Below are 110,864 nucleotides of genomic sequence, written 5' to 3'. Positions count from 1 at the left end.
GTTCCCAGAGGTGAGGGTTCAGGGAGAGTGAGTCACATGAAATGCGTGCCCAGCAGACTGATGGGGAAATCAGAAGGCTAGAGCACTAGGTCACCATGACATCTTAACCACCAGGCTCACAGAAGGTCACATGGAAGCCACGTCACTTCATACCCTCTGTGGAAGAAGGCAGGGTGTGTCTAGTTGAAGAAACACACATCTCAACAGAACGTCACTCGGTGGGTCTACCCTTAGAGGCAGGGTGTGCCTTAGATGTCCTTAGCTCAGTGATTTTCAACCATTTGCATCTCATGGCACACACAAGCTGATTACTGAAATCCTGCAGCACACCAAAAAATATATTTTTTGCCAGTCTGACAAAAGCGGTATAAATTTGATGCATTCACACCGGATGGCTGTTGCTGTGTTGGCTGTTATCATTTCTTTACTTGACAATCTATGGGGAAAGAGGTCAGTGCCCCTGACTAAATAGTTGGGTATTCCATGTTTTAACAATCCTTCTGGCACCCTAGCCAGTGTGGCTCAGCTGGAGGGTCATCCTGTAAGCCTAAAGGTGAGGCTTCAGTTGCCAGTCAGGCCCATGCCTGGGTTGCAGGTACGGCTGTAGTCAGGATGCATGTGAGATGCAAGGGGTCAGTGCTGCCACCATTGGAGATGGTGATTATCGATGGTGGCAACATTTCTCTCCCTCTGTCCCTCCCTTCCCGTTTCTAAAAATTAAAAAAAAAAAATTCCTGTGGGGTTACCGAATTTCTTAGGGTTACTAAAGTGTCATACGTCTGCCACCATTGGAGAGACCCAGAGTATGGTCTGAGTAGTCTCCACACCCCTGTCACCCCAGGTCCTTAGGAATCATGATCTCCTGATGACATCTCAGGGTGGGTCCCCGGAGTTGGCATCTTTAAACCCCTCAGCATGCCTCTCCTGCAAACAGCAATGTTTGAACCAGCGAGCCTGGGGGTGAGCCTGGGAGTGATTCTGGAGCTCAAGAGACTCTGGAGCTAAGGGTTCTGTCTTCGAGTTGCCCCTGTACATGCCCTTGGAGAACGTCCCTCTGCATTCTTTCTCCTTGCTTGTTAATGTGTTCTTTAGATGCCTGTTTCACCCTCTGTTTCCTGAATAACCTGGGGTCTTTAAAGACAAAGATGGGGGCAGAGAGAGGATGCCCAGTCCCTGACAAATAGTGTGTCAGGACTGGACACACATGTGCATTAGCTCAGTGCCCCCTGAGGCCCCTTTCCCTAGAGTCTCTCAGGTTGGCATGTGGACCATTGCTATGACTACCGAGATGCTTTTGAAGCTGGGTATCTGGGCCAGATGTTTTGTCCTGTCTGGGCACATAGAAGCTGGGTAGTGGGCCCTGGCTGGTGTGGCTCAGTGGATTGAGCACTGGCCTGCAAAGCTGGTTTGATTCCCAGTCAGGGCACACGCCTGGGTTGCGGGCCGGGTCCCCAGCTGACGTGTGAGAGGCAACCAATCAATGTTTCTCTCACATCGATGTTTTTCTCCCTCTCTTTCTCCCTCCCTTCCCCTCTCTCTAAAAATAAATAAAATCTTTATAAAAATTAAAAAATAAAATGGGTGATGGCCCCGGCCAGTGTGGTTCAGTTGCTTGGGCATCGTCTTGCAAACCAGAAGGTCATAAGTTCAATTCCCAGTCAGGACACATGCCTAGGTTGTGTGTGGGTTTGGTCCCTGGTCGGGGTGCATGTGAATGGCAACCAGTCGATGTTTCTCACATCAATGTGTCTCTCCCTCTTTTTGTCCCTCCCTTCCCCTTCCTCTAAAATCAATAAGCAAGTCCTTGGGTAAGGATTAAAAAAAAAAACACTTTAAGATGGGTGATGGGTCTCAACCAAGCCGTCACCTGAAGAACCCAGAAGATGTGAGCCCATGAGCACTTCCTGTGCTTAGTGCCCGCTGACCAGCCTCACCTCTCCCCCAAGGCCTGGGCAAATGGGGAATAAAAAAAATTATATCAAAGAGGCCAGAGGGAGAGAGGAAGATGTGCTTCCTTGGGTGGCTCAGGCAGACATGGGGGTGGGAGGGTGGAGGAATGAAGCGGGCAGGCTCTGAACCTAGTATCTGGGTGATCTTCCCCCTTTTTGCTATTTCTCTCGTAGTAGTTGTTTGCTTGATTGACAGAGTGGATCCACTGTTGGGGCTTTGCATAGTCTTGCTCATTCCACACCTTTGAGCCACAAGCACCAATAGCTTATTTTATTTCTACCAATACCTACTTAATAAATAACCCTGAGAACCTTCTGGTTTTCATTCTGCTCCCATGTCAGGCTGGGTCCCCACAGGAAGCAGGTGGTACGCTCAGATTAGGGTGATTCGAGACAGTTTCACAGAGAACTAGAGCAGCACTTTGCCGGGGTGAGGGGAACCGCAGGGGAACTTCACCACCCCGGAGCCGGGGGAGACCTTGGGAAGGGTAAACCCCACCCACAGGACTCCTGTAAAAGAGACAGCTGGAGCAGGGCAGAGACCTCCAGAAGCCCAACCCCGCTCTCCTGCAGGGCCTCCCATCCAACATCATCAGATGAAATGCAGGACAATGAATAATGTTTTAGTACCACTATGTCCAAAATATCATTATCAAGTGTGCTTTTATTGAAAAACTGGGGCCCTGGCAAGGTAGGTCGGTTGGTTAGAGAATCATCCCAATATGCCAAGGTTGCAAGTTTGATCCCTGGTCAGGGCACATAAAAGACTCAACCAATGAATATATAAATAAGTGGAACAACAAATTGATGTTTTGTTCTCTCTCTTCCTGTCTCTAAAATCAATCGATAAAAAAATACAATAAAATTCTCCTAGAAAATATTGTTCTTTAAATTATTCGTCGTTATCTGCAATTCAGATTGAACTGGGCATGTCTTTTTATTTGTTAAATTAGATAACTCTATATTGTACCAAGCGAATTGAAGGCAGAGGCCTGGAACTTTCTCTTTCTGCCCCATTTTTTTGATCAGTGTTTTTCAAAACGCGTGGCCAGCATTAGCCGTGCAGCTTGCCGGTCCCCTCCAGCTCTGGTGAGCTGAGCCGTGGCTTCTGAGACCAGGACCACAGACTGCCCCAGCCCTGCCCTGGGGTTCGAGGATGCCAGCAGTGTTTGACACGCTGGAGGAAGGAGGCTGGGGCTGTGTCCCCCCCCCCCCCCGCCACCCCACTGTGCTGTCAGAAGTCCTTCCTGCTGCCCTTCCCTGTTCATTTACCCATTGTTGTGACTATCACCGTCTCCAGTCTTCCACCCCCACCCCGCACACACAGCACAGCTGAGAAGCCAATGGTTACCAAACGGGCCCTCTCCCCACATTTGGCCTAACGGTTTAGAAGTTCCAAAGCTGGGAGGAATCTTAGAAACCATCTGTGTCAACCCCCACGCTTCACAGAAACTGAAACTCTAGAAGTTCTACTCGGCTGCAAGTTGCAACACTTGTACATTAGAAACCCAGGCCTCCCCCCTTCCAGACCAAAGCTCTATCCACCTCTATTGTTCTAGCTCTCCCTGGAAAAAGTGGCAATAGTGTTGCCGAGGATATCCTTGTCACACCATGGCCTGGAGATTTGTTCCCCAGTGAAAATAGTTGCGTTGGTTTTGTTCTGATGATAAGTAACATAGGCTCATGGTGGCGGGATGGGTGAACAATGGGCCCTCTCAGAGGACTGTCTGGAATCTGGTGGCTCCACTATGGGGCATGTACTATCATGCACTTGCTCTCCCCACTTCACAGTGAGGGGCGCGGACACTGCCCCGGCCCCATTGGGTTTTAGCGGCGCTCCATGCACAGCTGGGGCTGGTCCCTGACTGCTTTGCCCTGCCCTCATCCAGCACGCTAACTCCCTGGTAGAGAGTGGACATGTGCGCCTCTATGCCCTGGCGCTCACCTACTCTGGGTCAGTCTCAGAAGTGTGATCGAAGGGCATGTGGATTTTAAATCCCTGGGTTGCTTTTCCTACTGACACTTATATTCACATTTCTATCAGTGACGAGAGAGGGTTCCCTGGGCCCCCACCCACTGGTTAGCATGCTTTTTTATTTTGTGCCAGCCTGAGGGGGGGGGCGACATGAGATCTCACCGTGATTCTAACTCATGCCTCCTCCACACACACCACACACGTGCACAGCTGGTGCTTGTGCATTTGTCTGGTGGAAGTTTGCATTTGTTCTTCTGGAAGGTATTTGTTTATATCCTTTCCTCATTCTTCTCAATGTGCAGAAACTCTTTTTTTTTAAAGATTTTATGTATTTATTTTTAGAGAGGGGAAGGGAAGGAGAAAGAGTGGGAGAGAAACATCAATGTGTGGTTGCCTCTCATGTGTCCTCTACTGGGCACCTGGCCTGCAACCCAGGCCTGTGTCCTGACTGGGAATCAAACAGGTGACCCTTTGGTTTGCAGGCCGGCACTCAATCCACTGAGCCACATCAGCCAGGGCTAGAAGCTGTTTTTTTTTTTTTTTAAATATTTTATTTATTTATTTTTAGAGAGAGGGGAAGGGAAGGAGAAAGAGTGGGAGAGAAACATCAATGTGTGGTTGCCTCTCGTGAGTCCCCTGCTGGGAACTGGCCTGCAACCCAGGCATGTGCCCTGACTGGGAATCGAACCGCGATACTCTGATTCGCAGGCCCGCGCTCAATCCACTGAGCTACGCCAGCCAGGGCTTAGAAGCTGTTTTTATATTAACTATTTATTTGTCACACAGATAATAAATACATTTTCTTAATTATGGTTCGTCTTATCTTCTTAATCTATGACTTTGTGTGTATCCTAAAGCAACCAATGTTGTCATATATGTCTGCCTGTCCATCTTTTCCTTCATAACTTTTAGGTTCCTAGTGTTGCTTAAAACAGTTTTCCGGCCCTGACCAGTGTGGCTCGGTCAGTTGGGTATTCGATTCCCAGTCAGGGCACAAGCCTAGGTTGTGTGTTCAGTCCCGGTTGGGGTGAGAGAGGAAACCCATAGATGTTTCCCTCTATTTCCCCTTCCCTCCCTCTCTCTCTAAAGAATAAATAACGGTTTAGGACTTTCGCCAAGATGGAGACGTAGGTGGAAACGCTTTGCCTTCTCACACAACCAAGTTTAAAAATAACAAAGTTTTAGCAATAAACACAGCCAAGCCACAGAAAATCGAACAATATGGAGTCTGACAACGATGAACCGCTCAGCTAAACCGGGGAGAGGGGCAGAGCCAGCAGCGGAGCAGGTCAGGCAAAAAAGATCCCCTGACCCAGGCAGCCAAGGGCGCGGACCCAGTGAAGGTGCAAGGCAGCTGGCTGACTGCGGTGGCGCATTTGCGTGCAGATAAACAGGTGGGGGGCGGCGAGCGGTGAGGCAGACCAAGCTGGAGGGAGCCGAGAGGGCCGCCATTGCTCCCTCTCTGACCCCGCCCCCACATACAGCATCACAACCCAGGGACCTGGGTAGCCCCGCCCTGGTGAACACCTAAGGGGCCTCTCCTCAAATGTAACAGGCGAGAACAGATTAAAACATGGCTCAAGAAGAACTCGGACCCCCCCAGAGCCAATAAATCCAAGCGAACAAGAAATTGCCAACCTATCAGAGGCACAGTTCAAAACACTGGTGATCAGGATGCTCACAGAACTGGTTGATTTTAGCCACAAGTTAGAGGAACGTATGAAGGCTAAACTAATTGAAACGAAGGGAAATGCACAGGGAACCAATAGGGATGGGAAGAAAATTGGTAATCAAATCAAGGGAGCAGACCAGAAGGAAGAAAAAAATGACCAAACAGAAAAGGATGAAGAAACAAGAATTCAAAAAAATGAGGAGATGCTTAGGAACCTCTGGGACATCTTTCAACACTCCAACATCCAAATTATAGGGGTACCAGAAGGGGAAGAGGAACAGCCACCAGTGGGAAACTTATTTGAACAAATAATAAAGGAGAACTTCCCCATTCTGGCAAAGGAAATAGACTTCCAGGAAATCCAGGAAGCTCAGAGAGTCCCAAAGAAGTTGGACCCAAGAAGGAACACACCAAGGCACATCATAATTACATTAGCCAAGATTAAGATGAGGAAGAAAATTCCAGAAGCAGCAAGAGATAAGGGGACAGTCACCTACAGAGGAGTTCCCATCAGACTGTCAGCAGATTTCTCAAAAGAGACCTTCCAGGCAAGAAGGGGCTGGAAAGAAGTATTCCAAGTCATGAAATCCAAAGACCTACATCCAAGATTGACCTACCCAGCAAAGCTTTCATTTAGAATGGAAGGGCAGATAAAGTGCTTCTCAGGTAAGGTAAAGTTCAAGGAGTTCATCATCACCAAGCCCTTATTATATGAAATGTTAAAGGGACTTATCTAAGAAAAAGAAGATAAAAATATGGACAGTGAAAGGACAGCCAACTCACAGTTATTAACAACCACACCTAAAACAAAAGCAAACTAAGTGGACAGCTAGATCAGGAGCAGAACCATAGAAATGGAGATCACATAGAGGGTTAGCAACAGGGGAGTGGGAGGAGGATAAGTGGGGAGAAGGTACAGAAAATAAGTAGCATAGATGGTAGGTAGAAAATAGATAGGGTGGAGGGTAAGAATAGTAGGGGAAATATAGAATCTAAAGAACTTGAGACACGTGTTCATGAGCTAAGGGGGGAATGGTGGGGGAGGGGTGTGCAGGGTGGAGGGGAATGAAGGGGGGAATAGAACAAATGTAATGGCATAATCAATAAAATAAAAAATATTTAATAAAAAAAGAAAGAAAAAATAAATTTAAAACATAAAAAATAAAATAAAATTGCCAAATGCCGTGGAAAAAAATAAAGGTTTTAAAAACACATTTTCTAGCTTTGTCAACATTTTAAAAGATTTTATTTATTTATTTTTAGAGAGAGGGGAAGGAAGGAACAAAGAGAGGGAGAGAAACATCGATGTGTGAGAGAAACATCAGTGGTGACCAAGAATCGAACCAGTGACCTTTGGCTTTGTGGGACAACGCTCAACCCACTGAGCCACACCACTTAGGGATTAGCTTTGTCAAATCTTGGCATTCTCCTATATCTACTTCAGATATTTTTCATTATAAAAATATTCAAGACGATAATTATTGTTAAAAATAGTTAACGTTTGCATTTAGAAATAAAGCAGAGCAACTATCATCATTGTCAACACAGTGGTTCAGCAAAGCACAGTTCGCTGGCACACTTAGCGGTCACGTGTAATCAAGGAGAGGAAATGCCCAAACTCCGTGTAGGATGTTTCATCGCACAGGGGGGACAAAGGAGATTTTGTTTTTCAGCAGTTAAAACTGAACACGTCCAACAGGGAAATCATTTTCCTCTCACCTCTAAAGATCTCCACTGAGTAGAAATCTTTGGGTAAATATCAACTAAGTGATTTGCGTCCTCAAGTAAGTCCCCGAATAGTCATGCAATGAGGGAGCGCCTCTTCCCCTGCTAAGTGGAAGTTTGGGGCCCGTTTTTTCTCAGCTCTAATATATTTCTGCAACACCCATGCTTGTTGCTAAGATAAGCCGTGTCTGTCCTATGTGCCCCCTGAGTCCCTGCTACCTCTCTGGTGGGTGGCTTGAGGGGTGTTGGACCACATGGCTGGGCAGGGGGCTGGCTGATTGCCAGGGCCCAGCCCCTGTGGGTCCAGAGAGCTACGTTGCTTTTTGCAGCCTGGGCCATAGTAGCACAGGAGGGTCCTTCTAACCGTTTTCATGCTTTTCTAATCTTCTCCGTTTCCCACCTTTTGCTTTGATCTTTGCCTTTCGGCTTCTCTTCAGAACTGCTGACTTCTGGTTTTACTTCTGCCTCCGCTTTCTCCACCCCGCCTGACTTCCACTGGGGCCTCCGCCAGTCGCTGCCACCACCGTCTGAGCCAGCACAGGTCTCTTCCTTTGAAAGAAGTGAAAGCTAACAGAGTTGGAGCCCCATCCCTGCCCGCCCGCCCCAGCGGTAACCACCACTCGGAGTTGGGTATGCCCTACTCCCTGGCATGATTTCATGCCTTTCCGACCACTGCGCGCATGTACTGGCAATATTTGCTACTATCTTGTGTGCACTGTAACTTTCTATAAATGTGCCATGCGGTGCAGATCCTTCCACCCCTGGCGGCGGGACCCGAGTAGTGTGAGTCCCCCCCCCCCCCCCCCCCCCCCGGTCTTGGGGTGTCCTTCTGGGTGGTTCCTCTTCCAGTGCTGCAGTCAGTGCCTCTCTGCTTACGTGGGAAGGCTTTGCAAGGGAATGAGCTCATGTGCAGCACGGTTATACTTCAACTTGACTGGAAATTGCCAAATCCCTTGCCAAAGTGGTTACTGAAATTACTGCCCGCCAGAGTTCCCACTGTTCCACCGCCTCACCAGTACTTGGTGCTGTGAGAGGACGTACTGTCTGTCGATCTGACAGGGGTGAAGTAGAATTTCATTTCCTTCTTGTTTGCCTTTCCTGGCTTAAAAGTGGGGCTGCCTGAAAAAAAAAAAAAAAACATAGTTACCACGTGACCCAGCAATTACACTTAAGGGTTTATACTCCCCCCAAATTGGAGGGTTTCTAAGAGATTTGTACACCCATGTACATAGTAGCATTCTTCACCTTTAAGCAAAAGGTCCATCGACAGAGGAATGGATGGACAAAACAGTAGAATATGATTCAGCCTTAAAAAGGAAGGAAACTCTGACGCACGCTACAACGTGGATAAGCCTTGAGGATATGATGCTAAGTGAAACCAGCAAGTCAGAATAGACAAATACTGAGTGATTCCACTTCTGTGAGGTCCCTAGAGTTGTCAAACTCACAGGGACAGAAAGTGGAAGGGTTGGTGCCAGGGGTTGTGGAAAGGAGAGCAAAGGGAATTAGTGTCCCGCAGGGCCAGAGTTTCGGTGGAGGAAGATGAAACAGTTCTGGAGATAAAATGTTGGTGATGGTGAGACAACATACGAAAGCTCTTAATGCCACAGAGCTATATGTTGAAAAATCGTTAAAATCATACATTTTATGGTATCCGTATTTAACCCCTTTATAAAAAACTCAACATTGGTCTTTGCCATTCACTGGGTGGGAAGCTTTGGGTTAGTTTCATAATCTCTCTGTGCCTCAGTTTCCTCTGTCTAAAAGGAGACCCCAGCAGCGCCTCTCTCCGGTGGTGCTGGACGGCTGTGTGGGTGAGAGCAGGTGACCCATATGGGCAGCTCAGGTGCTTCATACAGTGGGGTGTCAGGACTGCTGGTTCCTCAGGGCCTTGTGCCGCGTTCTCATGGGTGCCCTGTGGATGTGGAGACACGAATCATTCTGGGGACTAGCTAACAGTGACCAAGGGCTTACCATCAAGGAAAGTGAGTTTAGAGAAGCCGCATGACCTTCAAGTTCACAGGAGGTAGGAGGCGCAAGGTGGGGTTTGTCCTAGCCACTCTCCACCCTTGCTCTTGGCTGCTACTCTGTTGTGTGTAACTGGAGCCCTTGCTGCTGCAACTTGGGATCCAAGTTTTATTTTGATAATACGTTTTTAATATTGAAATATGACCTGGCTGGTATAGCTCAGTGGATTGAGTGCCAGACTGAAAACCAAAAGGTTGCTGGTTTGATTCCCAGTCAGGGCACATGCCGGGGTTGCAGGCCAGGTCCCCAGGACAGGGTGCATGAGAGGCAACCACACATTGATATTTCTCTCCTCTCTTCCCCTCTCTCTAAAAATGAATAAATAAGATCTTTAAAAATTGATATATAAATGACATACCACAGTTTTACCATTTTAAAGTGCACTTTTCAGTGGCTAGTGTATTCACAGGGTTGTACCACCGTCATGCCTAGCTAATTCAAGACTTCTTCATCAACACAGAAAGAAACCCTGGACCCATACACATTCATTTCCCATCCCCTTCTCTCCAGCCCCTGGTTCCCTCTGATCCACTTTCTGTGTGTATAGATTTGCCTCTTCTTGACATTTCATATAAATGGAATCATTATGATACGTACCTTTTGTGCCTGCCTTCTTTTACTCCGCATGTGTTCAAGGTTGATCCATGTTAAGTACGTGTAGGGGCTTCATCTCTTTTGACGATAGCACTTCACTGTATGGATGGACCACATATCGTTTACCTAGTCATCAGCTGGTGGACACTTGGGTTGCTTCCACCTTTTGGCTACTGTGAGTAATGCTGCTGTGAACATTTCTGTACAAATTGCAGTGGGAACGGGCATTTTCCTTTCTCTTGGGTCTATATCTACGAGTGGAAGTGCTGGGTCATATGCCAATTCCAACCCTCTGAGTAGTCACCACGCTGTTTCCCACAGCAGCTGCACCATTTCATGTTGCCTGCCAGCAGCAGGCCCAGGGTTCCAATTCCTCCACATCCTCACCACCCCTTGTTATTGACTTGGAGAGAGGGAGAGAAACATCAATGTATGGTTGCCTCTCATGCGTCCCCTGCTGGGAACTGGCCTGCAACCCAGGCATGTGCCCTGACTGGGAATCGAACTGCGATCCTTTAGTTTGCAGGCCCAAGCTCAATCCACTGAGCTACACCAGCCGGGGCTGTTATTGACTTTTTATTATACCCATCCTAGTGAGTGTGAAGGTGGCATCATTATGGTTTGCAAGTACGTTCTTTATTTCCAAACATTGCTTCTTCATTTTCAAAAGTCTTTAATCAGGATTGCCATGGCACTTGCACTTGGATGTGTCACAGGGTCAAGAGTAGACACAGGGCCACCCTGCCCCACCCCTAGCTTCTCAGCTTCACCACACAGCACCCCGCCCTGCCAGGTGAGCCATTCAGAAATGTTTACCATCAGAAACTCTTCGTCTTTGCTATTCAGATGGGTCCCCCCCCACCTCGATTGTTCTTTATGTTGTACAACCCAAACAGGTGGGGGAGCTGAGCCCAACACACCAACTGGAGGCTTCTGTGGGAGCAGGCACAACAAATAACAGATGCCACCTCTGAGAGAGGGTTTCAGATCAAGGGACTGTCAGAGATGAGAGAGATTGTTATATTGTATCAAAACCACAACCTCCAGGCATATGCTGTCTACTAGAGACACACCTAAACCGTATGTCTGCAGGAAGATGGCACGTGAAAGGATGAGAGAAAAGAGACTAGGCACCTACTAATCAGGAGAGGTGTGGAATAGCTACATTAACATCTGTCGAAATAGACTTTGGGATAAAATAAGAACATTTGAGGAATAATGTTAAAATGGGTTCAAAATATATGAAGCAAAACATTGACAGAACTCCAGGAAGAGATAGACACATCTAGCATAATAGAGGGAGGTTTTTACGGGCTTCCCTGAAGGTATTTAGGTCAAGCAGACAACAGTTCTGCAAAGATACAGAAAATGTGAACGAGCTTGTGACTAAGGGCTCTTGTGACAGGTTGGTGTCCTCCCAGGTCACCCCATGTCCACAAGTGGCATCTAAAGACAATGAAGGCATCCTAGCCATAAAGCAAGAAGCAAGGAAGCTGTAAGACTTGGTGTCGGACCACATTGCTGGGGCACAATGCAATTAGGTTTAAGGTCATTAGCATGCGCTCACGTGCACATGCGCACGCACGCCCACATAATTGCTGTACATTGCGAAGTTTTAAAAATCATAATGAGAGTTTTGAAATACTTGGAGCTACATTAATAAAAATAACTACATCGTAAAACTGGTGGGTGATAGTGAAAGTGGTACTTAAAGTGAAATTTATACCTTTAGAAGCTAGCATATTTAAATTATGCTTTTTAGAATTTTTAAAAAAGATTTTATTTGTTTAACTTTAGAGAGAGAGGAAGGGAAGGAGTAAGAGAGGGAAAGAAACATCAATGTGTGCTTGCCTCTCATACACCCCCCCATTGGGGACCTGGCCCACAACCCAGGCATGTGCCCTGACTGGGAATCGAACCCGGGAAGAGATCTTTCGGTTTGTAGGCCCATGCTCAATCCACTGCGCCACACCAGCCAGGGCTTAAATTATTTTTATTGAGCCAAAACATACTAAGTGTACACCTCGAACTTTCTCTATGTATGCAGTGGAGTTTCCATGAAACCACCTCCCAAAGGTAAGTGCTATTGTGACCTCTGTCATTCACAGTGGTCTTATGTGTTCTAGAACTTCATAGAAATGGAAGCACGCAACACATGTGTATGTGACATTCATACAGATATCACCACATTCATTCCATTTCAGTACTGAGTAACACTCTATGGTAAGGACATATGACAGCTTTGTTCATCTGTTCACCTGGTGATGGATATTTGGTTTGTTTCCAGTTTTCGGCTCATATAAATAAAGGTCCTATGGACACTGAAGTACAAGTCTTTTTGTGAACATATGCTTTCATTTCCCTTTGGTATACCCCTAGAAGTGCAATTGCTTGCTTAGGATAGGTGAAGTTCGAGTTCATGGGAAACTGCCCAACAGTCATCCAAAGTGGCTGTTCTAGTTTACACCCCCCCGGGCTCCATGTCCTCGTCAACACTTGGTATGACCAGTCTTTTCAGTGTTAGTCATTCTGGCGTGTGTGTACAGCTATCTCATTGTGGTTTTATCTCGCATTGCCCCATGACTAATGAGGTTGCTCGTCTCTTCATCTGCGTCTGTCCTAGTGCGGAGAGCAGGAGGCGAGGGCAGAGCAGTGGGAGGAGGTGAGGGGGTGGGAGGAGGAGAGGGAAGGAGAGGCCGCCAGGAGGGGGAGGGTTAGGCTCCGCAGGGCTGGCCTTCTTCTCACTCCGGAACCACTGTAACCCAAGGTGAGGTATGTTCTGTCTGGGTCTGAGATGTGGCCTTAAGCGACAGGCTGGGAGGGACTCTGACACTGCCATGGGCTACAGGGTTTGAAGACACACATGGGGCACCACAGTGGGAACTGACATTGCCAAAATAGACCCCAGAAGATAGACAACAGCTGAGCAGAAAAGAGATTTGTAGACAGGCAGCGCTGCCGCAGCCTGACGCCTCCAATGAACTCTTTCCGGCCTTTCAGAAATGGGTAGTTGCAGTGTGTTAAGGAAGTAAAGAAAAGCCCCCAAATGTGTTTCGTGAAACCAGAAGAACATTTTTCTCCTAGAATAACATTAGTAACCACAGAAACGGACTCTGTGTCTCAGTCACTGCTCCGTTCCAAAAGTCCAGAGCCACGTCTGCTGCTTAGTAGGCGCTCCTGGGCTGACTGACTGAATGAACCTAGTTTTCAGACTCGACAAACATCACACAACCACACACACACTGCAGAGAAACCTGAAGGTCTACCCGAAAAAAATGAAAGCAGGAATTAGAACACATCTTTGTACGCCAGTGTTCACAGCAGCATTACCTACAGTAGCCAAAAGATAGAAGCAACTCACGTGGCCACTGACGGGTGAACAAAGGAACAAACTGTGGTCTATCCGTGCTATGGAATGTCACTCAGCCTGAAAAAGGTAGGACGTTCTGATCCTGTCTCCAGGTGGATGACCCCTGAGGACATTATGCTGAGTGAAATAAGCCAGTCACAGAAGGACAGATACCTGCATGATTCCACTTACACGAGGTCCCGGGAGGAGTCAAACTCTTAGAGACAGAAAGTAGGGTGGTTGGTGCCAGGGACTGGGGTATGGGGAGTTGGCGTCTAATGGGGACAGAGTTCAGTCTGGGGAGATGCAAAAGTTCTTGGGGTGAATGGTGAGGATGGTTCCACAGCAATGTGAATGGTCTGAACTTAATTGCCACTGAACTGTACATTAAAAATGGTCAAAATGGTGAATTTGATGTGTAGGTTTTACTGCAATAAAAAAAAAATAATAAACAGCCCTGGCTGATGTAGCTCAGTGGACTGAGCGCGAGCTGTGAATCAAAGGGTCGCAGGTTCGATTCCCAGTGAGGGGACATGCCTGGTTGAGGGCCAGGTCCCCAGTAAGGGGGTGTGTAAGAAGCAACCACAGATTGATGTTTCTCTTTCTCCCTCCCTTACCCTCTGTCTAAAAATAAATAAATAAAATCTTTTTAGAACTATAAAGAAAAAAGGTATTTGGCAAAATTTAGTTCTCTTAATGCATAGGAATTGGAACTGATGCTGTTCCAGTTAACTATTGCTGCAGAACAAACTACCACAAACAGTGACTTTGAACTATTCCAAGTATTCGTTTTGCTTATGGACCTGAATCTCTGCTGTACGTGGCATCAGCTGGAGCAACCCCGCTGAGGGGTAAAGCCTCCAAAACCAAGATGGCGAGTGGAGAACTTGGTGTTGGTTGTCAGCTTGGAGCTCAGCTGGGGCTGAGAGCAGAGGGCGGAGGGCATTGGTTCCTTCCACTCAGCATGGTGTCTGCCTCCAAGAGAAGGACCTCACCTTGGAAGTCTGGACTAGTGTCCCTTCTTTCAGACTCCATCTAGTCAAGGCAGTGACAGAAGCCCACCTGGGGTGCAGGAGACTCCCCCTCTTGATGAGGGACTGGAAATATCTTAGAAAGACAAATGGGGTGGGAAATATCATTCTAGCCATTTGTAGAATGAAACCTACAGGACAAAATGAAATCTGCAACAGATGATAGCTTCATGAGCTGATACTGTATGTATATGAATATATATATTTGAAGCCAAGAAGCAAAGGTATGCTTAAGGGAGAAGCTGGAGAAGCATTTTTATCAGCCGAGAACAAGACCACATTCCCGCGATCACCATTATTATTTCACATTGAAACAGAGAAATACAAGGAATACACGTTGGAAAGGACAAAGCAAAAGTCTCATGGTTTGTAAATAAGATGATTGCACAACTGAGAAGTCAGAAGAGGTCAACTGAAAAAGAATTCCCCAAAATAAATAAATGCAGCCACTTGGCTGTTTGCAAATTAACACCACACCAAACCTGAGTGGGTTTCCACACAAAACCAAGTTAGCAAATGTAGTGGGGGACCTGTTCCGTCCCATTTCCTGTAGCAATACCACCCGTGAGAAAAACCAACCAAGAGACAAGAGCCGTCATCTTTATAATATCAAGTCTCATTTGGTGACATGAGACACAGTGTTCCTCTTGGCAACTGGTCCCCACAGGGGAGAGGGCTCCTCTGTGGCCCAGGGCTCTCTGCCTGCGGTGGTGGGAGACAGCCGAGGCATCAGGGAGGCGTCCTTTTGGTCTGGGGCTGCTGGAATGGCTTGTAAGGCAGGGCCAGAGTTGCCTGGCCAGCTCCCGAATCTGGGTTTCACGGGGCCTGATCTGAGACTGCGCATCATTTTCTCTTTCCGCATCAGGTTTTGCTCCTTCAACAAATCTTTATAGTAGTCTCAACAGTTTGGAAGCAGGGGCATGAAATGGCTTTAGATTTATCAGCAACTGCCCTGCCATTGGGTTATATCAAATGTCCCTCAAGACCTCAGAGGCTGAGGCCGTTGTTTTTCAGGTCTCCTGTAATTAGTCTCATTGTAGTCCTTGAAAACAGTGGTGTTCATTTTGAAACATTACCCTTGTACCCAGTTCAAAGCACTCCCCTGCAAGGGAGTCCATCGGTCTTGGTCTCCTACCTCTATCTGGCCTCTCAGCTCTGCTGCAGGCTGCTAACCCCAAGGGTTTTGCTGCTGTGGGCCTCAATAGGAGAACCTCATGGGTAGGAGTCAGACACACAGCCCACTTGAAACCCATCATCTCCTTGCTGTGCCCAAGGGTGGCCAGACAAGCTGCCCGCCACTCGCTGCAGCCCCCAGTGCTGGGGGAAGCTCTGCCACTTCCGGATGAGACTGGGACAATCCAAGCACCCCTAGTATCCAGGAGTTATTCTGGGGCGCCCCTCCCTTGACTTTGCAGAGGGCAGCCCCCCCTTCCTCCATGAACTGCCCTCAAACGTTACACCTCATCAGCGTCTGGGTAGTGTTGTTGTGGCAGTGGTGGTGTTGGAAGGACCACTTCTGCGCCTCTCAGCAAGCCCCAAGGAGGTGGCCTCCTCCAGACAGCAGCTTTAGACGTCAGAATGTGAGCTACTCAAGTCAGAACTGAAAGCATAGCTAATCACCCAGCCTCTGGTCCCCCTGTAGTAACTGGCCTTTACGGTGCCAGGAAATTCAGTTCTAGGAAGAGGAAGTTGCAAATAACTTATTTGTTGATTTCAGGAACTTCCGAAAATCCATGTATCCAAATTTTAGATTAGTCAGTTAGCCCACCTCAGGGTAACAGCCCCAGCTAAGAACAATAGCTTGCTCGGCTTCCCTTTTCAGAGGGCTCTTTATCCTTCAAGGTGACCATCAAAGCCCTCCCTCGAAGTATCCACCCAGGTAAACAAGATTTGCTCCCTTTCAGTCAGATCTCATTGAAAGACTTGCCTTAAGCCAGACTGCGAAAAACCTAATTAGAAACATTCCACCTTTGACCTCACCCTTGCAAGAAGCTTCTAAGGCTCCGTCAAGGTTGTGGTATCCTTCTCTGCAATGATGTTGGTTTTGCTTGAACAGTAAGTCGCCGTGGTGGTCTTATAGGCGAGGGGGAGCCAACAGTGGTCTTAGCTGTGATATCTATATCCTTGTCCTTTCCTAGCCCTATGCGAAACCACCCTGCAAGCCAAAATGCCTTCCTGTCGCCATGACCAGCAAGTCTGGGACTGGGAACCCTTTCCTATTACACTCTCAAACTGGGAACGGAGCAAAGCAAAGTAACTTCTGGTGTCAGAACATACTTGTTTCTGGGAGGTGAGTCTATGCCTAACACTGTGGATCCTCAGAAACTTGTTTCTTGTTACCAGTGCAGTAAAGAACTAAACAGCAGCCAGTCTGTTAGCGTGCTAGCAGGGTTTATTAGTGATCCAGTTGTCCTGGAAGAGAATGGGCCTACTTAAGGTGGGGGTCAGGGCTGGAAGGCATAGGTTCAGGGTGAAGCAGGGTAACAGCTGCGAAGGCAAGGGAGGCAGGCGCTCACATGTCCAGAGTCCAGGTGGCGTCAGGCTGAGTGGCCACAGCTCCTTTATCTTAAGGATTTACATTGTTAGCAGGATTGGGGAAGCGGGAAGAGACTGCATATTGACTGACAGATAAAGATGGCGATAGCTTTTCAGCACAAGGGGTGTGAATGCCCCAAGACATTCCTGGGCTTCAAAGGCTTCCTTTCCCAGATAATGGGAAAGATACAGAGAATTTCAACGATTGTTGAGTCAGTGGGTGGGACTTGTATCCCGCCTCCTCCTGGCCTGTATTTTCCCTCTGGCTGCTCATTCTACCAGAACACTGCCTGGAAATTGCCACCAGCTCTAAACACCTGGGCATTTTTTCCACCTTCCTTTGTTGAGGCGGAATTGTTCATCGCGGTGAGTCCGGTAAACTCAGCTTTGCCGGATCAACAAGTTTTTCAGGCGGTCATTCTGGGGTGTCTACAGCCAACAGTTGCAATTGGAAAAAAGGAGGGAAACCCCCCTTTGTCACCTCCAGTGTCTCTGGTGGCTGCACACAGGTTGAGAGAAACCACACACACACTCTCAACAGAGGTCGTGTTCGGTTCCCAAGTTAATTAGCCAAAGATGCAGAATATGGTCAAAAGCCAGATGGCCACACAGGGTAGGAGCAGATGCAGCCCCCCATGCTTCAGCCAGGCGAGACCCCCAAGCCTGGGAAAACCTCATTTCTTCTTACACATGAGGATCTCTGAGTTCCCCACCTTGCAGGAACGCCTTTATGAAAGGCCGGAATGATCTGTACAACCATGGGCAGCGCCTGTCGCATCGGAGGGCCTCGGACGGTGTGGGGGCTTCGTGCTGTGGCTGGCAATTCCATTTCAAGTGATGTGTGTTCAATTCCATTTTCTGCTTCTTTTTTAGACAAATTTGGAAATTCCCACTTTTCAAAGAAAGTTGCTCATTCACTCTAGAATTTCAAGTGTATTGTCATAGAATTATATGTAGCATTTAGTGTTTTTTATTTTAATTTCCCCCTTAATTCAGACTTCATTTAGGAGGACAATTTTAAATCTCTAGTTGGACATTTTGCTGGGAGGAGGTGTTATCTTTTCTCAGTTCATCTTAATTTCTTTGTGTTGCAGTTAGTAGTCTGTCTGATATCCATCCGCTTATTGGAATTGCCTGACATTTTCTCTGTGGCCCACAGCACAGTATTTTCCTGAAAGTTTCATGTAGGTTTGGAAAGAGTGAGTATTCTCTGTTTGTTGGGCACAGTTCTCTGTGTATACCTATCAGGTCAATATTGGTCTTTTGTATTAAGTCTTTAAACATTAACCCTGGCTGGCTCCGTGGACTGAGAGCCGGCCTGTGAACAAAAAGGTTGCTGGTTTCATTCCCGGTCAGGGCATGTGCCTGGGTTGCAGGCCAGGTCCCCAGTTGGGTGCGTGTGAGAGGCGACCGAACTATGTATCTCTCACATACTGATGTTTCTCTCCCCCTTTTCTTCCTCCTTCCTCTCTCTAAAAATAAATAAATAAAATGCTTAACCAAAAAAAATTTAAACATTGAAAGATAAATTCATGCCAGAAGAAAACGCAAGTGGCTTTTTAAAATGATCTTGAAGTGGGGAAGCTGTTTTTAAGCCTGATATTGCAAGCCAGAAGCTGTAAAGGAAAAGATTAGTAAATGTTTGCATGGAAAGTACCATGAACAAAGTCCAAGACACATCAAAAACCGGGAGAGAATATTTGTAACACATACAGAGAAACCAAGGGTTGTGTCCGCAGTATGGAAAAAGACCCACACCCAGGGGAAGTCTGACTATATATATATATATATATATATATATATATATATATATATATGACTAGATAGCCCACTGAAAAGTAATTCAAATTCAAAAGGCCCGTGAAGACAAAGGAATGTCCAACCTCACTCATTCTGAAAGAAATGCCAATGAAAAAAGCAAGATAAGCTTTTGCACCGATGACATTTGCAAAAGTGAAACTTTTGCCAATACCGTGTTTTGCAGGCTACTTTGGTTTCATCTCTCTTGCTCCTAGAGGGTCTCGCATAAAGATATCCTTGCCTAAGTGTGCAAAAGTGTGCATGCAAGGATGTAGGATTGTTCATGTTGGCAAAAGCTGCCATCAACCTGTTTGCATAAAAACTGCAAATGACCTGACTGACTGTTCACAGAGGACCGGTTAGGTAACTTGACAGTATATTCATAGTGTCTACTCTGTGGCTTGCAGAAGAACAACAGTAAAGCTCATGTGCGTGCTAAGGAGCAGCCTCGGTGTCTACGGCTAAGCCAGGCGAATGGGGTCTGAGTCACAGGGGTGAACCAGGAAGCTGCTCTCTGAGAGGAGAGTTCAGGCTAGGAAAGTGGAAAGGGGGTTCTCTTCCTCTGTACACTACTCTTCAGTACTGTTTGGATTTCTTCTCAATGAGCAAGTGCTTTGAAAAGGAAAAGTTTGTTTTTAAAAAATTGGCCTCTAAAAACGTTCTGGCTAGGAAAACAAATATAGCCACACGGTGGCCGCGAATGGGAGTCCCTGTGATCCCAGGCTGGCTTCGCTCCCAACCTGCTCACTGGTTGCCTTAGAAACAGGCGAAGAGAGGCGGAGTTCGGGTATCTGGGGTGGCCATTAAGGCAGTGACTCAGCAGAAAACCCAACTCAGAGGGCGAGCTCCATTCGCTGCTTCACCTGCTTTCATTCTCCTCCAGGAAAACAACAGGGAGGAATGGTTTCTGGTGTCCCGTTTGCAATCTGCTGAAAGGATAAAACATGATGGTGTGTGGGACTAGCTGACCCTCGCTTCTTGTTTCTCACTAGCTCCGCATCATTTCTCTGCTCTCCTGTCCCTAGAAGACCCCTTAACTCCTTTGGCTCTAATACGCAGCCTCTGTTTATGGTGCTTGTTCTAGACCCTCCGGCTGACAATATACAAAGCAAGTTTCCTTTCACAAGTGCTCACTCAAGGTTGCTACAGCAACTGGTGGCCTGGAGACCACAAGTGTGGTTCTTGGAGATCTTTAGAAACAAACCCCCCCCCCACCTATTAGGGTGGTCGGTGACGCGGGCTGTGAAAGAATTCACAGAGAGAAGTGCAGAGAATAAAGTTTTTATTCACTCTCCAAGAAGGGAGAGGGGCATAGTGTGGAGAGACACACCAGCATTGAAGGGTGGGGGCTTGGAGCCTTTATTGGATTAAAATCGGCAATCAGGTTAAAAAAGGGTGAGGTGGGTGCTGTTGTGTGGCCCTGGGCTGTTTGGGCGTCGTAACTTGAGGCTGCAGTGTGTTCCAGTGTTATCTCCTGCCTGTGGCTGTAGGGAGTGGTTAGTTACATTCTGTTCTTGTTTTCCAGCAATTTTTAGTCCTGGGGACATAGCTCAGAAGAATAAAATGGCAGTCAAGGTCACAGGCCTGCTCAGCAAATGGTGCCACCATAGCAAATGACGTTGGCTTTGTCCTTTTGCCCATGACTAGTGGCTGAACAGAGTATGGTCCAGTTGGGCTTCCTTCTGGCTTACCTGAGCACAGATCTGTCTAAATGGGGGTTAACGAAGAGCAGAGTTCAAAGTCTGAGTTTTCTGGAGTGACCCTGCTGTGGTCCTGTTGATACATAGAACCTGGAAACCCAAGTGGCAGGAGAGGAGGCTAGAGAGTGAGGCAGGGGTGGGCTACCCGCAGGGGAATGCTGCCCTCCATCTTGACAGACGTCATGGTGCCCCGGGCTAGGGTGCAGGCCGCGGAGATGGTACTAGGCACATGGGAGATACATACAGATTTTTTTTTGAAAGAATGACCAGAGGGGAAGGAAGAAGGGATAACGGGGGAAAGAGGGGAAAGGGTTGAGTCAAGGAACAGGTAGAAAGGACCCATGCACAAGGACAATGGGGGGTGGGGGGGATTGAAAGTGGGAGGTAGGGCATGGGAGAGTAATGGGGGGGAAATGGGGACAACGTTAACTGAACTACGATAAAAACTTAATATAACAAAAGAAATATTTGAAAGAAGATAAAACACGTTGGTTATTTGGTGTTGGGGGTGTGAGTGTGGGAACGGGAGGAGTGAAGAATAACTTCTGGAGACTCCTGATTCTGGCCTTGATGTTAGATCGGGCTATCGCTGCCAATGGCTATATAAGTTGGACAAAATGTATTTTCTAACAGTCCCTCCGAAGGAAGTGGAGAACAAGCAGCAAAGACGTGACTCCAAACGTTACAATCACTGAGATTAGGGCGCACGTAGAAGGTCAGCACCACCGTCACCCTGGCTTGTCCCCAAACAACGGGGGGCGGGAGGGGGGGAGCAGTGTTTCAAGAAATGCTGGCTGAGGATTTTCCAAAGCTGACAAGGAGATACGAAAGCCCAGATTCAAGCAGGTTGCAAACACTAAGCGACATCGATACGAACTAACTCCCATACATCCTAACGTGACCTACCAATTGCACTTCTTGAGAAATTAAAACACGGCCACTCAAAAACACAGCCACTGTGAACAGTTGCGAACGGCCACACAAATGTTCATAATGGCACTATTCATAGTAGCCGCAAGTGGAAATAGCCCAAGTGCCCATCAACAGATGAATGGACGCAAACAAACTGCAGTCTGCCCATACAGTGTGACATTATTCTGCCAGAAAAAGGAACGGGGTCCTGACACATGCGGGAACCACCTGTGGGAACCCTGAAATCATTATACTCAGGGAAAGAAGTCAAACACCAAAGATTGCATTTGAATGGTCCCGTTTATATGGAATATTCAGAATAGGTGAAGCCATAGAGACAAAGAGGAAATTAGGGATTGTCTCAGGCTGAAAAGAGGACAGGGCGGGATTTGCAGGGACTGACTGCTGACCGTTGTTCCCTGAAGCGGCCGCACAAATGCTGTAAAACAGGTCATGAGGGTGGTTGCACAACTTTGTAAATATATGAAAAACCTTTGAATCGCATGCTTTGAATCACATACCACACATCCGTCTGCTGACGGACCTTACGGTATGTGAATTATGTCTGTTTTAAAATTTTAATCTTTATTGTTTTTGCGTACATTGCCTTTTAGTTTCCGTATACATCCTCCCCCCCCCAAATCATGTCTTAACCAAGTTGTCAGGAACGGGACCAAATTTGCCCCAGCCCTCTTAATAAACACATGAAGGAGACACACATTTCCCTCGCGTTACAGAGGACAATCAGAACACATTTGTTATTTAAACTGTTACTCAAAATAGACTGACATCTCTGTTGTGGAACCTGCGGAGGGTTTGCGTGCCGTTTGTGGGGCTGCTCAAGACCAGAAAACAGCTGAAGATGCCTCATCTTTGGAAACGGCTCTCATACTGATGTTATCCTCTGCTTGTTTTCCTGAGCTTATTTTCTACCAAGAAATGAAGTAATCCGAGAAAGAAAGGAAGGGAGGGAGGAATCCACGATGGAAGAATATGGAGAGCCTTACGAAGGGAATATATGTGAGTAAACATAAGCAAAAACAGACAGTTCAGAACACAGGTGGCAAACACAAGGCCTGTGGGCCAAATCCGGCCCTCCGCCTTGTTTTATCTGGCCCGGCACCTTGTTTCTACCCGTTGGCAGCGCCAAGTTCTCGCTTAACTGTGAAGGAGCAGTTACATGTATAGAGTCCTAAAAGCACATTCGGCCCTTTGAAGGCAACCGCAAGGCTGATGTGGCCCCCCGGTAAAAATGAGTCTGACACCCCTGCTTTAAAGCAACACCAATAATGCCCTTTGGTGTTTAAAATATATGAAAAGAACACTGTCAAAGGCAAAGGGGAGCCTGGACCAGTATGGTTAGGCATTGTCCCACAAAGTGAAAAGTCACAGGCTCGACTCCTGGTCAGTGCACAGGCATGGGTTTCAGGTTTAGCCCCTGGTCATGGCAAGTTCAGGAGGCAACCAATTGGTGTTTTTCTCTCACGCTGATGTCTCTCTCTCTTCCTCTCTTTCTCCCTCTTTTCCACTCTTTCTAAAAATAAATAAATAAATAAATAAATAAATAAATAAAATCTTAAAAAACGGTAAAAGGGGAGTCAATGCCAGGATGCAGACTCAATTTTCAGGGTGACTCTAGAGTAATAATACAAGTGACAGCACCGGGTGGAGGTGATAAAGGAAGGGACAAAGAGCACACGGGACAGCAGAGAACAAAGAGTAAATGTTCTTAAACATATCAGGAGGCAGATAGGGAGTTACTGATTTGTGTTTCTTTTTTCTCATTTATCTGTTTTTAGAGAGGGGAAGGGATGGAGAGAGGGAGAGAAACTTCAGCACGTGTGGATGCCTCTCGCGCGCCCCCTGGCCCGCGACCCAGGCAAGTGCCCTGTCTGGGAATCAAACTGGCGACCCTTTGTTTTACAGGCTCAACCCACTGAGCCACACCAGCCAGGGGTGTTTCCTTCTGTTTAAAGTATAAAACTTTTATATTTAGAATTAGCCAGCTGGACTCTGTTTAGGTGATCCCAATTTTGGAGCCAGTGGGACAGATGCCTTCTTCTCTCTATCAGGCCTGATCGGGACGCTCACCTTGGCTTCATCAATGTCACAGAGTGTCTTCCCAGCCTGTCTGATCTGGTGCTGGTTGGCCTTGACATTCATGATGAACCCAAGTGGATTGTTGTCTTCTATCTCCCTCACGGCTGACTTGGAGGGGAACTTGATGATGGCATTGTGGTCAAGCTTGTTTGTCCTCTGAGGCCATTCAGGCTGCTGTTGGAGCTGCGGTGTCTTGGGCCTTTGGATCTTCTTTTTATTGTGGCTGTGGATGCCTTTCAGCACTGCTTTCTTTGCTTTGGCTTTGGGAAGGGCAGAAGCTTCCTTCTTTGCTTTGTGTGGCATCTTCGTGCTGTTTTCTTTTTTTTTTAATCCTCACCCGAGGACAAACTTATTGATTTTAGAGAGAGGGGAAAGGAAAGAGAGAGAAACATTGATCAATTGCCTCTCATAGGCACCCCGACCAGGAATCAAACCGGCAACTCAGGGGTGTGTCTAAACTGGGAATTGAACCCACAACCTTTCAGTTTACAGGACAGTGCTCTAACCAGCTGAGCCACACTGGCCAGGGCAGGAGTTCAATGGGCAAGATGATGAAAAAGGTTTGGGGTACAAATAGTGGTGATATGTACAGAACACTGTGAATGTATTTAACACCACTAAACTGTACACAAATGGTTGAAATAATAAATATTATGTCATGTGTATTTTATACAATAGACACACACACACATCAGCAAATATGTTAAAATGTAAATGGATAAATAATGATTGCCAGGCTGGATTAAAGGGAAAACTTAGCCATATGCTGCTTAAAAGAGACACCTTATATATATTTTATAAACAGTTTTATTGAGGTAGCATTGACATAAACCATGCATATTTAAAGTGTACATTTTGAAAGTTCTGTGAAACAGACACCACGATTGAGAGAGTGAACATATCCATCACCCCCAAAAGTTTCCTTGTGCTTCTGATGACCCCTTCCTCCAGCCCAGCCCTCCCCACCCTCCCGTACGCTGTCACTGATCAGCTTTCTGTAATGAGAGATAAGCTTGCATTTCCTAGAATTGTACATAAATGGAGTCACACGGCATGTATGCTTTTTTTTTGGTCTGGCTTCTTTCAGTCCGTGTAGTTATCCTGAGTCTGGTAGTTTCTTTTCAATTGCTAAGTAGTCTTTCATTGTGTGAACACACAATTTGTTTATCCAGTCACCCGATGGCCATTCGGGTTGTTTGCACTGTCTGGCTATTGTGAACGGAGCTGTTGTGTGCATTTGTGTACAAGTCTTTGTGTGGACGTACAAATTTGTTTCTCTTGGGTGAACCCTAGGAGTGGAACAGTTGTATCACAGTGTGAGCAGATGATATTTGAAGACACTGCTAGACCATTTGCCAAAGTGGCTGAACCATTTTACATTCCCACAAGCAGTGAATGAGAGTTCCAACTGCTCTACAATTTACATGGAAATGCAAAGGGCCTAGAATAGCTAAGACGGTTTTGAAGAACAACCTGGAGGAATTACCGCTAACAGAAATGAAGACTTACTCCACGGCTACAGTAATTAAGCTAGTGTGGTATTGGTGCAGGATACATAGACTGATGTAACAGAATGCAGGCTAGAATCAGGCCTGTGCAAATATAGCCAGCAGGCCGATGACGTGGTTCCTGCATTGATTCAGTGGGGAAAGATGGCCTTGTTACTAACTGGTGTGGGATAAACGGATGTCCCTGAGGGAAAACAGGACATTGTCATGCCTACCTACCACCAGGAACAAAAATCAATTTGAGATGTAGCATAGACCTAAATACGAAAGGTAAAGCAATGAAGTGTGTGGAAATCAAAGGAGACTATCTCCATGACCTTGTGAAGTTCAAGAACATGCAAAACTAATCTACGTGTCCCTGGTTCTCTTGCATGAGGGACCGTCCCAGGGGGACAGAAATGCCCTTGTACTGGTTTTAAACACATGCACAAATTCTTTGGCACTCCTCCCATCAAAAGCTGGACTGAATTCCTTTCCCCTTGAATATAGGCTGGCCTTAGTGACTTGTCTAATGAAGAGAGTACAGCAGAGCCCAGGCCACCAAAGGTGACACAGCTTTCATTCACCAGGCTTTCTCTTAAGATGCTCACCCTTCAAAGCCAACCCTGTGCAGGGAAGAAGCCACAGGGCCACAAGGAAGAGGTATGTATAGATCCCCTGGCCTGGCAGGGTCCTCAGCTGACAGCCAGCATCAATCTCCAGGCATGTGTGGGAGTCTCGGGGTGGTTCCAGAAACCAGCCTCCAGGCCACTGCAGCTCACACCGAGTGGAACAGATGAGCTGTCCCATCTGAGTCCTGCCCAGACTGCAGACTCGTGGGCGAAATAATGTTAGAATTGTTTTAGCCCCTAAATTCTGGGGTGATTTGGTATGTAGCAATAGCTCATTGAAGCACTTATATCTTGGTTTAAGCGGTGGCTGTCACGTGGCTATATGCATATATAAAAAGTTCTTGAGGTATACATGTACAGTTTGTGTACTTTTCTGCCTTTAAGTTAGACCTCCCTAACAAATTCTTTTTCTAGCTACATTTTTTCTTTTTATATTTTTTATCATTTAAAAAAAAGATTTTATTTATTTATCTTTAGAGGGGAAAGGAAAGAAAAGAGAGAAATATCAACGTATGGTTGCCTCTCGTGCGTCCCCTGCTGGGAACTGGCCTGCAACCCAGGCATGTGCCCTGACTGGGAATCAAACCACTATCCTTTGGTTCGCAGGCCCACACTCAATCCAATGAGCTACACCAGCCAGGGCTTTTTTAAATCATTTAAAAATTAATATTCAAGTTCAGTTACCTCCATTTTCCCTGCCCCACCCACCCCTACCTTCCACCTTCAATCCTACCCACCTTTGGCGTTGTCCATGGGTCCTTTATACATGTTCCTTGGTGGCCCTTCCCCTATTTCCCCCATTATTTCCCTCTCCCTCCCCTGGTTTCTATCAATTTGTTCTTAATTTCAATGTCTCTGGTTCTATTTTGCTTGCTTATTTATTTTGTTGATTAGGTTCCACTTATAGGTGAGATCATATGGTATTTGTCTTTCACCGCCTGACTTCACTTAGCATGATACTCTCCAGTTCCATCCATGCTGTTGCAAAGGGTAGGAGCTGCCTCTTTCTCTCTGCTGCATAGTATTCCACTGTGTAAATGTACCAGTTTTTTGATCCACTCATTTACCGATGGGCGCCTAGGTTGCTTCCAGCACTTGGCTATTGTAAATTGTGCTGCTATGAACATTGGGGTGCATAGGTTGTTTTGAATTTGTGATTCAGGGTTCTTAGGGTATAATCCCAGCAGTGGAATTGCTGGCTCAAAAGCCACCTCCATTTTTTGTTTCCTGAGGAAATTCCATACTGTTTTCCACAGTGGCTGCACCAGTGGCTGTACCTTCCCTCCTTAACTAATTCTTTTTTTTTATTTTTAAAGATTTTATTTATTTACCTTTAGAGGGGAGGGGAAGGGAAGGAGAGAGGGAGAGAAACATCAATGTATGGTTGCCTTCGTGCATCCCCTGCTGGGAACTGGCCTGCAACCCTGTATGTGCCCTGACTGGGAATCGAACCTCGATTGTCTGGTTCGCAGGCCCACGCTCAATCCACTGAGCTACACCAGCCAGGGCTCCTTAACTAATTCTATTAAAAATGCCTGGCTTCTGAGGTCTGGCTTAGGCAGCTGGGTAGAAGGCGGTGGTACTGCCACACACTGGGGCAAGAAGCTTGGGGCAACCAGGAATCCCAAGTTCAGTTTTGCCATTTAAGCTATGACGCCTGTGAGACACCAAAGCGAACATGTCTGAGGTAGGCATTTGGAAGTATGGGTGAAAAGCTCAGAGGAGAGTTTATTGTTAGAGATGTTATCTGGTGCTGGTCGTTGGAGAAATGGTCTTCAGCACCATGAGAATGAAAGCTGAGCTCACCACGGGAGCAAGTGGAGGTAGCAAAGAGGGCCCAGAGTGAGCCCCAAGGGACTCCTGCCTTGTAGAGATTGCAGAGAGGAGACAGGGCCCGGTGAGAAAGGGTGTGGGCAGCAAGAGGCCTACAGCACAAAGAAAAGGGCCACTGGTTGGGCAACATGATCATGGGTGTCCTTGACAGGACTTTGATGGAGTTCGGGGTAGGTGCCAGATTAGAAAGGGTTGAAGAGGGAATGAGAAAATAGGCAATTATTTTGAGAAGTTTGGCTATAAAGAACAGAGAATTGGGGTTGTGATTGGACAGAAAAGTTGGATCCAAGGACTTCTTCAAGAATGAAAGCTACTGCCTTGGCTGGTGTGGCTCAGTGGATTGAGTGAGGGCCTGCAAACCAAAGGGTCACTGGTTCAATTCCCAGTCAGGGCCTATGCCCGGGTTGCAGGCCAGGGCCCTAGTAGGGGGTCGCATGAGAGGCAACCACACATCGATGTTTCTCTCACTCTTTCTCTTTCTCTTCCCCTCTCTCTAAAAACAAATTTAAAAAAAAGAGTGAAAGCTACTAGGGGACATATATGAAAAAAATGAATCCAGGAGCAAGGGAGAAATTGCTCATCCAGGAGAAAAACGGGGTGACCTTAAGAGTGAACAATTACTCAGAAAAGAGGGGAAGCTTTTGATAGTGGCCATAAGAGAACAGCCAATGCCAGAATAGCTCTCTGGAGATAAACAACTAGAAAACTAGGCAAAATATTAGAGGTCACTATTTTTAGATCCTGGACAACAGGCACTGCAGGACTGTGATCAGAAGGAAACTGACTGAAATGAAACTGAAACTGAAAATGCAGATTCCCACCTTTGGACCTAGGAGGCATTTTCCCCATCATGGTGCGGGAAGAGGGCTACTGAGCAGCAGAACCCGTTACTAGAAGTAACAAGCCAATAATGAGGAAAAAATAGAACACCAGAAACATGCAAGAGAAGTCAAGAATAAAGGAAAAAAGGAACAAAGAACAGATAGGACAAATAGAAAACAAATAGGATGCTGGTGGACTTAAGCTGAACCATTAAATGTCAATGGAGTAATCAAACCAATTAAAAGGCAGATATTATCAGACTGGTTACAAAAGTAAGCCCAAACCATATGTTATCTATAAATGCACTGTAAATATAAAGATACCGATGGGTTGAAAGAACAGAAAGAGTTACACCGCAAAGCAAATTAAGCATAAAGAAGTTGGCATAGCTGTAGTCACGGCAGACAAAGCAGACATCGAAAGGTGAAATATTACTGGAGATAAAGAGGGGCATGTCGTGAGAGTGAAAGGGTCGATTTATCAAGAACACATGACAATCCTGAGTGTGTACGCACCCGATGCAAAACAGACGCAGCAAAGTCAAACAGCACTGAAACGAGGAAGGCACCTCCACAATTACAGTTGGAGACTGTGATGTTTTTCTCTATTTGCAGGGAGGAGAACTGGTAGACAGAAAATCGGCAAGGATCCTGAAGACCTGAATACCGCTATCAACCACCTGGACTAACTGACATTTATAGGAACATTTCACCCAACTGCAGAATATATTCTCTTAAAGTATACATGGACCATTCACTAAGCTAAACCATAAAACAAGTCTAATTTTTAAAAATACTTTATTTATTTATCTTTAGAGGGGAGGGGAAGGAGAGAATGAGAGAAACATCAATGTATGGTTGCCTCTCGTGCGTCCCCTGCTGGGAACTGGCCTGCAACCCAGGCATGTGCCCTGACTGGGAATTGAACCACTATCCTTTGGTTCGCAGGCCCACGCTCAATCCACTGAGCTACACCAGCCAGGGCAAAACAAGTCTGATTTTATATTCTTTAAAGATTTTATGTATTTCTAAATGGAGGGGAAGGTAGGGGTAGAAACATCAATGTGTGGTTGTCTCTCAAGTACCCCCAATTGAGGACCTGGCCCACAACCCAGGCATGTGTCCTGACTGGGAATCAAACCAGTGACCGTTTGGTTTGCAGTCTGGCACTCAATCCACTGAGCCACACCGGCCAGGGCAAGTCTTAATAATTTTAAAAAGAATGAAATTATACAGAGTAAATTCTCTGACCACAATGGAATTAAAAACATATAACAAAGAGGTATCTGCAAAATCCCGAAATATTTGGGAATTAAACGTACTTCTAAGTAAGTTACTGCTTAAAGAAGTAATCACACACCCTGACCCGTGTGGGTCAGTGGGTTGGGCACCGTCCTGCAAACAAAAAGGTCACAGATTTGATTCCCAGTCAGGGCACATGCCCGGGTTGAGGGCCAGGTCCCCAGTGGGGGGTGCACAGGAGGCAACCAATTGATATTTCTCTCCTTCTCTTTCTCCCTCCATTCCCCTCTCTCTAAAAGTAAATAAATAAAACCTTTACAAAAAAGTAATTACAGGGGAAATTAGAAAACATTACGAACTGAGTGATGACAACAGAACATATCCAAATAAGTAGAATTCAACTAAAGCTGTTATCAAAGGGAATTTCTAGCTTTAAGTAAATGCTTCTGTTAGAAAAAGTTTAAAACCAATTATTTTAAGGCTACATTTTAAGATGTTGGAGAAAGGTGTGAGCAAATGTAATCTGAAATAAGTTTTTATTACTCCAAAATAAGTGAACTAAAGGAAAGGATAACGAGTAGAAATTAACAAAATAGAAAATAGACAATCAACGAAACCCAAATTTGGTACTTTGAAATGTTTGATAAAACTGACAAGCTATCTGGGCTAATGAAGGAAATGGAAAGCTATAAATTACCAATATCGGGAATGGAAGGGAGGTCAGTATGGTACCTGCAGGTGTAAAGAGATTGTAAGGGGGGATTACTAACTTCATGCCAATTAATTTTTTTCTTTAAAAAAGATTTTATTTATTTTTAGGCAGAGGGGAAAAGAGGGAGAGAAACATCCATGTGTGGTTGCCTCTCGTGTGCCCCCCACTGGGGCCCTGGCCAGCAACCCAGGCATGTGCCCTGACTGGGAATTGAACCGGCAACCCTTTGGTTCACAGGCTGGCACTCAATCCACTGAGCCACACCAGCCAGGGCAACTTTATGCCAATTTAGATGAAACAGGCAAATTTCTTGAAAGACACAAATTGACACATGAAGAAACAAAATCTGAATGGGCTAATAGCTAATTGAAGAAATGAAATTTGGAGTTAAAAACTCCCCACAAAGAAAACTCCAGGTACAGATGGTTTCACTGCCGAATCCTTCAAACATTTAAAGAAGTTAACATCAAGCACACACAAGCCCTTTAAGAAAATAAGACAAGGAAACACTTCCCAATTTATTTTGAGGCCTTGATACCAAGACCAGATAAAAGATATTACCAGGAAACTACAGATCAATATCTTTCAGGAATAATAGACACAAAAGTTCTCAAGCTATTAGCACATGGCTTATGAGGAAGTGCTTTTTTTAAATCTAGGGAATTAAAAGTTGGTTTAATATTTGAAAATCAGCTGATGTCGTTCATCGCACCGACAAAACACACATATGACAATCATAGTTAATGGTGAAAGATAACGCTTTGCACCTAAAATTGGGGACAAGGCAAGGATGTCTCCTTTCACCACTTCTGTTTAACACCTGACCAGAGGCCCTAGCTAGTGCTATAAGGCAAAGAAGAGAACTAAAAGGCAGGTTGGAAAAGAAGCGGTAAAATTATCTTTATTGGCAGATGAAGTGATTTGTATACAAACACTATCCCAACGTATTTACAAAAAACTGCTAAAGCTAGTAAGTGAATTTAAGCAAGGTCACAGAATAGAAAGCCGGCAGACAAAACTCAAATGCATTCCTATAGACTATCAACGGCTAATTAGAAAATGACATAAAGATACCATTTACAACAGCATGAGAACCCGTAAGATATATAGGAAAAATTTAACAGCCCTGGGAGCACTGTTGAGTAGTGTTGTGAACCTAGGTAACAAAAGCCTCAGGGGATTTGGCGTGGGCCGGGGAGGGGGGTCTGTTTTGGGTTGGACAGTCAAGAACCCTGAGTTGAAAAGCATTGGAAAAGCTTGACGTTTTCAGTGGAACAAACTCCACAAGTACAATCAGAGATTGAAACATAAGCTTTTATTACTCCGGTACAACTTGGACTTCACCAATGCCTTTCTTTGTGAGGCACGTAGTGTGATTCACGATTGTGGACACAAGTCACTGTAAGCCTATGCTGTAGCCCTGGGCTAACTTTCGAAGACACTGTTACGTGAAACCTCCCGTTTCTAAAAGTGTCTCAATTTCCTTTTCCTTTTTCTCTGCCTTGCTCCCGACTTCTTGCCCTGGGGCTTCTCGCTGTCTGGGTAACACAGGACTCAGGCCTACGTCAACCTTGGGAAGGGGCCCTTCTGTCACAGTCAGTGCCCGGGCCTGATGCCGAGCCCGGCCGGGTTTGGTACCTGTCTGTAGCACCCAGGGGTGGCCCAGCTAGCAGGCAATCATGTTAGGCTAGCTCCCAGCTGCCCAATGAGGCCCACTGACACTGGCCTGATGGGGGGCACTGCTGGAACTCTCTGGGGTATCTCAGAACTCTCACTTCTAGTGGACTGAGCCACAGGACGGCCACAACTCTCTTTCGCGCGTTTCAAGCAGCTGGGAGGACCCCAGGCCTCCTCTGCTCTATTCTACAGAATGGCCGCTTTCCCCTAGGGCTTCAGCAAAATTCAGAAAGAAAGGTTAAGGGTGGCTGCGGTAGGCCTGGGCTGCAAATGCCTTGCCCAACTCTGGGGTAGCGGCTCCCCACTTTATCCCACTGTACCCATGGTCCTCCTCACCTCTCCTCTCTGGCCTGTGCAGCTGGCAGCCTTCAGGCTCGCATTCCTCTCCCCCCGAATGCTGGACCGAAGGCAGGCCTGTGAGATGTCCTGTCCTACTGACAGCTTCCAGCAGCAGCCCCGGGTGGCACTGAGCCCGGCCTGTGCCCATTCCCCTACAGCACAGGGGCTACTCTCCCCTGTGAGGCTGGGGCCCCCGCCCCTACTGCCCGCGGGCCCCTGAGGGTTTGTGTGCTATGAGAACTTCTGACCATGAGAACTTTGACTTCCGGGTTTGGGGGATCTGCCCAGGTGAACAGATCAGCTCTGAAACTCATCACTCTCTTCCGGGCCCTGCCTGTGTTGGTGTTCCAGGCCCAAACCTGCAGGAGGAGGAGGAAATGCCAGTCAGTAAATCGGGGAGGCCCCTCCGTTGCTGGAGGGGTGGTTCAAGGGCCGGGCCATGATTCCACCGCAGCTCCCAGGGTGTTCTCTGGAATGAGGGGTTTCCATTCCTAAGCAGAGCTTCTTCGAATAGCATATTGAATGGAAAATGCTTGCCAGAAGCATGGCAGGGGTGCTGGCACCCTAAGATTAAGGGAAGGTACTGTTTCAGGAGAAGGTGAGAGAGCCGGCATAGGGCTTTGCCCAGAATAAACGACTTCCCGAGGGAGGCACGGGGGCAGCTTCCTGCCATTCCTAGAGGGGGTGGGCGGGCGCCCTGCCTCGGTGCTTTCCCACACCCTTGTCGAGCATGGGGCCTCGTCAGTGCATGGTCAGAAACAACGCTCGCTCTGGCTGGGGTAGCTCAGTGGATTAAGCGCCAGCTTGCAAACCAAAAGGTCCCAGGTTGGGGGTGTGCAGAGGCAACTGATTGGTCTATGTCTTGCACACTGATGTTTCAATAAAAATATTTTTTTAAATTTTTTTTTCCGAGAGAGGGTAAGGCAGGGAGAAAGAGAAACACTGATGTGTGAGAGGTACATCAATTAGTTTCCTCTCACACGCCAACTGGGACCTGGCCCACAACGCAGGCATGTGCCCTGACTGGGGATCAAACCAGCGCCCTTTCGGTTCTCAGGCCAGCACTCAGTCCACTGAGCCACACTAGCCAGGGCAAAAAAAACCAACCCCCCCCCAAACCAAAACCAACAAAGAAAAAAACCACTGTGCTGGTTGGGGCTGGCACAAGGAGGCGTGCTTGAGCAGCCCTGGAGGCTGACTGTCCAGCCGCAGAGTACAAGGGTACCTGGGAGGGAGCTTGATGACAGCAGCTGCAGGCTGTCCAGGACCCCGTCCTCGTACAAGGCCAGCTTCTGCACCATCTTCCGTCGGGCCGGATTGATGACAATCTGTGGTGGCCGTGATGACGCAGAGCTACCCAGGAGTGACCCTGGGGTGGAGAGAGCATCCTCTTAGCTTCAGGGGCCATTATGCCTAGCAACTCCTCGCTCGACACCTCCGGTCTCAGGAGTCTTCTGGCCCCACTCCCTGCCCCACCCCAGCCTAGTGTCCCGTTCCTTCCGGACAGATGTCCTCAGGGTCCTGAGGGCAAGGCCTAGAAAGGGCTGTGTCACAGAGCAAGCTCCCACGTAGGCCAGGAACCTGGTCCTGAATAGAGAGAGCCTTCCTTGTTCCCAGCTTTCGGGAAGTGAGCTCCTAGCATTTTCTGACCCACCTGGGGGGCACACTCTGGGGAGATGAGACAGCACCAAGGTATCCTCTGCACCCCCTTCTACGGCCAGCCACCTGCCCTAAGGCAGAGGCCTGGAGCTTGCTAGGGACAGAGCAAGCCTAACAGCAGGCCTTGTTCTCTCATCCCGGAGGGCCGGGGGTGAGAAGTATGGGGACTGCTGCCAAAGGAGGTCCCTGGTCCCTCTCCTGGGCACCTATCCCCAGCTACCTTCTACAGCTGTGGACCGGGGCTCTGGGCTGCTCCTGCATGTCAATTCTTGGGCGGGACCCCCTTGAGTACAGCTGGCCTGCCCAAGGGGTGCTGGGGTCCACGTGGCGGCCCCTTGTCCAGGGCTATCTAGCAGGGCGGGGCCTGCAGGGCAGCTTGCGGTCAGGTGCCAGGAATGCAGGGCAGCAGACAGATCAGACACACTCTCGTCACTCTCCACAGGCTGGTTGGGGCCTTTCTGGAGCCGCTCTGGAGCCTGGGCCGGGGCTCCTGTGGGTACTGCCAGGGGCTGCCAGGGGCTGCCACTGCTGGTGGTGGACATGTAGGAGTTCTCCTGTGGGGAAGGGGGGCTGCGGCTAGCAGCTTCTAGCTCCAGGGATGGCCCTGCCATTGCTGTCTGAAGCTTCTCCAGCCTCTCGTACACCTGTGAGGAGAAAGGGGCTCTCAGAGGGAGTGGCCTGGTTGGGGCTCTCCTCCACCCCTGGGCAGGCCGGGCTTGGCCATGAAGACCAGTCGTAACCTTGGGGCTTGAGCTGCCATCTCAGGCCCCACACAGCTGCTCTTGACCCCTGAGGACCCTTAAGCTGGTACATGCTGCAGCTGGCAAAGTTCTGTCCCTTGCCCCTTTATCCCTCCCACAAGGAGCACTGAGATACAGCCACCCAAAGCTGAGGACTGACAATAGCTTCTCTGTCTTCTAGAAAGTGAATCTCTGTGCCCTGCCGCCCTCAAACGGGGATTCTCTATTCTCGACTGTCAGAGGCCAAGAGGTAGGGGCTAGGGAGGGGACAGAAAAAGGCAGATGCAGTGGTGTGGTACATCCAGAAGGGGGCGCGATAAAAGCCCTTTGACTCTCTATGTACCAGGCGGGGTTCAGTGGGGGTCTCACCACTGCAGGAAGAACCAACGGTTAAGTCAGAAGTGTACAAAGACTCTGTCTCCAGAAAAGGTCTGGCAGGTGCTGTGTGTGTTTGGCTCACGACGGGGAAGCGCCAGAAATGCAGGGTTTCCAGTAGGCCACTGCCCCCATGGGCAGTACGCGTCTCAAGGGCTGTCCTTCCCTGCCCACCCTGATACCTGGGTCATGGGGGGCCTCCTCTTAGCCCGACGCTGCAGGCAGCAGCAAGCCAGCTGGGCCAGGGCCAGGCCTAGCTCAGGTGGGCACGGCCCTGGCCTGGGGTCCAGGTGCTTCCTGTAGATCTGGGTGGCAACTGGGGCAGCCCAGGCATCTGCAGCCAGACCCTCTTGGAGCGTGGTCTGGGTGCTTTTCAGGGACACCCCGGCCTCCTCGGCTTCCTCTTCAACCAGGTCTTTCTGTAGGACAGATAACTGTGACCACGGTGGCCACTAGGGAGGCTGTGCCTTCGGCCGAATTTCCCAGGCCCTTGGTCACTGGCTCCTGTAGTTTTCCTTTGGGCTGATGAAGCACCCACTGTGTGCCCAGCACTGCCCCGGGCATACAGTGACAAACAGAACAGTCAGCGCCCACCTTCAGAGAGTGGGCTTCCTAGACGGGAGAAACACCAGCAAGCCTATAAAAGCAATGGGAAATGGGTAGTGACCCATGAGCAAGCGGTACCTGAGCCGGGATCTGAAAGCATGATTTAACCAGAGAGGGTGGGACCAAGAAGGGGAGTGTACCGTGGAGAGAGCCCCAGGTCGGAAACGGGACTGAAGGCCTCCTTGAGCTCCGAGATGAGAAGGACCAGGAGGAAGCTCCTGAGTGGGGCGTGGCTTTGCAGGCCCTAGGACAAGCAGCAGGGAGCCCAGAGGACAGACAGAAGGCTGGCAGTGGCCAGACACAGGGAACTGAGGTTACATTCAGGTGTCGGTCCTTCACACCAAGCATAGTGGGAAAGCAAAGAGGTTTCCTCGATCTTCTGACATTGTTGAAAGATCAGTGTGGCCGCAGCACAGAGAACAACTAGGAAGGATGCAAAGACAAGCAAAGAAGAACCCCCTGAGGAGTCCGGAGCGGTGATGGACAGCAGCCCCAGCTGGATATGCCGATGGGTGTACAAGGTGAAGGAAGGCAGTTTCCTGTCTGGCTTCCCTGGTTTGTGGCCCAGACCCAGTAATGGACAGAATCGACCCCAAGCCAGGAGCCAAAGTGGCTGCAGGTACACCAGTTGGTAAAATGGGAGGAGCAAATTCAAGGATTTGCTCCAAGACCACCGCCGTGGAGCTGGGACTAGAACCCAGGGCTCTTTTCTCCTGGCCCCACCCCAGTCCCTGGGGAGGCAGACAGGAAGCATGGATCCAGGGCTGGGGGCAGCTCAGACCTGCCTCCACGACGGGGAGTGTTCATCTGCAGTGTGCCCGGTGGGGACCAGAAGAAGGCTTCTGAGAGTCTGCCCAATTCTCCACCACAGCCTCTTGCAGGCTCCCATGTCTGTTTTTCACTGTAGCTTCTGGTCCCAGAGCACCGGGGCTACCCTGCTGGGACACCCCTTCCCTCCTCCCAGCCCAAGTGGGGTCTGGAAAGGCCCGCTGTATCTACAGAAAAAAGACAGGTTTCTCCTCGGCAAGGTAAAGGAAGCTGTTTGGGGCCCTGCCCACTTTCAAAGATGAGTCAGCAGCAGCAAAGGCTTGCTTCTGTGGGGTGCTGGCTTCCAGACCATCCCACCCTCCAGGGCTGCACCTGTTGGTTGCCAGAAGCAGTATCTCCCTGACCCTCCTCCCTCCCTGCCCTGCCTCAGGAGACTCACCAGATACTTGGTCTTGTCACCATGCGTCCTCACAGCCCTCTGGCCAGTCAGGGTCTCCAGAATTACCTGGAGAGAGAACAAGATGGAGAACATAGCAGTAGTTTCTGGGATAGCACTGTCCCAAACTTTGGTGGGGAGGGCAGCAAGCAGAGGTGGCTTGTGGGGTAGACGGAGTGGCCTGGCCCTTGGACAGGCAGATCGGGATCGGCTCCCTGCAGGGACAGAGCCAGATGTCATGGGGCAGAAGTCTGGCAGTTTGAAGCACCGACTTAAAGAGTAAGAATACAAAACGACATATATTGAATAGGGTGCAGGCCAAGAACGGAGCCTATCCCAGGGAGGGAGGAGCCTGTTGCTGCAACTCTGTTAGCTTCCTGCCAGAGGTCGGCCTTTGGCTCCACATGGAATTCTCCAGGCCCTCCTGTTCTGGCCTGGCCACAGCTCCCCACCCCTCCAGCCAGCAGAGGGGGCCGTGGCTCACCACGCCAAAGCTGAAGGTATCCGTGTCCACAGCTAGCCTCCCGGTCTTGATATACTCTTCGGGCAGGTAGGCTAGGGTGCCGCGCACCGTCCGTGTCCGGGCCACGGTGCTGCTCTGACCAGGGTTGGCCGCTGCAAAACGGCTGAGACGGGCCAGGCCAAAGTCTCCTAGTTTAGGCATCAGTCTATCATCCAGAAGGACGTTGGAACTTAGGGGAGAAGGTAAGGATGTCAGCCTAGTCCTGGCCCCAGCTCGCTCTGCCCCCTCCCACGCTGCCTTGCCCTGATGTAATTGGACTTGGAGCCACCAAACTGCACCCTGCCCACAGAAAGTGGTTGGTATGGTTAGAACAGTCCAGCCACCCAAGAGGCTGCAAGCAGTGCCCAGCGCACCCACGCACAGTTCCACCCCTACATATCAGTGGGGCCTGTTCTTGGCCTCTGCCTCCACATATGTCCCATGCTAGGTACTCAGTGACCCCTGGGCTCGCGTGGCCCGGGCCTTAGGGGTACACCCTGTCCCCAGCCTCCGCCTTGAGCAGGAGAGGGCAGGCCTGTTCCCATGAGGGGCACTCAGGGTGGGGTTCATCTGGACCAGACCCCCTGCTGATAGAAGGTTTGGGAGCATCGTTGTCTTGCCATAGAATCTACTTCTGCAGCTCTCAGGGGACCCAGAGGCCAGGCTGTGTCCTGTCTTTACCTCTTGACATCTCCATGGATGAGGCTGGGGCTGTCCTGATGTAAAAACTGAATCGCCCGGGCTGTGCCCAAAAGGATGTCCAGGCGTTGAGGCCAGGAGAGAGGAGAACAGGCCTGGGTCTAGAGGAGCAGAGGGAGCAAAAGGGCACAGGGGAGGCTGGGGGTCACTGTTCCTTGACTCCAACCCTACCTCCTCCTGTCACCATGAGATCTGGGCAAGAACTTCACTCTCTAGGCCTTAGTTTCCCCTTCTGGAAAACGAGGAGCAAAAGCTCCATGAGCTACTTCACAAGATAATAGAGACTAAACGATTACCACTGTTTTACAAAGCATGCTGGGAAAATGGCTAGGAACATGGTTTTTCGACTTATCATACAACTTGGTGGTCCTCAGTTCCTTAAGTTTATTCGTTTGCCCCAGGGTGATCAGGACACCACTGGAGACTTTCCCCCCACTTCTCCCAACACGGTGTGCAGTTCACCCTTGTATCTTTGGGCGCCTCACTAGATGGTGCCCAACTGTGGGTCCAGATAGCGCAGCCTGCTGTTACTGCCACCTTTCCTCAAGAGCGATACTGACAAGACCCTTCGGCTACTCTGCTTGCAAAGGGGAGAAACCTGAGCCAGGTTACTGTGAGTCAATAAGCCCCTTTTTGGAGGCACCATGACCCAGGCTCCCAGGCATGCAGGAACAGCTAGGGAAAGGCCGTGGAAAATGGTGTTCCACCTTGGGCTGAACCCTGAGCCCAGGCCCTGCCTGCTGGTGGGATCCACTCATGGAGGCTGAAAGCCAGGCTCCTGCCCCACTCCACCCAGGCCCTGCAGGTCTGGAGAAGCGTGGCAGGCCAGGTAAGACTACCTGGAAGTGGAGGCGGTCTTCCAGGGAGCCGTTGGGCAGGAAGCCATACACAAGGCAGTAGTAGCCACTCTGAGCACAGTAGCCAGCAAAGTCCACGATGTTTGGGTGACGAAACCTGCTTGAGAAAGTGGGGCCTAAGTGCTCCGCCCCCAGCCTCCACTGCACTTTCCATCTTCCTGTTGCAGGGGTGAGCGGTCCCTGCTGGCCCCTCAGCTAGGCTGGGCCTGGCAGGCTTCGTTCTGAGGGAGCTAGGTCCCGTGCTGTGAGGTCATGGAGGGATGCCCAAGGCTCACCGTGACAGCTGCTCCACTTCGGTCAGGAAGCTCTGCTTCACAGTGGTCCACTCCAGGTCTGCCTCCTGTGGCCACCAGGGAAAATGGGGAGGGGGGCAGTGTGAGGCTCTTGCAGCCAAGGCTTGATGGCCACCCCCAATGCCATCACTCCTGGACCCAGAACAACCAAGAGGCTGGGGGCCTTGGGCTGAGCATCAGAGAGCTGAAGGAGCTGTGTGGGAAGCAGGCAGAAGACCAGAAAAGTGATGGTCTGCTGTCGGCCTTCCAGGACCCCCATCAGGACGCTACTACACTCACCTCCTTCAGCTTCTTCACAGCATACACCGTGTTCCTCAGTACAGCCCGGTACACACATCCAAAGCCGCCCTCCCCGATCTTCAACTCCTCTGAGAAGTTGTGGGTGCCCTGGGAAATCTCATGGAGGGGCCAGCAGAATGGAGAGGGGTGGGTCCCTTGCAGAAAGGACACTGGATTCTCTGGGCTCTGCTGTGGAAAGAGATCCCAACCAGGTGAGGTCCTGTCTCCTCCCCTTGGCCCTGGCCACAAGCTCCCCCCACCCCAGCTGCCTCCCAGCTGGCCTAGCTGGGTGGGCTGGGGCTCCCTGGGTTTGGTTTCTTATTTCTTGTCTGGAACCTTTCCCAGGGGCAGGACCCACCTACCTTGGTAGAAGGAAAGGCTAGAGATGGTGGTGGTGGCTGTAGGGCAGCAGGGCTTGGGACAGGACTGTACTCAGGCCCAGAATGGGTCTGGGAGCCTGGAACACCTTCATAAAGACACCAGTGAGAGTCAGGCAGAGACCAGAGGCAGGGACTACAGCCATGGCCATGGGCAAAGTGGCCTTTTCCTCGGGTCCATCAAGCCTAACACCAGAGCCCTCTTACCTGGGGAGAGGAGGGTGGAAGCTGGTGACAGCGACTTCCGGGGGCTGGGGGCCTTGGCCTCAGGGAGTTCGGTGATGCTGCTGGTTCTCGGATTGGTGGTGCTGGAGGATGGGAGGGGGACGGTAGGTTGCCCTGGGACGTTAAGGAAGGAAAGGATGTTTAGGCCCTGGCAGGGGGAGGAGCCCTGTGGGAGGCCTCCTGCTGGTTGGGGGGGGTGTCCCAGGTCCCAGGGCTGTGTGCTCACAGGCCAAGATGATGTCCCTCGCGCGGAGCAGCTGCAGGTGCGTGAGGATGTGCACGAGGTCAGCCACTCGGGCATTTCTGTTGATCCAGGGCCACAGGACGCTGGCAGTGCGCTGCCCGGAGCGTTCACATAGCCGCAACTCGGTCTGGTCACGCACAATAAGGGCAGCTGTGGGGCAGGGGGCGTCCGGCCTGAGCACCCGGGCCGCCCACTATCGGCCCCTCCCCAGCCAGGCTCGCCACCACCTACCGAACTGGCACCAGTCGCTGGGCTCCAGGGCGTCCATCACTTTGTAGAAGCGGCACATGACCCAGGGTGGCACCTCGTACAAGAAGTGTTGGGCGCCGGGGGCTGCGGGGTCCCCCGGGCCCAGGCCCCCAGCCATGGCCGCCGAAGGCGCCACCGGGCCGGGGCCTCTTGGGGCCTCGGCCGGCCGGGTCCACGGACACTGACTCACTTCCCCTTTAAGCCAGCCTCGTGCGACGCCCGCTCGGGCGGAAGGGGCGGTGCCCAGAACTCCACCATCTTGCCTGCCGCGGCCACTGCCGCTGCGGCTCTCGACCACACGGGGGCGCCGCATGCAGTCCTTTACCGTGAAAGCAGGCAGGCAGGGCCGGCTTCTGGGGGAGGGGCCATCCGCCTGGGAGTATGAGGGACAGAGGAAAGCGGTTCCCAGCACCGAGGGAGCAGGCAATGGTGAAGGCATGGGGCGTTCCAGAAAGGGCTGAAGTTGGGTCTTGTGGCAATCACAGGGAGGTCCCCTTGAGATGTTTTGGCTTTATTTGGGAGGCAGTGGAAGAGTCTGCAGAGATGCGGGCAGGACAGGGTCAGATGTGGATTACCTACACAAAGGCCCTGGCTGATGCCCGTCAGCCTGTCTGTGTGGCTGGGCGCAGGGAGAAAGGTCTAGGAACTTGTACAGCAGCCTGCTCCTCCAGTTCAGAGCCTTTCCGCCCACTTTCTGTGCTCTGGATCCCATCTTTTTCACTCCTTCTAGATACTGCACCAGCAACTATTACCTCTAAGCAGTATCTTCTCCTTTTCCTTCTTTGCTAGATCCTTCTCACTAGCACATGAACTGCGTTTCTCTCTTAAAAACAGGATTTTGGCTCCTGCTGTCCCACCTCCCTCTTCAGGCTTTTGTTTCAGTTTGCACTCCCCCCCTGTGGGCATGGCTTCTTACCCTCTTTTTCTGAAGTCGTAGACAGGCACCAAGCTCAGTGCCCAGCCTGTTCGACATCTTGGTTCCATTTGTCTCTCATGCCCATCCCCACAATGCCCCGCAGCCTCCGTCCTTCTACCCCGAATCAGCAGCCTGTTTTCCTGTTGTCTCCCTGAACACCTCTGTAGTCCACCTCCTCCCCACCAGCCCACTGCCCTCACCACTACCTCTTACCTGGATGAGTGCACGGGCTTCCTGACTGCTTCTCTGCCCCATCTCTGCTCAAGTACTCTTCCTCAGGGACAGGTCAAGCCACATAGCTTTCTTGCTTAAGATCCTGTGCTTTCTGGAGCCCTCTGATGGGTCCCAGCTCTTCAATGCAGTCTTTACCACTGTCACAATGTGGCCCCTGCCCTCCCACCTCATGTGTAGTTCTCTGCACAAGTCAGCAGCCTTAAACCATGCCGAACTCCTTAGGGTTCTGAGAATGAGCCAGGGCTTCAGCATCCATGAGCTTGCACTTTTCTGGTCCTCATGCAACAAGGTTGAGCTCAAACAGCTCCCCAGGTGGAAGCTAGAGTAAAGGCTGCCTAGGCCCCTCTGGCAGAGCTGCCTGCTGCCCCTGATGCCCTGGCATCTCTGATGCATCCTTCTCGCGCCTCCTCTACTAGGTGGGGGAAGAGCCCACAAACAGCACCAGGTGCCTATCCTCTTTTGTTTCTCCAGCTAGATGCACACTTGCAAGTCCAAGGCAACAGGTCTCCTTCCTTCTCTTACCACCCCCCTTGTCCTTTCTGTCCTGACCCCACAGGGCTCCTCCCCCAAGACTGTCCTCCCAGGGACTTAGGGCTGTTTCTATAAACAGGGTCTGCCCAAATATGGGCCTCCGTTGGAACCTCTTCCCAGAAGCCGCAACCACTCCCCAAGAGGCAGCCAACCACACCCCGAGTATGGGAAATTATGCACGCACACATCTAGCTCTAAGGAACAGGCACTTGGTCCTACTTGCTCACCGCTAGACTGCAGCACTCCAGACAGGCCTGGCACACAAGAGATGCTCAGTACACACAGGTTGAATTTAAACCCTTTGTTTTAACGTTCAAGTCTAGGACTTTCAAGTGCACCATCTAACAGGTATGTCCACATCTGCATACAAAGCGGGACACTGAGCAGTTGTCGTCCCCTCCAGCCCAGCAACAGTCTGGTGAGGATGGCTGTGGCAGGGCAAGTAGCTCCTGAGAGCCCATAGCCTTCCGTGGAAGCCAAGAACAGGCAGGGTGTGGCACCAGCAAACTGGAGTGATGACAGCTCCCCCTTTGGGCAGGGATCCAGTTCAGTAGAGGCCATGGGAGGGGTCACAGGTGCTCAGATGCTCCTGCTGCTCCATACAAACGGAGCCAGAGCTACAGGGTGGGGCATCTTTGCACAACTGCCACTGTGTATCTAGATGGTAAAGGTACCCCTACCACGGCCCTCAGGAACAGGGAAGTTGTGCCGTTGTGCAGAAGGCCTGAAGCCCACCTGCCTCTGGCCGTAGGGCACAGTGGGCTGCTTTGTGCCAGGCCCTTCCTAGCCTGCCAGAGCTCCCTCACACACGCAGAAGCGGTGTGCCTGGAAAGTGTGGCCTTGGGGCACCCAAGGGGATGCAGTGTACAGAGAGGGTGCCCTTTCCTCTCACGGCAGTCCTGAAAGTGGCTGGTTCTCCTGTGTTCAGGGACAGCCAGACTGAATCAGGAAACACACCACCATGCTGTCCTGTGAGCTGTCAGATAATGAAAGCCCAGACCTTGAGTCACTTTCACAGAGAGGTTTATCGAGAATGCTAACAGCAAAGGATACAGTACTTCCCAACAAAAGGTGCAAACGCGTCACTTAGAAAGGCATGCTGAGTAGTCTTTGCTTTCACACGTATTAAAAAACTTACAAAAATAAAATAAAACTGCGTGCTGCCCATCTTTTCAAATAGTAAAAGAACCTTATGAAAAAATCACTTGGTTTTACAACAAAAGACACAAACGGACATTTTTATGTAAATTTATAAGGCAAACTCTTTATATAATAAATAGGTTACAGGGATTCAGTGGGGGGTGTTTTTGAAACGTATACAGGTACATTCAGACAGGTTTACTGAAATGGTACAAATTTCCTTAATAAATTGCCTTTTGTTTTTAAATATATCAGTGCTTTCAGTCATTTGGCTATACACAAAGAACCTTTTTTTTGAACACTACAAAAAAGCAATCAATATTTTTTTTTGTTTTTAAAACGACCTACTTATTTCCTAAAGTAATTGTCCCAAAACACAAAAACTGAAGGTGAATGCAATAGAGGGCTTTTCAAGACATCTCCAGCCAAGTCTGATCTGGGCGGCTCCCCTTCTCCCACCCTCAGCAGGGCTTCCCTCAGCACAGGGTGGCTGGCCTGTGTCACTGCAACTCTGGAGGGGGCAGCCACCCTTCCTGGTTCTTCCCGCTACTAAACACCATGTGCAAACGATCACTACAATCAGCACTGTCCTCGCCTTTCAGAGGAAGGGCTGCCAGGCGCTAAGGGAGCACACATTTGTCCCTGTTCTGTGAACCCAAAACAATGTCTGGTGGGGTAACGGCTTCTGTGAGAAGGATCTGGTTTTGCCATGGAAAGGGAAGGGGGTTTCTCACATCCATTTTTCTGAGAATCGGATTGCAGCAAAGAGAGTGCACCCTCCCACCCCACCATCACCTTATCGCCTGGGATGGCAGGAACTGAGAGGTCACGTTAGTGTCGTGCACTGAGGTAAGGGGTGGGATATGATGGAGGTGTCCTAAACCGTAATGCCCACTGCCTGGCCTGTCTAGAAAGAGCTGCATCAGGTGAAGAGTGGCCAATCTGCCCTGTCAATATATACCTGACCCGTGGCCACAGTGGAGATCTCCACGGAGATGCCGGTCTTTCCTTTGGAGCCACTCAGTTCAGACCCACCCCAGGTTGGCCCTGCTCAAACCCCTCCTGGCTCCCCTCTCAAGAACATAAACTTCGTCTGTCCTTAAAAATAACAATGCTAATAATCTCAGGGGGGAAAGGTAAAAGAATCCACTGGGTGGAACAAGATCTGGTTTTGCTCTGACTTTGAAAATGGCAACACATCAGCTATTCGGTCTGTTGGCTTAGGTTTAACTTCTTGGGTAGCTTCTGGCTGATCTGAGAAGGGGTCATCTCTTTGGGTCTCCCCTCCCGGGGAAATAGGACAGCCCCTCTCATCTCAGTCACCATCCCCTCCCTCCAAATTCTTTTGTTTGTAAAGAAAAGGTGTCTAGAAGCATTTGTCTCTGGAACAATTACTTTAAACATGGTTACAATACAAACTTCAGTTCAAACACAGAAGAGATTTACTTAGCAAAGTTCCTTTCACCCACCAATTACACAAATATAAGCCTCAACACCACAGTTAAGAGGACCAGTAGAGAGAACCTCATGTTTGGAACACAAAAGGGGAAATAAAAACCAAACCAAACCCAAACAGAAAACCCCCAGAAAAACGAGGGGAGGGTGAGAGGGAGAGGTGGGGAGAGCTAACACAGCACACATTACAGTGTCCGGGTACACAGGAGCCCAGCACGAGGAAAGGGCTCGGCACACATTGAGTAACAGTCCTGGTGATATTTGGTCATATATTCATCAACTACTGACTCTGGAGCGGCTGTTATTGATTGAAGCAGTGACAAATCAAACGGAAAAGGAGGCCTTGGTAGCAAAGGAAGGAGCAGGCTTCAAGTTCTGCAAGCCTTTTGAACTCCACTGTCCAGCTCCCCAGAAACACTGAACTGGGTGGGCCTTGCTCCAGCCCAGTGGGGCGAGAGGTCACTGAGTGAGCCTAACTCAGGTGCTGATTTCACATTTCTGCCAGAAAGCATGCAGGTGGACACATGCAGACACCCACCTGTTATTGGCCAAGCATCAGTGGCAATGGCCTCCTCTCCTCCTTGGTCCCATCCCAAGCTGGACGGGCAAGGACATCATGACCCACTGCTAATACTGAATGCAGGCTGTAGTGGGCCCCAGATCAGGTCCTCCAAGGGGCCCAAAGGTAGCCCAGCCACCCAAAGGGCCTGTGAGTGTTTCTCTTTTGGATTCAGGCCTCAGAAGTATTGATATAGGAAGGGAAGCTTTTGGCCCTGGTGATTATAATGCTCTCTGCTTTGGAAGAACAAGTTTCTGGATTTTTTTTTTTTGGTGTTTTTAATTACTTTAAAAAACGATCAAAAAGAATTGTTACAGCTAAACTCTCTAGCAGATATTGCTCATTAAGAATTACAAAAGCAAATGCAATTACTCACAGGATATGGGAGAAGAGAAAGGGACATTTCTGGAGTCTTCGCTACCTCCTAGAGGGGACTGGACTCTCGCATGTGGTTCTGGGGTTCCTGGCATTGTACCTGGTGCCACTCATACAGAGACATGACAGACTCCCCAGCTTTCCTCCAGCCCCTGGACTCAGCAAAGCAGGAGCCCTACCGGTGGAGAGGCCTGCTGAGCTGACTCTCCACGCATGACCACTCTGACCGGGTCACTGGAAGGGGTGGGGAAATCAGGCCACCCCCATGGATTCCAGCTGCCCCACCCAGAGGTGGAAGGGGACCAGGAGGTGCCAACTACATTCCAGACTTTGCCAGGGCAAGGGAGCGCTCGCGCACGTACCCGTTGAAGTGAACTGTTCTGCACCAGCGTCCTGGGACCTCTCTCACAAGCACTGGAGAAACAGTGCGAAACCCGGGTGCTGCCTGGAGCCTCCTTAGCTTGGCACAGGGAAGCCCTTGAAAGAAGCGAGGAAAGACCACGAATCTGCTTGGACAGAAGAAGTGACCAGCAGACAGATTTGTCGTTTTTTTTGTTTGTTTTTGTTTTTATTTTCCCTTGTCCTATGCTACGGTTATCAGAAATATTGTAATTAAGCAACAGGTATAATTTTAACAGGTCTTTTTTTGTGTGTGGAGCCACAAGCAAAATGAGTTTATAATTGTGCAATATACAGATATATATATAAAAATTCAACTGCTTTGTGTGTCTAGTTGGTGCATTAAAGAAAAGGGACAGAAAAACTAAAAGCAAAACTAAAAAGCAAAACAAAAGCCCAGGACAGAGGAGACCAAGCAGGCCTATGCATATAGTCTATAAGATACTGGATATAATCAGGGTCACCAGGAAAAACAGCTTTGTCACTTGATACACAAACACTGTGGGGAGAGGAACTACCAGTGGGCAGGAGGCAAACCTCTTGGCCTTTTCATCTTATTTTCTCTTGCTGCGGAGCAGGACCTGAGAAAATGAAAGCTAGAAAGGGGAGCTAGAGAAGCAAAGACAATTTGCAAGTTTCTCAAATGCTCAGCTCTGCTGGGGGTGGGGGCATCTATCCTGGCGCCCACCCTCCCATGGCCCCAGGGGCTCTAAAGGTTGCGGGGCAAGTGGGGTGCACACCACAGTGAATACTCAGGCTCTGTCCTCACCTCCGAGTTCAGAAGGGAGTGCCGTTTCACCAGGCCCTAGACCCCAAGGAGAGCGGAGCAGGGGAATGCCCTCAGGGGATAGGCTGTGCCACAGGCAGAGAGGCCAAGGGGAAGACATTACCCTCTCCTTCCTAGTTAGAATTCCTTTTTTTCCTGACAAATCAGAGCTCTGGGTAGGCTCTGCAGAGATGAGAATGGAGCAAGAAACAGGTGGTGCCAGGGAGTGAGAATGATGCAGGCCTTCGCAAGTTCCTGGTGACCATTCAGCTTCCCACGCCAAGAGCTGGGCTCCTGCTGCTTTGGGACCAGGTGGGCCACTAACCTCCAGGTCGCTCCAGAGGACAGAGGTGGCAGCTAAGTCCTCAGGGACTGCTACCCAAGGAGATATGGGCTCTCCAATGATGGGATGGCCCTGAGTTTCAGATCCAGCAGCTTCAGACTGGAAGCCCCTTCGCCTGCAGCACTCGCCACACGTCAGGGCAGGCTCCAAGTATTTTTAGATCAGAATTTTTGCAAAAGCTTGCTCTTATTCGTTCAGAGACATTAAAATGCATTTTTTTGGCCAAATATTTTCTAGGTTTTCCCTCTGAATTGTTGAGAGCGGGTTTCAAGTGTTCACTTTTTTCCTCTTTAATATGTAACTTCAGACCCTGGGAGAGGCAGTATCCTAGTGATTTATAACAATTAGGCCTTTTCTAAAGATTGATCTAAAAGAGAAAGACACTAAAATGGAGACTCAACAAACCCCTCCAGTGTGGATGAGCTAACTGACAAAGAACAAAGATGGACCCTTGCAGGAAGCAGAGGAAGACTGGGGAATTCAATAGAGCAGGGGCATGGGGAAAGGGGCTCAACCACAGGCCTGGTGATGCTGCTGTACCTGCCCACGAGCCAGTGGCTGGCACTTGGGGGACTGGCTAGGCAAACACTCATAAGGCTCTAGACAACTTGCTTCCCAAAGTCTGGGCCATTGATCCTAGACTCCTTGTGTGAAACTCACATCAGGAAGCAATTCAGGGCAACCACACCAGCTAGAAACGGATGGATGCACAACAAAGGTCTCCAAGAACCAGTACCTGTGACCTCTCCTGACCCCATCAGTCCAGACAACTGAGTGGGAATGCTCCACAAGATCCAGCTGGCCCCCGGTGAATTCATAACCTTTGCTCCCTCCCAGGCTTGAGCTGCTTATTAAGAGTTACTTAAAATCCAGAGGGCCTGTCAGCTAAGGAAACTCCCACCAAATATGGAAGTTTGTTTCTGGCTAGTACCCTTTCATGATGACTGTCACAGCAATGACAAGCTGGGCAGAAAACAGGCAACAGCTCAGGACTGTTGCAGGTCTGCCACTGTTCTTGGCCTCTAGCTTAGAATGACGCCACTGAACAGACAGACTGTTGCCCACACCTGCACGAGGTCTCAGTAGAAGCCAGGTGCTGGCTATGGCCAACATCCCTAGGCCTCCACGACTTTCACTTTCCAGGGAGCTGAGAGGTTTGAGTCCTTGGCTAGTCTGGCAATGATGGACCGGGGACGTGGTGTTTCTAGGTGTTTCCTATGCCAGCAGAAGGGAGCTAGATTAGAGCCTGGTTGTGACCTAGTTCCCCAGTTCACTTAAGTGTCAAAGCTGGCAATTCCACTGGTAAGGACAAGCCAACCAATGGGCGGACAGGTAGGGCAGGGCTGGACTGGGCATGGTACGAGGACGTACAGAATTCTGTTGAGAAAGGGGGTAGTAACTAACAACTACAATGAAGGGAGGAATGACGAACGTGACTGTGACCTAGACCCATGGGGATCTGAAAGCTGTCGGTCAATTCCTGTATTCTTCACAGTCCCTAAAAGATGCCCCCCAACCTTTGCTGTATTCAAGTACACACACAATCAAGGTCGCACCCCAAACTGGGCTGGACACAGCTGGCGAGAATTCCAGGGCTTTTGCTTTGCCTCCAACCTCCTATCAACCTGACTCCAGGAACAGGGGTGGCATGGAAGCTGCAGGGCCCCTGCCCGCCAAGGGTGACAAACCACCAAGGCAGCCTGCTTAAAGGTGACTCTCGTGATGACTTTATTTGGGAAAAAGAAGGGAATGTGGAAGAAAGGTGGAGAGAAAGAGAACCCTAAGGAGCCTCAGGCACTGCCTGCAGCTTTGGAACTCTATGGGAGGAAGCTAGGGAGCTGGGGGACTGCAGGTTGGGTGGGACAGAAAGAAAATGACCCTTCAAATCTGTGTCCTTGACCGCCAATGCCCACTCAGCCCCTAAATAAACTGTCATGGTTGAAAGGCGGGCCTGATGGGCCCCGCACTCCTCTTCCCAGGACCAGATGGTACTGAGCTGATGGGGAGGCCAGCCAGCTCCTGACATTGGTCCTAGGAGCCACATTTCACTGGACTAGGTATAACACAAAAACACGACCAATTAAAATGAACGATGTCTCCACGACAAACTGGCTGGATGCCACGCTCACATGGCTAGGCGTCTTTGGGGGTGCTAGGAGTGCAAGGCCACTGTGGGGGCAGGAGCCTTTTGTCCTTGGAGGAAGAGAGGTCCCGAAGGACTCACCCCCTCCCCCACCCCCCTTCCCTTCCTGGGGAGGAGTCAGAAGTGAAGCCTGGAGGGTTGACAGCAGCGTGGGGCTGGTCGTGGGACTTGCTTTTGCAGCATAAGGAAATGGATACAAAAATGCTAGAAAGGCCAACTATGACTCTACAAACAGAATGGGGCAAACTCCCTTTCTTCTAACCATTCTGGAAGAGACAGACACGGTTTTTTTCTTAAGCTACTGATCGGAACTGTCAACTATGGTTCCTGATCACTAAGGACTGGCAAGGAAGTGCTAGACAGTTTCTAAGATGTTTCACTCCTTCATGGTTACACCGCAGTAAGGAAGCCAGGGGACAATAACTGAAATACACAAGACAACACACACTTGACAGTTCATGGCAGCAGCTTACATGGGACGTGCTTGTGGGTGTTTCTGGAAGCATAAGACTGCTGTCTCATTTGCTACTTTGATAAGGTACTTCTCAGTTGGACAGATTTAGATATAAGAGACATCTCTGTAAACACAGAAAAGGATATACCAATATGATGAAGATATGCAGCTAGATAAGGACTTCCTGAACAGAGAGGTTGAAAAGATGGGATCCCACAGCAAACTCAAGCCTCTAAGCCCCTACACCACAGCTCTGGTGCAGATGTGAAAATGTGTGCTACGCTGGCCCTACCCAGTCTCCAGCAAGCAAAAGACAAAGGTTTTCCATTAGAAAAGAACTTATGGTTAGTGGAGGAGCCTGGGTGGGCAGAGAAAGGGGAACCCTAGGCACTGGTCCCAGCTCAGGTCTGGGGGCATCTGCGTTTGTTCTGTCTGTGCCCTGCCACACTGCATTGTGGTAATCAGGCCTGGTAGAGGCCAAGGTCAGGGCTGGGCTGCTCAGTGACTGTGGCAGACCATGGGGGCCTCTGTTCTCCCAACTCCCAAATCCAAATCTGGCTTGATTTTCACCACTCACTTTTCTCAAGTGGAAGGCTGAGGAGGCTCAGTGCCTGGGCTCTGACCTAGGAGAGTGAGATCTTGCTATTCTCTTGCCCTTCAGAGAGGCTGAGGTGCTAGGGTCAGGTGAACTTGGCAGAGCTCAGGGCTTCCTCAGGGCCGAAAATGGGGTGAGGGTGGTGGGCTGGGGTTGGTGGCAGGAAGGCCAAGTGCATGGTGAATTCTGGGGACATGAGCTAACCAGAATCTGTTCAGGGTACAGTTGGGCACTGCGGCTGCTTGGAAGAGAACAGATGAATGAGGAAGAAATGAAAGAATGAAATGACAGAAGGCGGAAATGGAAGGAGAGAAGACAAAGCAATCAGGAAGTCCTTATAAAATTGCAGCAAACACTTAGAGTTTCGGAGCTTCGTGGGAACCCTATGTGCTGAGCCCACTTTAAAACAAGCGCAGGTATCTACAGATCCAGGCAGTTCTAAACGCCATCACGTCTGGCGGCTTGAGGGACAAAGTGTCACCAATTCAAGCCAGTTTGCTCTCAGAGCACGTTTGTTTTGAAGTGGGAACATGAAGACTCAATAGTGCAAATAGTTCTAAGCTGTCCCTAAGGAGTAGAATTGGAAAGTTTTGGAAGAACATTCTCCCCTCCTTCCCCTTGGCCTCCACCCCAGTGAGCCTCTAACTGCCAGTCACAGACTGCTCTGAGTGACTAGGAGTCCCTCCTGTCCCGCTATGCTCTGCCGGTCCGAGGCCCGGCCAGCCTGCCCGCACCTCGTCCTGCTGCCTCATGGCCTCTTTCTAGCGCCATCCATTGGAGGCCGGCCCTGGGCCACCCTCTCCTCTGGCTGAGGCGTCTACACCCAGCAGTTCAAAGGACGACTCCTTCTGAGCCATGCCAGAACTGGAGTGAACAGGTGCTACTTCCCTGTCCTGTGAAATGTCCTTGTTTGTTTTGGATTGGGGCTGGAGTGGGGCCAGGTTTGTCCTACCACAGTGGGATCACACAGGCTGTAGCCACTGGCCATCTCTGTCTTCTTCGTTAAAGAATCCAACTGTCTCTCCTGCCTCACACCTCCTTGTCCCAATGTGGTTGGGAATGAGGGAGGTAGGGAAGCTAGGGGCAGGGTGGGGGGAGAGGAGAGCTGAGACTGGGGCACCAATGGCACCGCAAATGGAAGTGTCCTCTCAAGTGCCCTCTGTCCTTAATGACCACACGGGGGGAGGTCTGGGTGGGAGGGGAGGTGCAGGCGTACCCTAAGAAGCCTGGTCAACAGCTTGTCTGGTCAGTAGTATCTGCAGCAAGCCTTGTTGAAGGAGCCTAGTTTAGAAAAGTGCAAAGCTACTTCTGGCCCTGGTTAGGTCTTCAACCTGACTGTGCTTGTCGGTAAGAAAAACATCCCCAATGCTCCAACTACTCCCACCCTGAAGCCACGAAACTCTAAGTTTACTGAAAGAAAAAAAAATATTTTTTATTTCAGTTAATCGGGAAGCTTTGTCAGAGCCCTACCCATAAGGAGAAGAGACAACAGCTGCCTTTATTCTTGTTGGTTTGCTTTGCAATCCGCTCTGTGTAAAGTCAGCTAACTCTCTCGGTCACGGGCGTCCGGCTGTCCACAGGCTCCTCTCTGTTTGGCCTTGGCATGGAGGATGAAACAATGTCTTTGCGCTCTCCCTCCCCTCGGTGTTTGTACTTTTCTGCGGCCGTGGTGGTGGTCGCAACCGTAGGCTGAGTCTTAGCTGGCTCCTTGGGGCAGCCGTCGCTCTCCAGTGAGCCTCCTCTCTGCATCTTCTCTTCTTTGCAGATGCTGCTGCTCAAGTCCTGGGGCTCAGGGGGGCTGGCAGGGTCCTCGGAGCTTTGGGGCTCGGGCGGGGGTGGGGGCAGGGGCGGGAGCAGCGGTGTGGGTGCCTTCGGGGGCTCTGAGTGGTGGTGGTGGTGGTGGTGCTCCTTCTTGGGAGGCGAGGAGGCACTGCTGCTGCGCCCCTTAGGGCTGCTCTCCTTACTTTTCCGCCCAGGGCTCTTGCAGGTCTTCAGTCCCTTCCCACTCTTTTCGCCAAGGGTGGACACCAGCAGAGGCTTCACCACCTCCTTCACCTCGATGCTGACTGTCTCCCGGGTCTTACGCTTTTTGATGGGTAGCACGGTCTCTTGCACAGACCGGATGGATGATTCCTTCACGGCTTTCTTCTTGGCCTCAGCAGCAGCAGCTGCCACCACACTGCCTGGCTTTCGGCCCCGTTTCTTGGGAATGGCCTGGGGGTCGGCCTCGGCTTTTCGCTTCCTGCCGGGGCGTTTGATAACCATGACTTGGGCTGATGTAGTGGCCCCAGCCCCTTCAGCCTTGCTCCCTGGTGAAGTTTGAAAAGGCATCTTGACGAGCAGCTTCCCAGGACTTTTCTCCAGGACCCTTTTCACCTGCACGCCCTCTGATGCTGCTGCCTTGGGTCTCGTGGTGCCGCTCCCTTTGGGGCGTCCCCGACCTCTGCCAGTTCCTGGAGCTTTGGGAGATTTGGGCTTCTTAGGTGGTTTCTGCTCTCGCCGGGAGGGGCTCCCTCTCCCAGTTACCGTGAAGTCAAAATCATTAGGGTCCAGGGAGGTGTCGCCTACCTTTTCGAAGTATGCAATCAACTCCACTTTAGATCGAAAGGCTTTTCCCTGGGGACTGTAGGAACAAATGGAGAGACACAAAAATGATTAGAAGCTTTCACAGCAGTGTCAGAGATGAGGTAGAGCAGAAGGTGGTGATAAACTTCAACAGAAGATGTTCTGCAGGTGATATGCCTGATGATACTACCGAACCAGTCACATTTAAGAAAAGCCAAGAGAAGCTAAAACTTGAGGGGCATGGCCACAGCTACACATGAAGTAATCAGGCTGCTGAGCAGGGGCAGGTACCCTACATGGCCTGCTTCTGTACTGGAACAGCTCAGTGCTAGCTGCTCCACAGCTGTTACTTGGATGCCCCTGAGGACATGCCTGCCACTGAGACTCCCTCTAGCCCCCCACAGGGGTCTGATCTGGGAACCCTGTCTAGCCATCAGATTAGGCCAAGGCCCGTTGTGCTGGCTGTTGCCTGGGCCTGATCTGCCAGTAGAGCACCCTCTGTCTAAATCTGGGCATGCTGTTTAGCATCTCTGGGAATTAGTTTTCTCATATGTCAATAGGATAATGGTTTGCTCACCCTTCTCAGAGTTGTTGAGGCCAAACAAGGCTGTGAATATCCTTTGAAAACTGCTAACCTTTTTGGGATTGTCTAAGGGTCAGAATTGAAATATACTTATTTGTTCCTTCTCTGAAGCTCAGGCTTGGCAGTTACTGTTTCAATAGAAAAAACACCCAGTTCCCCCCCTCCCCCCCACCGAATGAAGCTAGACAAATGCAAAACAGACAGTTGGAAAGGCACATGGGATCCATTTATGTCTTTCCCCAGAGGCCCTGTCCAAGAGCCCGCTTTTCTCAGTACAATTCACAGAGTGGACTGAGCCCGATGAACTCCTAATTCTTCTGGTTCATCTAGCAGTGTCATAGAACAAGTCTCCCAGAAAGATGATGAGGTTATTAACAGGTTCTGAGAAGAGCCCCTCAGCTGGATGGTCTCCAGCTGGGAAATGGCAGCAACCCCAGGGAGCTCCGCTTGCCTGAGCCCAGGCCACGGCGCGTGGCAGATCTTGTGGCCTCAGTGCTTCCCAGGTGACCTCTCCTGACATTCTCATGGTGACCCTGGGTAGGCCCTACTGCTATTCCATCTCCAAATGAGGCTTCAAGGGCTGGCAGGGTAAAGTCACACTCTGCTACCCTATGCACACCTCACTCAGGGCAGTGACTTCCACGCACAGTTGTCCTAAGTGTACCTAGTTATGCCTGCACGAGAGGCTCATTATTGAAGCCACTTTGACCCCAGTTAAGGTCACACACATACATTTTCCTGATTAACTAGCAGCAAAGAGCTCCTATTCCAAGTGACCCCCCATTAGTTTTCAGTGCTTGTCCCTGACTTCCCACCTATTCAGGCCTCCTGGCTCTGTAGACAGAGGAATTGCCCTTACTTACTTGATCAAATACACATCATACTTCCCAGCGGAGCGGCCGGATTTCCTTTGCTTAAGCTTCCGGGTCCAACCTTCAGGCAGAGTGGGGTCATCATACATGGGTCCCCGATCGCGAATGATGGACCGCCGCTGTTTGGGGGAGGCAGAAGCTTCCGGGACGGCCGGGGCTGAGCCTGACCCTTCTGAGGTCTCCGCTTTGCCTGCTTCTGCTGGCTCAGCAGAGTGATGGGCTGATGGCTGCAGGGGCTCATGCTTGCCCTCTTTGTCTTCTTTCTTATCCTTCTTCACTTTTTTAAACTTCAAGGGTTTGTCCTTGAGGCCCTGGAGATCCTGGTCTTCTGACTTTTCTTCCCTGAAGTATTAAACAAGTATGTAAGTAGAGGACACATCGGTCTGCAGAAAAAGCAAGCACCAGCAGGTTTGGGGCTGCCCAGCACAGGCTGGGCTCTGGGAGCCGGGCTGCTCTGCCAGTGCTCACCCACATCTTGATATTCTTCCTTTCACAGATTTCTTTAGGGGCTTTGGGCTGCTGCTGGTGGTGGCCAACTACATTCTACCAGCACTGTGGCCACCCCAGCCCCATTCCTAGTGTGCAGGAGTGAGTGGCCTGCACAGGTGGCATTTTTTTCCTGAGTAGAACACTGTGTGGCTTCTCAGCATGTTGTCTTGGCAGAGGCCACTTTATGAGCTGCATCCAAGGGCTGACAGGAGGCCCTCAAGTGCTGGAGAGGAAGCTGTCCACCCAAAGTGGGAGTGGAGCTCCTCTTCACAAAGCCTGGCCTGAGTATTACTATAGCTTCTGTATTTTGGGTTTTTAAAATGCGTACTCAAATGCGGTGGGGTACAGTACAACCTGCTAATAGGAACACAGCTCTACATGACCCCCTTGGGAAGTGGCGCACAGTGCAGCAGTGCAAAAAGAGTGGATAGGTTTGGAGCCAGCGAACTTGAGCTCCAATCCTGATTCTGCCCTTTCCAAACACGAACCTGAGCAAGTGACCTCGACATCCTATGCCTGTTTCCTCATCTGAACAATGGGAACTAATACCCCAGAGGAAGAAAAGTCACTATATAAATACTGGCTAACTTGGGCAACCAGAAACCATTGCCCAGAATTGTGGCATAAGAAAAAAAGTGATCCCAGGTCAGGTGAGCCTATATCAGGAGATGCTCCCTTACAATAGCACGGCGTTGCTGGTAGGAGGAAGAAGAAAGACAGAGAGGCACCTTCCCTGTTCCAGGGCGGGCACTTCCCCATTCTTTCACAATGACAGAGCAGCTCCTTCCCTATACTTTGGTTCCATCTGGTAGATTCCCTTGCATACTTCAGAAATACTCAGAGAGGCCCTGGACCCTAGGATCTCCCAGGACATGCTGTTCTGTCTATGATGCTCTCATGGCCAGGCTAAGAGGGCAAGAACACAACTGGGGCCAGGGGAGGCTTAGAATGAATTGTGAATTCAGAATTAGCCACCTGCTAGCCATCAGCTAGCAGCTCATTCTGGAAAAGGGCAATACTATTCCTGTGCGCTGTATCTCAGCTCTAGAGCTGTCCTGTCCCATATAGCTCACATCTCCACTGATCACCGTCCTGGAGCTGGTCTATCCCAAATGACTTCCCTTCCAGTGCACACTTCAATAAAGACACTGTGGTGTGCACTTGAAAGCAGACTTGAATAACATGGGTTAAGTCACCGAAGGCAGGTCAGCACCAGGACTCACTTGGTGCCATGAGGATACTCTTTTCCTCAACAGCTCAGGCTGGGTGTGGGGAGATAAGACAGTGGTGAGGGCGTGTCCTAGTCCTTCTCAGGCTTACCCCTGAGTTGCCTGGATCTTCATCCAGAAGTTTAGGGCCCCCAGCATGGCTGCCAGGGTCATCCAGATTTTGCCCTTGGCTCACAGGAAACCTTTTCCTGCTCTAAAAGCACGGGTCCCTAACCTGTTCTAGCAGAGCTTACTTTTCAATCCCCCCCTTAGCTTCTCAGCAGGAAACAAAGAAAAACTCTGGGAAGCTGGGTGTGGCCCCAGGCCCACCTTCACAGAGGGAGAAGGAGAGTTCTGCCAGCAGCAAAGTGGTGGACAGACTGGAATCACCACTTCCATACAGTCTACAGGGGCACACACTGCTGAAGTCCAGGGCTGCTTCCCGGAACCTTGACAGAACGGGAGTCAGAGAAAAGCACTGCGCCGATGGAACAGGTCTGACTTCTTCAGAACTCCCATTTGTATTCCCCAAATAATTTTACCACCGTGAGGTCAAGTACAAGCCATATGACCCAGGAAGGCCTCTTAGATACAATCAAGGGTGTTGATGTAATCTAGGGAAATCCCTTTTAGAAACCTACCCTGAAGAGACACCTCCAGAAAGGCAAAATGAGAGGATGACGTTGTTTTACACAGCACTTTTTACCAGCCCAGGACAACTCGGGTGACTGCCATTAGGGACCTGCCTGACTAGACAAAAACATGCCTGCACCATTGAGAGCACCCTGAACCACCGAGGAGCGAGCCTTGGGATCTCCTGTGAAGTAAAAACAGACGTCATAGGCTGCCTTTTGTGTGAGCATAGGGGCTTTAGGAAGCACACGTCAGAAACCACTGAACTGCTGAGGCCTCTTTGGGTACACCAGGGCATAATTTCAACTTCTGAATCAGGTAAAAGTTTATATAACCAAAAATAAACTGAAAACAAGAGGTAATAAACCTTATTACACTGAATGCAAACAGAAACAAATGAATAATTATATCAAATTGATAACATACCACAGAGAAAAAATTATTTCCAATACTTTTGATCACAGTGCTCTGTACACCCATGGTGGGACATATTCTAAGGCCAATGAAGGCACCCTAGGGGCAGGGAACATGTTGGTGTCCCTGGAAGGGGACCAGGTTGGCCCCTGGGAGAAGTGGGTGATTCTGGTTCTGGGGCAGCCTGTGAAGGCAGAAAGCAGGAGCCCTTAGAAGTTAATAGGAAGAGTCAAGAGGACACAGGTGCTGGCTGAAAGAGTTCCCTTGTATTGGGCAAAGCTGCAGCCAGGTGAGTGTTCGAAAGAATGAACTGATTAGAACATAATGAAGAAGAAAAAATCCACATGGTGCTATTAGGGAAGAAAAGAGAGAAAAATCTAAAGGAAGTGAAGGGGAAGCCATGTAGCTGTGGGGGGGGGGGGAGGTTCCAGACAGTAAAGAGGCCTCAAGGGGGGACATGATGGAGGGCTTTGTTGGGTTTTATTCCAAGTGTGATGGGAAGCTTTGAGTAGGGGACAGGGACAAGGGCTCTTTTCTTCAAAGGATTACTCCAAACAGACTGCAGGAGACCTAAGAGGATAGCAGGGAAGACCTCGGAGAAGACTCTTGCAGTGGTCTTGGTGTGGCCCAGGATGGAGATAGCAGAGGACCGGGGACACGACCAAGAGGTGAAGCAACAGAGGTAGCTGATGGACTGGTGTGGGGGTGAGGGGAAGGGACAAATTAATGACCTCTGCCAAAGCCTGGGAGCGTGGAGCTCAAGGAGAGGAGCACACAGATCTTCAGCTGCTAGCTACCAAAGTGGGATTATCTAGCTGTGTCCAAACTCTGACTTGGGCCTAAATAAAAACTGTTTGGTTTTTTTTTTAAGTTTTTTTTTAATTGTGATAAAATGTACATAACATAAAATTTACCTTTCTAATCATGCCTAAGTATTCAGTACATGAACTTTTAATAGTACCAAAGATAGGGGAATAAAAGGACCTTTAACTTTATCTGTAATAATCTAGGTTCTTTAGAGTGTAATTACCTGAAACCACTATGACAATATGGTGGTTTTCAATTCTGTATAGAGGGATACACAGGTGTTTGTTACTTAAAAACAAATAACAAAAGCCCCCAAATGATGCAAACCAGCCCTAACTGGTGTGGCTCGGTGGATTGAGTGCAGGTCATGGTTTGATTCCCAGTCAGGGCACATGCCTGGGTTGCGGGCCAGGTCCCCAGTGGGGGCCATGTGAGAGGCAATCACACATTGATGTTTTTCCCCCTCTCTTTCTCCTTCCCTTTCCCTCTCTCTGAAAAGGAAAGAAATAAAATATTTTTTTAAATGACGCAAAACAAGTAATCCAAATGAGTTTACCCCTGGCCCCAGTGCCTGCTCAGTCCCAGGGTGGCCCGAAGAAGGGAGGACAGGATGGGATGTCTGGCAACTCCCTAAGCAAGCACCCCTCCCACACACACACCAGGAGGTTATGGGGTTTGCTGAAGCACACATTTTTCTTTCTTTTTTCCTTCCTTCCTTCCTTATCCATCACCACTTATCCCCACATACCCTCTTCCATCTCCACTCACCCTTTACCTCCCAAGCACACGCTTTAAAAAACAAACCAAACCCTCTTCGTCTTCCCTCTAATCACAACATATAGACATGTGCACACACATACATATACACACACACACACAATCCTGAGTGTAAGAACTGAACACCTAGTTCACATTCATAAGTTCATATACTTTAGAGTTAGGATTAGCCTCAGAAAAACCACCTAGTCAATTCTTCAGTGTCACAGAGAGAAAGAAAAGGAAGTACAACCAGACAAGGGAACTTGTCTGAGGTCACAGTTGAGTCAACCTGTTTTCATTGATGCCCTTGCCTTGGGCCAGACTCTGTTAAGGGCTGGGATGCCAGGGCAGAATTGGCATCATTCTTTGGTCTTCTAGAGCTCCCAGTTTAGTGTGTGTTGGAGGGAGGACAAAGGAGTTAACAAAACAATAGTGACACCTCCCCTGTTCCAGGCAGAGGGAAGCCCAGAGATGGAGATTCCGTGGAGGAGGAAATCCTGAGATGGGTTTTTAAATTTCACTGAGGAGTTTCACAGGACCGTTGGGAGGATACAGGCAGGGCAGGGCGGGGCGGGGCAGGGCGGGGCAGGGCAGGGCAGGGCAGGCCAGGCCAGATGGGCAGAGGCAGCAGTATCAACAGCCCCATCCTATTCCCACTATGATGTCTCTCCTGGGAGGGAGACCAGAGATCCTGGGCTGGCCCTCTCTCCCACCTTCATTTGAGTTAAGATGGTACTTCTGAGAAGCCTTCCCATTCCTTCCTCCCCACTCAGTGTACTTTGAATATCCCACCATGATGGGCACCCCCCAGACAGTGTGCGCCTTCTTTACTGCCAACTCCCAGCTCACCACACTCTTCCAGGCACAGGAACAGTGCTTAATAATCATGTGCCAAGTGACAATCACAACTCAGATACTGTGCTACCTTTGTTGCTGCTTTGTTCAAAATTCTCACCCAAGGACATACTTATTGATTAGAGAGAGGAAGGAGAAGGGAGAGAGAGAAACATGGATGTGAGAGAAACATCAATTGGTTGCCCCTCGTATGTGCCCAACTGGGGCACTGAACTCACCGCCTAGGCATGTGCCCTGACTGGGACTTGAACCTGCACTCCAACCAACTGAACCACGCTGGCCAGGACTATCTTTGCTTCTTTTGATGGCTCGCTCTATCCCTGTGGCCACTGGCTACAAGGGAGTAAAAGGGGCTAGCTAGCTAAGCGCTCAAAGCAAGAATGCTCTGAGTGACTAAATAACGAATTTGGGCGCTACCAAGTAGCCTGGTGGTCACCGATAGGTTGGCACTGGCAGGATACAAGGCTGGGGCAGTCACTGAGGGCCTTGGTGTCACACTTTCCCAGGAGCACAGACAGCGACATCTACAGTGATGGGGAGGGAAGGGTTATGAGGGCAGCAGTATGGGAGATGGTTACTCTAGGAGGGTAGGTTCCAGGCTTCCACAGACTAGATTCCCGCAAAAAGGCGGTCAGGTCCACAGACACTTCTCTCGGTAAAACTACTAAAAAGACTGGACTGAAATGAACATCTCCTATATAGAGCACAGTGTTTAAAAACTCTTACCCACACAGACAAGATGGCATGAAATTAAAGAATACCTAGGCTAAAGAGTAAAGGAAGGAAGGGAAAGGTCTTGTTCTGTGAAGAAACCTGACAGGCAACCCCTTAACAATAGATCAAACTGAGTGCTACTGACTGTGGCCAGCCTGTAGAAGTGCTACAGAGGAGCAGGAGCATCAGCACCACCCCATCCCGCAGGAAGGGGATATAGGCTGTGAGGAAACAACAGGAAGAGTCCAAAGAGGGGTTGGGTTCCCTTTCACACGACAATGGCCTTGGGCTCCTCAAAATGGTCTGTGGCATGAAAAAAAAAAGGGGTGGGGGGCTGCTTCAGGTTAAAGTAGACTGAAGAGACAGAACAAGGTATAACCCTGGACTGGCTCCTGGGTTCGAAGGTGCTAAAAGAGGCAGTACTAGCATTTGGGGAATGTGAATATGGTTCCATGTTAGCTCTACATTAGGCTTCCTGACTGTCATAACTGCATCCTGTGCTTTTAGGAAAGCCATGCTTAAAGTAGTTAAGAGTGCAATGTAATGACGACTGCAACTAAACCTCCAACAGTAAAGGGTTCAGGGGGAACATATATTTAAAAGGGGGGGGGATGACATCAATATAACTGGAAGCTGTGCTGGGTGACAGTAGTAATTTGAAGCAATTTCAGGAAAGCTTTCTAACAATTAAAGAGAACGCCTTCACTTTACACAACTACCTTAAAGAGAAAAAGTTGGAAACCCTGCAGAAGTGCCTTCTTTCAGTGGCTGAAAGAACCATAATATTTTCCACAGTGTTATGCTCTAAATGGTGAAGCTGTCAAGGTATTTCCTCATGTTTAAAATAAAATCATTTTTGAAGGAAGCCTTGCCTAGGACCTGGCTTTTAATGCACAATGAGAACAACTCGTGTGCACTGTGTGAGGGGAAGCACAAATCGGGATTATGGTAAAAAATGATTGGCTGATGGAGATGCTGGGTGCAAATGCCAACTGAAATTTCAATGGCCTGGTGTTCTGTTTCTTAACCAGAACTGCCACTAGTTTTGCTAGTGAGCTCTGATTACCAAATCATAGAGATTGAGCATGGTCTATTCCACCTGTTTTCCCCTTAATGTTATTTTATTGTTTGGTTTGTAGAACACAAGATTTCTGCCCCCCAGGAATGCTTATATCACATTCAAGCAGAAAGGTCTTCACAAATCTTAAGTATCTACAAAGCGTGAGAGAAAGCTCTTGGTAATAAAACATCATTCAGTGATTCTGCTGCTAGACCACAAACATTAGACCACAGTTTCCCTATGATCTAGCAGAGAAAAATTAGAGTTGCAGGAATCTTATTTTTGGGCCAAATAATTTTATCTTGAGGGGTCTGATGGTGAGAACTGCCTGTATTTTAAGGATGAAAATAATCTACAGTAATCCTGTAGAAGGAAGCCATGGGTGCTCATCTGACCCAAGGCTACTGTACATTATGGGGAAGCAAGCAACCAACAGCTGGCAGGTGCAGCTAGCCAGACAACTGTGGTTTTTCTAATACCCCACTAAAATGACAGCTGACTTCACCAATTATGCTAAATCATAAAGGTAGGTTTTATGATTCCCATGCAGTGCTCAGAACCCACAGCTGTGTCTCCAAGCAAGCCTGTCTGGTTGCAGGCACAGAGCCCAAGCAAACAGCTCTGTCATCTATCCCAAGAAAAAGCCCAGCCTGGGGACCTAGGATGACACATGCTAGACTGGACCAAGCTGACCTGAATGCCACCTCTGAAGCCCAAGACACTGTAACAATGCCAGTCAGAAAGTAATTTAGAACTCACCTACAAGAGGAACCTAATCAACAAAAGAAACAAGTGAGAAAATAGAACCAAAGACATGGAAATAAAGAACAAACTGACAGTAACCAGAGGGGAGGAGGGGAGGGTGATAACGGGGGAAAGATGGGGAAGGGTTGAGTCAAGGAACATATATAAAGGACCCATGGACAAGGACAATGGGGGTTGGGGGAGGACTGAATGTGAGATGTGAGAGGTGGGAGGTGGGGGTGGGGGTGGGTAGGGCAGGGAAGAGTAATGGGGGAAAATGGGGACAACTATAATTGAACTACAATTAAAAAAAGTAATTTTGTTCAAGAAGTTTAATGACTAGGCATTTAGCCAAATTGAAGGTTGTTAACTAAATAGTCTGAGGATATTTGATCATTTTTGTTAATTGTGGTAAAACACACATAACATAGAATTTACCACTAGCAGCACTTACTACATTCACAATGTCATGCAACCATCACCATTATCTAGGTCCAGACCTTTCATCACCCATGGAGGAAACCCCATAACCATTAAGCAGCCGTTCCCCGTCTCTCTTTCTGATCCTAGCAACCACTAATCTCCTTTCTGTCTCTATGTATTTGCCACTTTTGGACATTTCATATAAATGGAATCATGGATTATGTGACCTTTTGTGATGGGCTCCTTTCATTCAGCATGTTTTCAAGGTTCAGAGCATCATCCCTTTCTATGGCTGAATCACATTCCACTATATGGAAACACCACACCTGGTTTTATCCTGTCTTCTGTGGATGAACATCTGGGTTGCTTCCTATGAAAATTTGTATACAAGATTTTACATAGATGTATGTTTTCAATTCTCTTGAGTCTGTACCTAGAGTGCAATTGCTGGGTCATATGGGAACTCTCTGCTTGACTTTTTGAGGAACTGTCAGATTGTTTCCCATGGGGCTTCCTTTGGGGGAGTGATGAAAATGTTGTGGAACTAGATAGGAGTAAAGGAGAGTGTCAGCAACTGCTTTCACTCTGCAGATAGGGGCAAGCTTTTAACAGAAGTTACGACAGCAAGAATGCTAGGAACAGTGCAGGGATGTTTCTCTTCGCCTTCTTATTCAGTACCTAGCATTCCTCGAGTACCTTCTAGGTATTATGCATGAGCTGTACAAGGGCCAGGGGTGGTACAGCACAAGACACACTTTCTACCTGCATTCATTTCTTCTCTTTCCCTGGTATGGTCATTCTTTTAAGGCAGTCAATAATGACAGGAATCATAACAATTTTGATGAATGTTGTTAAAGGGGAGGTACTGAGAGCTAGGGGAGACCCATCGAGGAGCTGGGGAAGAGCTTGAGAAGGAGGGATGACAGCAACAGTGACACAAGGATGTGGGGCCACTGGGAGTGGGGGAAGGATTATGCTCGAAGTGGTAAAGCGGATACAGCTGTAGACCACCACTAATACCCGAGCAGGGTGGCTTCACCACCAGCTGTGCCCATGAAGGTGACTGTAGAGGGAGTGGCCAAACGAGGTAAGAATGGAAGGAAATCAAGAACCCAATCCTCATCACTGATGTCTTTGTAATTACATCTCTTCCTTTAGAAAGCCTGTGTGCTAGAATTTGCTCTCTCATTCTCTAACCTCCTCACCCAGCAACTTCTCTTCCATCATGTCCCCCAGTGCCTTTGCTTCTACATCCTTCAGGGTGCTCATGGTGAGCCTCTGCATGGGTGGATGGACACTCAGCTGGGCAAAGTCAGCCTCCAGTGCCCCTATGACAAACATCTAGTCTTCAAGATCCCAAGAGCTGGTCTCCGCAGACACTTATATTGTGCCTGCCTTTTTGGCCCCCAGCAATACATTCCACAGCTGCTTCTTCCCCCACCTTGTTTTCTGTTGATACTGTTTTCTTCTTACCTTTGTATACTTCTATGTAAACAAGTTTTACAGACTTCTAGCAAGTGTCAGCTGCTTTTATTGAAGAACACAATATTTGCCAAAGTAAAATTTCAATACAGAGGCAACATACTGGAGGGAGGAAGGGGCAGTTAGGAGATTTCCAGTAACAGAAGAGGAAACCAAATAAGAGTCAGCTCACTTTGTCTGACTATCTCAATAACGAACTTGAAGTTAATGGCTTTGTTTTTATTATTGTGCCTCTTGCTAGTATAGGTCAGCCCACATCTGCATGCCTGACAAACTTTTGTTTCCTGATGACATCTGAGCTAACTGAAATAACCGGCAAAATACATAAAAGGGGAAATCTCTCTCGGTGTTGGCAAACAAGAAGAGTGCCATCAATGGCTGAGGCACTTCTGAGAGACTGCTGTAAGATGTGGTGTGGTTGGAGTTGACACGAGAAAAGTTCTGCTCCCACGACTCTACTGTACTCAGATATGGGGGGTGGACCTGCCAGGGAGGTCTAGCTAGGAACAGGATTCCTGACAAAGCCCTAGGAAATCTTCAAGGTCAGAACAACAGGACCTCAGAGCCAGGCTGGCTGAAGTGCAATTTGCTGATGGCAAATCAAGGGCCCGGAAGCCCAATCGTGCCATACATGGAAAGAAGAGTGACAGGCTGAGGAGTTTCCTGGGCACTGCTGAGAGCTGGAGAGGGACAGAGAAGGGGTGGGGTGCTCCAGTGATCCTGCACTGCTGGAACACCCAGGAAGAGATATGCAGATATGGATGGAGATCTCACTCGTCTCAGCAACCTTCCCAGCAGCAGCCTGGGAATCCACCCTATGTCCATCCCAGCTTCTGACAACAGGGGTTTAAAGCCACCAGGAAGCAGTGGGCAAGCAGCAGGGACTAGTTTTCTATCCCATAAACAACCGTAGGGAGTGGCTAAACAATAAGTAACGTGCCTGGTAACAAGACAAATAACAAATTGGTCACTCCCCGTGTACAAACACTAATTGGGTAGAAAACATATTAGGAAGATTGAATATTGTCCTTCCAGTCAAGATCCCAATAGAATTCCCTTCAGAATCTGACATTTACCTCAAACAGCCAAAGACCATATAGGGTATGGGGCCATGACTTGCTTTGTGTGGCCACTGCATCGCATACCACACAACAAACTTGACTCCACATGGATTAGAGAAATAGGGTCAAATGACAGGTTACAACTTCCCACAGAACTGTTCTCTTCCAATCCCTAAGAAAATAAACAAAAATGAGAAGGAATGTGAAGGTAACAATTCATCACATAAAGGAAAGGGACATAAAATCAAATGTAATACATTTCAAAATCCAGCAGCCTAAGAAAGAATTCCAGAGGACAAAGCAACAGCAAGATGGAGCTCCTGCCCTGGCCTTGTCCCCACAACACCCTGAGACCTCTCAGCCTATAAGCTAGAGAGAAGCAACTGGGTTGGAGTCAGTAACTTTTCCCTTTTAGGCCCAGGAACTACAGAAGCTCCTGCTGAGCAGGTGCAGGACAAACAGGTAACGTGCCAGCAAGCCAGGCTGGCTCTGTGGGAAGCAACTGCTCTTGGGTACACACGGATTCAGGGAACCATCTGGAGCCTAAGAAGCCCCCTTTTCGCATTCCTACAGGAATGGCACACACATCTTTCAAGCAGATGGAGTATGCCTTGGTGTAAGACATTTAACACAATTCTTAGGACAGAGAGAAGAATCTAGATACCACCAAAGACTATCTCTCACTACAGCTCCCCCAGCGTGCAACTTCTCTGTGACCACAAGATAAAGAGCTCATCACAGCCCAGAGGGGGAAGCAGTGAGAGTGGATGCCAAGAGACTGGGAAGAGAGGGCCAAGAATTCCCCTGTTGTACCAAAGCAAACAGAATGACTGCATGGAGTCATCCAAGCCCGAGCCAAGATGACGAGAAATGACATGGTAACTCTGCAAATATATTATGGCTAGAAGGAAAAAACAGAGACAGGGAAGGAGATGGCTCAAGATATGCCAAGTCCTAGCCAAAAAGAGATACCACCACAGGAAAGAGACAGAACACTTGCCTACCACAACTTTATAAGAACGTGTTCTCAATAGAAGTTCAAAGATGAGATAATACAACAGTAAAGTGAAAGGACAAATTCCCAACCTGAGAAACAAACTGCAGACCAAACCGTATCACCATGGAACTCATAAATACAGTTAAAAAGAGCCCCAAACAGAATATGCATAGCTGAAAATCAAAGTAAACAGTGAATGCACATGAAAATGACAAAAGCTAAAGCAATTAGAGCAAAGCTAATAGCACTGAGAAAGAGACAAAGCCAAACTAACAGAAGGGTAACTTGTGTCTTCATAGTAGGGAACTCCCGAGTGGAAAAGATGCCATCCAAGATATATTACAAGAATGCTGACCTATGCGGCTCAGTTGGTTGAGGGTTATCTGCAAAGCCAAAGGTTGCTGGCTGGATTTCTGGTCAGGGCACATGCCTGGGTTGGGGCCTGGTCGCTGATTGGGGTGCATACGAGAGGCAGCCAATCAATGCTTTTCTCGCACACTGACGTTTCTCTCCCTCTCTCTGAAAACAAGTAAATAAAATCTTAAAAAATAAAAGATGCAAGAGAACTGACCTGAAACAAAGATGTGCTACATATATAGCTTGAAAAAACACATTGTGTTCCCAGGAAAATGTGATAAAGAATGTTTCTCTCTCTCTACCCCCCCTCTCTAAAATCAATAAATTTTAAAAAAGAATTAAAAGAAAAGTACTCTCAACAGTGAGAGAGACTGGTCAACCTCCTCAACTTTAAGGGTAAAGAAAGAATTCTTTAGGCACCCTGAGGGAAAAAGCAAAAAGCCTTCCTGGGGTGGGGGGGAACATCAGAAGACTAGGTGTATGTAACATCTACTAAGTTCCTGCCCTGGCCAGTGTGGCTCAGTTGGCTGGGCATCGTTCTATAACCAAAAGGTTGAGGGTTCAATACCGGGTTGGGCACTTATGGGAGGCAACCAATCGATGCTTCTCTTGCACATTGATATTTCTCTCTCTCCCTTCCTCCTCCTTTAAAAGCAATGAAAAGTGTCCTCAGATGAGAATAATAATAGTAACAACAACAACAACATCAGCAGCCATCTATGAAGTTCCAAAATGGTTCAGTGCAGTGGTAAGGAGCACAGACCTAAAAGCCAGAAAGCATGAGCTCATATCCAGGCATAGATTTATGGGTCTCTGTGTACACATGCACACAAGGTCAGAGGTAAGGCCAGAGAGATGGGCAGGGGCCTGATGCCTGATGGAGGTCTCTTTGAAGTGAATGTGAACCCAGATCTGAAGGATATGAGGGGTGAGGGAGAAGGTCATATAAAGAGAAGCCACAGCCCTGACCCCAGGAACAACCTAGCATGCTCCAAGAAAAGCAAGAGCAATGGGCTGGAGCCAAGTGAGCAAGGCAGAGAAAATGAGCTCAAAATGACGCATGCCTGGCTACATAATTTGCAGGGCCCAGTCTAACATGGAAATGCAGGGCTTCTTGTACAAAAATGGGCAATTTCTCGATGGCCACAGTAGAGTATTAAACCAAGTCCGTTCTTCTAAGTCCTGGGCATTATATAGGTTACATGCTCAAAGAGAGCAGTCCTGCTTTCAGGCAATGGACTTTGGATTTTATTGAGAGAGGGGTAAGAGGCCCCCAGAGGGTTTTGTTTCAGAGGAGTAACATGATCAGGTAAAAGTTTTAAAAAGCTCACCATGTGGAAAATGTAGAGAGTGTGTGGGGGTGAGGGGACAGGGAGACACAAGGTACTACAGAGTGGGCTCACAGTTTGAGGCATTAAATGTTTATTAGAGATTGACACCTGGGGAGGAAGAGGACCTGGGCGGAGGAAGAAGCCAAAGTGCAATGTAAACCCAATGAAGCTCTGGCCCACATTGGGCAGAGATGGCAAGACAGGTTTTATACTCCCCCTTACTCAGTCACCTGGACACTGCCCTGGAAATAGTGTGACCTAGGTGAGAAGGCTCTCACTCGAAGGAACAGGCAGTTGGAGGCTGCCTGTTTACTGTACCCCGAGCTGGGGACCTGTGGGTAATCTCTATGCTGTATGAGTTATTACAGAGTCTAGGTGGGTGATGCAGTGGCTGGTCTAACTGCTCTAAGTGGAGGGCATATGTATGCTGGGGGTAGGAAGGGTACAGATCAAGGGTTCTGATTTCCATATTTTATGTTTTCCATGTTGAGACATTTTGCCTCCTAGAGGTCTACAGGACAGCTGGATATACAAGCCTAGACTTCAGAGGAGTCTGGGCTAAAGACAGATAATCAGGATATACCCAGCACAGAGGCCTGAACAGCCAGGAGAGTGAGGGCATCCCAGACATGCGTATGAACAACCCTCCATCCATTATCTGGATTTGTGATGAGAGGAGCCGGCAAACGATACAGAGGAAGAGTGAGGTAGTAGCAGGACAATCAGGTGTATCTGTTCAGATTATTGGTGGCAAGCAATGGAAACTCTAGCTTATTTACACAAGAACTTGATTAAAAGGCTACTGGAATATGGAAAGTGGTGATGTTTACATGATATGAATGTACTTAATACTAAGGAACTGTATACTTTTAAGTGTATTTTACCATAACAAAAACTGGAAAAAAGGCTTACTAGGTGACCAGAGAATCCCTAGAGGGTTGGAGGAAAAGGTTTTTGACTTGAGTTGGTCATGAACAACCAGCACTACCTCTGCCACCCTGCAGGGAGCAGCACTGGCCACAAGCTACTGGGGTTGTTCCTGCAGCCCTGATGCTGAGCAAGGGCTTCTCTTGTTGCCTACCACCCTGCCACCAGGCAGGTGGGTCTGACTGGTGGAGCCCAGGCACACAGCCATACCCTCCTGCAAGGCTCAGACCATTTTTGAGAGTTAAAGGACCAGATAGCAAATATTTTCTGTTTTGCAGGTCCCGTGGTCTCTATCATGACCACCCAATTTGCCGGTATAGTGGAAGAGGAGCCACGGACAGTGCATAAAGGAAGGGGTGGGGCTGGATTGCAATAAAATTTTATTCATAAAAACAGGCAGTGGGCCAGAGTTGGCCTTGAGATGTAGTTTGCTGATACCTGCCCTAGCTGAAAGGGAAACTAGGAAAGAAGCTAATGGCATTTTCAGCAACTACAGTCAAAAGTCACTTGACCTCCCATCAAACCCAAAGCGGGGTGAGTTTCCCCAACAGAGAAACGGCTCAGATGTGCAATAAGGCAGTCAAAGAAAATAAAAGACTACCCAGTGATTCTGTACAAGAAGGTAATGTCCCGGAAGATATACATAATTTCCAGGAGGGAATAACCATGTCAAAAGGAGGACTTGACGATGGCCATGACAATGTGGACATCCTCTGGGAGTGACAAGACTGTTCTGTGAAATGTGGAGAAGAAAGACTCTGTGGAGTGGGCTGAGTAAAGAGTGGGAGGTGAGGAGAGAGAAGAGTGGGTGGCCAACTCTTAAAGAGCTTGGCTAAAGGGGGAACAGAGAGTGGAGCAGGAGCAGAGGAGGGAGTGCTTAGTGAAGATGGGAAATTCTAAAACCTGTTTGTAGGATGATGGGCATGATTCATGAGGAAGGAAAACTGACAGAGTCCAAGGGAACATGGAACCTGAGAGCTAGGAGCATAAGAAATCTGTCACCAGCAGAGCAGTTAAAGCTCTGTGGGTGGAGCAGTTTCCAATGATAACAAAGTCTAGGCTGTGATGGTGGCAGTGGGTGGCTGAGGTCACTGGAGAAGAGGTGATCAAGGAGGTGGTGAGCCAGGTGCTAGAAGGGCCATCTATGTGGGACTTAGTTACTTGTGGGATGGAAAGGACTGAGTCAGAGAGACAAAGATTGTGGGCCTATCACTAATCCTCAATGGAGGGGGAGGGAAGTTTGGGGCAATAAGCAACCCTGTGACAGAGAGTGTGTGGGCTTGGAAAGCTGAGTGCTGAGTGGAATAAACACCACAGCATGGTTTTTGGAGAGCATGCATTGTGAAAATGGAAGACATGGCTCCTCCTCCTGCCCAGTGTACATGGGCCCTGAGAGTTTACAAGGCTGCTCTCTTGGTATGAAATGGGAGCAAGAAAGGAGGGATGTAATGTGGCTGGGGCCTCCACTCTCCACTCTCTGCTCTACCCTTTAAGAAGGGTTCTCTGCAGGAAGAGACACCTGAGCTGAGTCTTCAAAAATAAATAGAGACTTCTGGTCAAGATGGTGGCACAGGTAAACACAACATACTTTCTAACACAACCACATCAAATTACAACTAAATTATAAAACAACCATCATTCAGAGCTGTCAGAAATCAAGTTGACTGGAAGTCTGACAATAGCAGAATTAAAGAAACCACATCTAAGCAGACTGGTACGAGGGGTGGAAATACAGAATGGGCTGGTCCTGCACCCATGTGTGATGGATAAAAATGGGGAGGGATATCTCAGGAGGGAGGAGTCCCAGCCCCACACCAGGCCCCCAGCCCAGGGGTCCAGTGCCAGGAAGCTAACAACTTCTACTGCAAAAATCAGCGGGGCCTGAGTTGAAGGAAGAAACTGCTGAAGCCCCAAGCAGTTCCTCTGAAAGAACCCACACATGGACTTACTCAGATTCACTCTTTCTCAGCTTCAGCACTGGCATAGCAGCTTGAAAGGCACCAGTGGCATACTGAGAGAAACTGAGTATCTGGCATCAAAGGCAAGAGCTAGGGGCCAACTTTCTCCCAGATGGAAAAGTGGGCAGAGGCCATTGTCCCCTTCCTGAACCCTCTCCCCACAGAGTCAACTGAACAGGCAGACAGGTGCCATATCTGAGACTCCATCAACCTGGCTAACACTGTCTGACCAGCCCTGGAGATCCCCTGAGACTCACCCTGTCCCACTCAACTTTTGGGCCCACCCAAGCTGTTAACAGAGACTTTTCCATGTGAATGGCTGGTCTTGGCTCATGCTTTACAACTTTCTAAATCCTCTCAAACGAGCAACAGTTGGCCTCAGTGAGTCCCCAGTCCCCGTACCTCTTCCTTAGTGGCCCCAGGTCTGGCACTAGCAGCAGCCGGCCTAGATTCACAGCTTGGCTTTGCCTGGGAATCTCCAAGCCCAGCACAATTAGCGGCCTTCTCAGATTGCTTTACAGCCCAAGCAGGGTGGCTCTGGGCAAAACACAGGTGGGGGCTGACCTTGGCCTGCACCATCCCGGAAATCCCAGGGCCAGTGCACCCAGTGGGCAGCTACAGATCATGTCAGAGCACCACCACCCTGCCCCTCCAGAACTGATCCTCCACAGAGGGCACAGGTTGGTGGTCAGTGGTCATAGCCAGTCCTTGCAGCTGACTGGCCTGAATAAATCCTTCTCATTGACTTGCCAATAGCAATCAAGGCCCAACTACAAGAGGAGGGTGTACTCAGCTGACATGATGGGCACATCTTGAGTACCCAGCCTGGGTGGCAGGGGAGTCTGTGTGACTGAACCCTACAGGACAACTACTGTATTAGACCACACTACCAAGACATGGAGTCATAGAAGCTCTAACTAATACACAGAAACAAACATAGGAAGGCTGCTAAAATGAGACAAAGAAACACGGCTCATATGAAAGAACAGATCAAAATTCCAGAAAAATAACTAAACGAAATGGAGATAAGCAATCTATCAGATGCAGAGTTCAAAACACTGGTTATAAGGATGCTCAAGGAACAGCAAGGACCTCAACAGCATAAAAAAGATCTACTAATTGAAATAACAATTTACAGGGAAACAATAGTAGAGTGGATGAAGCTGAGAATCAAATCAATGATTTGGAACATAAGTGAGCAAAAAACAACCAATGAGAACAACAAGAAAAAATAATCCTCTACCCCCCCCCCACCAAAAAGGATAGTATAAGCAGCCTCTGGGACAACTTCAAGAGGTCCACCAGATGCATCATAGGGGTGCCAGAAGGAGAAGAGAAAGAGGAAGACATTGGAAATCTGTTTGAAAAAATAATGAAAGAAAGCTTCCCTACTTTGGTGAAGGAAATAGACATGCAAGTCCAGGAAGCACAGAGAGTCCCAAACAAGGTGGATGCAAAGAGCCCACTCCAGGACACATCATAATTAAAGTGCCAAAGGTTAAAGATAAAGAATCTTAAAGGCAGTAATAGAAAAGTTAATTAACTACAAGGAAGTTCCCATAAGAATGCTAGCTGATTTCTCTAAAGAAACTTTGCAGCTAGAAGGGATTGGCAAGAAATATTCCAAGTCATGAAATGCTGGGACCTACAGCCTAGACTGCTCTACCCAGCAAAGCTATCATCTAGAATTGAAAAGGCAGATAAGGAGCCTTGCAGACAAGAGAAAACTAAAGGAGTTCATCATCACCAAACATTATATGAATTGTTAAAGAGACTTATTTAAGAAAAAGAAGATAAAAACTATGAACAATAAAATGGCAATAAATACATACCTGTCAACAATTGAATCTAAAAAGCCAACTAAGCAAACAAGAAGAACAGAGACAGAATCACGAGTGTTCTGATGGTTTCTAGATGGGAGGGGAGTGTGGGGGAATGGGTAAAGAGGTGAGGGGATAAAGAACTATAAATAGATAGTTACAGAACAGCCACAAGGTTGTAATGTATAGTATAAGAAATGGAGCAGCCAAGTAACTTGTACACATGACCCAAGGACATGGACAATAGTGTGGAGATGGCCTGAGGGAGTGGGGGTGCTGGGTATAGGGGAGCGAAGGGGAAAAATTGAGGCAACTGTAATACCATAATCAATAAAATATAATTTAAAATAACAAAAATAAATAGGAAGAAATGCAGCAATAGATAGAAAGCAGTTCTGTATGGCTGAGGGGTTCACCTGTGAGAAACGGGGCAGTAACAGGAGGCCAGAAAGAGCCAGGGGTCACATTAGGGGCCTCAACACCATCTGAAGACAGGGGTACTACTTTTGGGAATAAAGCAGGGGAGTTATATCTAAGTCTAGGAACTGCATAAAAGATACAAATGTGTAGGAGTGTTAGCAAGTTATTGTAAGAGTTCTAGAGAGATGAGGGCTTGAACCACGTCAGTGGAGAAAGGGATGAAGAGGGAGGCTGGAGAAGTACAGGAAAATGGCAGGTCTGGCCGGCTCCTGGGATGTGGGCAGTGAAGGGCAGGGCAGGAGACTCTCGAGTTCCCAGCTTGATGATTGGTGCTGCTATCTGGTATGACAGAGACCAGAGGACATGGGGGTTTGGCTGTTCAGCTTTCTGATCTGACCATCTTATACAGGGGGAGGCTGGGGTGCAGTAGGGCAAACTGTGAGTTGAGGAGAATGGGAGGGAGGGAAAAAAAGGGGGAAAAACTTTTAAATGCCTTGCATGGTTAAAATCTGATTAAACTGTACATACACCCCATGAGTCTTTTCCTAACATGATGCAAAACAAGTTTTATTTCCTTCACACTTCATTTTAGTGCTCTCTGTCGCCACCTAATGGGATGTCAGGTGAAAACCAGAGTCATCCATAGACTATCCAGTGGGCAAGGAGAGGCTCCTGACAGAGTAGCCCCCCAAGTAGTGGGAGATGGGACATTGCCTGGGTGAAGAAGGACCTGTCCAGCTAACTTTAGCTTTCTGACAGCATCTCTAGGTCCACAAGACCACATTCTGGAAGATCAGAGGTTCCTGGAGGTAACAGAGACATTCATTCATTAGTAATACCTCATTCAACTTAAAATTATTTTCTGTACTCCCAGGATCAACCATCAAACTGAGTCATGCTCAGGAAACCACTATGTAGATATACCTGAAACTCTTATTCGGTGGGACACTTGAGCCTAGCTGAGCTCAGTTTTTGGTTTTAGTATTTAACGTGCCACCTCTAGGTCTAAGTGGACTCACTCCTTGCTGCCAACTGCCTTCCTCCTACAGTTCAGGCATACCTACAAAGGTTATTCATTAAATAAGGAGTGTAACCAGTGCTACGCCAGAGGTGACAAGGGGAGGTTGTGGCTAGTGAGCAGAGGCAGACACTGCTCTCAGCGGCTTCGGCAGAGCAGGGGGCACATGCAGCAATAGGTGACTTCACCATCACCTGGGACCAGGAGAGAGGACAAAGAGTTGAGGACCAAAGAGCATGACCTGGTTTAACTCCCCTTTTTACCAGTGAAGAGCTACAAGAAGGAAAGCAACATTTTCACATACCATGGAAAGGCCACTAAGATAAATGCTCGAGTCTGGTAAGTTCTCACCTGTGGGGTATGGGTAAGGATGAGTCTGACTCTTTAGCTGGTATGGATTCCATGAGTGGATCCTGATAAGGCAGGCAGACAGCAGCTCATCTAGAATCACTGCATGTGGAAGGACAGAGTAGAGAAGCAATCCTAGGGTTGGCCAATGGGGAGGTGGAGATCATGTATATAAAAACTACTCTTTTGGAAAGCTTGGCACAGAAAAGATATGGGGCATCCAAAGGCAAGAGGTAGTGAGCCAACAGAAGGCCAAGATGAAAGATACGCTAAATTTGCAATGGAATGTAAGATATATTTAAAAGGATGTTTACTGTTTTTCAAAACATGGATGTCTTAGTCTGCTTAGGCTGCCATAACCAAATAGCCCGACCAGGTAGGTTAAACATTAGAAATTTATTTCTCACAGTTCTGGAGGCTGGAAGTCCAAGATGAAAGTGCCCACAGATTTGCTATTTGGTGAGGGCCCTCTTCCTGGATTGCAGACAGCTGCCTTCTCACTGTGTACTCATGGCACATGACACAGAGAGAATTCCGTGGTGTCTCTTTTTAAAAGGACACTAATTCCATCATGAGGGTTCCATCCTCATGACATCATCTAACTCTACTTCCCAAAGGCCTTGTCTCCAAGTATCATCACATCAGGGGTTAGGGCATCAACAGGTGAGTTTGGGGGGAACACAAACACTTTAGTCCATAACAAGGTTCTATTGAAAAATGAAAATGCAGGGTATGGCACTATATATACAGCATGATACCAATTAAAACACAATTCAAATGATAGTAGTACAACAATCTGAATTTAATGCCACTGAACTGTACACTTAAAAATGGTTAAGATGGTAAATTTTATATTATGTGTATCTTACCACAATTTAAAAAAATCAATCTAGGAGAAGGCAAGACAGAAAAAAAAAAGAAGAAACAGAAAATGTAGAAAAACTGGAATGTACAAAATAATATGGTATAAACAAATCTAGATGCATCAGTAATTAGACAGGTGTTAATGGATAAAACAGAATGAATTTTTTAAAAACCCAGCTAACTTGCATCTAACCCATAAACACACAAAAGGGAAAAAGATGAAAAGCTGCAGTGCTGACCAAAACCACAGGTGGTGCAGTACCACTGCTGTCAAACACAGTAAAATTCAATGCAAAGGCACTGTTAATTATAGAGGGTCACTTCAAAACAAGAAAAAGTTCAATTTACCAGGAAAATAAAATAGTTTCTAAAAGGCCTCAGAATAATAAAGCCAAAATTAATAAAGCCCATGGAGAAACTGATGTGTCCACCAGCAAGGCAAGAGACTGTGATAAACGTTTCCCAGCAGTGGGTAAATCAAGTAGACAAAATAACAGTAAAAGAGAGGATACTTTTATAACCCTATGGGTGAAGCTCAAGACTAAGGTGATGAGTTTATGCAGCCTTCCACATCCCCGCCTGGCAGCTACACACCATACTCAGCAGCCACACACTTCTCAACAAGCTGCGAGGGCTGGTGTAACACATACCAAGTTCCCAGGTCACAGTACAATTTAGCTAGAACTTGATTTTTTTAAAACAGTAACTAAGAAAAAACCACAAAGACATGTGCTTAGAAATTTAAAAAATACATTTCTAAATAATCTGTGGTTCAAAAAAAGCATCACAAAGAAAATTTTAAAAACCCTTCAACCTAAAAAACAAAACAAAAACAAAAACAAAAACCCAAACAACCCAAAGAACAAAAAACCAAAAAAACCTTCAAGCTGACAAAGTGGTAGGACTACACATCAAAAACTTTCTGAATGTAGCTGAAATGGCTTGAGGGTCAGCATTATTTGCTTATATTTGAAAAGAAGGTTGGAAATCAATGAGCTAAGTTTATAATTTAAGAAGTGAGAAAAATAAAACTGGGGAACATACTCCAAGAAAGTATAAGATATAATACAGATAAAAAGCAGAACTTAATGAACTAGAAAAGAGACATATAGTGATAAAGGACAATGATGCCCATAAGTTCACTGTTTGAAAGACTTTAATAAAACCAATAAAATTGTACTAAAACAAGGGGAAAAGGGAGAAAATACAAGCAAACAACTCTAGAATGAAAAATGAGGCATACATACAGATATTACAAAAGTTTATAAAAAGATATGCACAACTTCATGCTAGTGAATTTAGTAAAGTAGACAAAACAGACAAAAATATACCTGACCCAAGCAGGTGCAGGGGAAATAAAAATAGGTTTTCAAGTGTGCCTATGTACACAGAACACATCAAAAAACATACACAGGACCCTGGGGGCAGCTGTTCCCTACCGAGAGGCCTGGGTGGTAGCAGGGGCACTCACAGAGCAGACATCAATTAAAACACAATTCAAATGATGGTAGCAAAACTCTAGAGTTTGCACTTCCTGGGTTGTGAACCGTGTGGGTAGGTCATCTGCTTAACAGTGGATCCAAATATGCTGGTAGACCAGGAAAGGCCTCACTTGGCTGTGTGTGCAGGCTGGCCCAGTAGATGGGGAGCAAGATGCGTAGCAAGAGTAGATCCCAATATTAGCTGACACTAGTTCTTTTTTGTCCTTTTATTTTTAAAAAATATTATTATTTATTTTGAGATAGGGGAAGGGAGGGAGAAAGAGAGGGAGAAAAACCTCAATGTGTGTGTGGGTTGCCTCTTGCACACCTCACCAGGGACCCAGCCGCAACCCAGGCATGTGCCCTGACTGGGAATCAAACTGGAGATCCTTCAGTTTGGTTCGCAGGCTGGCACTCAATCTGCTGAGCCACATCAGCCAGAGCTCTTTTTGTCATTTTGACCTTTACAAATTTGGTAGGTGATAATGCATCTTCTTTGTTTTCATTTGTGTCTCTTTGATAATCACTGAAGCAGAACTCTTTTCCTGTTTTCATTAGCCACCTGTATCTTTTCTTTTATGAATTTCCTGTTCATATTCTTTGTTCATTAGTGGTGACCAGTAGTTAGTAAGCAATAAGGATTGTTGCATTCAAGTCTAGACTAAAAAGGAAATTTAAAAATCTGCCCAAGATAACTGTTTCCACTGCTGGGTCAGAGGCATTAAGCTAGGATGATTCGTTGGTGATTTGCAGCTGAACTATTTTTCCCAATCCAAACATTCAGACTCACCCAAATTTCATGGAATTACACCTAAGCGTTCGTTCGTTCATTCGTTCATTCATTCATTTATTCATTCACTCACTGAATAGCCAGCCTGTTTGTCAAGCACTGTGATTTGATGGAGTCCAGAGTCTACTGGAGAGCCTCAGTGAGCACCAGTGGCCCATCACTCACATGATGTGCAGTCAATCCAAAAGCTCAGACCAGAACATTTTCCCAATACTTTCACAATCACTGCTTTACATACAGTCTTACTGAATGAATATTAAACAACACACCAAAGTAGCATCTAACCAAAGACAACACAAGCTCAAGGACAGAAAAGTGACTTGACAAATAATAGGTATAAAAGCTGAGATTTAATCCTACAGCAACATGGCTCAAAAAGCCTATGATCCTCTATTATCTTGAGATAAAATTGTGAAAGCATGTTTTTTTCCTTGCCTATATATTAAGGTCCTAAGTTGCAAGCCAAAAAAACCCAACTCTAACTTCAATTACAAAGGGGTTTGTTTACTGCCCCCCCCCACGCCAGAAGAGCTGGAAATGGAGAGACTAGAGAACTAAGCCCAGAAAAGTGATTGTGTAACTGAAAACAAAGCTCATAAAAGCAGCTGCACACCCTCCCTGGGCATCATCATCACCCCATCACTGGAAATTAGCCACCACTACTTGCTTTCTGACACATGTGCCACTACCATTATCTCTCACTATCCCTCAAGAGTCAAAGTCCCTTAAGGCAAAATGGTTTGGCCAAGCTTTAGTCTTATCACCATCCCCTAGTTTGCAGGGAGCAAAGGTAGGGAGTATTTGTCCCCTATGGCAGGCACTGCCAGCTACCCCCAACACTTGGGTTCTTCATCTGCCTTCCTAATAGGACCCTGTGCTCAGCTAGGAGAAGATACTTTGTTTCCCAGCTTCACAGCACAGCTGGACCAACATTCTAGCCAATGAGATGGAGTAGAGTGTCCTGCCTCTTGCATTCTTCTTCAGACCTGCTCTTGCCCCATGGACTGTGGACATTGATCATCCTCCCCATCCACTGGCTCTGTGCTTACTCACACTTGCTCTGGCTTCCACTGATGGGACTAAGGAGGATAAGACTGTAAGAAGCCTCTGTGTCTCTGCTCACTCCTCTTGGGTTTCTGACATCCACCTAAGAGACTGTCCATGGCAGTTGCTTTCCCTTTCTGGGTCCTAGAACCATAGGCTTGAGAACAGATCTGAACCGCAACTTGCAGCTGATCCAGACCCACTAGTGAAAAATAAATGATTGCTGTTATAGTCACTATCTGTTCCTCAGTTTTAAGAAAGATAGACAAGGAGATGGAAATGGAAATTACTGAATGGGACTGCAGGGTAAACTGGAAAGTGTCCTTTTGCTGTTCCCCATATTCTCCTTCTTTCTACCTGGAGAGGAGGATGCAACTACTATCTTGTGACCACAAGCAACCCTGAGAATGGAAGTCTCCTACTCAGGGTGATGGAGGAAAAAGATTGAGGGGCACTGATCCCAGATACTTATACAGCCACTGCAGTGGCCATGGACAGACTTCAGGGCACATGAGAGAAGAGGACACTATGAGCCTCCAACCCCGTATTTAGGCTTTCTTAAGTAGAAGCCAGGGTTCACCTGCCTCCTACCCAAGATCCACACAATGTGGGTTTCTTTTAACACAAAAAAGGTATCAGGGTGCTTTAAAAAAAAAAAAAGGCATAGCACAACAAAACGCTCATAATAAACCATTTGTGGGATTTACTTGCTACACAGCTTTTTCACTAAGTTATCACAACCAACATAACTCAACCTACTGAAAAATGACAAAATAAATTCTGAGGTTTTTTTCTCCCTATTTGTTGGCTAAAAACGCAGCCTTTGAGTTGTTTATAAGTGAATTCAAGAGACAAAAATAAACTCATACAATCCAAAATGTACTGAGGACAACACATATGCCTTCTATGTGATAAGCTCCCAGCATTATTTATTCAAAGCAAACTTGCCTCACTGCAAAAATATAAAAAACTTAAACAAAACAATTAATGACACAGCATACCACCTCCTACGACACTAGATTACTTTGCTTTCCTTTCCTTCATAGTATAGGTGTCATAACCTGATCAGAACAAAACATTATTTGAAATGCTGAGACTCAGAAAGTTCAATTAGCCAGAGGATTTTGCCCTCCCAAACTATAGCTGCCAAACAGGCAGATAATGGCCCAAACCTGCTGAATGAACCTGAACACCAGAGCCAGATAGTGGAGGGTGTGTGCAGAAGCCATGTAGTAAAAGCCTGAAACCCTGCTCCTTACTGCTCCCATGAGAGACTCCATCAGCCACTCACACCAGGTGCTATACTATGCAAGGGAAGGCCCTGAGGAGTCACATGGGGTCTGTGTTTCAGAAGCTCATAACATACTAGGTAAAGTGCAACATGTGAGAAAACCACTGTCCTTTCTGGCTATAGGAAGCTGCACCAGATTTCTGTGAGGGTCACTAAGGGCCCAAGGGCAAGTGGTTGGGCCCCTCAGGCCCTGGAGCTAGGGTGGGCAGTGTCAGCCTCTTCTCAGGAATCAGTTCCTGAGGTTTCATCCAGTCAGGCAGAAAACCACAAAGGCCATCCTCATGGGTACTTTAAGCAGCACATCTGTTGGCAAAACACAAATGTTGTTATACAAATACCAAACCACAGATTGCAAAGACACCTGACAACCTCTAAAATTCATTTCTCCTGTTTTGCAAAGCTGCATTGGGAAATCATGCTGTTAAATTATACACTCATAAAGGATGTACGTTTAAAAAGTGGGGCAACTGTGTAGGTGCTATTTAGATTATCATTAATTTATTTCATGTTTTTGGGTAACTGCAAATCCCCAAAAAGTTTTCGAATAACTGCAAATCCCCAAAAAGTAACTGAAGCTGTTAACTCTAGCTTGAGTTACCTGTATATGTATATACATACATTCCTGTATATATATATGTATACCTTCTGACTCCAGACTGCAAGTTTGATTAACCCATAAACAATACTGATCTTCTTGGCCACACAGAATGTAGTGGGTCAACAGCAGAGCAGGCTGCATTCTATTCCACCTCTCTTAGCACAAGATAAAATCTTAGAGCAAGGTCCCACTCCAGAATGAATCCATCCACCATGCCAATTCTAGGCACTGGAGATACAGCAGACAAGTGAAAAAAAAATCTCTTCCCTTCCTGGATTCTAGTAGAAGGGAAGGAGAGGGAGGGAACACAAATAAAATGACATACAGCAGATGATGATAAGTGCTAGGCTAAGGAGGGGGAAGTGGTAGGGTAGAGGCAGGCATCAATCTTCAGGGAGGGCCACACTTGAGCAGACTTGAAGGAGATCAAAAAGGGGCCCTGCCTGGGGAAAGGATGTCCCCAACAAAGGGAAGGACAGGGCTAAGGCCCTGAAGCAGGGGTAGATGTACCTGGAGGGTCCAAGGAGGAGCAAGGTCAGGAAGACCTCAGTGGATGGGTTAACAGGAGACCAGCAGGAGAGGTGATTACAATGAGCCTTGTAGACCACTGTAAAGACTGTGACTTTGATTCTGAATGAGAGGGGAGACCACTGGAGGGTGCTGAACAGAAGAGCACCACATTCGAGCCCAAATGCTGCAGGACTGAACAGAGATGTAGGGGGCAAGGGCACAGGCAGGCAGAGAGGCTGGGTGCTTGGACCAGGATGGGACCGATGGAGATCAGAAGAACGTGTTAGGGAGAATGAAGTGTTTGTGGATGAATGGGATGTAAGAGAAAGCATTCTGGGTAATTAGTAGCAGGAGTCTGGCCTGAGGAATAGGAAGATGGAGCTGCTGTTTACTGGGAAGGGAAAAGTCTAGGGAAGAAAAAGCATGGGGGGGGGTCAGGAGTTCAGGTTTGAATAGGTACAGCTGGAGAAGCTGAACGGCGATGTCAAATTGGCACTGGGAGCACAGGTCTGGAGTTCAAGGGACCTGGTCAGCCTGGAGATAAACTTGGTAGCCAGTGGCTTGAAATAGAGAGCCATGAGGCTGGATAAGATGACCTTCGAAGTGAAGGTGGAAGTCTGAGCCTGAGGCCCTCCAATACCATGTGGGGCACTGAGAAAGATCCAGGTACTTGACCTATCTCTGTGAATACAGTGAACAACACTAACCCTACAGAATTCTGCCCCAGCAGGGATAACACAGTTAAAGATAACATGATCAGTCACCTATTCTGTTAGAAAGGGACGAAAGCTGTGGTTTGGGGGGGGTGGTAGAACACAGTGGTCTAGGTAGGCCTCCATGACAAGATGCACACTGGTACAAAGCCTCATGGCAGAGAAGGGACTGACTCACATGGATACTGGAATCAGTGATGCTGATAGGTTGGGGAAGAGGAAAAGTGACACAGGCCTTCAGGTTTAACAACATAAAGGTCATCAGTAGTGTCAGCAAAGGACTGACTGGAGAGGGCTCAAGAAAGCACATAGAAAAGACACAGTGGAGTCTTGCTGGAAAAGGGATGCAGAGGAGCTGGAAGGCTGGTGGGGACAAGAGAAACTTTGGTCAAGGTGGGAGAAGTAACAGCATGTTTTGGGGGGGGGGGAATGGGAAGGACCCAACTTTGAAGGGAATCTCTAATGCAGGAGAGGGCTGAAGAGATGGCCCAGAACAGGAGCAGGAATGAAGGCCCAGGACAGGAGTGGAAAGTACAGAGTGGGGACAGATGGCCCTGCTGGTAAGGAGAAGCAGGGCCTGCAGGGCCTTTGCCCACCTCCACCTACCCCACCCTCCTTTTCCTCTGGCTATCATCACACTGCTGTCTGTGTCTATGTGTTATACCTATATATGTTTTTTTTCCTCAATCCCTTTGCTTTCATCCAGACCTTCAACCCCCCTCCCCCCTGGCAGCTGTCAGTCTGTTTCATGCACCCATGCCTCTGTTTCTATTTTGTTCATCAGTTAATTTTGTTCATTAGATTCAACATGTAAGTGAGATCATATGGTATTTGTCTTTCTCTGACTGGCTTATTTCACTTAGCATAATAGTCTCCATGGCCATCCACGCTGTCACAAAAGGTGAGATTTCCCTTTTTTTTTTTACAGCTGAGCAAGGGAATGCTTAATTTTCTACACAAACTTTCCAATGAATAATGAGGGTTGTCCTATTACATCTGCCAAACTGTGGCAACCAGACAGAAGTTATGTGGGTGCTATGTGAAAACTACTTAGGACAAGATGAACATTTACTAAGTTTACAGTGAACTCCTTCAGCTGAACTACTGTGGTCATGCTACATGAAACAGGACTGAATTGCTATTGCCCATCTACTTATAAGCTGGATTCCACTGAAAACAATTGTTCTGTGGAGATCCTGGCCTTCCCTGGGCCCTTCTATCCTGGAGATAGACAGGCTTTTACAGTGGATTCAATGGTAGCCCCTCAAAGGCATGTAATATGTCTTAAACTTCAGACATATGAATGCAACCTTATTTGGAAAAGGGGTCTTTGCAGATGTAATTAAGTGAAGGATCATAAGATAAGACCATCACAAGATAAGACCATCCTAAATTTAAGGTGAGAAGACAGACAACAGAAGGCCAAGTGAAGATAGATGCAGAGATTAGAGTGATGCAACCACAAGCCAAGGAATGTCTAGGATTGCCAGGCAGCTCTGCCAGCTACTAAAGGAGGCAAGGAAGGATCCTCTGCAAGAGCCTCAGGAGCGAGTGGGCCCTGTGACACCTTGATTGTGGATGCCTGGCATCCAGCGCTGTGCAAGAATATGTTGCTGTCACTGTAAGCCACCTAGTTTGGAGTACTTTATTGTAGCTGTCCCATAAACTCACCAGCTTCAACTTGAGCTCCAATTCTCACTAGAATCTTGAGCTTTCATGAAGGATTCATGTGCTTTCTACCCTCTGACCTTTACCAACAAGGAAGTTCCTGTACCAAGCCCACCATCAGGTGGTCACTCTCCATGCAAAGACTATGCTCCTTCACAGGGCCCCATCTCCTTCTCCTCCTCCTTTTCGTCCTTGTACAAACATGCTCTCACAGCCACTTACCTGAAAAAGACCCTCTGCAACCCCACACCACCCTCAACCCTACCCCCATTTTTCTGGTCCTCATCACAGCAAAACTTTTCAAAAAGAGTTGTCTACACCCGGTGTCCACTTCCTCACCCCCCACTTACCCACTCCAAGCTGGTTTCTGTACCCATCACCTCTGATAAATTTCCCTGCTTAAAATCCTTCACTAGAGGATGGCCAACTGTATACATGCATTTACAACCTAACCCTTCAAACCTCAAAGAAACAAAGTACAGCTGTATAAAGAGAAAGAAATGGCCCTGACCAGTGTGGCTTAGTTTGGTATCATCTAGCAAAGTGAAAGGTCGCTGGTTCAATTCCTGGTCAGGGCACATGCCTGGGTTGTGGGTTTGGTTCCCAGATGGGGCGAGTATGAGAGGCAACGATTGATATTTCTCTCTCACATCGATGTTTCTCTCCCTCTCTTTCCCTCTCCCTTCCCTTCTCTCAATAAATAAATAAAATCTTTTTCAAAAGAAAAAAAAAGAAACATTCCACAGAGATGATAGGAGGGGACCTGCAAACAGATGAGGTATATTTCACAAATTTCTAGATGCTGGAAGTAGGAGGAACATGTTAACTAATGAAACAGAGCAGAATGTACTACAAGGGAGCTACAAAGGAGATGAGAACCCCAAGAGGGTCTCAGATCAGCAGAACAGACTAGGGGTAAGCAGTGTCCCTCAGACTCTCTCATGTACATATGAGTCATCTGGGGGGCTTTGCTGACCATCAGATTCTCACCCAGGAGGTTTGGGATGGGGCACTTTCAGCAAGCCCCCAGGTGAGGTTGATAGTACTGGGGCTAGTCAGTGGAGCACATATTAGGTGGTTAAGTGCCACTTCCTTCCACGGGAAAGAAACCAAAGGGTCTTTTCTAAATCAATGGCTGGAACCTTCCTTTCCTCCCAAGGCTGGCAATAGCCCACCTCTATCTGGCCTCTGAGGGTCCATGGCATGAGGACTGACCCCTGTCTGCTTCCCCTCAAAGCCAAGTATGTTCACCAACCTGCCCTGCCCTGCTCCCCACATAAGTACTGTAAATCCCCACTCTGGGGAGGGACCCTGAAGGAAATGGGCAACTCCATCAGAGCAGGGATAGTGTTTCAGATACCCAGGCCTCTTGTCTCCAACCCAAACAGTTCTTCAGGATCAGAGAAAGAAAACCAGCAACATAGAAGGAAGACCAATTCTGTCCTTAGAGGACAGAGATAATATTAGAGAAATTCTAGAAGATAATACAACCATAAAACCAGAACAAAAACATCCATAACAAGAAAGACAGAGACATGATAAAAAGAGTTCGGAGATGAAAAACGGGTTAGCTACAAATACAAAGCAAGCATGTGACACTATTTATAATGGGAAACGACTGAAAAGGACCCAAATGTCCATCCACAGGAAGCTGCTCAACTAAAGTGTGGTTCATGTATACAATGGAGTCTATGCAGTGGGAACAAAAGAATGAAGAAGGTTAAGCTCTAAACTGCCGTAAGTAAGGTGTATCTATACTGATAGGGAGTGATCTTCAGGATAGACAAAGTGAGAATAAACTAAAAAACAATATGCAAAACAGTGTATCTAGCACGCTAACTTTTTCTGTAAGAAAGGACAAATAAAAATACATACAGTTGTTGGATTATCTTTGTAAGAGGAAACATGAGAAGGATCAGCAAGAGACCAATGACAGTAGTCACCTATAAGGAGTGAGGGAAACAGGATGGAGGGGTATGTGACTTCTCAGTGTACCTTTCTATGTAGGCCTGGCTTTAAAAAAAACTCAAGCCTATTATACTAGACATCAAACTACATTTCAATAAATATAATAACATGTATAACAAAGGATAATTACAAAAACCACATGTCATTTACATGTACACAAAATGTGTATGTAGGTCATTAACATAAAGCATCTCTACTACAATCATGAACTTTTTGTTACTCTACAATCATAACTAAACAAAGATCAGTGAAGTAGCAATTCCCTGTATTAAATTAGGCTTGACTTTTGAGCCATCAAATACTCCATGTATCCCCAGAACAGAGAAAAAAAGCAAACCACAAAATAGCAAATAGATCTGTTTATCAAATCAGTAACATAACAACACAGGAAAGAAATATTCCAAGTGACTTTTCTGCAACATATTGTAAAGAGAAATTCAAACATACAGAAAAGTTGAACAAACTCTATAAAGAATACCCATTACTCATTACCTGGATTCTACCATTGTTGACATCATCATCTATCCATCCATTCAACTTATTTTTGATGCATTTCAAAGTTCACACACTGGTACACTTCATCCCCAAACATTTCAGCATGCATATCATTAACTAGAGTCAAAAATTCATTTTCATTTTTTAAAGGTAAAATGTATATCCAATGACATGACAAATCTTATGTGCATAATTTGGTGAGTTCTGTCAACTGCATGCACCTGTGTAAGCTAAACCCCTATCAAGAGAGAAGATGGCACCATGGCCATAGAAAATTCCTTGGCACCACTTCCCAGGCAGCCCCATCCCACATCCCCAACAACATTTGATGTTTTCCGCTTTGGCCATTCTGGTGGGTATGCAGAGGTATTTCATTGTGGTTTTAATTTGTATTTCTCTGATGACTAATGTTGAGCACTTTCTCATGAGTATACTGGTCATCATTCAGATGTCTTCCTTTGTGAAGTAGCTATTAAAATCTTTTCACCTTTAAAAATAGGTTGTCTTTTTACTATTGAGTGCTAGGAGTTCGTTATATATTTTCACACAGTCCTTTTTCAAATATGACTTTCTATTTTCTCTAGGACCTGTCTCAACTACTGGTATTTTCTCAGTGACCTGGGTTTTCATTTTCTTGATGATCACTTTTGAAGAACAAAAGCTTTAAATTTTAATGGAGTACAATTTATCCATTTTCCCTTTAATACTTATTGCTTTCTGTGGCTTAAGAATCTTTAATCTTCAGGCTGTAAAGATATTCTCCTATGTTTTCTTCTAGAAGCTTTAGATTTTAGCCCTAATTCTTTTCCTTTTGATTCCAGAGAGAGGGAAAGGGAGGAAGAAAGAGATGAAGAGAAACATGGATGTGAGAGAGAAACATCGACTGGCTGCCTCTCGCACATGCCCCAACTGGGGATTGAACCCACAACCCAGGCATGCGCCCTGACAGGGAATCCAATTCGTGACCCTTTGGTTTGCGAGACCATACCCAACCACTGGGCCGCACTGGCCACAGCTACATTTTAGCTTTTAAAAAATTTAGGTCTATAATCCACCTTGAATTAAGTTTTATGGATGTTGTGAGATAGCATTATATATTAAATTTCCTCAAAAAAGATGTTGAAATCCTAATCCCTAATACCTAATAATGTGACCTTATTTGTAAATAAAGTCCCTGCAGATGTAATTAGTTAAATGAGGTTATCCTGGAGTAGGGTGGGCCCATATTCCAATATGACTGGTGTCCTTATAAGACAGCCATGTGAACACACAGAATGCTACACGATAAGGAAGGCAGATACTGGAGTGATGCAGCTGCAAGTAAAAGAACACCAAAGATTGCTAGCAAACCACCATAAGCTAGGAGGCAGAAAGGAAGGATTCCTCTATAGGTTTTAGAGGGAGCAAAGCCCTGCAGACACCTTGAGGTTTAAGCCAACCAGTTTGTGGTGCCTTTGTTATGGTGGCCCTAGGAAACTAGTATGTTAGAGTCAAGGTTCGTTTTTGCCTGAAATGGACATCATTTGCTATCACCCATCACCCCTTGCTGAAAAGGTTTTCCTTTTCCCCAGTGAATTGCTGTGGCATCTCTGTTAAAAATCAAACTATCATAGACGTTATATCAATTTCTGGGCTCTCTATTCTATTCTACTGAACCATGTGTTTATCCTTATGCAAGTACCAGGTGGTCTTATTATAGATTTATAGTTAAGTTGGTCGGGTAGTATAAGTGTTCCAATTTTGTTCTCTTTCAAGATGTCTTTGGATGTTCCAGGTACTCTGCATGTCCACAGACATTTTATTTATTTATTTTTGGTGATATTCCTTCATTTTTTTGGTTGTTCTTATTTTTTCTATGCATTTGAGAATCAGCACATAAACTTCCATAAAAAAGCCTGTTGTTATGATTGGGATTATATGCTCAATCTACAGATCAATATGAGGAGAAAGGAGATTGTAACAATTATTTGGGATTTCAATTCATGAACATATCTTTCTATTTGTTTACATCTTTATTTTCTTTCAGCAATGTTTTCAGTTTCACTGTACAGACATCGTACATTTTTTATTGTTCCCAATGATACTACAGTGTAAATTTCTTTTCCAAATAATTTTTGCATAATTGACCTTGTATCCTGAGACCTTGCTGAATTCACTTTTTAGTTCTAGTAAGATATTTTGTTTCTCTTTCATTTCTTCTTTCAAATAGATTCTTTCAAATTTACCACATTACCTCCAAAAAGAAAGTCTTATTTCCTTTTACATTTGATCTTAGACGAAAAGCCAAGAAGTGATGCTTACTTCCTTTTAATAGTAATGCCTAGTATCCTTTTTCCTGCCTTATCATACTGGCTAAAACCCCAAGTACAATGTTGAACAGAAGTACTATGAGTGGACATCTTTGCCTTTCCTGATTTTATGGATAACAGGTTTAACATTTTACTATTAAATACAATTCATCTGTAGCTCTGTGACAAAAACGCTTCTTCAGATGAGGACGTTTCCTTCTGTTCTTAATCTGCCAAGTTTCTATTATGAATTAGCATTGAATTTTATCAAGTGTTCTGTCTATATTTATTGAGATAATTATATGATTTTTCTTTTATTCTCTTTTTAAAAAAGGTTTTTAAAATTCTATTTTCAGAAAGAGGGGAAGGGAGGGAGAAAGAGAAGGAGAGTGCCCTGGTTGGTGTGGCTCAGTGGATTGAGTGCTGGGCTGTGAACTGATGGGTTGCTGGTTCAATTCCCGGTAAGGGCACATGCCTGAGTCGTGGGCCAGTACCCGGTTGGGGCGTGTGCAAGAGGCAACCAATTGATGTTTCTTTCACACATCGATGTTTCTCTTCCTCTCTTTTAAAAAAGATTATATTTATTTATTTTTAGAGAGAGGGGAAGGGAGGGAAACAAAGAGGGAGAGAAACACTGATGTGTGAGAAAAACGTCAGTCAGTTGCCTCTTGCACACACCCCAACCAGGGCCCTGGCTGAAATCCAAGCATGTGCACTGATTGGGAATTTAACCTGCAACCTTTTGCTTTGTGGGATGATGCCCAACCCACTGAGGCATACTGGTCAGGGCCATTCAGTATTTTTATTGATACTGGCATTATAATCTTATAACTATTTTATGTATATTATAAGCCAAAGCAAATATGTTATGTTAATTAGGAATCAACATATTCAGTATAAGAAAAAGATATACATATAAGGATAAAGTAAAACTTAAAGACAAACTCTTGAGCTTCTAGTCAAGATGGAGGTGTAGGTAGACACACCTCGCCTCAATGCACAAAGGAACACGACTAAATTAAAAATGAAAAACACCCAGAACTGTCAGAGGATCACCCAGAAAGAACAACACACAGAAATGTACAGAAGTCCCACAGCCAAGGACTTAAAGAAGCTATATTCATCCAGACAGGTAGGAGGGCTGAGACTGGGTGTTGCGCAGAGAGGGCTCCCTGTGGCAGTGGTGAGCCAGGGGCAGAGAGGTGGAAAGGCAGCGAGCCGGCAGAATGGGCAGCCCCACATTCACTTGTGGTGGATAAAAATCAGGGAGACATTTTGTGAGCCAGCAAGCCCAGCCCCAGGCCGGACTGTGCAGCCCAGGGCTCTAGAGCTGGGAAAAGAAAGCCTCATGACTTCTGGCAGTGAACGTGGTGGGGGTTGGGGTGGCAGAAGAAACTGCCAGTTTCTCAGGAGAGCCTGGAACCTATGCAAACTCACCCACCCTGGGAACCACAACCAGGACGGCAGCTAAAAGGGCGCCAGTCACATAAGGGAAGTGGGTGAAGTGACTGGCAATACAGCACAGACCAGACAAGCCCCCAGAAGTCAGCCAGCAGTGACATTGTCCCTTCTTCGATCCCTCCCTACCCACGGAGCCATGGTTGCCCCACCCTGGCAAATACCCAAGGCTCTGCCCCCACACAATTTACAGGTGCTCTAAAGCAGAATCAAAATGGCTCTACCTGGTACACAGATACGGGGAGGCTGCCAAAATCCGGACACAAAGAAATATGGCCCAAATGAAGGAACAGAGCAGAACCCCAGAAAAAGAACTAAGCGATGCAGAGATAGCCAACCTATCAGATGCAGAGTTCAAAACACTGGTGGTCAGGATGCTCAAAGATCTCATTGAATATAGCAAAAGCATAAGGGAAGAAATGAAGGCTCTACTAAGGGAAATAAAGAATAATCCACAGGAAACCAACAGTGAAGGGAAGGAAGCTGGTATTCAAATCAGTGATTTGGAACATAAGGAGGAAATAAACATTCAACCAGAACAAAATAAAGATACAAGAATTAAAAACAAAACAAAACAAAAAACAAGAAGAGTTTAAGAAGGCTCTGGGACATTTCCAAAAGGGCCAACATCTGAATCATTGGGATGCCCTAAGGAGAAGAGGAAGAGCGAGAGCAAAGAATCAAAAACTCCGTTGAAAATTTTCCTAATTTGGCAAAGGAAACAGACACACAAGTCCAGGAAGTACAGAGTCCCTAAATAAGTTGGTTCCAAAGAGGAACACACCAAGACACATAATTAAAATGCAACAGATTAAAGATAAAGAGAGAATCTTAAAAGCAGCAAGAGCAAAGAAGAGAGTTACCTACAAAGGAGTTTCCATAAGACTATCAGCTGATTCCTCAAAAGAAACCTTGCAGTCAAGAAGGATCTGGCTGGAAATACTCAGTCATGAAAAGCAAAGACCTACATCCAAAATTATTCTATCCAGCAAAGGTATCATTTATTTGTTTGTTTAAGATTATTTTTTAAATTTATTTTCAGTTAGAGTTTTTATACAATATTATGTTAATTTCAGATGCACACCATTGTGATATAACCTTTATGTAACTTGCAAAGATTGACATCACACATAGTTATTACAATATCATTGGTTATATTCTATGGTGTACTTTATGTCCTCCCTGCTATCTAGTTGACCATCCACTTGTTCTCTGTATCTAGGAGTTTGTTTCTGATTTATTTGCTCATGTACTATTTTTTTTTTTTAGATTTCACATATAAGTGAAATCATATGGTATTTGTTTTTCTCTGCCTGACTTATTTCACACAGCATAATACTTAGCTGGCAGGGTATCATTTAGAATGGAAGGGCAGATAAAGTGCTTCCTAGACAAGGTAAAGCTAAAGGAGTTCATCACTACCAGGCCCTTAAAATGAAATGTTAAAGGGAGTAATTTAGGAAAAGATCAGAACTATGAACAGTAAAATGACAACACACTCACAACTATCAACAACTGAATCTAAATAACAAAAACAGAATCACAGAAATAAAGATCATTTGGAGGGTTATCAGTGAGGAGGGGGCAGGGGGAGAATGGGGAAAAAGGTACAGGGAATAAGAAGCATAATTGGGTAGGTACAGAACAGACAGGGTGGTGTTAAGAAGAGTATAGCTAAGTCCTAGATGGTGTGGTTCAGTGGATTGAGCACTGGCCTGCAAACTGAAGGGTTGCCAGTTCGCTTCTCAGTCAGGGCACATGCCTGGGTTGCAGGCCAGGTCCCTAGTAGGGGGTGCTCAAGAGGCAACCACATATTGATGTTTTCTCTCCCTCCCTTCCCCTCTGTCTAAAAATAAATAAATAAAAATCTTAAAAATATACTTAAAAAAAAAGGACAAACTCTCTAATGTTAAATTTCCAGTGAAGATATCATTATGCATTCATGATTTTAAGAAGTTTTTTTGAATATATTTTCCAGCTTTCTACACTGAAATGGCCTAGACTCAATGTCGCCCCAGTAAGAATGAGCACATCTAGCACCCAGTTTTTGGATTCTAAATAGCATTTCCCACTAAAAGGAACCAGAGCTCTTGGAACCAGTTCTGAGGCAGGCAAAGCCTCAGATGAAGTATCTTATGCCAGAAAGCAAAGAATCACTAAGACTAATTCATAAGAGTATGCCAAGAACACACAGGTGTCAGCATGAAGATACTGTCACCAACTAAATTCGGAATAATTTGATCAGAAAAAAATAGTGCCTGTAGCTAAATTGTAAAACATTTAATAAAACTCCACAAGTCCATATTGACATGAAAAAGAAAACAGCAGCAAATATTTTGCCATCATCTGAGGTGCTCATTATACCAATTTCTTACTCTAGAATTTTGTAATTAAAGGCAATGTTTTAGCATTTATACTGTCTCTTCAGAAGGAAATATAGTTACCCCTTACTTGGTGAGGAAAGGTTCTTTACTGAATACCTTCTATTAAAAATAGAAGAGATGACAGAATTAGAAAACCCATCCTTTTGTAACCCCCAATGTAACAGATGCAGGCAAGGATCATCGATAAATTCTAAAATCACTAGGTGAAAGACTGTTGAGCAACAAGAGCTTCATGTGGTGCCAAAACATCATACCACAGATTACTCATCAATTACAACAGGAAAAGTGTCCATCTGCAATGGAGTGATTTGGCAGTCATCTTCTTCTTTTACCCATTTTACCAATTGGTAAAAATGTAGCATCAGGAACCACAGGAGAATCAGCCAGTCCAATACTGATACAAAATATTCTTACCCCAAAAGTTTACAAGCCCACAGATCTAACCTCTCATTTACAATTAATATGAGGGAAATACAGGAAAAGAGACACATCTAGAACATGTGCCTTCTATAAGACAACTGGGCTGGTTGCTTCAAAAAGTCAGTGTTACAGGTAGACTGGAGATGGGTAGGCTATTCTTAGTAAAAAGAGATAAAGGAAGCATACACACACAAGAGGTATAAATCTTAATTGCTTGCTACCCCTGCCCCCTTCCAAACAGCTATAAGAGATATTTGAGGAAAATCACAATTTGTGATTACTGTCTGATAACATTAGAGAATTACTGTTAATTTTTCAAGATATGCTCAGGACACTGTGCTTTATATTGGAAAATGTCCTAATTTTTAGAAGATGTTTCCTAAGTACTTCGGGATGAAATGCTATGTTATCTGCTAATTCCTTTCAAATCATCAGCAAAAGGCTATAAAAATGTACATATCAATACAGACCAACCAAATATGTCAAAATGTTAACCCTTTGTTGAATCTATGCAGTGGGCACACAGGCCTCACAATAAGTTAGAAAAAATGACTTGGCTGAAATAGCAAATTTAACAGAAAAGATAGTACAAAAGGTCACTGGTTTGATTCCCAGTCAGGCCACAGGTCTGGGTTGCAGGCCAGACCCACATTCGGGGGCATGTAAGAGGCAACCGACTGATGTTCCTCTCTCACAGCTTTCCTCTCTCTAAAATTAAATAAATAAAATCTTTTTAAAAAAGAGAATCCATTTGATCTTGAATGGTTATTCTCCTTTGAGTGATTGAGCAATTGTGATTCTAGACCCAGAAAGGAAATGTAATCCTCACATTTGTTACTAGGCCTAGTGGTGAACAGTATTTATATATATGTAATAATGTCAATGATGTTGACTGGCTTTCAATTTAGAATTAACCTATGACCACTGGATGTGGTTGCAGGGCAGGGCATAAAACGTTAACAATTGTAAGAATGGAAATGATGAATTGAATTATAGCTTTTAGGAAGTAGAAGTGGGGGGTGTAGAAGGAAAAGCAGGGTCATTAATATTCTCATCTTACGGGGAGGGGAAGTGCCATATAGACTAAAATTAATGGAATGGGAACCACTATTTAAAGATACAGAGAAAATGTGAATATGAATCTCAAGATGGGAGGTAATGTAAGTAAGCTAAGTTGTCCTGTTTAATTTCAGGGAGCTAATATAATTACCCAAAGTTGGCAAATCAAGAAAAAAGTTTAAGCATATGATTTACTTCTGAAGGTAACCATCAAAAAAACTAAAAATAGAAACAGTTAAAAGCTGTCATCTCTGGATCATAGAACAGGAAGGGGAAAGGGTAGACTGTTGTTTTCACCTAATCTCTTCTGAGAGAGGTTTTGCTGTTATTGAGTGGCTGTAATATTTTGATAAAAACTCAAAATCCAAACAACCTAAGCCTCAATAGTTTCCTACCGCTCTGACATTAGCATCAAAAATCCTGCACCCAGCCTGTCAGCTTCGCTGCTGGAATCTCTTTCACCCTCACTCCCCACCCCTGCCCTGTTCCAGCCACACAGGGCTTCTTAAGTGCCTCAGATGGCTAAGCTCCTGCCAGACTCAGAGAGAGTGGGACCTTCACACATGTTTTTGTCCTTTGTAGGAAAACTAATCCACTCTGCACCTTGTCCAACACTGTTCACCCTCACTTTCGGAATTTAGCATTGCCTCCTTATCCCTCCCCAAGGCTCAGCTGTTACCCCCATTACACACAATCACAGCAAGCCCCTGTATCTGTCCTCCAGAGCACTTAATCCACTGTAATGACACAATTACTAGTGAATTATTTAAAGCCTGTCTCTCCTACCAAACTTACGATCCACAAAGACAGGTACCATCGATCAGTCTCAGTACCTGGGGTACTGTAGACACCTGATTGCACTGTGGAATGAATGGCTAGATAAACTGCAGATCCTTTGGCACAGAGGAGCAAGGAATTCAGTAATTAAACTGCACTGTTATCGGCCAGATGAAAAAGTTACTAAATGTGGAACAACTCCTTCATTTAGAATTGAGTGTCATTTTAACAAATAGTCTTATGAAACATGTAACATTTCATAAGTGTTGGTGAGGAAGCTGTTCAATATATCATCCCAAGTCCTGATGCACCCATATAAGAAGAGACTTGTGGCTTGGATGGAGGTCTTAGCAGTGGAGATGGTTATGAAGTACCTTTTGAATGTAGAACCCCACAGGACTTGCTGGTGAATTAGAGTGAGGTGAAGGAAAGAACAGATTCAAGGACAACTCCTAGAATTTTTAACTGGTAACTAGGTGAATTTGATGTTGTTTACTGAGACAGAAAAGATAGGAGTAGAACCAGATTTAAATGGGGGGGTGGGTGGTGGGGAAGCAAAAGTTCTGTTTGGGACTTGTTAAGTCTGAGATGTCTATGAGCAACTCAAGTGTGAATACCAGGGAGGCCATCTGATGTGCAGCTTAAGACGGAGGGTTAGAGATGCAGGCACAGAGTGAAACCATCAGCACACAACCCTGTCTTTCAGAGCAATGAAAACACAGACACAATGTTATTGCCTCTAATTAAATCAAGGCATAGCTATCAATGAAATGTCATGGTCATTAAAAATGATGGTGTTAAGACATTATCCAGATGTTATCTATCTGTAGATTGCAGATTTATGAGCAATTCTCACTTTTCCTCTTATGTTTTCTAAAAAAAATTTCTTTCATCAAACAATATTACTTTTGTAATTAGAAAATACAACTATTTTCATTTTAGGGAAAAGTAATGATATAAATCTATTTTTACTGACATGGACAGATATCTATAACATATCATTTAGGAAAGAAGGCAAGTTACAATCACACTATATGATCCCATTTATCTAAAACAATATGTACGCATAGTAAGAATTCTTAAAACACTTTCAGCTGCAATACACTTTGCATGGTATCTGTAAAATACTAAATGTGTTCATAAAATATTTCATACAGCCCTGGCCAGTGTGGCTCAGTTGGTTGGAATGTTGTCCAGTCCAAAAGTAATGGGTTCGGTCCCAGTCAGGGTGCATACGAGAAGTAACCAATTGATGTTCCGCTCCTGCATCAATGTTTCACTCCCCCTCTCCCTCTCTCTATGATCAATGACCATGTCCTCAGGTGAGGCTAAAAAAATGTTAAAAAAACCATTTGATACAATAATTTGAACTAAGCTTTAAATATCATTTTATCTCTGGTTATCGCACCTGGGCTTTAGGGTTTTCCCTGGTCTCTTTCCCTCGTGTACTCACTCTCAGTGCTGGCTGTTCTTCTATTTGTAGTTCCATGGTATAATGTACACCATAGGCATTCTTAATCTTTTCCTGCCGCGGACCCTTTTGGCCCTCTGGACCATCCCCCTCAGAAGGATGTTTTGAAATGCAAAAGATAAAATGCATAGAAATTTATTAACAACATACTCTGAGAAATTGAAGCTAGAGTAATGTGTGCTTCTTTAGTAAGCCATTAATTTGAAGGAATGATGAATACAAATGGTATTTTGAAACGTGTAACTATAACATGATATGATATGATAGTATCTTTGATCTCTACTGGTGACAAAGTTATAGGTAGCCCTAACACTATTATGGTCTGTTGCCTACAATCGTCACTGAAATAAATCTGAATTTTCAGTGAGAGGTTGGTGAAAATAAAGATATAGTGTTCTTCCCATCCAAGGTCACAGAACTGTGAAGTCTCAACCCTGAGTCAGAGTCCTCAGTCTAGAAAGATACATACTATGCAGAACTCCCAGAGTGATTTCCATGCATCTACATTTAAAAAAATGTTTTATTTGTATAATTAAAAAAGAAATGCTATGGCCCTGGATAGTGTGGCTCAGTGGATTGAGTGCTGGCCTGTGAACCAAAAGGTCACCAGTTCAATTTCCAGTCAGGACTCATGCCTCGGTTGTGAGCCAGGTCCCCGGTTAGGGGCATGTGAGAAGCAACCAATCAATGTATATCTCACACATTAATTTTTCTCTCCCTCTCTTCCCCCCATCTCTAAAAATAAATAAATAAAATCTAAAAAAAGAGAGAGAGAAATACTATGTTTTTGTTTGTTTGCTTTATCTTAACCTGGAAGAGTGACGAAGAAATTTTATACAGTTGCTACATTAACATTTTTATAGGGTGATACCACTTAAAAAAGACTTTCAACCCTCCCTAACCACTTAAATATTGACAACTTTAATCATTTCCATGTTCTTACAAGTCTAGAAGAAAATCCACTGGAATTATTTATTCTAGAATTAAAAGGAACAAAAAGACAAACTGTCACAACTGCAAACGTTTGTCTATGTTTTTTTGCCAAGTGTAATTCCAAAAACAGCTGAAAATATTAGAACAAATTAGTACTTAATATGAGCTAATACCTTCTGTTGTTTACAAAATACACAAAAACCAGAAACACATGAAAATTTATATTTAAAAAATAAGTTAGTCAATATGTGTTGACAAATTTAAAATACAACTTATCAAAGTAATGTCAAAACTTGCCCTGGCTGGTGTGGCTCAGTGGAATGAGCACCAGCTGTGAATCAAAATGTCACCGGTTCAATTCCCAGTCAGGGCACATGCCTGGGTTGCTGGCCAGGTCTCCACTAGGGGGAGCGCAAGAGACAACCACACACTGATGTTTCTCTCCCTCTCTTTTCCTTCCCTTCCCCGTTCTAAAAAATAAACAAATAAAATAAAAAACAAAACAAAACAAAACCCTTAAGTACCACTAGAAGCCCCAGAAAAACAAAATGCTTCAATATTTAAAAATATAACTTACACATAGAAAGTCAGCTCATGCTAAAAGTGCTCAAGTTTGCCCAAACCAGTGTGGCTCAGTTGGTTGGGTGTCATCCCGCAAAATGAAAAGGTTGCCAGTTTGATCTCAGGTCAGGGCACATGCCTGGGTTGCAGGCCAGGGTCCCGGCTGGGGGTGTGCGAGAGGCAACCAATCGATGTTTCTCTTCCTTTCTTTCTCCCTCCCTCCCCCCTCTCTAAAAATAAATAAATACATAAAATTTTTTTAAATGCTCAAGTTCATGTTTTAGCAGCAATGTGGAATGTTGCAAAGTAGATGAAAACAAAGAAATGTGCATATCTTAGATGCCTGCTTTGCTTTGTTTCAAATCTAAAAATAAAACCTTCAAACTGCCCTATTAATAAGTCTAGAAAATGAATGCCCTTTTTGTGGAAAGCTTTAACAAACACAGAAATAAAAATATCTTCTTGGTTAATAGGACCAAAGGATATAAACATAAATCAGATGTCAAGCCTCATTTCTCTACAATTCCATTCTCCCTCGGAACTCTGGTGGGGCTTCTGCTGTAAAGATGTTTCTACAGCACAAGGAGACACACCAGATGAATGAAGGTATGCATACAGCAACCTGGTCCTGAATATTCCCAAGATACTATTCCTTATGCATATTATAATTAAAACAAGAACAGAAGGTCTAGCAGTCATGAAGAATCTTCAACCCTGAGTCCCAGGAGCCACTGCAACTTAGAACAGAACCAAAATAAAAATGCTCCATTTTCTTTTTTCAAGATTTTATTTATTTACCTTTAGAGGGGAGGGGAAGGGAAGGAGAGAGGGAGAGAAACATCAATGTATGGTTGCCTCTCATGCGTCCCCTGCTGGGAACTGGCCTGCAACCCAGGCATGTGCCCTGACTGGGAATTAAATCACTATCCTTTGGTTTGCAGGCCTGTGCTCAATCCACTGAGCTACACCAGCCAGGGCTTCCATTTTCTTTAAGATTCACAAATGAGAACTGGCTGAAGTTCCTCCTACCAACTGAAGGGTCCTGCCTCACAGGTTCTGCTCACACAAGGTCTCTCTCATTTGACGAAATGGAAGCTTCTGAAGTTTTGCTTTCCAGTGCTAACTGTTAAAAACCACATCTTCCTAACCTAATTAACAGTTCTCTAATCTCTACAAATAATCATGCAGTCATAAATTTGTATGCTTATCTACTCATATGTAGCCTTTTCTTTAAAACTGTGCAATTAAAAGGCCACCCTTGATTTAGCAATATCTATCAAAGTTTAAAACGCACATACCCTTTGATCCTACAAGTCCTATCTCTAGGAATTTCTCCTACAGATATACTTGGCTGTAAGCAAAATGAAGTATGTAAAACACTATTCACTACAGCATTAATGAATTAAAAACACTGGAAACATAAATATCCATCAATAAAAAAACTATTTAAATAAATTATAGTGTGTCCATATAATGGACTACTAACCCAATCCTTAAAAAGAATGGTACGAGTCTATAGGAACTAATACTGAACAACCTCTGAGATACAGTAACTAAAAAGAGCAATCACAGAAGTGCACAGTATTTTATTCTTTGTGTAAACACACATACATAAAATATGTACATAAACACACATATAATAATATATACTAATATGAGATAACCAATTTCAGAAACAGAAAGTATAAAGGTGATTGCACTGGGGGAGGAGGGAGGAATGGGGAATAATGGTTTAATGGGGACAATTTCACTTTTACAAGATGAAAAGGGTTCTGGAGATGCTTACTGGTGGTAGTTGCAAAACAATGAGAATGTATTTAATGTCTCTAAACAGTACACATAAAATGAGTAACAGTAAACTTCATATTATGTATTTTACTACAATTTTTAAAAAAGATTTTATTTACTTATTATTACAGAGAGGGAAAGGGAGCGAAAAAGGGAAGGGGAGAAACACCAATGCACAAGAAAAACATTGATTGGTTGGCTCTCACATGCCCTCAACTCCAACCAGGGACCTGGCCTACAACCCAAGCATGCACCCCAACCAGGGATCAAACTGGCAACCCCTCGGTTCACAGGCTGGTGTTCAATCCACTGAGCCACACCAGCCAGGGCTATATTTCACTACAATTTAAAAATTACACAAACACACTCATGGATTAATAAGAAACTAGTAATGATGGCTGCCTCCAGGGAGAGAAATGGTATCTGCGGACAGGGTAGCAAGAAGGTCTTTTACCATATAACCTTTTACACCATGTTTTTCATTCTGTACTATGTACCCAACTATTCAAAAAACTCATTTAAAAAAAACCCAACCTTATACAAGAAGCCTTTTCCGTGGTTATTTATATCCCTTTTTTAAGTAAAAAATGTTTTCAATCCAAATCAGGATTCCACTTCAGTTTTGAGCATATTTATTAGATTTAAATGATTCAAGTTGTAAAAAATTACACTTGTTCCTCTAAGAATATATTCACCAAAAGCCTGTCTTTATATTTATCAGCCTTTACAGAAAAGCTTCAAAATCATCATACAAGAAAATTACCATTTTTATCAGTATGCAACTTTTATTCTATCATAACAACCATGCTGGCTGAATATAGAACTGTTTCAACTGCAAAAAGCCTTCATCATAATTCAAGACAAAAATCAGCCTGCAATTACACGAGTTATAAAACAAACTATGCTTTATGTTGCAGTCTACCCTAAAGCTAAAACTTATGTTGGAATCACACACTCACTCACACACACACACACACACACACCCCTCCAAATTCCTCCTAGATTATCTAAAACCTACTTTTGTGAAGATCCACTATTTTCTGGAATCTTCCAGAAGGAGCACTGTGGCCATGCCACTGGCACTGCAACCTCTGTAGCCTTGCCCCCCATCAATGAGAAGGCAGCACTTGCAGAGTCCAGCCCTGCCCTTGCCTCTAAGCAGGAGTTTGAATATTTGTTGGGTGAATAAATAAATGATGACAGGCTTGCCACCAAGCCTCACAAAGAAAAAATTCAGAAAGAAAAAAGTAAGAGATGCTTTGTTCACTTGAAGTCAGCACATCATAAAGGTGAAGACCATATCATTGGTTCACCAAATAGCTATGACACAACTGGCTAAGTGGGCTCTAGACCTCATCCCACCTTAAAGTTAAATATAGATACAGGTATTTTTAAAAACCATACAAAAAACATAGGACAACTTACCCACAGGATCCTTTTATACTTTTCAAATATGTATGTGTGAATAGAGTATATCAAGTTTTTTTTGAAGAATATATAGGTGAATATTGATATGTTCTTAGAGTAGGAAAGAATTTTCTAACTATAAAAGCAAAAGAAGAAATCATAACAGAAATCTTATGTATCAAAAAGACAAGCATAATCAACAGGTATATGACAAAGTAGGAAAATAGCTGCATGATGACAGAGAATTAATATCCTTAATACATTAAGAGTTCCTACAAATTGACTTAAAATATCCTAATGGAAGAATGAATGCACAACACAAATAAGCAATTCGCAAAGACCAAATACGAATGGCCAATGATTACTGAGGTTCAGCCTCAGTAATAATCCAAAGAGCACAAATTTAAAAGATGGATAAACAATTCTGGGAGGGTATAGGGAAATGGTACTTTCTCGGACTGTTGTGGGAACAGGGATAGCCATTTAGAAAGGCAATGTGGTGGTAGTCACCAGCAACTCCAAGTCTAGGCAGCTGTTTTTCAAAAAGAATGATGAAGTTCAATCCAATAGTATCTTTAATAGGAAACCATTGTGAAAACCAACAGAGGGACAATGCATGACAGTAAGTTAGCACCAGATCCTGCCGTTATTTAACAAAAACGAGGCAGAAAGCCCTTGTTTTGTTAAAAACAGAAAAAGGTGCATATTTGTAGCCTTCTTATAGCCTAAGAAGATTCACAAGGATCTATGGCAAGCTATTAACAGTGGTTACTCTGAGTAGTGGGCACAGAGAGTAACAAGGAGCTTTCATTTTTTTTTACTTGATATACTTTAAATGGCTTGAATTTTCCATAAAACTATGTATTATTTCTATAATTTCTTTAAAAATAAAAGAAGAAAATGAGTAAGATAAAGCATTTATCTATTAAAGACGGATTCTGTCCTTTTATTATTCCCTTCAAAGTTCCCTAAGCTCAAATGGACTTCTCTTTCCTATTCATAAGCAATAAGAGATATATTTTAAAAATATCCCTTCCTTTCTATATTTCTTAGAAGAGACTGTATAGCGTCAACACTGCCTATTTTATAAAATCCATTCATAATCTTAGAAAAAGACTATTAGAAACATAAACCACCTCCGAGGCCTACCATCTACTAGAAGAAACCCATTTACTACCCATATTACATTTAGTCTGCACAGTTTCTGAGACAATGGACAAAGTGCCAGCCACAGAACTCCTACCAGCAAAACATACTATGTGGAGTACAAAGAATGTCCTGTCAGCAGGGCCCAGGGCACACCCCACAGCAAAGGGTAATGACAATTTGAGTCACAGGATCAGGAACGAAACCAAATTCGGGAGTTGGAGAACCTTACAAGATTCTTGCCTTCCCTTCTACACCTTCTATTCTCCTCTGCCCAAACCCTGCCCCTCACATAGTCTCCAAATGGACTATCTGTCATGGATGTCCACACAACTTTAGACTGTGGTGTCAGAAAACACTAGAGACACAACAAAGTGCTACTTGAGGGTCTCAGCTGGAATCACAATGGCAGCATATGTGGAAACTCACATTTTTTCTTAGGGAAAAAAAAAGAAAAAATTCAATTAGAATGTTTTGCCTTACCACATGGAATGTTTGAAATCCAGGTGTTAAAACATCAAATGCGGAGTGACCACCACTGATTTAAAAAAAAGCTTGAGATATTGAACCTAACAATTGAGAAATGAAGGAAACATTCATTTTTACAAAATTAAAGTCCGCACAATGGCACCAAAATAGTCAAAAGTGCAATTGACAGAGCACCTGAGTGTCAGACCTCCAATGGCTTGGATCCCCAGCTTTTCAAAAGGCATTCATCCTGCTCTAGAGTCTCAAGAGCCAGATGTGTGTCTGGGCGTTCCCTTTAGTTCCCATGGAAGCAGTGTGGCAAGTACATGCCATTAACCATGGGCTCCACTGTTCTGTGACAGCTTTCAGGAGGCTATCCTTCCAGAGGACCACACACCAGTTCCCATATCCGAAAATGCATTACCACTGCTCACTAAGGTTGACCAGGAAGTCATTTATCCAAAACCAAAGCAAACAAAGCACCATGCTGAAGACCACTGGGCAACAACAGCAGCGGCAGGTGAAGAGCTCAATCAAAGTGCTCTCAGCTCAGCTGACCTGCTTCAAGGTGAACTGAAGTTGCAGATCACCAGTTCCGGCTCTAATCTGACGCCCGCCCCTAGATCACGCTGTAGCTACCAAGTAACCCTACCCAAACTGACCTTTCAGGGCTCAGGGAAGTGACTTTTTTTTATTATATGGCACAGTTTGGCACAGTTATGTCTTTAGTCTTTGGGGTACTTTTATACTGTCCAAGAGTAGTACATCTTGTTTTTTTTTTTCCTTTTTTTTTAAAAACAGATGGCCAAACCAGGACATATACTAAAAAAAAAAAAAGGAAGGTTACTTACCTGAGCCCTAACATTCCAGCTACCATGGAATCCTGTTGGAGCTGGTCTACAGAAGCAAGATGTATTCTGGGGAGTCACATGTCACATCAAAGCAGGAACTGGTGAGTCTGTATTTTTATGGAGCCTAAAACAAAGAAAATCGTAAGTTGAAAGCCCCCATTGTGCTGCAGGACCTTTTTCCCAGGGCTATTTGGGACATCTTGAAGATAAACATATAGACAAAGTACTATGCTATTTCCCAGCTTACCTAGCTAGAAACAAAGGATAAACTGTGAATTTCTGGCACATTAACACACAGTGCTAAAATAAAAGAAAGATTCGTGCATGTTAGAATTGACACTATCACAGGTCTTGTCACCTCTGAAGGACATTTTGACACTATAAAGCATACTGTTAGTGGTGATCTCTAGTATTTCTTATATCATGTTATACAGAAATACTCAGAGAGAGAATACATGTTCAAAAGAACATGCAGCACTAAAATCTCATCCCAAAAAGAACATGTGAAATCCAGAGGCAGTCTCCCTTAATTCTCAAACAGCTGAAGCTGCAACAAGCTACTGTAACACCATGCAAAGGGGCTTTAATCCTAAGAGAAAAAAGCAGTACCAACAGAAACCAAGTGCCCTGGGAGATCCAAAGCCATCCTCCAAAATACACAAGTCTGACTCAGAGCAATCACTTTTAAAAAGCCTCTCAGATCAGTAAATTGCAATGTTCAACAAACTGAGTTTTTAGTTTGACAGTTTCTCTTTTGCTTTTGAAAACATGTTCAAAAAAGAACTTTTGCCATTACATTTTTCATCATTAAGATAGCCATCATTTCCTTCTTTAAACCTAAACTGGGCCGTATTAGCTCATCTCTGATACCTCGCTGGCCCAAGAGTAGCACTTTTATCTTTAGACTAAAAAAAGCCTAGCATGTACAACTTAGAGACTATTCACAAGATTACTTGTATAATCAAACCCAGAGGAAGGGCAACACCAAGCAAGTCTTTTACCTATAGCTGGTCTGTAATACCAGGATGGTACCTAGAATTATTTATTGAGGTGCAGTGAGGGGTTACAAGTCCCTTAACATTTGAGTCATAGAATGCTCTGAAATCCTCAAAGTCAAGGTAACAGTATTACTCAGTTAGCTATATAATAAAAATCAAACTGGTATTCTGGCTGGAAGGCCCTGAAAAAGCCACAACTTCTCACAGCCACAATTTTCTTTTTACTTATAAACTGCAAGAGCTGGATTAAGGTTCCTTCTAGCTCTGAAAGTTTAAGATCTTTGATTAACTCAAGATTTCAATGGGGGCATAAAAGGCAAGCAAATGAGATCGGTTAGGTGAAAACCCAATAAAGCAGTGACTTGCAGGTCCACATATATAACACTCCCAGCTCTTAGGCAAGGAAGACAAGTGACCACTTCCTCAGGCTTGCTCCCGAGAGTGCAGACTTCTGCAGTAACAGCAAAACAGCTATACTGAGAACACATCCACAAGCCAGCAGACTCAACACAACTGTGCCTTGAAAAAGCTATAAAGGCCAAGGCTTTATTCTCTAATGGAATGGCCACTGCACTCTCTGAGTGGGGATGCCGTGCCCGCCCCCAAACTCCCCTTTCCACTCAGGTCCCCTACACACCATACCTACCATCCAAGTGGTGGAACCAAGTATTTAAGCGATGGCATGCAAATTAAGTTTTCAATAGGTAAAAGTTCCTTGCAAGAGAAAGGCAGAAGAGAGCAGATAAGTGCAGAGGAACACAACTTTTGTGTAAGTGAGCCCAAGTAAGGGGAGCCCATTTACATCTGTCCCAACCAAAACGAGGTAGAAACACAGTGGTGATGATGGCAGTTTGCCTGAACAGGGCTAGTACAGAAGCATTGAGGACAGGGTCCTTCCACTGGAGTGGCAATAATGCTCCACTCAAGAAAAAAACGTTGTGTCCGTCAGCCACAGGAGGCTGGTCTCGTGTCACCATAACAGAGGGCAGTGAATACAAGCAGGTGTCCTGCTGAAGTCCCTGGAACTCACTGCCAGTCTAGGACTGTTCTTTACCCCTGTGAGTTTAAAAAACACTAGCTACTACAGATGTCAAACATTTTCTTTGATTCTTCCCTCCTCACAGATACTCAGGCAGCCTGCCAACAAAATGTTCTTATCCAATTAAGATTTCCACTGATATTCACCTTTATAAAAGATTACTGCTTCCAGGACACATCATTTATCATGCAAATAATCCCAGGCAGGTACATTAGCGGTGGAAACTGTGCTTGAGACAAGAACTAACAATTTTACCTCTGCTCTTCTTTATTCTAAGTTAAAGAAGTGAGCGTCTCATTCCATCTCCATGTGGGGGGAGGGAGTATTTGGGTGGGGGCAACATCACACTGCAGTCATTTAGCCAGTTTTTGTCAAACTCCACAGCTTGCCTCCCCACCCCAGTAAATTCAGCCACTCAGAAGCAGTACAGGCAGAGAAACAATGATTCTGGCTGGAAATCGCAAATAGAATGCAAAATTCTATTCTAACCCCACCAATACACAAACAGCACAAAAGCTGGAATAGGATCTGACTGCATCATGCTCTGTCAGGTGAAACAAAGACCTGGTACTCTAGGTTTCAAGCATTCCAGGCAAATTTGTAACAATAAGAAATAGGACAGTGTGATAAGCCAGTTCGAGCAAGAAAGCCGTAGGTTTCTTCAAGCTGTTAGGAGTTGCTGACTTCAGATGCCACCAGGAACTTTGCAGAGACATTATATTCTGGAAGCTGCCTGTGCTGTTTAAAGGGCTAGAGATATAACAAACAGCTCACTGGAGGGCATCTAAGGAGGCGAACAATTTGCCAACAATGGCAAAACAAAGCAGAGCCCTTGTCCTGTCACATCTCAGGTTCAGAAGTACAAACCTTGGAATCTTTGTCAAGTGAGGTTTCTGTGTCTGTGTGCACGAACAGGATGTACCTCATTGATCAGACACCTAGCTGACATGCCACAAATGGTTACTGTACTTCTACTAGATTTGACTGTGCCCTTTAAGGTTCTGACGTGTCTAAGCAAGAAAATAAAATGAAGTATTTCCTAGGCTTCCTGACTGGGATTTGAAGTAGGAGTCCTAAAAAAGCCCATAAACAATCCTATTTCCCTGAATCCATGAGGGAAATTCCCAAAAGACCTAAAAAATCCAGACCCTGTATTTTTAAGAAGGATCCAGCATATTTCAAAAGACCCAAAAGGTCAGTTCAATCTTGCTAACTGCAATCACTGAGATCCAGATGAAAATTCCAGCCACAAAATATAAACTTCTCCTCTAGAGTAATAACTGCCTATTAAGAGCAAATTTTACTAGCAAGGTAAAATTTGCTGTTAATATTTTCCAAATATGCTTCATTTTTCTAATATAACAAATGCCCCCAACTTGTGCAAGTCCTACAAAGTCTAAGCCACTTAGCACTTCACACTGGTAGGTTTGGTTCCACGATCACCAACCACCCCTTGAATTTGAGTCTACCATCTCACAATTTGGGGTACTGACCCCACAGAGCAGACACAATGTATGACTGGCTCTGCAAAGCCCATTCCTGTTCCTGGAAAAATAGCCAGAAGGGCACATCTGTTTGACCATGAGTCAGGAATATCAATTTTGTGGTGGAGCCCATTTCTGCTGTGACCAATCCACACCGAACACACAACAGAAGTGACTGCCACAGAGGTATTCCAGAGCAAGCATCCCTTTCTCGGGTCCACACTTAGCAATGTCATAAACGGTCTCCTCCATGAGAGCACTCTTTTCAGACTCTTCATAATGACCTTAAGTCTTCAGTTCAAAACCACAGACACATCGCCACGCTACGTAAAAGTCACCTGAGTTTCAATTTGTGTGATTCGGTCATAACCAAAATAAAAAGAAAATAAACTTTCAGGGACAACTGACATGAACCACAGCAATGAGATGAACTTGCCCCATTTGGTACTGGCGATCTTCTTCACGCTCCAAGACTATGGGAGCCCGTTATATACTATGTCCCACTCCACTTATGTAACTGGAAAATCGCCGGCGAAGGGGGGAGGATAGGGAGGGCGCTCATATTCTAAGGCCACAGCACCCCCAAAGACCCCGGGAGCGCGCTTCTATGGAAGAGCCTCAGGTGCTGCCGGACACACAATCCCCTACCCACGGCTCCTGATGGGAACTAGAACAGCCTCTTTAGGATGAGTTGTGGGACCAGGAGCACAATATCTAATCCCTTTTTGTGGGTGTACAATAATTCCCACCTACTTGTTCCTGCTAGATGGGAAAGGAGATGGTGGACGACTTGCGCACAGTGGGGGCAGAAAGTCATGGAATGGGCGAGAAGGAGGGGGAGGCAAAGCCTGGAGATGGGGGTGAGAGCGCAGGAGCCCTTGTGGCGCACTCTCCCGACGGGAGGCGGACTGCGCACGCGCGCCGGTGGGGGGGGTGCCGAGTAACGGGAGAGGGGGCGCGCGAGGAAGGGAGAGGGGAGAGCGGGATCTAGGGAGAGGCCGGGGCCGCGGGCGCGCGACGGCGCCGTGGGCCCGAAGCCCCTAGAAGGGCACGACGCGCGCGCAGCCCGGACAAGTGAAGCCCCTGCGAAAGGGGTGCCCGCGGGGCTGAGGCCAGGATGCGCGCGGAAGGCGGGAGGGAGTGGAGCGCCAGGCGAAGGCGGCCCTGGAGGCCGCAGCGAGGACGGTCACCCGCGAGTGTGGGTGACGGGCCGGGGGAGGGGGGGAGCAGTCACCGGCGGCGGCGGCGGGAGGGGGAGGGTAAAGAGGAGGGACGCCATCCGCTAGCCGTGTCGCCGACCCCGCGGGCCCCTCCCGCGCCACGTCCCGCCCCTACCCCCCGCCCCTCCGCAAGGGTCCCCGCCCGCGGCCGCTGCGGTCCCACTCACAGTCTCTCCTCCTCGCCTCCTCCTCCTCCTCCGCTTGGCGCGGCAGCGGCGGCGGCGGCCATGTTCCGGACGGCTTTTACCACAGCCCTCTCCGAGAGGAGGGAGCGCGCGCGCCTCCGACGCCGGGACCCCGCACGGCCGACGTCGAGTCCCGCCCTCCGGGCCGGCATGCGCGCAGCTGCACCTGCGCGCCCGTGTCTCGCCTCTAGGACCGCAGCGAGCCCGCCCGCAATTGGGTGAAACGGGCGGGGCGGGGCGGGGCCCTCGGCGGTGGCGTCGCCAATTGGCGGGAGTTTGTGTCCATTCTGGCCAGGGAAAAGGGGGTGGGCACCCTCTCCAGCTGTCGATTGGCTGACGTTGGCCGTCATTTGGGGAAGAGAGGCGGCTTGGGCTCGCAGGGGTTGGTCTAGTGGGCGGAATTTGAATATTAAGAATTAATGGGCCCTTGCGGATGGTGGGGCAAGGGAAGGCCTAGGCTCTGAACTCCTCTTTTCGTGGCCCTCCTGGGCCATTGCCATGCTGTCCACAAATGCACTAAATATGTTGCAATAAGTGTTTCACTGCATCCTCATTTTCTCAATAAAACCACTTTTAGTAGAAGCAGTAAAGTTGTCTTCCCTGGAGCCTGACATTGTTCCAGCTGAGGGACCTTAATTTAATAGGCTTACCCATTGCATTCTTTCATCTGAGCCTGCCATGAGTCACAGTCTCATAGAGACAGGGAATAAACTGACAGCAAATCACTGTCCTGGCCTTCGTGAAACTCTGGCGGGAGAAGAGGGTACATACCAAAGCTGCATGAGACTTGCCATTGCTGGATCAGATGGTTTGGTAAAGGTGTGAAGAAGGGGCAGTGGGAGCACAGAGAGGAACAACACTAAACTCTCTGGAGGGGAAAACTTCCTAGAAGAGGTGATTTGGGAACTAAGATCCAGAAATTCTGTTTCAGAAAAATATTTTAAGAGTATGAGAAAGTTTTAGCCAATGAGGTGTTCAGGACAATACTGTTTGTTAAGGTGACCTTACTCTGATTCTAGCCACCATCCAATTCATCCAATGCTCCTTGTGCTAGTTCTATGATTAATAAGGAATCTTCTCATTTTGATTTGGCTCTCACCCATTTATTTATTAAACAGCTGCTATGTGCCAGGCACTGTTCCAAGTTCTGGATACAAAGTACTGAACAAGACAGCAAACTAACATTCTTATGGGGTATATTTATACTAAACATAAATGTATAATGTAATGTCACGTAGTAATACTGGCTTTGACACAAATAAAACAAGGGTGAAGGTGGTGCTATTTAGATATCCACAGGCTTTTGCTCTCATCTTATTCCTCCATATGGATATCTAGGGAGAGAGTATTTCAGGCAAGTGGAAAGGCCCTGAGGAAAGACTATTCCTGGCATGTTGGGGGCTAACAAAGAAACTTATGTGGCTAGAGAGGGGTAGGGTATGCAGTTGAAGAGGCAGCTGGAGCCACCATGGGAACTGGGAGCTTATTTTGAGATGAGAAGCCCTTGGAGAATTTTGAACCAGAACTGACAGCATCAGATCTGTGTTGTAGGTGCAATGTGGAGAACTATCTGTGCTGGGACAAGACTAGGAGCAAGAGCCCATTCAGGAGGTTCTGACAACAGTCTAGGAGAAGTGACAGTGGTTTTAACCACGGTGGTGGCAGTGAAGGTTCTGAGAAGTTGTGAGATTCAAGCTATATTTTCAAAATCAGGCAGAAAGGATTGGCTGTGGGGTATAAAAAAGAGAAGAAAGAAGGACGATTCCTGAGTTTTTGGCCTGAGCAACTGAGTAAATGGGCGCCTTTCACCACAATTGGGAAAACCGTAAGAAAAGCACATTTTTGGAGGTACAGATCAAGGATGGCTTGATCGCGGGTTTGGCCATGTTAAGCTTGGGGTGCCTGTTAGACGCAAGTGGAAATGTTGAGTAGGTTGTTGGGTCAACAGCAGTGAACAAGTCAGCAAGCTGAACATCCAACTCAAGAAGCTATAGAAGGAACAGCAGAGTAAACCCAGAAAAGTAAAATAAAAATAGGATGAGCAGAAACTGGTGAAGCAGAAACACGTGATAGAGAGGACTGAGAACATCAAAAGCTGATTCTTTGAAAAGCTGAACAACAAAAGCCAAACTTCTAACAAGCTAGATATAGGAGAAAAGAAACAAATCAATTATTGGATTGGCCAAAAAGTTCATTTGGTTTTTCCTATAAGATGGCTCTAGTAGTGCTTAGTCGTCTTTAACTTCATTTAAAACAATTTTGTTAGATGGTATTGTGACAGCAGTCATATCAGCATGCATTTTTTAAAAACTTTCCAAATTGGCGAATTTTTGTGTAACCATTTTAATATTGAAGATGGAAGAAAACATGCAACATTTTGGCATATTATACTTTATTATTTCAAGAAAGGTAAAACCGCAACTGAAATGCAAAAAAGATTTGTGCAGTGTGTGGAAGAGGTACTGTGACTGAATGAACATGTCAAAAGTGATAAGTAAAGTTTCATGCTGGAGATTTCTGGCTGTATGATGCTCTATGGTTGGGTAGACCAGTTGAAGTTGATAGCAATCAAATTCAGATATTAATTGAGAACAATCAACATTATACCACATGGTAGATAGCCACATCCTCAAAATATCTGAATCAATAAAATTATTGGTGAAAATGAAAATGTGTCTTTTATTTTATGGAAAAAGCTAAGTGGACTTTTTGGCTAAAACTAAATGGACTTTTCATTTCTTTATATTAGAAAATATAAAAATATTGGAAAAATCTAATATAAAGAAATGCAAAGTAGATATGGCATATAGATACAATAGATTATACAATAGATAATAGATAACAGAGCTACATTTCAAAAGGATATTATGAACAATTGTGTGGATACATTGGAAACCATAAGCACAATGAATTAATTCCTAAAAAACACAGCTTTACTAACAGAAAACCTGGGTAGACCCTCTATAACCAAAAAGAAATTGACTATGTCTTTTAAAAATCTACCTCCCCTTCAAAAACACAAGCTCAGAGAGTTTTACAGATGAGTCCTGCCAAATCTTTAATGAGTGGGTAATTTCAAACATAGACAGAAAGGAATGAAGTCACTCCAAACTTTTATGAGACAAATATAATACTACAACAAGCCAATGAAATATTACATAGGATGTGGAAATAGATGTAAGAATTCTAGACAAATAAACTGAACCTAGCAATATATAATAATATATCATAACAAAGGAAGCAAGGATGCAAGAATGCAAGGATGGTTTATAATTAGAAAATCAACCTTAACAGATTTAAGGGGAACAAATTATATGATTATTTAAAT

General features: G+C 46.3%; 2 protein-coding genes across 5 annotated transcripts; both read right to left on the bottom strand.

Annotated features, from left to right (window-relative positions):
• Positions 1 to 31,397: 31,397 nt before the first annotated feature.
• Positions 31,398 to 42,046, bottom strand: IRAK1 (interleukin 1 receptor associated kinase 1). Of its 2 annotated transcripts, none has more exons than XM_053668027.1 (15): positions 41,552 to 42,046; positions 40,405 to 40,957; positions 40,156 to 40,323; positions 39,912 to 40,043; positions 39,690 to 39,793; positions 39,328 to 39,513; positions 39,031 to 39,095; positions 38,738 to 38,852; positions 37,881 to 37,999; positions 37,182 to 37,389; positions 36,701 to 36,766; positions 35,070 to 35,306; positions 33,993 to 34,416; positions 33,339 to 33,482; positions 31,398 to 32,472 (listed from the first exon to the last, which is right to left on the bottom strand). In XM_053668027.1, the coding sequence occupies exons 2-15, from the start codon at positions 40,859 to 40,861 to the stop codon at positions 32,411 to 32,413; spliced, it is 2,487 nt and encodes an 828-aa protein (XP_053524002.1). In that variant the 5' UTR covers positions 40,862 to 40,957; positions 41,552 to 42,046; the 3' UTR covers positions 31,398 to 32,410. The 2 variants fall into 2 exon arrangements, with proteins under 2 accessions (XP_053524002.1, XP_053524001.1); XM_053668026.1 differs by having other exon boundaries at positions 39,328 to 39,516; positions 41,552 to 42,044.
• A 6,798-nt stretch (positions 42,047 to 48,844) lies between these two features.
• Positions 48,845 to 107,660, bottom strand: MECP2 (methyl-CpG binding protein 2). 3 transcript variants are annotated; one of them, XM_037151209.2, is made up of 3 exons: positions 107,519 to 107,660; positions 54,344 to 54,694; positions 48,845 to 52,955 (listed from the first exon to the last, which is right to left on the bottom strand). In XM_037151209.2, exons 1-3 carry the CDS (start codon positions 107,578 to 107,580, stop codon positions 51,872 to 51,874), a joined length of 1,497 nt encoding a protein of 498 aa, XP_037007104.1. In that variant the 5' UTR covers positions 107,581 to 107,660; the 3' UTR covers positions 48,845 to 51,871. The 3 variants fall into 3 exon arrangements, with proteins under 3 accessions (XP_037007104.1, XP_053523930.1, XP_037007112.1); XM_053667955.1 differs by lacking the exon at positions 107,519 to 107,660 and adding an exon at positions 73,917 to 74,259; XM_037151217.2 differs by lacking the exon at positions 107,519 to 107,660 and having other exon boundaries at positions 48,845 to 52,791; positions 52,901 to 52,955; positions 54,344 to 54,378.
• Between the last annotated feature and the right edge of the window lie 3,204 nt (positions 107,661 to 110,864).

This window comes from Artibeus jamaicensis, unplaced genomic scaffold, assembly GCF_021234435.1.
Source record: "Artibeus jamaicensis isolate MK-2021 breed Jamaican fruit bat unplaced genomic scaffold, CSHL_Jam_final contig_1417, whole genome shotgun sequence".
NCBI classification, from domain to species: domain Eukaryota; kingdom Metazoa; phylum Chordata; class Mammalia; order Chiroptera; family Phyllostomidae; genus Artibeus; species Artibeus jamaicensis.
Note: the sequence above shows the minus strand (reverse complement) of the source record. Positions and strands in the feature narration are given on the sequence as shown.

Coding starts and splice junctions, on each gene's coding strand:
- IRAK1 (XM_053668026.1), bottom strand. CDS start 40,861: ATGCCTTCACCATTGCCTGCTCCCTCGGTGCTGGGAACCGCTTTCCTC. Junction 37,390..37,880: donor ATCCATGGAGATGTCAAGAG/GTAAAGACAGGA, acceptor TTCTCCCCTAAG/TTCCAACGTCCTTCTGGATG. Junction 35,307..36,700: donor GTGACAAGACCAAGTATCTG/GTGAGTCTCCTG, acceptor TCTGTCCTACAG/AAAGACCTGGTTGAAGAGGA.
- MECP2 (XM_053667955.1), bottom strand. CDS start 74,020: ATGGTGAAGTCACCTATTGCTGCATGTGCCCCCTGCTCTGCCGAAGCC. Junction 54,695..73,916: donor ACCTCCCCTTGTCACCTCTG/GCGTAGCACTGG, acceptor TTAATACTTCAG/GGAAGAAAAGTCAGAAGACC. Junction 52,956..54,343: donor TATGATGTGTATTTGATCAA/GTAAGTAAGGGC, acceptor TTGTTCCTACAG/TCCCCAGGGAAAAGCCTTTC.